This window comes from Armigeres subalbatus, chromosome 1, assembly GCF_024139115.2.
Source record: "Armigeres subalbatus isolate Guangzhou_Male chromosome 1, GZ_Asu_2, whole genome shotgun sequence".
In the NCBI taxonomy this organism is placed as follows: domain Eukaryota; kingdom Metazoa; phylum Arthropoda; class Insecta; order Diptera; family Culicidae; genus Armigeres; species Armigeres subalbatus.
This window is the reverse complement of record NC_085139.1, coordinates 29027695-29167661: the sequence shown is the minus strand read 5'-3', so window position 1 is coordinate 29167661 and position 139967 is coordinate 29027695. Positions and strand designations below refer to the sequence as shown.

The 139967-nt window shown below is 41.2% G+C and overlaps 4 protein-coding genes and 4 long non-coding RNA genes across 9 annotated transcripts; 5 read left to right on the top strand and 3 right to left on the bottom strand.

The window, feature by feature from the left end:
* Positions 1 to 13572: 13572 nt before the first annotated feature.
* On the top strand, positions 13573 to 16674 carry LOC134206055 (uncharacterized). The gene has a single exon (XM_062681734.1). The coding sequence runs from the start codon at positions 13573 to 13575 to the stop codon at positions 16672 to 16674; it is 3102 nt and encodes a 1033-aa protein (XP_062537718.1).
* Positions 16675 to 64314: 47640 nt separating this feature from the next.
* LOC134206054 (uncharacterized) lies at positions 64315 to 64746 on the bottom strand. The gene has a single exon (XM_062681733.1). It carries the CDS (start codon positions 64744 to 64746, stop codon positions 64315 to 64317), a length of 432 nt encoding a protein of 143 aa, XP_062537717.1.
* Positions 64747 to 66146: 1400 nt separating this feature from the next.
* On the bottom strand, positions 66147 to 68202 carry LOC134223321 (uncharacterized). The gene is made up of 3 exons (XR_009982523.1): positions 67773 to 68202; positions 66529 to 67289; positions 66147 to 66444 (listed from the first exon to the last, which is right to left on the bottom strand). It is a non-coding gene; the product is annotated as an uncharacterized LOC134223321 (long non-coding RNA).
* A 9099-nt stretch (positions 68203 to 77301) lies between these two features.
* LOC134223290 (uncharacterized) lies at positions 77302 to 137036 on the bottom strand. Of its 2 annotated transcripts, XM_062702449.1 has the most exons (4): positions 136440 to 137036; positions 136211 to 136373; positions 135982 to 136108; positions 77302 to 79432 (listed from the first exon to the last, which is right to left on the bottom strand). In XM_062702449.1, exons 1-4 carry the CDS (start codon positions 136491 to 136493, stop codon positions 77632 to 77634), a joined length of 2145 nt encoding a protein of 714 aa, XP_062558433.1. In that variant the 5' UTR covers positions 136494 to 137036; the 3' UTR covers positions 77302 to 77631. The 2 variants fall into 2 exon arrangements, with proteins under 2 accessions (XP_062558433.1, XP_062558427.1); XM_062702443.1 differs by having other exon boundaries at positions 135982 to 136373.
* On the top strand, positions 86332 to 93624 carry LOC134223314 (uncharacterized). The gene is made up of 3 exons (XR_009982521.1): positions 86332 to 86679; positions 88342 to 88943; positions 92833 to 93624. It is a non-coding gene; the product is annotated as an uncharacterized LOC134223314 (long non-coding RNA).
* On the top strand, positions 107586 to 108590 carry LOC134208217 (uncharacterized). The gene is made up of 3 exons (XR_009978555.1): positions 107586 to 107789; positions 107854 to 107923; positions 108044 to 108590. It is a non-coding gene; the product is annotated as an uncharacterized LOC134208217 (long non-coding RNA).
* Positions 121182 to 124758, top strand: LOC134213420 (uncharacterized). The gene is made up of 3 exons (XM_062692468.1): positions 121182 to 121425; positions 122964 to 123088; positions 123762 to 124758. The coding sequence occupies exons 1-3, from the start codon at positions 121182 to 121184 to the stop codon at positions 124755 to 124757; spliced, it is 1365 nt and encodes a 454-aa protein (XP_062548452.1). The 3' UTR covers position 124758.
* On the top strand, positions 133698 to 134684 carry LOC134208216 (uncharacterized). The gene is made up of 3 exons (XR_009978554.1): positions 133698 to 134131; positions 134187 to 134361; positions 134426 to 134684. It is a non-coding gene; the product is annotated as an uncharacterized LOC134208216 (long non-coding RNA).
* Positions 137037 to 139967: the final 2931 nt, after the last annotated feature.

Here is a 139967-nt window from a genome sequence, read left to right as displayed (position 1 = left end):
ACATATGGTCCAATGCACCGAATGAACACAATGACGTTTGAGTCGGGCGCTGTTTACTAAAAATGAACACTTGCATGAACTCGATGAATGAAAAAGTATTCATTCTTAGTAAACAGCGCACCGCTCAAACGTCAATGATGAACTCGGTGCATTGGACCATACAGGTTTACATTCTAAAATGTGTAACACCTCTCCTGCTACTACCGCTGTATATCCTGATCTCTTAATTATGCTGGTTACAAATTCCGTTGGATTGAGACGCGCCAACGTGAGTTTCGTCTCCATTAATGTCTTATCGACTTTGCACATTTCTGTCATAACAGTATTATAGAGCTCTGACATACTTTGGCCGATATAGTTTTCTACAAGGGTAATTTTAGAGTTAAAATATGTGAACAAGTCAAAGTTTCTTCCTGTTACGGATTTCCTTCTAAATGGAGAATTGAAACCTATAACTTCGACGATAAGTATTCGAGGATGGTCGGTCGTAAATCCTACGTGACCACAAATTTTTGTCGGTTCTCTTGCTCGAATTGAAAACAGATGTGTATTAGAAACTGTGCTATAAACCACATTAGTTTTTCTAATGTTCTCTTTGGTGTTTTCATTTTTTGTCTTGTTTACTATACCCTCAAAAATTACTTCATATTCGGTCTCTTCGCATTTACTATTCGGGACTATATTCCAAGTTATATACCCGTCTTCTGAGTCTAGACATCTCCCTCGAGAATAAACACAAGTCAATCCATTTTTAAAATGAATTATATCATTTTCATAGTCTACAGTTGCAATGTAATCTCGAAGGGTTATTTCATATTCATAGAACACAAGGGCGTCAACCCATGTATATACTGGTGTTCTATATGTCCCACCTTTGCAGTTACTTCCCCAGACTGATCCTACAATCAAAGCTTCGCCACGAGTGGTTCCATTGCGTTTCAGTTCTCGTAACTGATGATCGTGTGCCAACTTTACTATTCCCAGTTGATGCGACAGGCGACACTCTTCAGATGTAAAGTCTTTTACGATATATTCGTAGCTTCTTTCATACTCTGAAGTATGAGAGTGCATCCCACAATGTTGTATGCGTCGCTTTATTATCACTTTACATTGAAAGGTTGGTATTTCATTTTTGACACTTCGCTGTAGAACCTGTATTTGGACCTCACTAGTAGAGAGATTAATAGTTGGGGGAATGCATGATGCAACATCCAACAATGAATAACTTGTAAGATTTACTTCAGGGTTTCCGCAATCATATGCAATCAGTCCGGATCCTTCAAATGATAATGCGCTTCCAAATATTGCGCATGCTATATACAATATTGCCATCCAGTTAAACCAGGTTACTGGTCTAATCCGTGGTCCTTTCTTTATAGGCTTCGGTCTAGCCAGGGATGCGGCAATTTGCTTTACTGTATCTATGTCAATGCGTTGTCGTTTACCGTATTCGTATATTTGAACATTCCAAGGGGTAAACCACTCGGCACAATGTGCCCGCGGCACAATTCGGCACATTATCGGCACATCTAGGCACCCTTCTCGTTTTCAGGTTTTGATGTAAATGACAGGATCCGCAGAGCTACCAACTGCAACGCGCTGAGTTGGCTGGATTCGAAGAGTGTACGAAAAATAATTCTATTCATACGCTTTTTACAGGGTACCTTACAAAGCACGAATTAAAATACCGATTATTTCAATAGATTCTCATGACTTCAGCAATCGTTATAAGTGGTTATAACCTGAAACATGATGATCCGATTGAAACAAACCGGTTAAATATCGTGCACTGAAACTGTGTGCTCATACAGATACGCATACATTTCTAACTGTTCTATATATCTGAATATAATGGAAAACTATATGAATTGGAAACCTTGTTCCCCGTGATTTTACACTTTTTTCCATGTCGAAAAATCCCAAAAAAGACTGCATATCCTAAGGCATATCCTGCTAAAACTGGCCTGTGCATATTTTGTCGTCTTTCCTGTGGGCTTTTTCGGAATTTTACGGCTTGGAAAAACTTGTGTCGTTCTCCCTGTGGTAAATCTATATGAAATTATGAAAACATTTTCATGTTTGATTCTTGTCAATGTGAGACCATCCCGTAGAGCGATGGTATTTACCCTTTCTAAATTTCAATGTGTGGAAAATAAAAAGCTGAAATTCCATTTTTATGAATTTTTCTCCCGATGAAGTGAAAAATTACCGAGGAGACGGACTTGGTCTTGCTTAAGATGGTGGAAGATTTAAACCAAAGACATATGTATAACGAAAGTTCGAAGGAATTAGGGAAGTTTACCAAAAGTGTCTCGTTGTGGGACAATCGTAGGTATCTTCATCGTTTTTATATGTCCCGTTGGAATCTGAGAAATTCTCCTGAGCTCCTTTGCACTTTAGTTCTGTTCTGTTCTACCGTTTTGGTTCGAAACTTACACCATATTAAACACGACCAAGTATATTCCCTGCTCCGTTGAATCCGGTCTCGTCATAGTTCTCGCTTCTTTTCAGCCATTGCAGGTTCCGTATCAAACAGGTGACAAAAATGAAACAAAAACAAAATTTTCGTCCGTAATGACATTCCACGAACCAGTGCAGCCAACTTATTTTTTTTATTTTCACCACATTTCGGCACAGTTAAAACACATTTCGGCACAGAATGGGCACAATTAGTAATTCTGATATTGTGCCGAGTGGTTTACCCCTTGGAACATTCCTTCTGTCTCCTTCTCGTACCATTCCCACAAAATTAATTGGTTTTGGTTCAGTGGTATTTTTGCCTTGTAGGTTCATCCTTCGTTTTATGGCACCGTTTTGTTTGTTAGACTCCTGCTCTTTGCTTTTCTTCGGCTGCTTTATTTGTTTATTTTGGCTTTGGTTTTGGGAATTACCATTCTGTTGATTCAAGGCTTGTCTTATTATACATGTCTGGTCATTAGTGCTTGCTTCTAAATCTTCATACTCCATCGGTCTTACATCCAAAACAGCTAACTTGACAACCGGACGAGTATCCAGCATTTTACATGCGGTAATGGCCGCCACAACTTAACTCACTTTTTGGTAGGATGCATTCGATTTGACTTCTGGCTTGTGTCTTATGACACCGCAGCGATCATCATCATCATGAATTCATCATTATGATGATGAAAACTTATCGTTTTTGTGTCATACGACACAAGCCAAACTTCAAACTGTTTCCACCCTACCAAAAACTGACTTGGATTGTGGCGGCCATTAGCGCTCGTAAAATGCTGGATATTCTCCGGAAGCTGTTTTTACAACAGCTGATCTTACCTGACCATCTTTTGATAAGTGCGTTTTGGTTATAATACCCTTTTTCCACTTAGCTTTCTGATCGTCATCGGCAATCATAACGATATCTCCTTCTTTGATATTCTTAACTGTATCATACCATTTCGACCTTTTGGCTTGAGATGGAAGATATTCATGCAACCACCGATCCCAATAATGTTTTGCCATGGATTGAACCCTTTTCCACTGATGTCTATTAGCTTCTGTTTTGGAGACATCATTCAATGATGGTACTGCTCCTCCGGAACAACCAATCAAAAAGTGATTAGGAGTGAGTGGTTCGTCGTCCGTAGCATCTAGCGATATAGAGGTAAGTGGTCTGCTGTTAATTATATTTTCGATCTCTGTTAGCAATGACCTTAGTGTATGTTCGGGTACAGTTTGGTTGGGTAATAAGCTCTTAACTTCTTGTACCAGCCTTTCCCATGCGCCTCCAAAGTGTGGTGCTGCAGGAGGATTGAAGTGCCATTCGATTCCACGTGATGCTAACCGATGTTGAATTTTTTTTAGCTCATTGTTCGCTCCTACGAAATTCGTACCGTTATCGCTATATAGGTGTTTAATTCTACCTCTCCTATTTTGTACAGAGTTCAGGCATAACAAGAACGCATCAGCACTCAAATCATGGGCTAACTCTAAATAAATCGCTCTCGTCGTCATGCAGGTGTACAGAGCTCCCCAACGTTTTTCGGTACGCCTACCGATCGAAACATTGTATGGTCCAAAATAATCTACACCAGTATGCGTAAATGGTTTCACATATGGCTGTAATCTACATTCTGGTAGAGGAGCCATTTTTGTGATGTCGCCTTGGCACTCTCATTTTTACAATATTGACATGCTTTCCTAATTCGTTTCATTCCGGCATCTATGTTTATCACATGATATTTCTGTTGAACCGCTGCTATCGCTGCCTTCATCTTTTTGTGTTTATATTGTTCATGTTGATTTTTTAAGATAAGATTAGTCAAGTGGTGCCGTGCTGGAAGTATATATGGATAACGTGCAGCATAAGGAACACATTTTGCATCCTTATAACGGGTTTCTGATTTGAGCGTACCCTTTGAATCTAAAAAGGGTGTAAGTGTGCGTATTCTACTGGTTTTGTCTACCTGACGTTTAACGAGCAGTTCTGTCATTTCGTCCGGAAATTCTTCCCATTGCGCCTTTTGGATCAATAAATTTTCAGCATTTTCCATGTCAATTGCGGTTACCCTTATGTCGAACGATGTTTTGTTTACCTTTGCTTTAAGTTTCCTTACATAATTTACAACTAGGCTAACGGCTCTTTTTAGGCGTGTCCAATCTGAACACCATTCGATGTTCATCCATTCTAGATTAGGTTTATTAATTTTCTTTATGGAGAATACAGGACGAAGCTCTTCGTGGTTACGATCCGAGACATCCTTTTCCTTTTCCATTTGTGGCCACTCCTTTTCAGGTAGTCCTAAAAACGCAGGGCCTTGTATCCATATGGATTTAGTGTTGATGACTTTGGTTCCTTCATCAGCTGGATTTAAGGCTGTATTTATATAGCGCCATTGAGACTGTAAGATGCTATCAAGTATTTCACTTACTCGATACTGGACGAACTGTTTGTACTTCCTTATCTCTGACGTAATCCAAATCAACACCGTTTTCGAGTCAGACCAGTATGTGACCTGGTCTATTTTTAGTCTTAATTGCTGAATCGTGTTGGGGGGAAATGCTTATCTAATCTTCCGGTCAATGTCATCATATAGTGCATATACTCCTGTATATATACGATTGTGATGCATCACCAGTGCTACGATGTGCACGTATTACCTGGCAATCTAACTGCATTGATTGTCTGCCTTTTCAGAATTCCCAATAATATTCCGTTTTAATATCACAAATGATGGTTAATTGTTTGTGCTAAGGGAAAGAAAAGTGCAGTGGGTATCGGCCAAGTTCCCTCTGGCGGTGCTAAAATGATAAGCGGGAACAATACCTAATTCCATTTAAATCTTTTAGTATCAATAGTGATTAGCACGCGTTATTATTTTATGTGGGGGGCACGCATGGAACATATTTTTCAACGCAGGTGTCAGGCGGCTGACCCATGCTCGACCAAAATAGTAAAATTTAGCTAGAATATTTTAATTTTGTTTGATTATTTTTATTTTATTTTTATTTTTGCCATCAAATGATTATGAGCTTATTTTCAGCATCACATAACGCAAGAGAGGGTAAAACTCTGCGTTGCATAGAACAGTTTAGGAGGTCCCCGATTCGGTGCATTGTTGCACTGTCGTGTGGGGCATGGTTGTCCCGTGTCGTTTATGGCGATGTCGTTCCCGGATCTATGACGCTTGAACAAATCATTTTATGTAATGGCGGGACATGTTAATAATTCATTCTAGTTCTCAAATATTTTGGTAGATACTTCTAAAGGCTGTCAAGGCGGTGGGAGGGACATTGCCTATGAGTGGCAGAGGCGGCTGTGCTCTGGGCGGCAGCATGGTGAAAGCAGTTTCGGGATAGTTAGGATTCAGTTTTCATACTTAAGAGAATATATAGAATAATATTATATTTTGATGAGCAATAACAATGCCAACCTCCATTTTTTAATCACGAGCTTTATTAGTAGCATAGGTTATCAGTACTCGTAATATACTTAATTCGGTGGGCACGTTTGGAACACATTCCTAAGTTCGATCAAAAGTGTAAAATTTAATTGATTAATTTTAATTCAGTTTAATTATTTGAATCTTTCTACGTCAAATGGTTAGGTATTTGTTCCCCCACCCATCCTTCTCTCTCCTTTTCTATCTTATGTTTCCAAACTTAAACCAACGTGATCATGCTAATCCCAAACTCCACGTACCTATATCATATCAATCTACATAGCTTTTTCGACAATCATCAGGAAACGGATTTCAATCATTTCCCTTCTACCATAAGTAAAAATCATCTGAAAAGTTTCTAAGCTATAACAAACTCTATCGATCCCGAACTGTCTGAACATCTATCATGTACATAAACACAACCGTTTCTATCTCTACAAACAATTCTCTAATAAATAGGTTCCATAGCAGTCGCTAGAGCCGGAAGTGGTCAACAAGCCGCTCCACATTCTCCTCCTCTATCTTCTATTCTCTCACAAGTTTACTACCCTGAAACTGAACTGTTTCGGACCCCTTATGGGTCTGAAGCAGAGGACGGGACGCTCGAGCCAGCAGTGTAAACGTATTGCCTAGTGTCATACAACGTAGATTGGCCACGGCCCGGGGATACGTTGAGTATAACAAGAATAACAAGAAAAACAAGAATAATAGAAACTATATACAGTTATCAATTTATTAAGTATTGAGGATATGTTTTTGGTTAAGTTGAGTATCAGATGGGCATGTGTGATATCCATTAATAAGACAGAATTATTAGAACTGTATTTTTGTCTTTGTAGTATAATTAATTACTTACTAATGTTTTGCGGGCCGGCGAGTGAAAGCGGCCCAATTCTTTTATCTACCTCTTTCCAGACGACCAGTGATGAAGAAAATCTTATTGTTCCGGTATCATATTCATAACAACCACCGTCAATACAGGAAGTCTGTGTTCACAACGTGATTACTTCAAGGACAATCCCAACATCTTCTGTGAATTGCAGATAAGTATTGCGTTTATATTTTAATTGCACTGAGCTCGTTCTAATCTGATCGATGAATGAATTTACTTGTCACTAATCAATATCATTAGTAAATTTAAATATTCCCGTAGATTAGAAAAGCAAGTGCATATATTTTTATGTTATGGCAACATATCACAGCGAAACGGACCCTTGGGAGCCTTAAGTAAGATCTCGGTCCGGTTGCATCTAAGGAGATCTTAGTGCAGTGCACACCGGACGTGTTGCCCAGTAGACGTATCGCTCAGCGGTATTTAAATACAACGCAGATAGGCTATGGTCAGAGGGTGCGTTGATATTACAAGATTACAAGATTAATTGCTGAATCGTGTTTGACAATCGAGTCCCCAATACAGCGGCTTGCAGTTCCAAGCGAGGTATTGATATAATTTTGGTTGGAGCAACTTTTGATTTTGCGGCTACGATCGTGACATCAATACTCTTTTCACTTAACGTCCTCATGTATATAACAGCAGCAAATGCATTCAACGAAGCATCACAGAATACGTGAATCTCCCTTTTTGTCACCGCTTTCAAATAGGAATAGCATCTCGGTACTTCGAGGTAATTAAGATAATAAAGTTTTCCCATCCATTTTTCCCATCTCTCAGCTATGGTTCTTGGGATCATCGTGTCCCAATCTATTCCCAACCGCCAAATATCCTGCATAATAATTTTTGACTCGATCGTGAGATGAGCGAACAATCCTAAAGGATCATAAATACTCATTATGAAAGACAGAGCTTGTCTTTTTGTAGGTGGTATTGTCATTTATTGAAAGGGCACAGACTGGAGTGCGCCAATTACCGAGGAATAACCCTCCTTAATTCGGCGTACAAAATTATGTCCCGTATTCTGTTCAACAGATTGAGACCGCTTGAAGAGTCCTTCGTCGGCGAATACCAAGCAGGTTTTCGTGAGGGCCGATCAACGACGGATCAAATGTTTACCCTGAGACAAATCCTTGATAAATTCCGGGAGTACAACTTGCAGACACATCATCTGTTTATTGATTTCAAGGCGGCGTACGATTCAGTGAAACGGAACGAATTATGGCAAATTATGCTTGAACATGGTTTTCCGGCGAAACTGATACGGCTGATTCGTATAACGTTGGACGGATCGAAATCAAGTGTAAGGGTTGCGGATGAAATATCGACGTCATTTGTTACCTTAGATGGATTAAAGCAGGGTGATGCACTCTCGAACCTACTGTTCAATATAGCGCTCGAGGGAGCGATTAGGAGAGCTGGTGTGCAAAGAAGCGGTACCATTATCACAAAATCGCATATGCTCCTGGGATTTGCGGACGATATCGATATTATAGGAATCGATCGCCGTGCCGTGGAAGAGGCTTTTGCGCCTTTTAAGAGGGAGACAGCGAGGATTGGACTCACGATCAATACCAGCAAAACGAAGTACATGGTCGCTGGCAATCAACGTGGGTTCATTAGTGGTGGTGGTAGCGAAATAGTGCTGGATGGTGAAAAATTTGAAGTGGTAGAAGAAATTGTGTATCTTGGAACATTAGTGACGTGCGATAATGATGTTACCCGCGAGGTGAAAAGGCGTATTGCAGCTGCAAATAGGGCTTATTACGGACTTCGTAACCAGCTTAAGTCCCGTAGTCTGCAAACGAAAACAAAACTCGCGCTGTATACTACTCTGATTCTTCCGGTGGCTTTATACGGCTGTGTTTGAGCGTAAGGTGCTGCGGACAATACTCGGCGGTAAACAGGAGAACGGTATCTGGCAGTGCCGCATGAATCACGAATTGTACCAGGTGTTAAAGGGCTGGATATTATTACGCTTATGCAACACGGCATACTACGGTGGACTGGTCACGTTGTCCGTATGCCGGAAAAATGTCAAGCGAAGATAATATTTAGTAGAGAACCCGGAAGAGGCCGCAGGCTTCGTAGAAGGCCGCGTATACGATGGCTTTGCAGTTGAAGAGGACCTGAGGGCGCTCAATGTTCAGGGCGACTGGAAGCGATTGGCCCAGGATCGAGTCCAGTGGAGAAGGATACTCCATTCGGCGTAGGTTCATCGAAGAGCTGTAGCCCATCAAGTATCAAGTAAGTATTGTCATTTCATTCAAATTATTTGTTTTAAATATGAATTGCTCGTTCAGAGTATTCCAATGCATTCCTAGAACCTTTTGGTAAGATTCTTCTTCGTCATCAAGACTAACTTCCGATAGCAGAGAGATTCTGTCACTCGGTATTTGTTTCAGTAATGATTTGGAGTTTGAGATAAAGTTTCTCATCCTAAAGTTACCTGCATCATGTATTTGTATGACGTCCGTTGTCACCTTGATTGCCTTATCCAGATCATGAAAACTATCTAGGTAATCATCTACATAATGATTCTTGATAATAGCTTCTACTGCATCTGGGCTATCATTTCTGTATTTCTCTGCATGTGAGTTTTTTACAAACTGTGCGCAGGCTGGTGAGCATGTAGCTCCAAATGACATGACCTGCATTTCATATATATCTACTCGAATGTTGGGTTGCTTCCTGTAGACGATTCTTTGGGCGAACCTGTCTTCCTCTTTAATGGCTACCCGGTGAAACATTTCCTGGATGTCTCCGGTTACTGCTATTGGACCTTCCCGAAATCTAATTTTGATTCCTAATGATGATTCAGTCATATCTGGTCCTGAAAGCAATTGTGAATTCAATGATATTCCCACAGACAAACAGACATAACACTCGTCAAATTTCCATCGTTCACTGATTTACTGGTCAATTTAAGTTATCGTTAGTTGGCCAATCGATCACTTGTGGCGCGCGCATCGGATTTGCTCGAGTTTGACATTTGCGCCCAACTAACTGAAATCAACAGATGTCGTTAGTGTTTGAACGACGATAAATTTTATGAGTGAATGTTCAATGTGTTATGTCTGTTTGTCTGTGATATTCCGTTTATTTTTGCAGCCGCATCAAACACATCCTTGGTTTTTGCTTATTCTTGTTCATTGTTATGAAATCTGGTAAGAAGAAAGTTTTAGGATTCTCAACCATATATTCCTCAGGGTTTAGTTTCTTTAGGTATTGTTGCGAACGCCCATTATGCGCCGCCGCACCTACGGATGAAAATGCTAGCTTGAAGACTATCTTGCCATCGTGATGTGAGCGACGACGTTTGTAGAGAGAACTATTTCTGACGGCTGGCGAAGAACGATGACGACAATGGATGGAAGAAAAACAACGTGCGTTTAGCTTAGCTTACATCTAAAGTTGATTATTTCTAAAACTATTAATTTGTTATACTATTGAATTTCTTAAACTATCCTTAAACTAATTAATACTAGAAGATTGAAAACGGTAGGTAGTTTTTTAATAACGGAAAACTCAAATCGATATTATAATGAATACATTGTAAAATAGGTCTACGAAGATCACACATGCAACCGTACATGAAGTGCATTCTATATAGCATCGACTAGCCGAGGTATTATAATTGAATTTGCATAACTTGAACCTTAATCTAATTGGCAATTTATATCTAGAAGTAACACATGCATATTTTGCTCCGACAATCGGATTGAGAAGGAAACTCACAAAACGTAAGACAAATTATACAATACTAATTAATTGCTCTTTAAAGGGAAATTTTAACCGTTAAATCTACAATATACGCGTTAAAACTACGGACTACTGTTTCCTTTTCGTTGTGAAAGCAACATATTAAAATTTCCGTTTTCTGGATCGGCATAAGATGCCCCGACAAAACCAGGTGCCACGAGAAAGCCTGCTGCAGACATGTCTGCTCTGCGATCTTCCGGATGACAATGAAATGGTCTGCTGCGACAGGTGCGACGAGTGGTTTCACTTTAATTGCGTCGGAGTCAACGAGGATGTAGCGAATCGTTCATGGAGCTGCACGGATTGCTTAGCAACTACGACTGCGGCTTCACATTTGCCACCACCATCGAACCGGCCATCAGCAATCACAGGTGAGCCATCTATACGTTCACCACTGCCGTCTCCACGAATGCCAAACCTGCCGCCACCGCAAGCTCCCATCGAGTTTCTTCAAAGAGCCGCGCCAGTTCCATCTCCTCGTACACCGACCCCCCGTCCTCGAGCTCCTGCAGCAGTTCCTGTAATCCCTACACAATGTCTACTTTCACCTATCGCTGAAGCTACAGGGGAGAGCAACGTTGATCAAGAAGTGATGGCAGAAGAGGATCTCGTTACTAGACTACCCTCAGATCTACGAATTCAATTCTTGGAGCAGCAAGAAGCCATTGAGTTACGGTATTTGAGGCGAAGGTTCCAAATGCTGTTGGATCCGCCAACAAACGTGAATCGTCGTGAGGATCAACCCCATAACGGCAATGTAACGATCCCTGTAAGTCACTCTTCACCAGTGTGTACCAATCAAATCGCTACACCACCTATTGTACGGAACAGTGCTGTTTCACCGTTTATTCCCATTGCGCGGCCTCAAAAAGTGGCTATTTCATCAAATCGTCCAGCCGTTCTAAACGATCATTCGGATGTTACTTTACTTCCTTCGCAAAAAACCAATCAACGATCGTATTTGCCAGCGTTTCGTCCTCCTCCTGTTGTTCACCGCCCTATCGCTTCGACAGTGCAACCACTAACTGGTGACCTTCCCAATGTTCCGCGGTTTTCTCATCCTTTCGGTAATCATCGAACTCACGCTTCTGGTTTCGTTCCGTCAATGAGCGATATGCCCCCGACCGGTCCGGAATTCTATCCGTCTTCGTTTCATGATGATCATACTGTAGGAGGTGTAACCCTGCTGAATAGAAGTCAAATTGCCGCTCGTCATGCTGTACCGAAGGAGTTGCCAATATTTAACGGTGAACCTGAGGAGTGGCCTCTGTTTTTCGCCTCATTTGAGAACACAACGCATCTTTGTGGACTAACCGCTGAGGAGAACATGATCCGACTTCAAAGGTGTTTGAGGGGAAAGGCGCTTGAAGCGAAAAGGTGCCAGTTGTTGCACCCTGGTAACTTGGATCAAGTAATCTCCACCTTAAAAATGCTGTTTGGTCGCCCAGAAATTATTGTGCATTCTCTGCTGCAGAGATCATTAGTCTTCCAGCTCCTAAAGCAGATCATTTGTCAACACTTGTCGATTTTGCACTGGCGGTGCGCAACATGGTAGCCACGGTTAAAGCCTGTGAGTTAGAGGAGTACCTTTGCAACCTCACGCTACTACACAGCTTGACCGATAGACTCCCTCCAATGATTCGTTTAAATTGGGCAACATATCGACAGTCACTTCGTTCTGTTACATTGTCCGAGTTCAGTGAATGGCTGTACAAGTTGGCAGAAGCAGCAAGCACAGTAACGATGCCATTGTTAACTGGAAGAGTCTGCAGTAAACCTCAACGGGGATGGAAAGATGGTGGTTTTTTGAACGCTCACATTGAAACAAACTCCATGGACGAAGATAGTGTCAGTTGTTCCGTATGTCATGATAACTGTGGTTCAGTTGAAAAGTGCAAGAAATTTCTTTCGTACAACCTTTCCTCTCGTTGAAATATAATCCGTGAACACAAGCTGTGTCGTAGTTGTCTGGGCAACCATCGTGGTCCATGTAAGTCGGGACAACTATGTGGAAAAAACGGTTGCCAGTATAAGCATCATCAACTTCTGCATAACGATGCAAAATATAAACATGAAGCGTCATCATCTGGCTTGAACAACCGGACTATCACGCATCACACGAAAAGTACGGAAGAAACTGAATCATGCAATACACATCAAGGGGGGAGCAAATCAGTATTGTTTCAGTACATCCCAGTTATTTTGTACAACAAGGGAATTGAAATGCGCACATATGCATTTCTGGATAGTGGATCCTCTCTGACATTAATGGAAGAAAGTTTAGCGAAGGAATTGGATCTGCAAGGCGAGAAGTATCCACTTTGTCTACGCTGGACTGGTGATACCTGTCGATACGAAAAAGATGCCAAGATTGTCTCTTTGGGCATTTCTAGCACACACTGTAATAGTAGTCAACACTCTATATCGGAGGTCTACACTGTTAAAGATCTGAAACTTCCCATGCAATCTCTACCAGCTCGTAAACTGGCTGAAAAGTACGTTCAACTGAAGGGCCTTCCCATTGAAGCCTACAACAACGTTCGACCAAAGCTTCTGATCGGAATGAGTAACGTCAAAGTGTTACATCCACTGGAAGGGCGTGAGGGAAAACCTGACGAGCCAGTTGCAGTTAAGACACGTCTCGGATGGACGGTCTATGGCACTTGTTCACCGGAAGACTGTTTGTCTACATACGAGACTCCACGTAGCTTTCATATCTGCTTCCATTCTCACGAATCTGACGAACAATTGCACGAAGCTATCAAACAATATTTCGCACTCGACAGTTTAGGTATTAACGGACAGCAAAACCAGCTACTCTCCAAAGAAAATGAAAGAGCTCTGGCAAAACTACAAGAGACGACAACGTTCCAGGATGGACGATACGAAGTAGCGCTGCTGTGGAAATACGACAATGTATGTTTACCTAATAACCGACCTTAAGTGTTAAGGCGTCATCATTGCTTGATCAAGAGGATGAATCGCGAGCCTCAGTTGGCAGAGGTACTGCGTACAAAAATGGCAGATTATGAGCGCAAAGGATACATTCGCAAGCTCACTGCCGATGAGAGCCAAAAAACTGGAGATCGAACCTGGTATCTGCCGATCTTCCCAGTGTTCAACCCTAACAAGGCAGGGAAAGTCCGAATTGTCTTCGACGCGGCCGCAGTTTACGGTGGAGTCTCTCTAAATTCTGTTTTGATGAAGGGTCCAGATCAACTGAATGAACTTCCGCCTGTACTCTACAAATTTCGTGAACGGCGAATAGCTCTAGGTGGCGATGTAGCGGAGATGTTTCATCAAATGCGAATTAAAGGTGAAGATGGAGACAGTCAACGGATCGTTTGGTGTGCCAATAAAGAAACAACAGAGCCTTGCGATTACGTGATGCAGGTGGTAACGTTCTGTGCTACGTGTTCACCCAGCACCGCCCTCTTTGTCCTAAATAAGAACGCGACACGTTTCGCAAGCGAATATCCAGTCGCGGTTGACACAATTCACCGGAGGCACTACGTTGACGACATGTTAACAAGTGTTGATACGGAGAGTGAAGCCATCAAATTAGCGCAGGAAGTCCAATACGTACACCAGCAGGGTGGTTTCCATATGCGGAATTGGGTTTCAAATTCTTCGGTAGTGTTGGAAGCAATCGGTGAAAAACCCAAGCACGAAAAATCCATGGATATGAATGCTAATTTAGCAATGGAGAAAGTTCTCGGAATGTGGTGGAGCACTACAACGGATGTCTTTCGATACAAAATCAGCACAGATCGCAATAAAGACCTCTTCACCGGCGACAAACACCCAACCAAAAGAGATTTGCTCCGGACGCTGATGGCTATCTACGACCCCTTAGGTCTTATAGCACACTACTTAATGTATTTGAAAGTGCTTCTACAAGCGGTCTGGAGAGCGAAGACTGGGTGGGATGAACGAATAGAAGAAAAGGAGTTAGAGAAATGGCGTATATGGTTACATAATATGCCAGAGCTCGAGGCGGTTGAGATTCCGCGATGCTACTATCGGACCGGAGCGAATATAGACGAAGCAAGAATCGAGCTCCACACGTTCGTGGATGCTAGTGAGCTAGGATACGCCGCCGTTTGCTACTTCAGGTTCGAAAAGAACGGATGTGTTCACTGCGCGCTGGTTGGAAGTAAAACAAGGGTTGCACCACTTAAGTTTGTGTCCATTCCTCGCTTAGAGCTTCAAGCGGCAGTCATAGGTACGCGATTAGCTAAAAGTGTTGAAGCAGGACATTCCATCAAAATCGTTAGCCGTTGCTTTTGGACAGATGCTCGAGATGTTATGTGCTGGTTGCAGTCAGACCATCGGCGATACACACAATTTGTAGCTTTCCGAGTGGGCGAAATACTGGAAGCGACGGATGTTAATGAATGGAGATGGTTGAGCAGTAAAGTAAACGTAGCTGACGATGGTACAAAGTGGAAGAGTAATCCTGATTTATCATCGGGAAGCCGATGGTTCAATGGACCATCTTTCTTGTGGAAGTCCAAAGATGAATGGCCGAAGTCTACATTGAATGGCGCGGAAACCTCCGAAGAAATCCGAACGAATATCTTACACCACACAAATGGAACAGTTAGTACCATTCTATTACCGCAAAACTTCTCTTCGTGGTATCATCTGCGACGTGTGACTGCATTCGTGCACCGTTTCGTGGATAACATTCGTCTGAGAAAGAGTGATCAACAACCCAATATCGGGCCTCTCACTCAGGAAGAACTTCGGCAGGCAGAGATTTTCCAAATCAAGCGAGCACAGCAAGACGTCTATGCACACGAAATAGCTATCATTGCAGGCGGAGATCGCCTTCTTGATAAAAAGAGCACCCTTTTTAAAGTTAGCCCGTTTGTTGATGAGCAAGGAGTCATGCGGATTCACAGTCGGATGGATGAATGCGATTTCACGGACGAGAGCAATAGGTATCCTATCGTACTTCCTCGAGACCATCCCTTCACATCACTCATAGTACGCGATGTACATTTGCGTTTTCATCACCAATATCACGAGACCTGTGTTAATGAGGTGCGGAAAAGGTTTCATATTCCACGAGTTCGTACTGTTTGCAGCCGCGTTCGCCGTGAGTGCCAAATCTGCAAACTTCAACGTGCTGTTCCCGCTCCACCAGCGATGGCCTCCCTGCCGAAGGCTAGATTGGCAGCATTTGTTCGACCATTTTCATATGTAGGCGTTGACTTCTTCGGGCCCTTTCTCGTCGTCATAGGCCGTCGCCATGAAAAGCGCTGGGGTGTCATCGTAACATGTCTTACAATCAGGGCGATACACCTTGAGCTAGCTACTTCATTGAATACAACTTCGTGCATCCTGGCTCTGCGCAACTGTTTTGCTCGACGAGGGACTCCAATCGAGATAATCAGTGATCGGGGAACGAACTTCGTGGGAGCGAACAAGGAGTTGAAGGAAGCAATGGCGGCTTTGGACCAGGAAAGACTCATGACGGAATTCACTACACCAAGAACTTCATGGCGCTTCAACCCTCCTGCAGCTCCACATATGGGTGGTTGTTGGGAGCGTCTCATCCAATCGGTGAAAAAAGTCCTAACCAAAGTCAAACCGGAGCGAGTACCTACAGAAGAGCTGTTGAGAAGTTACCTGATTGAAGTAGAGAACATAATCAACAGTCGGCCGCTGACGCATGTTCCTGTGGATGACTGTTCTTCACAGGCGCTTACCCCCAACCATTTTATCTTGGGAACATCGGATGGATCGAAACCGCTGGTTTTATACAACAATTGTCCACTGAAGCTTCAGCATACCTGGAAGGCATCCCAAGCTCTCGCTAACCTTTTCTGGAAGCGGTGGGTTGCAGAATATCTCCCTAATATTACCCGTCGAACTAAGTGGTTCTACCCAGTGCGACCAATAGCAGTGGGCGAACTTGTCATCATTGTTGATCCTGGATTACCAAGGAATTGTTGGCCAAAAGGCAGAGTGGTATCAGTGAGAACCTCCGAAGATGGCCAAGTTCGGTCGGCAGTAGTCCAGACTGCTAACGGATTATACGAGAGACCTGCAATCAAACTAGCGATTTTGGACGTAGGTGCTAATAGGAGTGAGCAGCATACACGGTGGTGATGGCGTGCAAAGTAGTTTGTTTTTGCCGTGCTGTGTTTAGTTTGATTAATTACGTGTGAAATTGGTGAAGTGCCGCGAAAAAAATTGTTTTAACGTGTGCCCATAAGTGTTTTGTAACAGGATAAGTAGGAGATAAATCATCTCCACACCTTGTATCTGTTTAATTTTGTGTTTTTTTTACGCGCCACAGCTGTAGCGAACGAAGCCATAACGGCGATTTCGTCAGCCGGCTGTGGTTGAATTTTTATTGTTTTTGATTGTCTCTCTGTGTGCCTTTGCATGCAGCGCGTCCACTGCTGTGTAAAGGCATAGGCAATGGAGTGCTACAAGTGCAAAAGTGGGATAGCGATCAATGCATTCCCTTTGCTCTGCTTCCAATGTGAGCGATATTGCCATGCGCACTGTAGCTCGTTGGAAAATAAAGCAGCAGCAAGATTGATCACGGAGAATGTTAATGTGTTCTTCAAGTGTGATGAATGCCTGTCTAGCCAAAGTTGTGGCGAGCAGAATAAAGTGACACTGGATGCCGGCAAAATAGAGGAAGATATGAAGAAGATTTCTTCTCTTTCGGACTCTATTGTCGACATTCGGGATCAAATGTCTGCTCAGATAGGCAACGCGTTGATGACCGGTATGGATGAAATTGTCCGAAATGTTAAGGAATCGATTAACGGACTTGAGATAATGATTAATAAAAATGGAAACTATGACTAGTTCATTTTTTCAATTTAATTCGGATAAAGTTAAAATAGCTGCAATGAAGAACACGAAGGACTCGTCTAGGTTGAGTCATTCTGAATCAACTTGCAGTTCGCGCAAAAAACGGAAAATTAGTAATAGTAATGACGATTTTGTTAATGTTGATGATGATTTAATTAATAATAATGACGATGTTTTCGAAGACGATGTTCCTTTTGTTACGGTAGTTAGAAGGAAAAATAAGAAAAGTGCTCCTAAAGCAACTAAAGCTGTACAGGCGAAAGAACGTAAGACTCGGCCCGTCATTGTGGTTAAACCGAAACAGTCCGATCAGAGTAGTGACGACACTCGAAAATATACTACTTTGAATACTACGTTAGATCCAAAAGTACACAAGATAAGTAACTTTCGGAACGGGAAAAATGGCTCCATTATTGTAGAGTGTGCAACTGGTTTCAATGTAGATGTGGTGAAAAATGGCATGCAAAACGATTTGGGTGAAAACTACACTGCTGTTGTTCCAACATCGGTGCCAAGATTGAAAGTGTTGGGTATGAGCGATAAATATTCCTCCGATGACTTCATTCAGATTTTAAAAGATCAGAATGAAGACATCGCTATCAATGATGTAAAAGTAGTAAATATCTATGAAAATCCACGCTTCAAGTACAAGCAATTTAGTGCCGTAATTGAAGTAGATAAAGATACATATAGCTGTTTGTTGAACGCGATTAGATTAATGTAAGGTTCGATCGGTGCCTTGTTGTACCCGCGATTAATGTTTTGAGATGCTTCCAATGTGGAGAATTTGGGCACATGAGTACAGAATGTAAAAACCACATTGCGTGCTCTAAGTGCAGCGATAGTCACAAAACTTCTGAGTGCACGTCAACTGTATTGAAATGCGTTAATTGTTTAAAAATGAATCGGGAACGTAACATGAAGTTGGACGTCAATCATCCAGCATTTAGTACTGAGTGTAAGATCTACAAGAAATTGTTTGATCAAAAGAAAAGCGGCTTGCGTTTCAATGAATAGCAACCAAGTTCCAGTAGTAATGTGAACCAATTAGATGTTTTGTATTTGAATATTGCTGGTTTGTCTACAAACTACGTAGCTCTACGTACGATTGTAGAAGAAAAACGTCCATTTTTTTATTTTTAGCAGAAACGCATATTGTAGAGTATGAATCATTTGATCAGTACAGTATACCGGGATACAAAGTCGCTGCTTGCTTATCACATTCAAGGCACACTGGCGGAGTTGCTATTTATGCCAAAGAATCGGTTCAATTCAAGCTTCAAATCAACGAAGCCTGTGAAGGAAATTGGTTCTTAGGCATTACAGTTGCACGTGGCATGAAGAAGGGTAATTATGGTGTTTTATATCATTCTCCCAGTTCGAGTGACCAGCGTTTTATTGAAATTTTAGAGAACTGGCTAGAAATTTTTATCGATTTTAGTAAACTAAATGTACTTGCTGGTGATTTTAATATTAATTGGTGTGACGAAAATTCAAATCATTTAAAGCGTCTGACTGAGTTTTACAATTTGAAACAAAAAGTTGTTGATTACACGCGTATTTCCCGACACAGTAGAACTATAATTGATCATGTTTATTCTAACTTTGATTCTGTAAACTCAGTTACAGATATTAGTTTAAAAGTAACCGATCATGAAACATTAGTCATAAATATAGAAAATAATGATATAACCGAAAATGATTTTGTTAAATTGAAGTGAATATTCGAAACAAGCTGTTTCGGATCTTGTTGCGAGAAACGTGGATTTTCAGGATATTTCCGGAAACTTAGATCAGAAATCAGCTGTTCTAACGAACGTTCTGAAAACAAGTACCAATAAGTTAATTGAACATAAATTTGTAACTTTAAATAACTCGAACAGCTGGTACAATTTAGATCTTCTGCGTCTAAGACGTAAAAGAGATAAATTGTACAATAGATTTTTGAGAAGACATAGTTGTAACAATTGGAACAGGTACAAGAACCCGCGGAACACGTATTCACAATAGTTGATAAAACGCATTGTGATTATATTCAGAGGAAAATTGATCAGCATCAGAATAACAGCAGGGAGTTATGGAAAATTTTGAAATCTTTGTTGAAACCTAATAGTTCCAATCCGCGGTCCATAACTTTTAATGGCACATTAGAAAATTCAGAACAAGTAATTGCTTGCAATTTTAACGATTATTTCATCGATAGTGTTTCATCGATTAATCGGTCTATCGATTTGGTTGATGAGCCTGATGAAATAAAACAGCCGGTTAATAGTACATGTAGATTTGATTGTTTTCACCCAATTACTTTTGATGAACTTAAAAATATATGCTTTTCTTTGGGCAAAACGGCTGGAGTTGATAACGTTAACGCTAGAGTTATACAAGATTGTTTTCATGTCATTGGACACAAACTGCTGGACCTTATTAATGAATCTTTGAGAACCGGGCACGTGCCGCAGGTTTGGAAGGAATCTCTTATAATTCCTATTCAAAAAGTTGCTGGAACGATTAAAGCCGAAGAGTTTCGTCCCATCAACATGTTGCACACATTAGATAAAATATTAGAACTTGTTGTGAAAGGCCAGTTGGTAACATATTTGAATAATAATAACTTGTTAATACAAGAACAATCGGGATATCGAGAAGGACATTCTTGTGAAACCGCATTGAACTTAGTGTTAGCCAAATGGAAAGAAAACATGGAGTGTAAAGATACTATCATTGCTGTATTTTTGGATCTTAAACGCGCCTTTGAAACAATCTCTAGGCCCTTATTGTTGGAAAAAATCAAGCGCTTTGGAATTTCGGGTTCTGCGTATGAATGGTTCAGAAGCTATTTGTCTGACAGAATCCAAAGGACTGTTTTCAATGATTGTGTTTCAAATCCCATGGAAAGTAATCTTGGTGTTCCACAGGGAAGTGTATTAGGGCCCGTTTTATTTATTATGTATATTAATGACATGGGACGGGTCTTACGTTTTTGCAACATTAATCTTTTCGCGGATGACACAGTATTATTCATTGCAGCTAGAAATATCGATGATGTTGTTTCACGCTTGAATACAGATTTGCATTCTCTAAGTAGATGGTTGAAGTACAAACAGTTGAAGTTGAATATAAGTAAAACTAAATACATGGTAATTACGTGAAATCGATTCATTGATAATGTTTCTGTTAGAATTGATGATGAAATACTTGATCGCGTTCCGGAAATTAAATATCTTGGCGTGATTATTGATGACAAATTGAAATTTGATTCTCATATCAACAATGTCATCAAGAAAATAGCCAAGAAGTATGAAATTTTTTGTCGATTAAAAACGAATTAACTGTTGCGAGTAAAATACAGTTGTACAAATCAAACATCTCTCCTCACCTGGACTTTTGCGCCTCCAATTAATTTCTGACCAATGAAACACAAATATCGAGGTTACAGCGTTTGCAAAATAAAGTTATGCGCTTGATTTTGAGATGTAATAGATTCACTTCCTCCTCCTTTTTGTTGGACGCTTTACAATGGTTATCAGTGAAGCAAAGAATTTTTTATTTAACTATGGTGTTCATTTTCAAAATAATAAATGGATTGCTACCCCGATATTTGTGTAATCGAATTGAAAGAGGAAGTGACATTCATAGATATAATACTAGAAACGCGGATGAAATAAGAACACCTTATTTTTTGTATGGAGCTTCACAAAATTCATTGTTTTATAAAGGAATAAACGTATTCAATTCGATGCCTATACACATCAAGCGTGCAAGGACACTATCACAGTTCAAGAGACTTTGTATTTCACACGTAAAAGCTGTTTTTTAAACAGTCATATATTTAAGTTTTAGTATTGACTAATTGTGTATCTTGACGAAGTTTGTGATAACGGATATCTTTTCTTAAACAATGTAAATGAATTATTTCATTAGGGCGCTTATAGACTATTTTTGTTCGCCTCGATGATGATGATGGTATTTTATTTATTGACTTGTATTTTTACATTCTTTTGTGTAGTCTACAAATGTTTGAGAATCGCGCGCGAATACAGGTATAAATGACTTTTTACGATTTTTTGATCAATACTTGAAACATTTGGAACTGTTTGAAGGATACTATGAAAAGTAGTGAGCTCTCAGATAGAACGCGATTTTATCGAGACTTTTGGTATCTACGGAGAGGTAACACAAGTTTTGAATTGTTTCGAGTAAATTAAATTGATTGGTACTAGCGAGAATAGTTTGAGTACGCGCTTCTTGACGAAACTTTTGGCATCATGCGAGAGGTATCACAAGTTTTGTAACTTAATCGGGCTCGCTGTACCACTGATGATGCTTGCAAAACTCTGTGGTGGAATTCAACTGTTTCTTTTTACTAACTTATGTTTTTTGCTGTATAGCGATGTTATATTTTAATGTTATTTATATCTGTGGAAATAATCGGATCGTTTATTGTTTGCCAAATCTGATTAAAATTGATCATTATTAATTATCTTAAAGATAAATCGTCTAGCTCAAACCTTTGTAGGGGTATGTGGCGGGACCATCATCATCATCATCATCATCAGCTGGACTGTGATCCAACTACTGGGGAGGACTGTTGCGAACGACCATTATGCGCCGCCGCACCTACGGATGAAAATGCTAGCTAGCGCGATGTGAGCGACGACGTTTGTAGAGAGAACTATTTCTGACGGCTGGCGAAGAACGATGACGCCAATGGAGAAAAACAACGTGCGTTTAGCTTAGCTTACATCTAAAGTTGATTATTTCTAAAACTATTAATTTGTTATACTATTGAATTTCTTAAACTATCCTTAAACTAATTAATACTAGAAGATTGAAAACGGTAGGTAGTTTTTTAATAGCGGAAAACTCAAATCGATATTATAATGAATACATTGTAAAATAGGTCTACGAAGATCACACATGCAACCGTACATGAAGTGCATTCTTTATAGCATCGACTAGCCGAGGTATTATAATTGAATTTGCATAACTTGAACCTTAATCTAATTGGCAATTTATATCTAGAAGTAACACATGCATATTTTGTTCCGACAATCGGATTGAGAAGGAAACTCACAAAACGTAAGACAAATTATACAACTATATTACCGCTACTAATTAATTGCTCTTTAAAGGGAAATTTTAACCGTTAAATCTACTATATACGGGTTAAAACTACGGACTACTGTTTCCTTTTCGTTGTGAAAGCAACAGGTATCCTTTTACTACGTACTCATCGATTTTTTTTTATCCTTTCTCCTTCGGTTTCCAAGTGTCTTTCATGATTGCTAAAGCATGTTCATCAACCTTTGATATTAATTCGTTCCGGGGTGTTTTAACTCCGAATGCTTCTGTGGAAAAGTAATCTGACATAATTTGTCTCATAGATTTCTCCTCGCTAGCATCTTCCATATGAACCAGCAACCGATCTGGTCGTCCAAATGGATTGGGTGGAGCTCGACAATTTCCAAACAATACCCAACCTAGTCGAGTTTTTGAAGCTATTGGTTCATTGAACCCTCTCGACCTCTCTTCTAAGCTCTTAAATAAATATGCATGTGGCAGTCCTAACAATATCGTAGGATTTACCTCTTCATAAGACTCCAACTCAATCCCATCAAGATAAGGATATTGCCTTTTCAATGATTGGTAATCAATTGTTTGGGAAGGTAACGAAAGTTCTTTCATTGTACACAAATCTTTCAACTTAAATGTCTTCCCTTCCGTGCTGCGTATTTTCACCTCAATTGATTTGCTATTCTCTTCTTGAATATCTCCATTTGTCCAAGCTAGGGTCAAGGATTTGTCAGTTCCAGATACATTAAGCTGTTCCGACATATTTTTATCAATCAAACTTACAGATGACCCAGAGTCAAGAAACATGTGTGTTTTTACTCGCCGATTGCCATTAATTAATGTAATTGGTAAGATTTGATAAAAAACTTTGTTGCAACCTTGCGAATGGTAATTAACGTTACCAGATATTACCTTCACTTCTGACTTTTTACATTCCCCAGAATTGGAATGTAATAAGCGATTGTGATGACTATTACAACCTTCAATATTACAAGGTCTTCTTTCCTGAGAAGTTTTCAGCGAATGATTTGGTTTGCAACATGAGAAACAAAGCTGTTTATCGGCAACAAATTGTCTTCGTTTCTCAACAGTCATTTTTCTAAATTCGAAACAGGTCGATAATTTATGGTCTTTTCCACACTTCAGACACTTTCTTTGTCTTGCGTTATGGAAGTTCACTCTGTTTGGTTTATCATATCTTGTTGATCTTTCGACTGGTTTACCTTTCTCGGCCAACAGCATAGTTGCTAATTTTTGTTTTGGCTTCAACCAGTCGTAGAAGTCTCCTATTGTTTGTGCTTTAAACGGATGTGCTAAAGAGGAAAGTTCCTTTTGTTCATGTAAGTTAGTTAGCCAGTTCTGATGCAAACTAGGTGGTAACTTACAAGCAAGATCTTTGAGCAATCTGGGGTCGTTTAAGGTGATTATACAATCACGCCATGTGGTGAATTTCAAATTCACCACACGATTTTCTACTCCGATTGTCAAAAGCTCAAAACTAGCGTAATAATTTTCGTACAATGCTGAAATTAAAGTCGATTGTTAAGCATGAGTAAGCAAACGATCTAGGGATGTTTCATACCCATGGGCATTGAGGTTTTCTCAATTCGTGCTCTTGAAAAATCACTAGAAAAAACACGTGGTTTCCAAGATGGCCGATTTGTGGCTTTGTTGTATAACCACCTTAAATATTCCTCATGGTCGAGACACCTCATATTTATGACCAAATTTTCAACCCCGGAAATAAAATCTATCATAGTTTGAGGAAAATCAAACTTCGGGTTTTTTAAAGCTAGAACATCTTGTAAAAGACCCGCGTATATTAATTCAATGTTACCAAATTGATCTTCTAGTCTTTCCATAATTGAATCCACGTTACAAGAGTCTATGAGGAGTGCGTTCACTGAACGCAATGCTTCTCCTTTAAGACTCTTCTGTAGTCTGTTCAAATTTTCTAAATCTGAGAAATTTCCTTGCCTAGTTGTTTCGAGGAAAATTTGTTTGAATCTAGACCACACCCTGTAATTTCCGTCAAAGTAAGGCAAGTCCATTAAAGACTGTCTTACCATGTGTCTTTCCACAGTGATGTTCCCTGTTTTTTCTATATTATTGACTTTGTCCACAATGGCATCTAAAGTCTTTATTTGCGAAGTTTGAGGGTCGTCTTTTGATTTAATACTCAACAATGCGACCTTTTCTGTAAGTGCCTGATAGTCGGCTTTAATTTTATCACATTTGAAACATGTCCATGGCTCTTCTGCTGTTGGACGATGTTTTAGATTAACACAGTGTAGGTGGAACCAGCGATCACAATCATCGCAGGCCACCATACAACCCTTGTCATCTTTGTCCTGGCAAAGACGACAATGCCCATTTTTGTTAATGGTAAATTTAAAATCCATCTTTTTATTCAAGGATATGCAAAACTCTCAACCAAATGTAATTTATATTGTTCCTGATCTGGATTAAACGTGCGTGAAAGGGTAATTAATTTGACTGATCAATAACTTCTTTTTTTTCTTGTATTTTAGACCCTTTAAAGTATTATTCGGGTCTTCAAATGTATTACATAGTTTACATGTCATTTTTTTTAAATTTGTCACTGAATCTTATTTGAACACTTGGGATTGTCGTCTCATGGTATCGATGATTCTCGCCGTCTTCAGGTCTTCGGGTCTTCGAGGTCTCTTCAGCTACGTTGCGTTGGCTACACCTGTTGAATCGTGGCGATGGATCGTGCTGTTTTTAGCGCCTCTTTTCTGCAGAAGTTCCACGCGATTTTGAGGAGTTTCAAGGCCAATAGTATCAGGACCGCTATCATGATTACCGTCAGCTTCCATTCGTGTTGGGAGTGGTATTCCGTATGAACCTCCTGGTTCTCGATGACGGTGACCTGTTGGTCACCAATTTGTTTGACATCCTGGCTCTGGTCTTTCGTTTCGGTGTTTCCCATGGTGTAGTTGTTTGTAGGTCTACTTGATTGGACTGTGCCACGGCGAGGCACCTCCCATAATTTTATATCACTTTTGTGCACCATACAATGTTTTCATATTGCGTCGATCAGCGAAATGTGTTTGAAAAACTGGAGTACTTTTTTTGCTCGTTCGGTATCGTCAGCTAAGGCTTCTCTCATGTTTGGTTGAAGTCCGACTTTTCTTCTTTCGTCATCATATCCTGGGCACTCAACTATTATGTGCTTTATGGAGAGTGCTTGGTTGCATTTACTGCATTTTGGTGCGTCATTTTTTTCGAGCAGATATGAGTGAGTGAGTTTGGTATGGCCAATTCTCAGTCTAGTTAATATTACATCATTTTTGCGGATTCCTGTGAATACTTCTTTAAAGGGTGATATGGTATTTTTTATTTCTCGTAGCTTATTATTTCTTGTGGTCTCCCATTCCAGTTGCCATTTACTAGTCATCTTTGATTTTATGATGGTCTTGATTTCTTTGTGATCTACTATTTGTTGCGTGATAGTATTCATTAATAGTGCACGTTTTGCTTCAGTATCTGCTTTTTCATTTCCAGGGATTCCAATGTGGCTCGGTAACCAACAGAAAGTTATGGATGTTCCGCTTTCTGCTGCTTCGTTATGCAGTTTGACAATCTCGTCTTTAGTGCTGGTTTTTATCTTCTTTTTGTCTAAACTTGAGATCACGCTTAAGGAGTCAGTACATAGAATATATGCTCCTATTCTTCCTTGGTTTATGATCCATTTTAGTGCTTCTATTATAGCAAGGCTTTCGACGCTGTAAATGCTGAGTTGGCCATGGGTTCTTTTCCGTATGACATTACCCTCGATGATTATACTGAAACCCGTTCTATAGTCGTTTTTGGATCCATCAGTAAATATTGGCGTGTGGTATTTGTACTTGGTAGGTACTCATTCGACTCGCGAAGATTTTCCTCAATTCAATATGATTCTTCCCTTGTCTACTGGCTGATACTAATGTTTTGTCGGTAAGTATGTTTTTCCTATTCCATGGTGCAATAGAAGGAAATGTCATAGTTCTGCACGGTGGTAAATCAGTTTCTAATTCTTCCAGTATTTCTCTGCTTCTATTTTGAATATTGTTAGGCTCAGGAACTAATGCTTGGTTCCATAGTTTCTTCTTGGTCTTCCGTTTCGTGGTTGGGAGAATGTTGTGCGCTGTTTATCTTTTTTGATGCGAAAATTGCTAGTCTTTGGTTCATCAGGAATCTGAGGTTGGGTATGCCAACTTCAGCTTGTATACTTTCGATAGGGCTGGTTCGAAAAGCTCCGGAGATTGTTCGTAGTCCTTGGTTATGTACACTTTCTAGTTGTTTGGTTGTAGTTTCACTTATGGAATGTAGTAGTGGTGCTGCGTATAATATTTTCTCCAGTATGGTGGCTTTGTAAATTTTAATTAAGGATTTCCTATCGCCTCCCCATGTTTGTGTGGCGATAGTTTTTAGGGCCAGATTTCTTTGTGTACAAGTGGCTTTTAGGGTAAAATGCCCAATAGTGGACCCCCTAGTAGTGGAATTTTGCTCTTCCTGTCATTAGGCTAAGGGCCCTCCTTAGCCGTGCGGTAAGATGCGCGGCTACAAAGCAAGACCATGCTGAGGGTGGCTGGGTTCGATTCTCGGTGCCGGTCTAGTCACTTTTCGGATTGGAAATTGTCCCGACTTCCCTGGGTATAAAAGTATCATCGTGTTAGCCTCATGATATACGAATGCAGAAATGGTAACCTTGGCTTAGAAACCTCGCAGTTAATAACTGTGGAAGTGCTTAATGAACACTAAGCTGCGAGGCGGCAATGTCCCAGTGGGGGATGTAATGCCAACGAAGAAGAAGAAGTCATTAGGCTTAAAAATTTTCAACATATTAACACTGCTTGATATCTAACAACAAGCTCTGAATCCCCTCTTCACGATACACACATAAAACACCCAAATACACGACGTTATTCGTTGAAATTAACATTTTAAAGTCTAACTGAATTTGCTCTATAGTAGACCCCCTGGGGGTCCATAATAGGAAATTGCTTCCCTATAGTCGGCCCTTCATTTGATTTTCATGTCCCGTTTCGGGACGTTCTTCTTCCCTATTATGGACCCCCAAAATTTTCCTATAGTGGACACTCTCGTGTTTATTTTTTATAGAATTGTAAAAAATCATCTAATTTTACTTTCCATAGCATTTCTAATGCATGTAATCAAATCATAGGACTGTAAGGTAGGTTCTCCCGATAGAATTTCATAGCAAAAAGTGACATTGTGCAATAATAATGCAAAAATGGCTGGAGGGTCCACTATTGGTTGGGGGTCCACTATTGGGCACTTTACCCTAATTCTTCAATATGTATTTTGTATGTGAGATGACGATCCAATGTTACTCCGAGGCATTTGTGACTGAGCTTTTCTCGTATGATTACATTATTTAGTGTAAGTTGGGGGGATTCAGGTTTCCTTGCTCTAGGGTTTTTAAACACTACCGTGGCACATTTTTCAGGAGAAATTTTAAAGCCCGTGCGTTTTTCCCATGTTTCTATGGATCTAAGGGCTGATTGTAGTTTTTTGTTGAGCCTTTTCATGTTCCCATCACTGCATATGAGGACGACATCGTCAGCGAATAGGAGCACTTTGACTTCTGGGGGGAGCTCTGAGCAAATTGTGTCGATTGCTATTAGAAATAGTGTAACACTTATTACTGATCCTTGGCATAGGCCGTTTTCCATTATTGCTTCTTGGGACAGGGTTCTATTTGCTTTTACTCTGAAAGTGCGATGTTGCAGCATCTGATATATGTATTTCAGGAGATTTCCTTCAATTTTCCAGTCTTTGATTTTATTTAATACCATCCTTCGCCAAGTGGTATCATAGGCCTTTTTTATATCAAGAAAAACAGCTTGAGTAAGCATTTTTTTGTGCATTGCTTCTCTTGTGATAGTATCGAAGAGTGCAAGATAGTCAGTCGTGGATTTGCCTTTGCGGAATGCAAATTGGTGTTCGTTGATCAGTTTACGTGTTTCTATTATGTGGATGAGGCGGTTGTTAATCATTCTTTCAAGAATTTTTCCAAGACAGCTATTCAGGTAGATAGGTCTGTAGTTTTCCGGATTGTTTCTTACTCCTTTTCCTTTGTATATTGGTACAACAATAGATTTCGTCCAGCTAGCAGGATAAATTGATTGCTTCCATAGCCCATTGTAGGTGTTTAACAGGAGATTTTTATATTCAATTGGGAGATTAGTAATCATAGCGTAATGTATATTATCTGGTCCTGGTGAGGATCCTTTAAGTGCTTCCATTGCTTCATCTAACTCGCTTTTGGAAAATGGTTTATTATATTCAGCTGTTTCGTCTTGCTGGATTGGTAGAGGGTCCTGTTCGATTTTGTTTTTGTGCGATATAAAGTCTTTCGAATATCCTTTATCACTGGAAATTCTCCCGAAGTGATCCGCTAAGCTGTTGGCTATGTCCGGGTTAGTCGATACATTTTTGTTATTGTGCTTGATTTCTCGGATGTGTGGAGATTTATACTGTCCTTGTATTTTCCTGTAGTTGCTCCACATTTCTTTCGCTGGGGTATGACTGTCGAATTTTTGGATAAAGTTATTCCAAGACTTCTTTTTTGCTTCTGTTATGGTCTCTCGTGCTATAGAGTTGGCTTCTTGGTAATCTTTAGCAAGTTGTGGGTTTGGTAGTCCAGCTTTGTCTTTCTTTAACTTTCTTAGGGCTTTTCTTCTTGCTTTGATAGCGGCGGCTACCTCTTCATTCCACCATGGGACATGTTTCCCTCTGGGGTTTTCTTTCGTTTTCGGTATAGAAATGTCCGCGGCAACTATTATCTGCCTTGTAATTTCATTAACTTGTTCGGTTAAGTCCTCCACGGGCGCTATTTGTATGATATTCTGGTATGTTTCCCAATCAGCTTCTTCAAATTTCCATCTAGGCCAGTTTTCGCCTCTGTTCGATGAGGTAGGGATTGTTATAATTTGTGGTATGTGATCTCTCCCGTGTGTGTCTTCAGCAACATGCAGGTCAAGTATTCATGCTAGTTGGCTTGAGCAGCAACAGATGTCAATGCATGAGCCTTTTCCAGTTGAACTATTTATGTATGTTTTCTCACCATTGTTCATTGTTATTAAATTTGTTTCACTAATTACTGATTCAATTACCTTTCCTCGAGCACATGTTTCATCTGATCCCCATAGTGGGTGATGAGCATTGATGTCGTCCACTAGAAGGAGCGGTTCTGGAATTTGTGTGAGTAGATCTGTTAATTCTTCTTTTTTAATGTTTATTCCAGGAGGCAGATATACATTTAGTATGTTTGCATTCAATGGTGCTCCAACTCTTACAGCTATTGCCTCTAGGTTAGTGTTCAATTCTAACAGTCTGCTGTCGACGTCCTCTTTAACTGCCGTTATTACGCCACCTGCTGCCCTTGTTCCATTAGTTCTTTGGCGATGATACGTGGAGAATCCCTTGATGGTCGATTGTGTGTCATTTTGACACATAGATTCTTGGATACATATCACTATAGAATTATATGTATTCATGAGTAGACTTAGTTCAGCTCTTCTTTGTCTAAGTCCTCTTATGTTCCATGAGATAATACAGTTTTCTTTGTGCATCTGCATATTCGCAAGTGTTTGATTAGTTTGTGTATCCAGTTCAAGGCTGTATTTGTTCATCTTCGTTCGGTTCTGCTGATTCGTCAGACTCCGAATTAACATATTCCACATTTTCACATGGCCCCATTAATTTGCTTCCTTTCTTTTTTCTAGGAGGCGATGAAGCTGAATTTTCGACACTCCTAGCATGCTTAGATGTTGGCTTATATCCGTGTGTGTTCGAGTTTTGTATTGATTTCCTTGAGTTTAGCAAGTTCCTTCTCTGCAGTTTTTCTTCTCTGCTTTTCATCATGGTAGGCTTGTAGTACCTTTTCAAATTTGTTGTTCACCATATTCATATTTTCTTCCATTGACTTTAGTTTTTCTTCGTTCGTGCGGATAACTACTTCCATGTCACTTTTATATTTATTCATTTTTTCATCAAACTGCTTATTCATGTCTAATTTGACCGACTTGATCTTTTCCTCCATTTCTTGGTTGTTCTTGTTTTTTATCTGGTCTGCATACGACGTTTTATTCTGGTCTTCCACTATCTTCTTGGCCTCCCAAAATGGTAGGTTTTTGTCCACTTTTACTTTGATTATTGCCATTTCCTTTTTTAATATTGGACAGTCTTTGGAAAAAGCGCCATGCGCGCCTTCACAATTCACACATTTTTCTGGATTATCACATAAGTCGTGGTATTGGTCTCCACATTTACTACATTTCTTCACACTATTGCAGCTCTTTCCAATATGCCCGAACTTAAGACACACGAAGCACCTCAACGGAGATGGGTACCACGGCCTTGTTTCTAGCTTTGCATAGCCCAGTTTCACTTCTTTAAGGGGGGTGGTGCCTTTCACAGTCAGGACGAAGATACCCGTAGGGGTTTTACCTTCGTCTCGCCCTTTCACGATTTGTTTCACTTCGCTTATTCCTTGGCTAGATAAACTTTCCAAAAGCTCGGTGTCGCTTTCATGTTTCACATCTGGACAGAAAACCACTACCTTGCATGAGTTGAGTGTTTTATGCTCATACACAGTAACTGTTACTCCGTCACAAAGCTTTTCGATTTTTCGTAGGTTTTTTTCTTGGCTCTCATTTTCACGTTGACAAAAATTCTACCGTCTTTGGTTTTTTTTGCACTGGCCACTTCTCCACAATAAGCCTTTAAGACTCTGTCCACGAGCACTGGAGATACTCCGTGGAAGTTCCGGCCTTCCTCTTTTCTCTCCAGGACCATTATTTTGCCTCCGGTGCCCCCACCGGAGGTTTCCCCCAAACGGGGGAAACTAGAGTAGTTCATGTGTTAAAATTTGAATGATCGTTCACTCGTTTTGTATTCACTTTCTGTTGTCAGAGTTTATTCACCGACCGACACTATAGTAGGTTCAATTCGCACCCGTTGGACGGACGTTTACCTTGCAATTCTGTTGACGGGCACTTTAACCGGCGCGGTTGGGTATGTAATATGACTCCTCTCGGACGTAAAATAAACTCGACTGAACTCTACCGTGGTTAAGCTCAGAATCCGTAATAACTTCTTGATGAAAAAGAGAATTAACTTTTTAACTATCTATTGCTTCAAATTTAAAACATTCACCAATATTTTGTTTAATTTATTTTACTTTGTCGTTACTTACTTTTGTCGCATCGACTTACGACCTCCGGGAAATAGTTGACTGTGACTGCACCAGCAGATGATGTTTCTCCAGATGATAGTTGGTCTGTACAGCCACCAGTTCCAGAATTTTCTCCACTCCGTCGTTACTCGTTGCTCTGGCCTCCGTAGACGCTGGTTATATCGTTTGATGTTATGTAATTTTTAGCGAACTATGCGCAATCACTTTTTCACGATTTACAAAACAAGAGTCCTTTTCCGCGAGCTCCTTTCGCAATTTTGCACAAAACTCTTTTTGCGAATTACGTTTCACGATTTTATAAACAAGAGTTCTTTTCCGCGAACTACTTTCGCTTGAGTCTTTTCGTGAATTACTTTACACGATTTTCAACTAGAGTCGTTCACACTTATATTGAATTACTTTACACGATATTCAACTAGAGTCCTTTTCCGTGAACTCCTTTCGCAATTTTCCACAAAACTCTTTTCACGTTTTTAAAACAAGAGTTCTTCACACTTTTCGCGAACTACTTTTCACGATTTTAACATGATTCTTCACACTTTTCGCGAACTACTTTCGCTATTTCCAAAAGGAATCTTCCCACTTTTCGTGAACTCCTTTCACGACTTTTAACAAGATTCCTTTCACTTTTCGTGAACTCCTTTCACGACATTCAACAGGAATCTTTCACGCTTAACAAAGTCCTTCGCAAAGTTCTTCACGCGGTTTTCACTATTTGGCTTGACGCCACACTAGAACAGTCAGATTTCAACTGACTGGAAGTTCACAACTCCTAGACGGCTTGTTCGAGAGCTACTTACTTCTCCTATCGTGGAGATATTTTTTCGCTTACGAACTGTTAATGACCGTCCTCCAAAGGTTCCTCTGCTGGAGCCACCAAAATGTTGACGCCACCGTTCGCCTAAAGCCTTGGATTCTGTTCCTCCGTGGATGACAAGGCCTATCGAAGCTCCTGGGCCAACGTTTTGCCGCCGATGATCTTGAGTAGTTACTTGGTTTCCAAAGGAGAACACTTTCGCTACTGGACGGCCTTTGAATTGCTTTTAGCTACTTTTTTCTCCAGTCAAGGAGAGAAGTTTTCACTAAAGCAATTATCACTGAACTATATTTACCTTCACGATGTCGGGAGTTGTTCGGATTCAATTACGAGAACCCTGGAGTGAGTTTTGAACTTGATTTATTTCCAGGCAGTATGTACAATATGGGTCTTAATCCTACATGGTGTAACATCGATATGTATTTTAAATAATGGTTTTATTTCAGCTGGTAATTTTCCGAATCCCTTTCAATACCAGCTTTTTAGTCTAATTCCCTACTGTAATCTAAAAATAACACTACGGCCTCATTTTCCTATTTGCTTATGGCGTTTCCAGATCAGGAGAAGATTGCAACACATTTGTAGAGCTTAACGTATCCTTGCTAAAGGATAAAGAGAGATGGATAATTTATGCACGCGTGTGTATGGCGTGGGCGTGTTTTTCTTATCTCATGCGCTGTCTTAAGCCAGTATCTGCTAAGCATAGAAAATGTTATGCAAAGGAGAAGGTTCGTTTTTCCTCTACCTTTCATTTCATGTTCTTAATAACTGTATCTGCATCTAGTCCGGACTAGAACGTGCCAGTTCGTTCTGATTTTCGTTTCTAAATTAATTATCTCGCGTCTACACAACGAATCATACTAGAATTCTTCCGGAACTATCTTCAGCAAATGCTCTGAAAGTTTATCAAGAAACATCCAGGAATTTCAGCAGAATTACTTCAGGAAATTCCATTGAAAATTCCTGCCGGAATTTATTCAGCAATTCCTGGTTATCAGTAAATTCCACCGAGAGTTTCTCCGGCAGTTTAGTGGTTTGTTTGGCCGAAGCGAGTTATTCTGAATATTTTTGAAGACGCTATTTTCCTTCATATTTCATTCTAGATTTTCGTTTCATTATTTTTTCTTCGCCTTTGAATTCCTTCGAAATTCCTCAAACAAATCCTTCAAGTATTTTTTCAGAAATTCACCATTCGAGAGAAATAATTCCGGGAAACAAACAGGAACCGAATTGAGGAAGAGTTCTGTAGAATTCTGAAGCTCCAGTTATTTCTTTGGGAAATGTTTAAGAAAGTCTCCCTAGAGTTTCTCCAAATGTTATTAACTTTTTTTGTGAATAGCTTCATAAATTCTTTTGAGAATTTCTAAGAATATAGCTTTGTGATTATGGAAGAATTCCGAGTGAAATTCACGTAGACATTCTCAATGCAGTTCTATTTTAATTCCCGAAGCCGTACAGAAGTCCGTTCGAAAAAAAAACCTTGGGAAATCATACGGGAATTTGAAATTTTTTCTGTAGAATTTCCTACAGGAAGTCCACCGCGAAGTCCACCGAAGTATGGAAAACATTTCGAGGAATTTCTGATTAAAATCTAGAGCGAATTTTGTGTTATTCCGGAAATTTATTGTTAGTTCTTAAGAGAATTTATTAGGAAATAACTCAGGGAATTTGTTCAAAGAGAAAATCTCGGAGGAATTTCTGGAAGAACTCCCAAAACTCTTGGAGGAATTCCCGTAAAAAAACACTAGAAGAAGTAATTTGCACAAAGATTCCCGGAGGAATTCTCAAAGCAATTGCAGAAAAAAAAATTCTAGAATCGAATTTGCGGAGGAATTCCCAAAGAACTTTTTTAAGGAATTCACAAAGAAATTCTAAAATGAATTTAGCAATTCCTTCAAGAATACTTTCGTGATTTTTTTCTGGAATTCCAAAAAAATCATTCAAATTCTTCCATAATTTACATTGGGATGTCCTTCGAAAATCGTTCTGGAATTCCTCCTGAAATTTTTCCGGGTATTCCTTCGAGAAATTTTCCAGGAATCCCTCCGATACTTCATCCGAGAATTCGTACTTCCGCAAATTCCATTGGCAATTTTCCCGGGAATAGCTTAGGAAATTATTCCGAAAAGTTCTTCGGGAATTCCTTCGTGAGTTCAGGAACTCCTTCGTTAATTTCTTTGCGATTTTCTCCGAGAAATCGTTCATGAATTCCTAAGGGAGTTCGTTTGGGTGTTTCTTCGGCAATTTTCCCGGGAATTTCTTCAAGTATTTCTCCGTGGAATCCTGTGGGAATCCCTATGCGACTTTCTTTGAAAGTTCCTCTGGTGATTCCTTTGTATATCTCCTCCAAAAGTATTTTCGAGAAATCGCTTTGTAACCTTTCTAAGGAATTCGCTGAAGATTTCCTTCGTGAATTCGCTCAGAAGTTCCTTTGGAAATTCCTTCAGGAATTCGCTTGGGAACCTCTCCGGGAGTTAACTAAATTATTCTTCTTGAATTTGCTCGGGAGCTCCTACTGGAATTACTTTGGAAATTCCTTCAGGAATTCGCCTGAAAATTCTTCTTGTAGTTCCTCTGGGTACACTTTTTGAAATTCTTTTGGAATTCCTTTGTGAATTTTCCTGGAAATTCCTCCGGAAATGAGTGAGTTCGAAATTAGGAATTCCTCCGAAAGTTCCTACAGGAATTCTTCCGGAAGTTTCTCCAAGAATTCCTCCGGGAATTTCTTCGAAAATTCCTTCAATAACTCATGCGGAAGTTTCTTCAGGAACTCCTCCGGAAGTACCTTGAAGAATTCCTCCGGCAGTTGTAACTAATGGGGCAGCCCTCACTTCGGCACACATGAGACTCCCTCCTCAAAACCTCAGGGTCGGCATACGCGCTTGACTCTTCGCGACCAAGAAAACACTTGAATACCGTTTTGCAGTTTAACCCACTTTATTTTACGTAGCACACAGGTACCTTCACTCCCACTTTCTTAATCGGCTATCTCCTACCTTCTCACTATTCTTTCTTGTTACGCTACTTCTGTTGACGGGGCCCCTTCACCGTTTCACCACCTTCACACGCCTTTCCTCCGTTTCTCCTCCAAGCAGGCGATGATCGCTTGTCCCTTCGCAGCGGAGCTGCTCCTTGACCGAGTCATTCGCGGATGGGTTCGACGGCGTCACGGCCCTTCAAGCAAAATGGCGGCTACCACGGATAAGGCTTCTGCGGACCTTCTCGAGCAGGAATAACGGCTCGGAACTTAGTACCGCGCTAGTGACCGGAACTATAACTCGTCACTGGGCGTTCTTCGAGCCCACGCGGTCCGGAGACACCGGTAACAAGTAAGGAAAATCCAACCGAAGAACAAAAAGGGGTCCTGGATGGCTTCTTCAACTTCACGGCTTTCACTGTCTCACAAGGACAAGGCTTTCCTTCCACTTGCTTCTAATTGATGCTTTCTATAAATGTTTAGACGTCTGTCGTGTTTGGATATCGCTTTCAAAATGATTCCAAGCAATGGCGCATATCCTTCCAGAACCCTCGACCAAGTTAATTTCCCCTCCGAGCTTTTCGCTTATCATGGCGCCTTCTACGCCACCCCCCAATGGCCGCCCATTTTTCCGTGATGCTTCGACTGGTGGTGAATAGCGGAACTGGTTTGTGGTGTGGCTGCATCCTTTCCGGTGGGTGATGGGTGGTTGTGATGCTTCACGCATATTCAAATGTGTTTTTGGTGTCTTAATACATTTATCATACGGAACAAAAACGCGAAAATCTCACACATCTCGAAATGACAGACACACCACATGTTACACTCTCCCCCCGCTCGGGTTAAAAAAAATCAGAGAAGCTGATTTTTTTTTTATTTTAATACACTCAAACAACAACATTGTGACGCGTACCTCTGAACCTGACTTTTCACCAACACAATTTAACTTACTAACACACTCTGTTTTTAACACAAACCAAATCAAGAATATCTCAAACTCGTTCAGAAATAACGAATCACGGCTGTAAGCTAGGGAAAGAGTAGCACTTTAAAAATAGGTTTATTACGGGTCGGGGTCATAAGGTATCATCGTTGGTGATCCAACTCCACGCTATTTCAAATTGATTAATTTCTACTGACCATCAACATCTTTCGATTCCGGTCTCCAGCGATCCCATACAACTATTTTTATCTCGGACCAATATTGAAGCGAAACTAACTAAAATATCTACAAGTCAAACTACATTTAACAAATTAAAAAAGAAAAATATTTTATTATAAACCATGCAAATTGTGTTTACAACATGCAACACATTAAAATTAAACAACAATAATAAATTAACGAATTCCGGAATAAAATATTTACAAAATGTACAAAGTTACTCATGAGCACGGTGAGATATAAAATCTTCACCCTTTACAATATTCAGCTATGTCGGAGTTAGCCGTTATCAGTATGAATCAACTGTGGCTATTTTACGATAACGTTATCGGCTTATCAGTGTGTACGTGCGAAAGTCTGTGAAGAACCAAACAATTACCTATTGTATGGTGACTATGGTGGAACGTGGCTGTCCAACGAAAGGTAAGTTTTTGCTAAATTTTAGGATAAAGTGCGCGCTTGGGGAGATTTAATATCTTTTTGATGACATTGTGTCTATTAATTGGGCCCAGTGATCATTTAAACGATTTTTGCTCCTTAAGATCTCTTTATTCATTGAATGAAGTAAAAACTTATCCTAATAAAATGGTATGCTATAATGGGTAAGTACCAGTGTACTGTGCATTTATGATGAAGTGATTTTATTGTAGAGTGCTATTGAAGCTATGTTTGAGGATATCGTTTAACGAATTATAGGCTATGGATTTAATTCTGGGTGATATGTTAAATTCTCCTAACTATGGTCATTCACATTTCTCCACACGCTCACATCCCCGTGTTATGCACTGCTTTCATCAATGATGGTGTATTGCAGTTTCAGAAATTCGTTGATGAAATTGCATACAAATCAAGTGATTGCAGTCGGGCACAAACGAGACAATTTTGAATAAATTAAACCAACAAACATTAATTTACAACACATTTTAAAATGACAAAACAATACGAATTGATTACAATTTAAAAATTTCGATTTTTGGTTGAATGTATTCATGAATAAACCTTTTCGTTCGCTACTGATTCCATCCTCGATTCAGGATTACGCAGTACGATTCAGAACACCCATCCAAATGAATGAATTGACGGATTGGATATCTTCCTCGTAACTGACCTCCTATCACTCAAGAATCAGGCTAATTGTTGATACCATGGATTTTTAGGTTTTCAAGTCCGCTGCAGAGAAGACTCCCAGCGACCGACCGTTCAGATCTGCGACCTCATAGGAACTGGTTCCTCTCTTCGCGACGATGACGCACAGGGTGTACTGTGGACCCAACTTCGCATTGAAGTCCTTCCGGCGACTGATTGAGCAAAGCTCCTTTTGAACACGCGCTGTCCGACAGTGAAAGAAGGTGAGTACCGTTTGTGGCGTAGGTCATATTGCCGTTTCGTGTTATCATATGCCTTTTTAGGTTTTGCCTCACCAACTCTAAATTCTTCCTACTGATGTTCTTCATCCGATTAGCTCGATCCTCTTCGGAGAGCTCACTCTCTTCCTCTAGGCGGTAATCTGACCCGCGAGTAATCATCTCATTTCCGAAGATCACACGATGAGGGGTGAGTTTTGTTGACCCATGCACGGTATTATTTAATACGAACTCAATTTCTGAGACTTTAGTGTCCCAGAGCCTCTGATCTTGACGGACGTACGTGCGTATCATCGCGTTTATGGTTCTGTTTAACCGTTCTGCCGGATTCGCTTGACTCCGATGTCGCGCGTTAGCCCAGTGCTGGATATCATATTTTTTCAGCAACTCCTGGAATTCTTTGGACATGAAAGTCGTCGCATTGTCCGTGATGACGTACTGTGGGACTGATAACTTGCGGAACCAGCGTTCTTCCAGAATTGTGCACAGATTACCGGATGCAATTTTCTTCACCGGAGCAAGCAGGCAGTACTTAGAAAAAATGTCTAAGACAACTAATAAGTGGGCATTGCCCTGCTTGCTTCGGGGGAGAGATTGTATATAGTCCATGCATACAATCTGGAAAGGACGGGTCGCAATTCGTTGATTGCCCATTTCAGGTGCAGTTGATATTGTAGAATGTTTGCTCATTTTGCAGATTTCGCAGTTCGCCACATATTTTTTTACATCGGCGCTCATTCTGGGCCAATAGAACCTTCTCTTAATTTTCTCGATGCACTTCTCAAATCCGATGTGCATCATTCCATCATGCTCCTCTCGCATTATCCTAGTTCGTTCGGATTCGGGGACACACTCTTTCCAATCGAACCTATAGTCCAGCATATCGGATTGAGAAGCTACGAACTTGTACAGCTTCCCATTTTGGATGCGAAAGTCGATATACTTTTCTGGATCCTCATCAACCGCTTCGAACAGATCTCTATACCATCGGTCCGACTCATCTACATCCAACACTTCGATAGACCGGGACAGAGCATCAGGAACAATGTTCTCCTTCCCTTTTCGATGCTTAATGTCCATGTCGTACTGTTGGAGAGTGATGCTCCATCGGCTTAAACGAGATGACGATCTCCACTTGGCTCGCATGATGAATGAGAGTGCCGAGGAATCTGTCACAAGGGTGAAGTGGGTGCCTTCTATGTAGCATCTAAACTTCTCAATGCAGCGAAGAGCAGCTAACCCTTCCTTCTCCGCTGCATGGTAGTTGAGCTCGGCACCTTTCAGCTTCTCTGAGTGATAAGCAATGACCCTCTCAACACCATTTTGGTTCTGTGTCAGTACCCCAGCCAAAGCATTATCACTCGCGTCCGTTTGCACGCAAAACGGTACGTTGAAGTCGGGATTTGCCAATACGGGGCGGAAATTAGCCTCTCTTTGATGGCTTTAAACGCTCCTTCTGCTGCCTCGTTCCACTGCACTCTTTTGGGTTTGTTTTTCAACAAATCCGTTAGAGGTGCGGTAAGTTCGCTGAATGTACTGATAAACCGTCGGTAATAGTTTACCATACCGAGGAATCTTCTAAGAGACCTTATGGACTTGGGGGCCTCAAATCCCAAGATCGCTTGGACTCGATCTGGGTTAGGCCGCAATCCTTGCTCCGAAAGGATATATCCTAAATAAGGCAATTGGTGGCAGCAGAATTTCGATTTTTCTAAATTGATATATAAATTCGCCTCTTTCAGCCGTCTCGCTAAATCCCTCAACTTCCGAATATGCTCTTCGAACGTGTGACTCGCCACCACTATATCATCTAAATATAGCTGGTTCGAGCTCACCGTGCCCTAACACTTTGTCCATCAGCTTACTCAGTGTCGCTGGGCTATTCACCAGTCCAAAAGGCAACCTTTTGAACTGAAAAAGTCCCTTTCCAGGCACTGAAAAAGCTGTGAACCTTCTGGACTGTCGATTTAAAGGCACTTGAAGGAAGGCCTGCGACAGATCAATGGTGGTTAAAAACTTGAATGGACCTAACTGACTCAAGATCCTGTTCTGGTGGGGGAGAGGATATGCGTCTCTCTTTGTCCGTTCATTGAGTTTCCTCGCATCGAGACAAAGTCGCACTTCTTCGCTCTCTCGTTTCTTAACGGGAACAACTGGTAAAGCCCAGTCAGATTCCGATGGTTCAACAACTCCGTCCCTAATCATTGAATCTAAAGCTCGATGGATCCCTTTTTGGATTTCAGGACTCCAAGGATATGGGTTCTTACGAACTGGGTCCGCGTTCAAAAACTCGTCTTTCAGTTCAATTTTGTGCTCCATAAGGCTCGTCTTTCCAAGGTGGCCTGGACTGGCTACTAAGAATAATCTTTTCACTTCCTCCAGTTGCCGTTTTTGGTTTTCATTGAGGTCATATTCATTGATATCTATTTTTGTTTCAGCCTCATCGATTGCATCAACGGATTGCGAGAACGATGGACGAATGCCAAAGGCTCGCCAAAAGTCATACCCTAGAATGCAACGACGATTTAAGCCAGGAGCAACCATGACAGGTATTATTTTCGTTAGACCGTTGAATGTAATCGGAATGTCTGTTGTTCCTAACACTTCTAACTCTTCTCCTCCGGCTGTCTTTAGGCTCATTGTGGTGGGTTTCAATTTCAAATTTAAAGAACTCAGTAGTTTCTTACTACCTGTCCCTAACACTGTTCTTGCTGCTCCACTATCTAACAATCCTAAGAGAAAAATCCCTAGCATTTCTACTCTCACGAATGGTCTGGGATCATCGCTGAGAGTAACCAACATTGTTGCCACTTCGACATCATCAGACGGATCTGCACTCACACGAGTATAACCGAGTTGTTCGAGAGTCTCTACAACTGCTGGCTCTGTGAGAGGTCTTGTGGAGTAGTTTGGAAGACTGTCTTGCCTCGTTAGGCAGTCCTCTGACCGTTTTTTGACTCGCAATACGGACAGTGTTTCGTTGAGAAACCTGGAAAGCCGCAACGCTCGCAGAAAACTTTCCGTTCCTGTGTACACTCAGTGAAAGTATGCTCTGCATCATGACAATTAAAGCAAACATTTCTCTTTAAAGGGATGTATGCGTTAACTATCCTTTGAAGAGCATTTGTTCCACTAGTGCATGGAACAGGACTTTTCTGGCGCTGTCGATTCTCCGGTATTGGTTTATGGAAACTTTTACCATTTTGAAATTTTTGTTCCTGCTGTGGTCGCTGTTTCCATTGACGTGTTTGGGATTGTTGGTTATCCGACCTGAACGACTGGTGCACATTAGTGACACCTCTGTTCTGGTCACTTTTCTGGTACCTATCTTGCCTATCTCTATACGAATGCAGCTGTCTAACCTCATCTATATGAAAAGTTTCTTTTCGATTAAACCTACTGTCTCTTCTCTGGTACATGTGCCAATTAATTGAATCGAACCGCTTACCGAAATCCCTCATTTTAGGTATCGAATCAATATTCGCCGCCAGCATTGCTATGCGACAGTCCTCTCGGGTGTTTCGGAAAAGAACATCAAATTTCCGTTTTTCATCCCACGGAGTGGACATATACTGGAAGATCCGGACCATGTCCAAGTAAAAGTCCTGGAACTTCTCCCTGGCACCTTGCTTCCGGTTTCCAGCTTGCCGTTCATAGACATAATCGATGTCGACAGGTAAAAACTCTCTCTTCAGCTCTCTAACCAACTCATTCCACGATCCTAACTCACCACAGACTTCCATAAACCAGGATCTCGCCTTCTGTGTAAACAGATGGTGAGCTCCTTGAAACAGTTCCTCATCGGAAAAACCTTCTGATCTCGCATTGAACTCTACCTCTTTCAAGAACTCATTTAACTTTCGTCCGTTGTCCATTCCGTCATATCGCACGGACCATTTATGAATCGGAAATCGGTTCCCGATTCTTTGATTTCTCATGTCATTCATGTTTCTGTCATCCAACCTAGCTTCTACTTTCTTCCTATCTTCTGAACTCTTCAGTGTGTCTAACGATTCGTTCCTCTTCTTCAACCAATCTAGAAAATTCACTGGTTTCTCAGTACTCTGCTCTACTTCTTTATGCGACATGGCCTGTTCCTCTATTCGAGTGCTATTGCTCGTCTTAGTGTGAGAATCTATTGGTTGGCTAACAGCTTGATTAGCTTCTAACACATTCATACGCTGTACTAACAAACCTACCACCGCAGTTAGTTTAGCAATTTCTGCCGCTAATCTATCCTTCTCATTATCTCCGGTACTGTTCGGTTCTCCACCTACAGCACCTAGCACGTTTTCCTCGCTTCCTTCCGCTCCTCTCTCGTTTTCTTCTCTAACCGGCGTATTAACAGCTGTTTCGGTTTCGCATTGGTTTCGGATTTCATTCAAGCTTTCATTAATTATCGCTAATTCTGCCTCTCTCACTTCTAGGAGGTGAGAGGTGGCTGAGAAGTAAACATTTAGAAGCTTCACACATTCTCCCGCTACCACTGCCAAACTATTCAACTCATCCTCTTCCTTCGCGTAGGCTCTGAGCCGTTGCATGCGGAAAATGAGATGAATTAACCTAGTTTTGTACAGCTGCTCTGGTGCTCTCTTTGTACCTCGCTTAGTCAAATGATTCTTTATGCCATTCATCTTATCGTCGCATACTTCAAGCTCTGCTATGACCGATTCGCTTACGAATGGCCATTCAACATCCGGTTTTCCTTTCTCTTCTTTCAGATTAACTCTCAGGGTTCTTTCGGACGCACTCATGACGACTCTACCGGCAAACCACGGATCTTTAGCTCGTGTTCCAGCTCATCCACCGTTAGATGGCCTGGATTCATCGCATGGTATTTAGACAACAATCGAGGCATCTCCATCTCGGACATTCTACCAAAAATCGGATTGAAAAATTTAAAAAGAAACTAGAAAACTGGTCTAGCTGTACTTATAATAAGCAAATTTGAAAATCCTAATTGAAAAAACACTTTCGTTGCTTGAAAGCTGAAAATTGTAATTGAAAAAAAAAAACCTAAAATTTGTTCAGGGAGCGTGAAGTGAAGCAATTAATTTTAAAAATCCTAGTTTTAGCTCGCTTATGATTTATAAACGTTTCGTAAATGTTCGGTGGTTTACTTCGCAGACTCAAAATCACACTACACCAAGCCTTTCCGGAATTCACCGCGAAAATACTCCAACTTCCAAACTCGTATTCTTTTAGTTTGCTTTTCTCAATGATTGGTAGCTAAACTGACCATTCACTCACATCCACGACCCCTCTTAATGAACAAAGTTATATTGAAATTCAATCTTCAGTCGGTTACCTGTTTTGTGTGCTTTTGGAAAAATTGGTCAATGAAGTCTGGACGTTTTCCCAGAGACTTCTGCAGACACGCTATTGGTATTCAAGTGTACCCGGGCACTGAGAATCTACACAAATTTCAGTTGGGCGCTAAGTGTAACTAATGGGGCAGCCCTCACTTCGGCACACATGAGACTCCCCTCCTCATAACCTCAGGGTCGGCATACGCGCTTGACTCTTCGCGACCAAGAAAACACTTGAATACCGTTTTGCAGTTTAACCCACTTTATTTTACGTAGCACACAGGTACCTTCACTCCCACTTTCTTAATCGGCTATCTCCTACCTTCTCACTATCCTTTTTTGTTCCGCTTCTTCTGTTGACGGGGCCCCTTCACCGTTTCACCACCTTCACACGCCTTTCCTCCGTTTCTCCTCCAAGCAGACGATGATCGCTTGTCCCTTCGCAGCGGAGCTGCTCCTTGACCGAGTCGCTCGGGGATGGGTTCGACGGCGTCACGGCCCTTCAAGCAAAATGGCGGCTACCACGGACAAGGCTTCTGCGGACCTTCTCGAGCAGGAATAACGGCTCGGAACTTAGTACCGCGCTAGTGGCCGGAACTATAACTCGTCACTGGGCGTTCTTCGAGCCCACACGGTCCGGAAACACAGGTAACAACCAAGGAAAATTCAACCGAAGAACAAAAAGGGGTCCTGGATGGCTTCTTCAACTTCACGGCTTTCACTGTCTCACAAGGACAAGGCTTTCCTTCCACTTGCTTCTAATTGATGCTTTCTATAAATGTTTAGACGTCTGTCGTGTTTGGATATCGCTTTCAAAATGATTCCAAGCAATGGCGCATATCCTTCCAGAACCCTCGACCAAGTTAATTTCCCCTCCGAGCTTTTCGCTTATCATGGCGCCTTCTACGCCACCCCCCAATGGCCGCCCATTTTTCCGTGATGCTTCGACTGGTGGTGAATAGCGGAACTGGTTTGTGGTGTGGCTGCATCCTTTCCGGTGGGTGATGGGTGGTTGTGATGCTTCACGCATATTCAAATGTGTTTTTGGTGTCTTTATACATTTATCATACGGAACAAAAACGCGAAAATATCACACATCTCGAAATGACAGACACACCACATGTTACACAGTTCCTTCGGAAATTCATTCCGAAGCTCCTTCAGAAATTCTTTCGAAGTTTCCTTCAGGATTTCCTCCAGAAGTTCCTCCAGGAATACCTTCGGAAGTTCCTCCAGAAAATCCTTAAGAAATTCTTTCAAGAATTCATGCGAAAGTTCCTCCAGGAAATTCATCGGAAGTTACTCCAGGAGTTCCTCCGGAAGTTCCTCAAGGAATTCCTCCGGAAGTTCCTCCAGGCATTCCTCCGGAAGTTCCTCCAGGAATTCCTCCGGAAGTTCCTCCAGGAATTCCTCCTGAAGTTCCTCCAGGAATTCCTCCGGAAGTTCCTCCAGGCATTCCTCCGGAAGTTCCTCCAGGAATTTCTCCGGAAGTTGCTCCAGGAATTCCTCCGGAAATTTCTTCGGAAATTCCTTCAACAACTCATGCGGAAGTTTCTTCAGGAACTCCTCCGGAAGTACCTTGAAGAATTCCACCGGCAGTTCCTTCGGGAACTCATTCCGAAGCTCCTTCAGAAATTCTTTCGGAGTTTCCTTCAGGATTTCCTCCAGAAGTTCCTCCAGGAATTCCTACGGAAGTTCATCCAGGAAGTCCTCCAGAAATTCTTTCAAGAGTTCATGCGAAAGTTCCTCCAGGAATTTCTTCGGAAGTTACTCCAGGAGTTCCTCCGGAAGTTCCTCCGGAAGTTCCTCCAGGAATTCCTCCGGAATTTCCTCCAGGCATTTCTCCGGAAGTTCCTCCAGGAATTCCTCCGGAAGTTGCTCCAGGAATTCCTCCTGGAATTTCTTCGGAAATTCCTTCAACAACTCATGCGGAAGTTTCTTCAGGAACTCCTCCGGAAGTACCTTGAAGAATTCCTCCGGCAGTTCCTTCGGGAATTCATTCCGAAGCTCCTTCAGAAATTCTCTCGGAGTTTCCTTCAGGATTTCCTCCAGAAGTTCCTCCAGGAATTCCTTCGGAAGTTCCTCCAGGAAGTCCTCAAGAAATTCTTTCAAGAATTCATGCGAAAGTTTCTCCAGGAAATTCATCGAAAATTACTTCAGGAGTTCCTCCGAGAGTTCCTCCAGGAATTCCTCCGAAAGTTCCTCCAGGCATTCCTCCGGAAGTTCCTCCACGAATTCCTCCGGAAGTTCCGCCAGGAATTCCTCGGGAAGTTGCTCCAGGAATTCCTCCGGAAATTTCTTCGGAAATTCCTTCAACAACTCATGCAGAAGTTTCTTCAGGAACTCCTCCGGGCTTAAATTGAGGAATCCCTCCGGCAGTTCCTTCTGGAATTCATTCTGAAGCTCCTTCAGAAATTCTTTCTGAGTTTCCTTCAGGATTTCCTCTAGAAGTTCCTCCAGGAATTCCTGCAGAAGTTCCTCCAGGAAGTCCTCCGAAAGTTGCTCCAGGAATTCCTCCGGAATTTCTTCGGCAATTCCTTCAACAACTCATGCGGAAGTTTTTTCAGGAGAATTCATGCGAAAGTTCCTCCAGGAGTTCATCCGGAAGATCCTCCAAGAATTTCTCCGGAATTTCCTCCAGGCATTCCTCCGAAGTTCCTCCAGGAATTCCTCCAGGAATTCCTCCGAAGTTACTCCAGGAATTCCTCCGGGAATTTCCTCGAAATTCCTTCAACAACTCATGAGGAAGTTTTTCAGGAACTTCTCCGGAAGTACCTTGAAGAATTCCTCCGGCAGTTCCTTCGGGAATTCATTCCGAAGCTCCTTCAGAAATTCTTTCGGAGTTTCCTTCAGGATTTCCTCCAGAAGTTCCTCCAGGAATTTCTTCGGAAGTTCCTCCAGGAAGTCCTCCAGAAATTCTTTCAAGAATTCATGCGAAAGTTCCTCCAGGAATTTCTTCGGAAGTTACTCCAGGAGTTCCTCCGTAAGCTCCTCCAGGAATTCCTCCGGAATTTCCTCGAGGCATTCCTCCTCAAGTTCCTCAAGGAATTCCTCCGGAAGTTCCTCCAGGAATTCCTCCGGATAGGAAAATTATTTTGAGCTTTTTAGTGGAATGTCTTCACTTGCCATAAGACGAGTTTATACAATCCCATTGAATTCCACCACCTAATTGTATCTTGACAGATACGTATTTCGACCTCAACAGTAAGGCCGTCTTCAGTGTCTCGTACTTGACTCGACTTCCTCCAGAAGTTGCTCCAGGAATTCATCCGGAAGTTCCTCCAGGAATTCCTCCGGAAGTTCCTCCAGGAATTCCTCCGGAAGTTCCTCCAGGCAATTCCTCCGGAAGTTCCTCCAGGAATCCCTCCGGAAGTTCCTCCAGGCATTCCTCCGGAAGTTCCTCCAGGAATTTCTCCGGAAGTTGCTCCAGGAATTCCTCCGGAAATTCCTTCAACAACTCATGCGGAAGTTTCTTCAGGAACTCCTCCGGAAGTACCTTGAAGAATTCCACTGGCAGTTCCTTCTGGGAACTCGTTCCGAAGCTCCTTCAGAAATTCTTTCGGAGTTTCCTTCAGGATTTCCTCCAGAAGTTCCTTCAGGAATTCCTACGGAAGTTCATCCAGGAAGTCCTCCAGAAATTCTTTCAAGAATTCATGCGAAAGTTTCTCCAGGAAATTCATCGGAAGTTACTTCAGGAGTTCCTCCGAGAGTTCCTCCAGAAATTCCTCCGAAAGTTCCTCCAGGCAATTCCTCCGGAAGTTCCTCCAGGAATTCCTCCGGAAGTTCCTCCAGGCATTCCTCCGGAAGTTCCTCCAGGAATTTCTCCGGAAGTTGCTCCAGGAATTCCTCCGGAAATTCCTTCAACAACTCATGCGGAAGTTTCTTCAGGAACTCCTCCGGAAGTACCTTGAAGAATTCCACCGGCAGTTCCTTCGGGAACTCATTCCGAAGCTCCTTCAGAAATTCTTTCGGAGTTTCCTTCAGGATTTCCTCCAGAAGTTCCTCCAGGAATTCCTACGGAAGTTCATCCAGGAAGTCCTCCAGAAATTCTTTCAAGAATTCATGCGAAAGTTCCTCCAGGAATTTCTTCGGAAGTTACTCCAGGAGTTCCTCCGGAAGTTCCTCCGGAAGTTCCTCCAGGAATTCCTCCGGAATTTCCTCCAGGCATTTCTCCGGAAGTTCCTCCAGGAATTCCTCCGGAAGTTGCTCCAGGAATTCCTCCTGGAATTTCTTCGGAAATTCCTTCAACAACTCATGCGGAAGTTTCTTCAGGAACTCCTCCGGAAGTACCTTGAAGAATTCCTCCGGCAGTTCCTTCGGGAATTCATTCCGAAGCTCCTTCAGAAATTCTCTCGGAGTTTCCTTCAGGATTTCCTCCAGAAGTTCCTCCAGGAATTCCTTCGGAAGTTCCTCCAGGAATTCCTTCGGAAGTTCCTCCAGGAAGTCCTCAAGAAATTCTTTCAAGAATTCATGCGAAAGTTTCTCCAGGAAATTCATCGAAAATTACTTCAGGAGTTCCTCCGAGAGTTCCTCCAGGAATTCCTCCGAAAGTTCCTCCAGGCATTCCTCCGGAAGTTCCTCCACGAATTCCTCCGGAAGTTCCGCCAGGAATTCCTCGGGAAGTTGCTCCAGGAATTCCTCCGGAAATTTCTTCGGAAATTCCTTCAACAACTCATGCAGAAGTTTCTTCAGGAACTCCTCCGGAATTAACTTGAAGAATTCCTCCGGCAGTTCCTTCGGGAATTCATTCCGAAGCTCCTTCAGAAATTCTTTCTGAGTTTCCTTCAGGATTTCCTCTAGAAGTTCCTCCAGGAATTCCTGCAGAAGTTCCTCCAGGAAGTCCTCCGAAAGTTGCTCCAGGAATTCCTCCGGGAATTTCTTCGGCAATTCCTTCAACAACTCATGCGGAAGTTTTTTTCAGGAGAATTCATGCGAAAGTTCCTCCAGGAGTTCCTCCGGAAGATCCTCCAGGAATTCCTCCGGAATTTCCTCCAGGCATTCCTCCGGAAGTTCCTCCAGGAATTCCTCCAGGAATTCCTCCGGAAGTTACTCCAGGAATTCCTCCGGGAATTTCCTCGGAAATTCCTTCAACAACTCATGAGGAAGTTTTTTCAGGAACTTCTCCGGAAGTACCTTGAAGAATTCCTCCGGCAGTTCCTTCGGGAATTCATTCCGAAGCTCCTTCAGAAATTCTTTCTGAGTTTCCTTCAGGATTTCCTCTAGAAGTTCCTCCATGAATTCCTGCAGAAGTTCCTCCAGGAAGTCCTCCGAAAGTTGCCCCAGGAATTCCTCCGGGAATTTCTTCGGCAATTCCTTCAACAACTCATGCGGAAGTTTTTTTCAGGAGAATTCATGCGATAGTTCCTCCAGGAGTTCCTCCGGAAGATCCTCCAAGAATTTCTCCGGAATTTCCTCCAGGCATTCCTCCGGAAGTTCCTCCAGGAATTCCTCCAGGAATTCCTCCAGGAATTCCTCCGGAAGTTACTCCAGGAATTCCTCCGGGAATTTCTTCGGAAATTCCTTCAACAACTCATGAGGAAGTTTTTTCAGGAACTTCTCCGGAAGTACCTTGAAGAATTCCTCCGGCAGTTCCTTCGGGAATTCATTCCGAAGCTCCTTCAGAAATTCTTTCGGAGTTTCCTTCAGGATTTCCTCCAGAAGTTCCTCCAGGAATTTCTTCGGAAGTTCCTCCAGGAAGTCCTCCAGAAATTCTTTCAAGAATTCATGCGAAAGTTCCTCCAGGAATTTCTTCGGAAGTTACTCCAGGAGTTCCTCCGGAAGTTCCTCCAGGAATTCCTCCGGAATTTCCTCGAGGCATTCCTCCTCAAGTTCCTCATGAATTCCTCCGGAAGTTCCTCCAGGAATTCCTCCGGATAGGAAAATTATTTTGAGCTTTTTAGTGGAATGTCTTCACTTGCCATAAGACGAGTTTATACAATCCCATTGAATTCCACCACCTAATTGTATCTTGACAGATACGTATTTCGACCTCAACAGTAAGGCCGTCTTCAGTGTCTCGTACTTGACTCGACTTCCTCCAGAAGTTGCTCCAGGAATTCATCCGGAAGTTCCTCCAGGAATTCCTCCGGAAGTTCCTCCAGGAATTCCTCCGGAAGTTCCTCCAGGAATTCCTCCGGAAGTTCCTCCAGGCAATTCCTCCGGAAGTTCCTCCAGGAATCCCTCCGGAAGTTCCTCCAGGCATTCCTCCGGAAGTTCCTCCAGGAATTTCTCCGGAAGTTGCTCCAGGAATTCCTCCGGAAATTCCTTCAACAACTCATGCGGAAGTTTCTTCAGGAACTCCTCCGGAAGTACCTTGAAGAATTCCACCGGCAGTTCCTTCGGGAACTCGTTCCGAAGCTCCTTCAGAAATTCTTTCGGAGTTTCCTTCAGGATTTCCTCCAGAAGTTCCTTCAGGAATTCCTACGGAAGTTCATCCAGGAAGTCCTCCAGAAATTCTTTCAAGAATTCATGCGAAAGTTTCTCCAGGAAATTCATCGGAAGTTACTTCAGGAGTTCCTCCGAGAGTTCCTCCAGAAATTCCTCCGAAAGTTCCTCCAGGCAATTCCTCCGGAAGTTCCTCCAGGAATTCCTCCGGAAGTTCCTCCAGGCATTCCTCCGGAAGTTCCTCCAGGAATTTCTCCGGAAGTTGCTCCAGGAATTCCTCCGGAAATTCCTTCAACAACTCATGCGGAAGTTTCTTCAGGAACTCCTCCGGAAGTACCTTGAAGAATTCCACCGGCAGTTCCTTCGGGAACTCATTCCGAAGCTCCTTCAGAAATTCTTTCGGAGTTTCCTTCAGGATTTCCTCCAGAAGTTCCTCCAGGAATTCCTGCGGAAGTTCATCCAGGAAGTCCTCCAGAAATTTTTTCAAGAATTCATGCGAAAGTTTCTCCAGGAAATTCATCGGAAGTTACTTCAGGAGTTCCTCCGAGAGTTCCTCCAGGAATTCCTCCGAAAGTTCCTCCAGGCATTCCTCCGGAAGTTCCTCCACGAATTCCTCCGGAAGTTCCGCCAGGAATTCCTCGGGAGGTTGCTCCAGGAATTCCTCCGGAAATTTCTTCGGAAATTCCTTCAACAACTCATGCAGAAGTTTCTTCAGGACTCCTCCAGAAGTAACTTGAAGAATTCCTCCGGCAGTTCCTTCGGGAATTCATTCCGAAGCTCCTTCAGAAAGTCTTTCTGAGTTTCCTTCAGAATTTCCTCTAGAAGTTCCTCCAGGAATTCCTGCAGAAGTTCCTCCAGGAAGTCCTCCGGAAGTTGCTCCAGGAATTCCTCCGGGAATTTCTTCGGAAATTCCTTCAACAACTCATGCGGAACTTTTTTCAGGAACTTCTCCGGAAGTACCTTGAAGAATTCCTCCGGCAGTTCCTTCGGGAATTCATTCCGAAGCTCTTTCAGAAATTCTTTCGGAGTTTCCTTCAGGATTTCCTCCAGAAGTTCCTCCAGGAATTTCTTCGGAAGTTCCTCCAGGAAGTCCTCCAGAAATTCTTTCAAGAATTCATGCGAAAGTTCCTCCAGGAATTTCTTCGGAAGTTACTCCAGGAGTTCCTCCGTAAGCTCCTCCAGGAATTCCTCCGAATAGGAAAATTATTTTGAGCTTTTTAGTGGAATGTCTTCACTTGTCATAAGACGAGTTTATACAATCCCATTGAATTCCACCACCTAATTGTATCTTGACAGATACGTATTTCGACCTCAACAGTAAGGCCGTCTTCAGTGTCTCGTACTTGACTCGACTTCCTCCGGAAGTTGCTCCAGGAATTCCTCCGGAAGTTCCTCCAGGAATTCCTCCGGAAGTTCCTCCAGGAATTCCTCCGGAAGTTCCTCCAGGAATTCCTCCGGAAGTTCCTCCAGGAATTCCTCCGGAAGTTCCTCCAGGAATTCCTCCGGAAGTTCCTCCAGGAATTCCTCCGGAAGTTCCTCCAGGAATTCCTCCGGAAGTTCCTCCAGGAATTCCTCCGGAAGTTCCTCCAGGAATTCCTCCGGAAGTTCCTCCAGGAATTCCTCCGGAAGTTCCTCCAGGAATTCCTCCGGAAGTTCCTCCAGGAATTCCTCCGAAAGTTCCTCCAGGAATTCCTCCAGGAATTTTTCCAGGAATCCCTCCAGGAATTCCTCCGGAAGTTCCTCCAGGAATTCCTCCGGAAGTTCCTCCAGGAATTCCTCCGGAAGTTCCTCCAGGAATTCCTCCGGAAGTTCCTCCAGGAATTCCTCCAGAAGTTCCTCCAGGAATTCCTCCGGATGTTCCTCCAGGAATTCCTCCGGAAAATCCTCCAGGAATTCCTCCGGAAGTTCCTCCAGGAATTTTTTCGGAAGTTCCTCCAGGAATTCTTCCGGAAGTTCCTCTAGGAATTCCCCCGGAAATTCCTCCAGGAATTCCCCCGGAAGTTCCTCCAGGAATTCCTCCGGAAGTTCCTCCAGAAGTTCCTTCAAGAATTCCTCCGGAAGTTCCTCCAAAAATTCCTCCAGGAATTCCTCCGGAAGTTCCTCCAAGAATTCCTCCGGAAGTTCCTCCAGAAGTTCCTCCAAGAATTCTTCCGGAAGTTCCTCCGGAAGTTCCTCCAGGAAGTTCCTCCAGGAATTCCTCCGGAAGTTCCTCCAGAAGTTCCTCCAAGAATTCCTCCGAAAGTTCCTCCAATAATTCCTCCAGGAATTCCTCCGGAAGTTCCTCCAGAAGTTCCTCCAAGAATTCTTCCGGAAGTTCCTCCAGGAATTCCTCCGGAAGTTCCTCCAGGAATTCCTCCGGAAGTTCCTCCAGGAATTCCTCCGGAAGTTCCTCCAGGAATTCCTCCGGAAGTTCCTCCAGGAATTCCTCCGGAAGTTCCTCCAGGAATTCCTCCGGAAGTTCCTCCAGGAATTCCTCCGGAAGTTCCTCCAGGAATTCCTCCGGAAGTTCCTCCAGGAATTTCTCCGGAAGTTCCTCCAGGAATTCCTCCGGAGGTTCCTCCAGGAATTCCTCCGGAATCCAGGAATTCCTTTGGAAGTTCCTCCAGGAATTCCTCCGGAAGTTCCTCAGGAATTCCTCCGGAAGTTCCTCCAGGAATTCCTCGGAAGTTCCTCCAGGAATTCCTCCGGAAGTTCCTCCAGGAATTCCTCCGAAAGTTCCTCCAGAAATTCCTCCGGAAGTTCCTCCAGGAATTCCTCCGGAAGGTCCTCCAGGAATTCCCCCGGAAGTTCCTCCAGGAACTTACTCGAAAGTTCCTCCAGGAATTTCCCCGGAAGTTCCTCCAGGAATTCCCTCGGAAGATCCTCCAGGAATTCCCACGGACGTCCCTCCAGGAATTATTCCGCAAGTTAGTGCAGGAATTCCTCCGCAAGTTCCTGCAGGAATTCCTCCAAAAGTTCCTCCGCAAGTTCCTCCAGGAATTCCTCCGGAAGTTCCTCCAGGAATTCCTACGGAAGTTCCTCCAGGAATTCCTCCGGAAGTTCCTCCAGGAATTCCTCCGGAAGTTCCTCCAGGAATTCCTACGAAAGTTCCTCCAGGAATTCCTCCGGAAGTTCCTCCAGGAATTCCTCCGGAAGTTCCTCCAGGAATTCCTCCGGAAGTTCCTCCAGGAATTCCTCCGGAAGTTCCTCCAGGAATTCCTCCGGAAGTTCCTCCAGGAATTCCTCCGGAAGTTCCTCCAGGAATTCCTCCGGAAGTTCCTCCAGGAATTCCTCCGGAAGTTCCTCCAGGAATTCCCTCGGAAGTTCCTCCAGGAATTCCCTCGGAAGTTCCTCCAGGAATTCCTCCGGAAGTTCCTCCAGGAATTCCTCCGGAAGTTCCTCCAGGAATTCCTCCGGAAGTTCCTCCAGGAATTCCTCCGGAAGTTCCTCCAGGAATTCCTCCGGAAGTTCCTCCAGGAATTCCTCCGGAAGTTCCTCCAGGAATTCCTCCGGAAGTTCCTCCAGGAATTCCTCCAGTTCCTCCAGGAATTCCTCCGGAAGTTCCTCCAGGAATTCCTCGGAAGTTCCTCCAGGAATTCCTCCGGAAGTTCCTCCAGGAATTCCTCCGGAAGTTCCTCCAGGAATTCCTCGGAAGTTCCTCCAGGAATTCCTCCGGAAGTTCCTCCAGGAATTCCTCCGGAAGTTCCTCCAGGAATTCCTCCGGAAGTTCCTCCAGGAATTCCTCGGAAGTTCCTCCAGGAATTCCTCCGGAAGTTCCTCCAGGAATTCCTCCGGAAGTTCCTCCAGGAATTCCTCGGAAGTTCCTCCAGGAATTCCTCCGGAAGTTCCTCCAGGAATTCCTCCGGAAGTTCCTCCAGGAATTCCTCCGGAAGTTCCTCAGGAATTCCTCGGAAGTTCCTCAGGAATTCCTCCGGAAGTTCCTCCAGGAATTCCTCCGGAAGTTCCTCCAGGAATTCCTCGGAAGTTCCTCCAGGAATTCCTCCGGAAGTTCCTCCAGGAATTCCTCCGGAAGTTCCTCCAGGAATTCCTCGGAAGTTCCTCCAGGAATTCCTCCGGAAGTTCCTCCAGGAATTCCTCCGGAAGTTCCTCCAGGAATTCCTCCGGAAGTTCCTCCAGGAATTCCTCCGGAAGTTCCTCCAGGAATTCCTCCGGAAGTTCCTCCAGGAATTCCTCGGAAGTTCCTCAGGAATTCCTCCGGAAGTTCCTCCAGGAATTCCTCCGGAAGTTCCTCCAGGAATTCCTCCGGAAGTTCCTCCAGGAATTCCTCAGGAAGTTCCTCCAGGAATTCCTCCGGAAGTTCCTCCAGGAATTCCTCCGGAAGTTCCTCCAGGAATTCCTCCGGAAGTTCCTCCAGGAATTCCTCCGGAAGTTCCTCCAGGAATTCCTCAAGGAAGTTCCTAAAGGAATTCCTGCGGAAGTTCCCTCAGGTATGCCTCCGGAAGTTCCTCCAGGAATTCCTCCGCAAGTTCCTCCAGGAATTCCTCCGGAAGTTCCTCCAGGAATTCCTCCGGAAGTTCCTCCAGGAATTCCTCCGGAAGTTCCTCCAGGAATTCCTCGGAAGTTCCTCCAGGAATTTCTCCGAATTTCCTCCAGGAATTCCTCCGGAAGTTCCTCAGGAATTCCTCCGGAAGTTCCCCAAGGAATTCCTCCGGAAGTCCCCCAGGAATTCCTCCGGAAGTTCCTCCAGGAATTCCTCCGGAGGTTCCTCCAGGAATTCCTCCGGATGTTGCTCCAGGAATTCCTCCGGAAAATCCTCCAGGAATTCCTCCGGAAGTTCCTCCAGGAATTTTTTCGGAAGTTCCTCCAGGAATTCCTCCGGAAGTTCCTCCAGGAATTCCTCCAGAAGTTCCTCCAGCAATTCCTCCGGAAGTTCCTCCAGGAATTCCTCCGGAAGTTCCTCCAGGAATTCCTCCGGAAGTTCCTCCAGGAATTCCTCCGAAAGTTCCTCCAGAAGTTCCTCCAAGAATTCCTCCAGGAAGTTTTTCCAGGAATTCCTCCGGAAGTTCCTCCAGGAATTCTTCCGGAAGTTCCTCTAGGAATTCCTCCGGAAGTTCCTCCAAGAATTCCTCCGGAAGTTCCTCCACGACTTGCTCCGGAAGTTCCTCCAGGACTTGCTCCGGAGGTTCCTCCAGGAATTCCTCCGGAAGTTCCTCCAGAAATTCCTTCCGAAGTTCCTCCAGGAAGTCCTTCGCAAGTTTTTCAGGAAGTCCTCCGGAAGTTCCTTCAGGAAGAATTCCCGGAGGGATTCCTCAGAGAATTCCTGAAGGAATGCTCGATAAAATTCCAGGAGGAATTTCCGAAGAAATTTGTGAAGGAATTCCCAAAGAAAATCCCAAAAGAATTATCGAAGGAATTCCCGGAAGAATTACCGATGGAATTCCTGGAAGAATTACTAAAAGAATTCCCGGATGAATTATCGGATGAATTCCTGAAGGAAATCCTGGAGGTATTCCTGTAGGAGGTTCCGTAGTATTTTTCAGAGGAATTCCTCCGAAAATTCCTCCAGAAATTTCTCCAGGTATTCCTATACAGGAAGAAAACCTCGAAGGGGGAATGCCCGGAGAAATTCCCGAAATATTTCCCGAATTCGGGATTTTCTTCCTGCAGGAATACCCAGAGAAATTTCTGAAGGAATTTTCGAAGGAATTCCTCTGAAAAATGCTTCGGAACCTCCTACAGAAATATTTCCAGGGTTTTCTTCACGAATTCATCCGGTAACTCTACCGGGAATTCATTCGATAATTCTTTTGAGATTTCCTTCAGGAAATTTTTCGGAAATTCTATAAGGAATCCCTCCGGTAATTCCTTCAGAAAATCATTCAGAAATTGTTAAGGAAATTCTTCAAGGAGTTCTTCCGGGTAATCATCGGGAAATTCATCCAGAAATTCCTTCAGGAATTCCTCCAAAAATTTCCCCCAGAATTCCTCCGAAAATTCCTCAGGGAATGCCTCCTGGAATTTGTCCGGGAATTCCTTTAGATAATCCTCCGCAGATTTTCCAGGAATACCTCCGGGAATTCCTCCAGGAATTATTTCAGGAATTTCTGGATGAATTCCCGGGTGATTACCCGGAAGAATTCCTTGAAGAATTTCCGGAATAATTTCTGAATGATTTTCTGAAGGAATTCCCGGAGGGATTCCTTACAGAATTCTCGAAGAATTTCCCGAAGGAAATCCCAAAAGAATTATCGAAGGAATTCCAGGTAGAGTTACCGGAGGAATTCCTGAAGAAAACCCTGGAAGTATTTCTGTAGGAGGTTCCGAAGCATTTTTCAGAGGAATTCCTTCAAAAATTTCTTTAGAAATTTCTCTGGGTATTTCTACAGGAAGAAAATCTTGAAGAAAATCCCGAAGGAATTCCCAAAGAAATTCCAGAAGAAATTCCTGATGAGAATCTCAAAGGATTTTCCGGGGGAATTCGCGAAGAAATTCCCGGAGAAATTCCCGAAAGATTTCCTGAAGGAATTCCCGGTGGAATTTCCAAAGGAGCTTCTCCAGGAAGGAATACTCGGAGGAATTTCTAGAGGAATGCTTTGAGGAATACTCGGAGAAATTTCTAGAGGAATTCTTTACGGAATTCCTGGACGAATTCCTGAAGGAATTCTCGGATGAATTGCTGGAAGAAATTCTGGAAAAATTCGCGAAGGCCTTTTCGGAGGAATTCGGAAAGGAATTTCTGGAGGAGTTCCCGAAGAAATTCACTGATAAATACTTGAAAAATTCCTCCGGAAAGGAATACTCGATGAAATATCTCCAGGAATTCCTCAAAGAATTCCTCCGAGAATTGCTCTAGAAATTCCTCCGAGTAGTCCTTCCTGGAGGAGTTCCTTCAGAAATACTTTTGGGAAATCCTTCGGAAATTCCACCAGGTCCTTCGGGAAATCTTTCGGGGATTTCTCCGGGTATTCCCCATTCGAGCTTTTCTTCCTGTATAGGAATACCCGGAGAAATTTCTGGATGAATTTTCGGAGGAATTCCTCTGAAAAATACTACGGAACCTCCTACAGGAATACCTCCAGGATTTCCTTCAGGAATTCATCCGATAATTCATCCGGGAATTATTTTAGTAATTCTTCCAGGAATTCCATCGGTGATTCTTCCGGGAATTCGTTTGATAATTCTTTTGGGATTTTCTTTGGGAATTCCTTCACAAATTTCTTCGGAAAATCCTCCTGGAATTTTATCGAGCATTCCTTCAGGAATTCTCTGAGAAATACCTCCGGGAATTCTTCCTGAAGGAACTTCCGGAGGACTTCCTGAAAAACTTGCGAAGGACTTCCTGGAGGAACTTCGGAAGGAATTTCTGGAGGAACTTCCGGAGGAATTCCTGGAGGAACTTCCGGAGGAATTCCTGGAGGAACCTCCGGAGCAAGTCCTGGAGGAACTGTGTTGTGAACTGCTCATGCGAAATTTCCATACGAATGTTAAGGGTCTGTCTCAATTGGATAATTAAACTGAAATTAAACTTAAAAGTGACATTTCAATAATTACCAAATAACCCTGCTCGCAGAGCAAGATTACTTTTGACAGATATCGAATCATTTTCCATCGATGTCCTATTGGAATTGCTGGGTAGCACCAGCCATTCTTATAACGGGGTGATTTTTTAATTTTCGAACTGTCACTTTTAAGTGTAATTCTTCAAATGAGACAGACCCTAAGGGTAATTCTTCAAATGAGACAGACCCTAAGGGTCTGTCTCATTTGAGAATTAAACTAAAAGTGACAGTTCGAAAATTAAAAATCAAGTTATAAGAATGGCTGGTGCTACCCAGCAATTCCAATAGGACATCGATGGAAAATGATTCGATATCTGTCAAAAGTAATCTTGCTCTGCGAGCAGGGTTATTTGGTAATTATTGAAATGTCAATTTTAAGTTTAATTTCAGTTTAATTATCCAATTGAGACAGACCCTAAGTTTAGTTTTTCATGAGGGTCTGTTCACAAATTACGTAACGCTTTTGGGGGGAAGGGGGAGGTCCAAATTGCGTTATACTTTGTTACACTAAAAGGTGGGGGAGGGGTGGGTACTACCAAATGTTACGCATAACGGAGTATGACTGACATTTGTATTTTTTCAATTCTGAAAGACAGGTAGTTTTGTTCGGAAAATTGTTGCTAAATTTACTGTTGAGGTCGAAATACGTATCTGTCAAGGTACAATTAAATGGTGGAATTTGTTACCAACGGCTTGGAACAATAGAAAACCGGCACTCGGCATTCAGGGTGGACAGTTAAGGCTAGGAGGATAACCTACATTTAGTTAATTTTTGAATTTGAGCTTTGAAAAGTTATAAAACTAGTGAAGTTTCATGATTTCCCTTTTTCTAAATGTTAGACATGTACTTTGACTTAATCTATATAAACACAGTTGATCTCAAAATTGTATACAACCTTCACAAAAATAAAATAAAACCACACATATGTAGAATACTAGTAACTAAATAAATAAGAATTATTTTGCTATAAAAAACCGTCAACTCAAAATAAAGATTGTAGCCCCTCGTATAAAAAAATAATTGATAGATCTCAAAAGTTGGTAGTTTGAGCAGCGGGAAGAACGAAGGAGGAAGAGATGAAAGTGGGATGGAGAGAAGAGGAGAACGGAGAGAAGAGAAGGGAGAGAAGGAAGAAAAGAAAAGAAGGTTGGGGACTCTGGTGTGAAAAGAGAAGAACGCCGGATAAAAGTGAGGAGGAGAACAATTTCGAGGTGACGATAGACGCCAGTTTTTTTATACGGTTCCCGTGCGATTCCAGTTTTTTATACGGTGAAAACGGTTCCGAAAACAAAAACGGGATACAGCGAAGCGCGTGCGCAGAGTAGTGGACGGCGAAAACTGTGGCCAAGCGTGAAAGGATCTCGATAAACGGCTACAAGCCTACGCTGTGGACCACGTGTCAGTGGATTGCAGTACCGGCCACCGAACCCCATGTGTACCAGTTTACGTACAGATTGCCTTGTCTCCGTCGCAGCGATTGTACAAAATTGGCCACGTTTGGCCCGAAAAGACAGGTGGAGAAGTGCCCCGGAACCCCGGGAAGTGTCCTCACTGAGCGGTGTTCTCAGAAGGCAAGTTTCGGCGAGTCCCGTGCTGGTGGTCGTTGTGCCTGACGTAATTGCCACACCACACGCCCCGGAAAGTGGTGACCAAAGCCTTGGAGGTGAGGGTCTAGTAAGGTCCGGCGGGCTTGCCCCCGCTTAGAGTAGAGTGGGGCAAGAGTACGCACTTAGTTTTCAATCGATCATGTGGCCCTTATGAAGCAAGCTTCTGCATATCAAATCAGTGTCGATGATTCATATACTCTTCCTTTATGTTACCCAGTGGAAAAAATATTGAAATTATTGAGATTCGTTTTAGTAGAACCCTTATTGCAAGCCAAGTGGAAAACGCACTCTTACCCCACCGGTGGGGTAAAAGTGCGCATCGGGTGGGGTAAGAGTACGCATTTATCCAGTCATGTGCCAGTCATATTAACACAAATAAGAGTTAATAACATTTAATTGATGTTTTAATGAGCATATATTAGGGAATGTTTAAAGACTACGTAACTCTTAAAGGGGGAGGGGGTCCTAAAAATGTGCACTTTCATACGAAAAACCATTGTTTTTTATATATACAAAAAACTACAGAGGTAAAAATATATATCAGGTTTCGCGTGGCGTATACAAAGGCATTTTCCTTAAATAAAGTCCACCAATCACGTAACGTAAAATTTGGCTATTTCATCACCCCTTCCCCCTATCTTACACTATTTGTATGAATCCTCTAAAAATTATATGGATCGTCACACATCTCACAACCCCTCCCTGCTAAACGTTGCGTAATTTATGAATGTTTCTTTTGATTAAATGAAATTATCATTTAGATGAAATTGTGTTTTCGTACTATGTTTAGGTGTACAACAAGTCCTAATAGAATTTCATTATTTCGCTTCAGTGCTTTGTTCGCTAAGTCCTTTCTAACACCAAATTACTTCAACTTATCCTAAAAACTTGTAATAATTTCAAATTCTGTCCCTTTTTTCTTAGTTGTGGATCTTTATGCTTTGGAAGAAGTCTTATTTCGGCCGGAGATACGGGTTTGACATCATAACTTGAAGATTCATATGCGTACTCTTGCCCCACCAGTTCCTGCGTACTTTTACCCCACAGTCCCAAAAATTATTCAAGTAGAGTAGAGTGGGGCAAGAGTGCGCGTGGGGTAAGAGTACGTTTTCGATTTTTTGAAGTAATAAAAAAAGATAAACTAGCAGCACTGCATCAGTTTGACAGGTATTCTGGCCAACTATTATCATGTGTATTTGTAAACGATTTGAATAAACAACAAGGGAGATATGGAGTTAGATAACTTTTTGGTCATTTTGCTAAAAATAATTGGATTTCCGCAACTAGTATTTCATTACCATATATACGTTCAATCAGGTGAACATTATACCATTTCGATAACCTATTGTATAGAGTACTTTATGGTACAGAACACCAATCTGGTTGGTTTTCCAAGAAGTCAAAACCATTACTTGAATCATTTTTGGGACTGTGGGGTAAAAGTACGCAGGAACCGGTGGGGCAAGAGTACGCATATGAATCTTCAAGTTATGATGTCAAACCCGTATCTCCGGCCGGAATAAGACTTCTTCCAAAGCGTAAAGATCCACAACTAAGAAAGACAGAATTTGAAATTATCACAAGTTTTTAGGAAAAGTTCAAGTAATTCGGTGTTAGAAAGGACTTAGCGAACAAAGCACTGAAGCGAAATAATGAAATTGAATTAGGACTTGTTGTACACCTAAACATAGTATGAAAATACAATTTCATCTAAATGATAATTTCATTTAATCAAAAGAAACGTTCATAAATTACGCAACGTTTAGCTGGGAGGGGTTTGTGAGATGTGTGACGATCCATATAATTTTTAGAGGATTCATACAAATAGTGTAAGATAGGGGGGAAGGGGTGATGAAATAGCCAAATTTTACGTTATGTGATTAGTGGACTTTCTTTAAGGAAAATGCCTTTGTGTACGCCACGCGAAACGTGATATATATTTTTACCTCTGTAGTTTTTTGTATATATAAAAAACAATAGTTTGTCGTATGAAAGTGCACATTTTTAGGACCCCCTCCCCCTTTAAGAGTTACGTAATCTTTAAACATTCTCTAATATATGCTCATTAAACATCAATTAAATGTTATTAACTCTTATTTGTGTTAATATATACTTAAAGCACATGATTGGATAAATGCGTACTCTTACCGATGCGCACTTTTACCCCACCGGTGGGGTAAGAGTGCGTTTTCCACTTGTCTTGCAATAAGGGTTCTACTAAAACGAATCTCAATAATTTCAATATTTTTTCCACTGGGTAACATAAAGGAAGAGTATATGAATCATCCACACTGATTTGATATGCAGAAGCTTGCTTCATAAGGGCCACATGATCGATTGAAAACTAAGTGCGTACTCTTGCCCCACTCTACTCTAATGGTTTTGACTTCTTTGAAAACCAACCGGATTGGTGTTCTGTACCATAAAGTACTCTATACAATCGAAATGGTATAATGTTCACCTGATTGAACGTATATATGGTAATGAAATACTAGTTGCGGAAATCCAATTATTTTTAGCAAAATGACCAAAAAGTTGTCTAACTCCATATCTCCCTTGTTGTTTATTCAAATCGTTTACAATTACACATGATAATAGTTGGCCAGAATACCTGTCAAACTGATGCAGTGCTGCTAGTTTATCTTTTTTTATTACTTCAAAAAATCGAAAACGCTATGATGTCAAACCTACTGTAAATCTATATACATAAAAATGAATTTCTGTCTGACTGAACCTTATGGACTCAGGAACTACTGAACCGATCGGCGTGAAAATTTGTATGCAGAGGTATTTGAGGACGGGGAAGGTTCTTAAGATGGTTCGAGACCCCTCCCCGCTTTGGAATGGGGGGATTCCATACAAATGAAACACCAATTTCTTCATAACTCGAGATATAATCAGAGAATCAATCATTTTTATGCGAAACGAAGTTCGTCGGGTCTGCTAGTTTAGAATAAATAGATGTTTAGGCTTATTCAACTGTGGTCGTCAATTTATTTCTCTGGAAGAGGGTCCTGAAGGTCTTGTGTCTTTCCGCTTGCGTTTTCAGTTGCTTGGTTCGTTGTGTGTTCGCCCGTAGCAAGTAAGCAGTCGCCGACCCTGAGAATTCCATATTAGGAGGTGAGCTAGTTAGGGGCGTGCGGACGTCCACTGCCCAGGCGTAGGGACGTCAAAGGCAGTATCAAATTAAATGGGATTGTACAAACTCGTCTTATGACAAGTGAAGACATTCCACTAAAAAGTGTAACAAGTGTCAGTGTGTTGTCCAAGATTGGTGAGATTTTACGCGTTTTGTATTCGTTTAAATTGTAAAAAAAAAGTAAAATAATCGTGGTTGTTTAGTGTTAAATGTTCCTGCTCCCACAAACCCTTCGAACGCAGCCAACACTACACTGCCCCATTAAAGGACGACAGTGATACCGCTACTCACCACCAGGGACGCCGAGAAAAACATGGAATGGGTGGCCATGAGGGTGGCGAATTGGGTGGCGAACTGGGTGGGCAGCATGTGGCGGAATTCATGGGCGACAACGGGTCAACGGCCAGAGGCTTGGGGTCAACGGACACAAGAACGACAAATGATTAGCCTGGTGATTTTCGAATGGAAAGGTTGTTTTGAGAGACACAAAAGTTATTGAGTAAGCAGAGCTTGGAAAGTTGAAGAAATTGGAAAATTGAAGAAGGTTGTAGAAAAGAAGTGAAAAGGAGTTAGTGCGAAAGACTGGACATCCAGGACCTCGCGGTTTTATTATAAAACGCCATCGCGGTTTCCCGCCGTTCTGAAACCCGTAACCTGCCCTAGGAGAGTGTGTCCACCAAGTGCACCATAAAACCAGGTTTTTCCCAGTACGTCCACGGACTGCTGAAGCCTCAAGTTCATCACTACACTCGAGGGGTGCACCACACAGGCAGAGGGTCCACGAGAGGCTGCAGCCCGCCGAGAAGAAGCCGGCATCCACCCTTGACCCAGTTGCAGAAACCGAAGAGTCTACAGGTAGCGGAGTAGCAGTGCGCGGGGCCCCGAAGAACCAAGAAGAAAGAGAAGTGAGGAAGTAAGGAAGTGAAAGGTAGGAGGTAGAAGTAAGGAAGTGGGAAGCGTCGTCCGGTGTTTGAGGACGGACGCGAGAAGGAAGAAAGAAGTAGGACGTCAAGGAGGAAAATAAAGTGCACAATAAAGTGGGAGTTTTTCATTAGACAACTCGAGTGTTTTTCTATCGCGGAGTGTCACGAGCGTAGAGCCGACCCTGAGGCTTGTTGAAGGGGGTCTCACCAGTGCTGGGAGTAACACGGCCCTGGTTGGGCAGAGGTGGACACAGCGCAACAGGTAAACACAAACGGAACCGGCCGCGGAGAAAGAAAACGCAATACAGGGAACTTTCACAGGGGACAACGAAATAAAAACAACTACGCGGTACGAGTCATGGTGGCATAATAAAATATGTTTATTTACATCTATTTAGTTGTCTTGTCATCTCAAAAACACACATTCACACTTAGTACCCATGTGGTCAATTTGCGAACCGACAACTTTTGGGTACAGTGTTGCCAGACCGCCAGTTTGTACGAGGAACAAACATTGTTTAATCCAACACTCCTTCTCAATGGTTGGCCTCGTATACACATTTTCCACCAGAATTATCGTATGCTCCTCCTTCACCAGTAATGCATTCTTGTCGTCACTGCTCACCATTATTCGTCACTGCTCCAATGATGTTCACTTCACCGTCCTCTGCAACTTAAGCCAACTTCAGCTTGTAGAAACATTCCGACTTCTCTCCTACCACAACTCCTTTACCGGTCGCATCACAAATCATACAGCTGTCTCTCTTAAAGTTGACTGTAAAGCCTTTGGACGTCAGTCTGTTCACAGAAATAAGTCCACTCGTCAGTGACGGGACGTACAGCACATTCCTCAGATTCACTTGGATCACGTTGCCTTTTTCATCAAAACCTTGCAAAGAGCCTTCACCACATCCCGCAGTGGCAGCAATCTTCCCGTTGGCCAAAATCACATCGGGACCATCCACGCTCTTCAGCGACTTGAAAAAGTTTTTATCACTAGTCATGTGATAACTGGCACCACTGTCCACAAACCACGACTCTTGTTGTTGTCCACATCCAGCCATAAAACACACTGGCACCATTGTTGTTGTTGTTCACTCGCTTGGCATTTTGCTTCTCACTTAATCTGTTTACCGGCTTATTATCGTCTTCTTCTCCTTCTTTCTTCTTCGCCAAATACTGCGGCAGTTTCGAATATAATGCCCCGGCTTTCCCCAGAAGAAGCACACCCGCTCCGACGTTGCCGCACGTTGCACTGCCACACTTTTCATTGCTTTCGTTTCATTATAGTCCACGTTCGATTCACTAGCTCGTTCTTTTCTCCTCTCGAATTCGTCGAGGAGCTTCGACTTCACCAGTTGCATGGTGATGTCGGCATCAACGACTTTCCAAAGCCGTCACTAGCCCACTGTAGGAATCCGGCAAGCTCCGGAGAATCATTGCGATTCGAAGGGATTCTTGCAGTTCAATCCCGCGTTCATCAATCGATCGAACAGATCGTCTAACACCATTAAATGATTCTCGAGATCACTTCCTTCTTGCAGATTCAGACTGCAAAGCTTCTTCAACAGAGACACTCGCGAGGTAACCGTGTTCTTCTCGTGGTATTCTCGCAAGTTGTCCCAGAACTTTTTCGCACTGTTCGCGTTTTTCACTAAACCGAACTGATTGTCATCAATAAACAATCCGATAGTGGCACGAGCTTTCTTGTCGTCTCGCGTCCACTGTTTCGACACCGTTTCTGGTTTTTCATCTTCGATGACGTACCATAATTCTTCACGCGTTAACATCATTTCCATTCGAAACTTCCATATTTGCCAGTTTTGATTGTTCAATCTGGCAAATGAAATCTTATTCACGTCCGCCATTTCGTTTTACGGCACAGAACACTAGTCTTTTACACTCGAACGAACACGCAATTTCTCACAACTTTTTCTCCTCTATCCGGAACTTGCCTGGGCACCATAACCTGTTGGGCAGAGGTGGACACAGCGCAACGGGTAAACACAAACGGAACCGGCCGCGGGAGAAAGAAAAACACAATACGGGAACTTTCACGGGGACAACGAAATAAAAACAACTACGCGGTACGAGTCATGGTGGCATAATAAAAATATGTTTATTTACATCTATTTAGTTGTCTTGTCATCTCAAAAACACACACATTCACACTTAGTACCCATGTGGTCAATCTGTGAACCGACAACTTTTGGGTACAGTGTTTCCAGACCGCCAGTTTGTACGAGGAACAAACATTGTTTAATCCAACAGCCCTGGCCCCCAGTAAGTTACAAAAGCTCAAAATAATTTTCTAAAGTTAATAGAGGCAAGAGGGTTTTCATTGTAAGCAATTGCATTTTAGCTCAGCCAGTTCAATTTAAAAATTATATCGTTATCGTATATTAGTCATTATCGAAATCAAGCACATAGCGGGACTGATATGCGTTAAAATACCAAGCGAATAAATATTATATTTCTCGACAAAACAATTCCGCTAAACTATTTAAATGGCCATGGTCGCAAATTCTATTTTCGTTTCTACTAGCTGCTTTATTGATATCCTTGGTTTTTCATCATGTGCCGTCACTATCCTAACAGTGTTAAAAAAAAACCATAACCCACATGCTCTAGATGCTCCAGAGAAGAAAAAAAATCTGCCTTTAAAATTTTCACAGTTACGCGTTATATGGGGGAGGGAAGGGTTACCAAAAATGTTACTTTTTGTTACGAGGGGGAGGGAGGGGCTCAAAAACTGGGATTTTTGCGTTACGTAATTTGTGAACAGACCCTGATTTACTTAACCCTGCCCATGATTTTCACATGTGGAAATATCATAGAAACCAGAGTCTATTATATAGAGTTACGCAAAGAGGATCTTCTTACACTTATTCTGAATGATGCTCTTGTTTATAGATAGTAGAATCTATACACACAAAAAAAATCGTTGGTAAAATTAAAAGAAACGTTGTTAAAATTAAGAAAATTCGTTAGTGATTTTCAGTAGAAAGTATACGATTGTTAAATCTACAATTGCAAAAATGTCACTTCGCTGAGATATTCGACAACAGCCAACTTTTCAAAATGACATTCTCTTCTCAAAACTAAAGGTGTTTAATTTTTCAGAATAACATTTTCCTCTTAAAACTAAATGTTAAATTTACATTTGATTCAACTATGTATGCTTTCAAATCAACGATATGTGTGCGCTTTCAATTTAAGTTAAATACTCCAAAATAAACATTTACAAAGCCAAAAGTTGTTGCTATTTTATTTATTGATACCATTCTATTCATTTTTGTGTGTTACGGTTTTCATTTTAGATCCAAGTTGCTTGCCATATCGTCGTCGCCTTGGTTCGAGTAATGCAAATGTGCGCATTCGATCCGTCTCGGTTCTGATATGGTGATCCCATCCCGTCCACCACTTTTGTGATAGTTGCCACCGCTGTAGCTACGTCCATTGCCCCCGTTGTTGATGTGGTCACGGTTAGCTCAGCGTCAGCTTATTGCTCCAGCTCCGTTCGTCTTCGTCGTCCGTCCGATCGCCTTGGTTGCGACATAGAAAGCCTTATAATACATGAAAGCGGAATGATTGTGTTATCAGGTATATAAAAAACTTTTGGAACAAAAAATAGAAAATTACTAACTCACCGGTAAAGTCGCATGCCTCCTCCGAAAGCGGACCATCATTTCTTTTTTGTCTTCCTGCGATTCCGAATCCTTGCTTTGCAGCTAACTGCACTCACCGGTAAAGTCGCATAAGTCGCATGCCTCCTCCGAAGGCGGACAATCATTTCTTTTTCTCTTCCTGCGATTCCGAATCCTTGGTCTCCAGCTAACTGCACTCCATGGTGCTGGAGCGAACTTTACGAAACGCTCCTCGACTCATCTTCACAGTACGTGTGTATCCAGATGTGCCCCTTCCGGTAGACCGTGATGATGATGACGTCGACTAATTCACTCTTGTTAGCCGAGTCGAAAAAAGTCATCAGTTCGAAAGCGGTTTTCAAGGCTACCTTACACCTCGGGAAAATTGTCCGGCGGATTTCGGTCCCCGTGCATTTTAAATAAACCGGGATTTTGATTTTGACCCCATTTAAAATACACATAAACCCTGCAGGACTCAAAATCCGACGGAAATTTTTTCCGAGGTAAGAAGGGTACCATTTAGCGGCTTAATTTCAGATTATCTGTGCGATCTTCTCGTAGGTCGTCATTACCCGTCGCAACGAATGGATACGAGCTCCTTTGATGCCAAGAAAGGCCGTATGCTTCAAAATCGCTGGAAATGTCCTCCGTCGTCGTCCCGACGACGCTTTTTGTTGGTCTTTTTTGGTGTTGACCAATAGATTCTGCTGGTCGTAATCACTTTCCACTGGAGCGATAACTTGGAATCGGTGTTGACAGTCGATCTAAAAAAAATATTGTCATAAATAATTATATGAAAAAATCGAAATTAATTTATTGGCTTTTCGGTGATAATTATACTACTCAAAGCGAAAGGGAGTAGATGAAAGTAATGAAGATACAGATTCGATTGACACCGCAAGCGAGCGGCAAGTGTGAAATGAATAGAAACTGAAGATTAGCAGAGGGCCATATGAGAGAACAAACATAGTTGAAATCGCTGTTATTCTGCCTAACGTCCACCCAGGAACGGCTTGGATAGTGACGTGGTGATCACTGTACCAAGACAGGCTGTCTTGCCTGTCTTGGTACAGTGATCACGTCCTATCAAATGAACAAACTGACCAATAAATATTCGATAAAAATCACTGATGATCAAAAGCTTTCCTAATTATATGAAAAAAATGTTTCATATTTGATTTCTATTAATGTCCAAAAAAAAAACTATGTGCAATGCATGCAAATAATTTTATTTAATTAAAACTTACTTGTGCATCTTCCTGATCCGCTGATACTGTGCCGGCCTTTTTGTCGCTTTCTTCCGCCATGGAAAAAGATCTGGATATGCCATTTCTTTTTGTCATCGAAAAGAGTTTCATCTCCCATAGCATAGGGAAAATCTTAGCGCCTACGACCTACGCGCATCAAGAAACATTGCTACGGACACGGGGAGCTGGTAGCATATTTCCTTTTCTGCTTTCAGATTCGGATCAGCATTCATATGCCATGTCAGGAGCGAGGTCAGTGATGTTGCTGTTGACGAACGTGATCCCGGATATATTCCGAATGTATCCGCTACGACGCACCAGAAAATCGACTTTTCGTCTACAGAAATAAAAACTAGCAGTAAACAATAAACATAACTTTTTGACAAATCACTGTATCGGCTGCCAGATATATTATTTTTATGTTGTCTGGGTTGCCATAAATATGAAATATGGAAATCAAGTCTGAATATTTTACAATTTTTGTTCTGAAAGCTCTAACTGTATAAATCACATTTTTACACTGAGAAAAAAAGTTTCAGATCAAACATTTTACATTCAATTTAAATATTTTAGCATTCAAAACTACCAAATTTTCGGAACTTTTGAACTAAAAGCTGAAAAATGTTAAAATCCCAACTTTTTTTTTCTCTGTGTAGATGAGCGAAAGCAAGGCTGAGTCGATTTTTTTGCCCGTGCACACGCGCGTATGACGTCACAGCCCTTAACGTTTCCATTGAAATCGTGACGTCATGCTCGTTTGGAGACACGTTTGACAGTTCGTTTGGAGACAGAGGATTTATCTTCGCTCATCTATATATTCCACTATCTATACTCTTGTTATTCTGTTGCCAACTTTCACTTTTGTTCAACCCTTCAAGTGACTTCTCGGGAGCGTTCACTTCTAAAGCTTTTTAATTCGATAACCTAGTCACCCACAGAGTGCAAACACATGAGTTTCTTGTTGCTACTTTATTGGGGAATGTGTATTGATGTTTTTGCCTTTCTCGTACAACAAAGTTGTGCCGAAAGGCTATCATTTCACTTTGAAAACGAACTTTTTACAGGAACATCTGATAGTAAAGTTTCTTATACCATTCGACTCAGTTTGATGAATCGAGATGATGTCTGTGTGTGTGTGTGTATGTTTGTGTGTCTGTATGGTTACTTTTTCAACCTCAAAAACTCACACGATTTTCATGTACTTAGACTTAACTGATTTTATCGCAATAAGTTGCATTTCGCAGAGCCACTCTTCTTATTTCATGCTATTTAATTTCATCAAGATTGATTAGTGCGTTCGCAGCTGACAAGGAAAATGGTTCAGGCAGTTTTCCATTTTTTCCCATATAATCGGGACTACGAGCATTGAGCAGCTACCATAGAGATTGCTGACGTTTAGTCATCTTACTCTTGCACGCGCACAGAAAGAATAGAGGTTGCTGACGTTGATCATCTTTCTCTTGCACGCGCACGGAAGGGGATAGGATTTGTTTTCATCGGGAAACGCTTCCGAAGCGTTTCCCGATGAAAACAAATCCTATCCGTTATGTGCGCGTGCAAGAGAAAGATGATCAAACGTCAGCAAGCTCTATGGGTTTTGTTTTCATTTTCAAAACAAATCCTATCCTCCCCATGCGCTTGAAAGAGAAGGATGAGTAAACGTCAGCAACCTCTATATGCTATAATATAAATAACGTTTGCTCGATGGGTTAGAAACCTCGCTACGGCAATATCGATAACGCTAACGCAACGAGCAAAGCTTTTCGAAGCTTGCAATGAGGAACGTGTTGAACACCAAAACTAATCGACGAACAACGTACGCGCTTTTAAGTGTAGAGCCGACTCGATTATGTTTATTGCCATTATGTATACTTTATCGGAGCATTCGCACCAACACAGCTATAAGTTTCATCGTTGGCAACAGAAATTGCACTCGATAACGACACGATTAACTGCTGGTTCGTACGCTCGTGGCCGGCCATGGTGGTGTTTGCGTTTGGTTTGTGTCATACATTGGAAGGGGAAAAAGAGGGGTTTCATTGATGCCTCAACATGCTGTTTGGTTTGGGTGGTGTGTGGTATGTGATAAGGTGTACAATTTCTGATTAGTGTGTAAGTAACGCTTTCGCACAAAGTGCCCAATGCTTTTTGTCGGTTTTGAGCGCGCACTAGCAGTGCGTTATTTTTCTTTTAAAATCATAACCAAATCTTTGTATGGATAGCAAACAGTGAAATAAAAGTACGCAGTTTATAACTCGAGATTTCAAGTGTTTTTATTATCCGAAAAGTAGTCCGCCCAATAGGTTATGGGCCCGGGAACGATTCCTAGTCGCGTTTCGGTCGAGTGAAGTGTTTCTCGGTTGTGGAAGTGCGAAAAATGGATGGCGATCGAGAAGAAACGCATCGCGTCGCCATTTTTGATGGCAAGAACTTTGTCGCATGGAAGTTCCGGATGTTAACCTTGCTTGAAGAGCATGAAATGGTGGAATGCATCCAGATGGAACAGGGAGATGTGACGAGGCTCAAGGTCGAACCAGGTGACTCGGCAGACGTGAAGCTCCAGAAGGCGAAGGCGTTGGAAAAACGTCAGAAGCAGGAGCGTAAATGCAAATCGATGCTGGTAGCTCGCATCCATGACGACCAACTGGAACACCTACAAGGGCGTAACACTCCCAAGGAGATGTGGGATGCGTTGGTGGGAATTTTTGAGAGGAAAAGTGTTGCCAAGCGTCTTCATCTCAATCGGCAGCTGGACCAGCTTAGATACTCGGAGGGGTCACTGCAGGATCATTTTATCAAATTTGATCGTTTGATTCGTCTGTACCGTAATGCTGGCGGTCAGATGGATGACTTGGACGTTGTTTGCCGATTGCTTCTGTCGCTTGGGTCCGAGTATGACGCAGTGGTTACCTCGATCGAGTCTCAGCCAGAGGACCAGCTTACCATGGACTTTGTGAAGTGTCGGTTGCTTGACGAGGAAATAAAACGGAAGAGCACATCGTCAAATGGCACTGTGAATGTTAAAAGTGAAGCAGCAGCTTTCTCAGGTGGTGTTCACCGGAAGCCGGTGAAGAAAAAGAAATCTTTTAAATGTTTTGGCTGCCAGAAGGAAGGCCATAAATTAGCTGAGTGTCCTGAAAAGAAGAAAACCGATAAGAAGTATTTCGGAAAAGCGCAGATGGCAGAAAAGGATGACGACGGTGTGATATTCCTGACGAGTGACAAAATGCCCAGCAAGCAGAGAAAGATCCAGTGGTTCATTGACTCGGGTGCCACAGAGCACATTTGCAACGATAAGAGGTTATTCACGAAACTTGTTCCGTTGAAGCAGCCGATGCGAATTGCTGTTGCAAAGAGTGGTGAGTGGGTAACTGCAAAGTTTGTTGGTGACGTTCCGGTGCTAGCGGTGGTCAACGGGAAAACTATCGAAGCAATAGTGGCAGGTGCTGTTTTCATCCCGGAGGCTCGATGCAATTTATTCTCCATCAGTAAAATTGAAGCTGCCGGTATGAAAGTTATTTTCGAAGGTGGTAGAGTAGAGATTCAGCGCGGGTCGAAGGTAGTAGCCACCGGCCAAAGGTGTGAAAAACTCTACGAACTCAATTTCTTCGTTGCTAAAGGTGAGTGCAGTTCCATATATTTCTCCGGGCAAATTAGCAAAGCAACTGAATTGTGGCATCGTCGCTATGGTCACCTTGGTGAGCGAAATTTGTCGTGTCTCATTAAAAACGGATTAGTGAAGGGTCTGGATGGGAGTAGTAGTAGCGACAAATCTACGATGGTCTGCGAACCGTGTGTAGCAGCAAAGCAAACGAGAAATCCGTTCATGCTACAAGATGAGCGGCGGTCAAGTCGGGTACTGGAGCTTGTCCATTCTGATGTCTGCGGCCCAGTGACGCCGACTGGATGGAATGACCACAAGTACTTTGTCACCTTCATTGACGATTGGTCGAGGTTCACGGTGGTGTACCTAATCCATTCAAAGGACGAAGTAGTTCAGCGTTTCCAAGAGTATGAAGCGGAAATGACTGCAAAGTTTGGAAACAAAATTTCTCGTTTCCGTTCTGACAACGGCGGGAATACACCTGAAAAGAAATGCAAACGTTTTGCAAGCGGAAGGGTATAAAAATGGAGTTTACTGTACCCTATTGTCCAGAGCAGAACGGCACTAGCGAACGGATGAATCGGACGCTAGTTGAGAAGGCTCGTTCTATGGTGTTCGATTCCGGAATTAGTCGCAAGTTCTGGGGTGAGGCGGTTCAAACCGCTGCTTTTCTGGCAAACAGGAGTCCGGCGAGTGCGATCGGTCAGAAGCTGACGCCGTACGAACTGTTCGAAGGGAGAAAACCTGATGTGTCAAAATTAAGAGTTTTTGGATCCAGGGCCTACTGCCATATTCCAAAAGAAAAGCGTCTGAAATTGGACGAGAAAAGTTGGAAAGGAATCTTCGTGGGATATGGAACGAATGGATATCGCGTTTGGAAATCTCAGGAACGGAAAATAGTGACGGTTCGGGATGTGATTATCGACGAAGCGAAAGTAAGTGTAAGTGAGAACGAAAATATGAAACGAGACAATAAGTGGACTGAAAAAGCGGTCGGCCCTATCATTCATGTTGATGAAGATAGTGGAGAATCCGACGAAGAAAGTGTAAATGAACTTGATGGAGAAAAATTGATTGAAGGTGAAGAAGAATCCGAAGGGTTTGATTCGTGTGATGATACCTTGGCGGAAGAAAGTGTTGAAGAAGCCAGTGAAAGTGCAACCGGTACGACATCTTCGGGTCGTATCACAAAACGCCCAGCGTGGGTCACAGATTACGACATGACTTTTGCTGGTGTAGCGTTGAGTGCGATGGAATACGTGGAGAATATACCTGATACTATCGCGGAGTTGCAAGTGAGAGCCGATTGGCCGAAGTGGCAAGTGGCAATACAGGATGAGATGGATTCGTTGCTGCGGAACAAAACCTGGACACTGGAGAAGCTACCGAAAGGCCGAGTGCCAATTTCGTGTAGATGGGTGTTCCGGGTAAAGCCCGGTGAAGGTGGAAATCCAGATCGGTATAAAGCCAGGCTTGTCGCCAGAGGATTTAGCCAGCGTTTTGGTTTCGATTACACAGAAACCTATTCACCGGTAGTAAAATTGGATACGTTGCGAACCATGCTGGCGGTAGCTAACCAAGAGCGAATGTTCGTGCATCAGATGGACGTCCGCACGGCCTTTCTTAACGGTGACTTGAGCGAAGAAATCTTCATGTCACAACCTGAAGGTTTCGTCAAAGAGCAGGATTTAGTCTGTCGTCTGCATAAGTCCCTTTACGGTCTCAAGCAGGCATCTAGAGCATGGAATGATCGTTTCCATCGATTCATTGCCAGGCTGGGGTTCAAGAGAAGTAACAGCGATCAGTGTCTATATTGGAGAGGCCAGAAGAATAGACGAATCTACTTGATTCTTTATGTGGATGATATCCTTGTAATCGGGAATGACCTGAAGGAGATTGAAATAGTTAAGGCGTGCTTGTCAAAAGAATTTGACATGACAAACATAGGTGAAATCACTGCTTTTCTTGGCATGCGTATTGAAAGAGACATGGACAAGCGGATCTTGCGCATCAGTCAGCGAAGATACCTTCAGGGTCTGTTGAATCGTTTCGATATGTTGGACTGTAAGCCAAGCAAAGTTCCGATGGAGTGTCGTCTAAAACTGGAAAAAGGAGAAGAATCGAATCGTACATCAAAACCGTACAGAGAGTTAGTAGGTTGTTTGATGTATTTAACCATGACAACTCGTCCTGATCTTTGTGCATCGGTGAACTACTATAGTCAGTTCCAAAGTTGCCCAACTGAGGAACACTGGACACATCTCAAACGGATTCTGCGGTACATTAAGGGTACTGTGGACCTTGGACTGGAGTACAGAGGTGATGATAAGGCAAAAATTGTTGAAGCTTATTGTGATGCGGATTGGGCGAATAATATCATTGATCGACGTTCAGTGTCAGGTTATGTCTTCAGAGTGTTCGGATGTGTGACAACTTGGCTAACCAGGAAACAACAAACTGTATCTTTGTCATCGACTGAAGCCGAGTTAGTTGCATTGACCACGGCGGTGTGCGAAGGAGTGTGGCTGATCCGGTTGCTGGAAGAAGTTGGTTACCAATTAGCTGTTCCTGTGACCTATTTTGAAGATAACCAATCAACCATTAGAGTTGTGAATGATCCAAAGGACCACGGCAGGCTGAAACATGTTGACGTAAAAGTGCATTACATCAGAGATATGATTCAGCAGGGTCGTATTCAAATAGAGTACATTCCGTCAGAGCGGCAAGTAGCGGATATTATGACAAAGTCTCTACCTGCTGGGCCATTTTGTCGACTGCGGGGGGAGCTAAACCTCTCAAAGATCTGAAATTGAGCAGGGGTGATAAGGTGTACAATTTCTGATTAGTGTGTAAGTAACGCTTTCGCACAAAGTGCCCAATGCTTTTTGTCGGTTTTGAGCGCGCACTAGCAGTGCGTTATTTTTCTTTTAAAATCATAACCAAATCTTTGTATGGATAGCAAACAGTGAAATAAAAGTACGCAGTTTATAACTCGAGATTTCAAGTGTTTTTATTATCCGAAAAGTAGTCCGCCCAATAGTATGATGGGTGGTGTGGAGAAAAGATATTTTAGTTACTAGATAAAGATTGTCGCTGTCGTCGCTGTCCGGAACATCTTTTGCTGGCGTGGATAGGGGAGCTAAATGTCAAAGAAGGAAAATCCATACGATTTGACAGCTTTGTATCCAACATGTTCCGGACAGCAGAACAAAGGGAACCGATGCGACAATCTTTATCTAGTAACTAAAATATCTTTTGTGTGGAGATATGGTGAAGTTTGGTTGATTTCAAGGGCAAATCTGAATATTGTTTTCGTTTTATACATCTCCTTATTTCCATATTATATTATGTATGCGGTTTTGCTAGTTTTCTATTTATATTCAGGAATCGTTCAAAACTGGCATCGTGGCCTTGGCGGAGGGGGGTGGGGGTGTCATTGGTTGAATAATCTTAAATGTATTTGACGTCATATTCTAGTCGGCCTTGAGAGTTATTGGCTTAATTTTCAAAATGTTCGTGTACATTTCACTCCGAAACCGAACCTTTTATAGAAATCTTGAAGACCCATGGTGTTATATGTTATATATACAAAAAACAAACGTGGTTTTACAGAAAGTTTTACACTTTACTTTTAAAAAGTGCTTCATTTTTTTAAAACTGAAAGTGAAATACGTCTCATTTAAAATTACTTTTTGTTTTAAAAGTTTTTTTTCTTCTGTTCTCAACGACAAATTAAAAGTTCTCTCATTCCACCTAAAAAATTATTTATCTGTCAACACAACAATACACTGACAAAAATCCAATCATATCCATTATGTGTGGCACACATAAATTTTGACTATAGCATTTCCCACATAATGGCTATGTGAATTCGCATAGCATATATGTGGAAACACACATAACCATTATTAATTAATAACCTTTATGTGGATTCTTCTATATCGGGTGGTTATTAACGCACACATAACATTTATTTGTAAATTTCTTTAGATTTTTGCCAATAAAAATGTGTGGATTTTTATTAGTGTACATTTATCTGTTTATTTTCCGCACAGTGCATGACAGCGGCAAATGAAAACAAAACGTTGGCAATGGCAGCATACGCCACAGACACAGCTGCTTTTGATAAATTTGATAAATTTTGATAGTCGCAACTTTGTTGTGGTGTCCGCGCCGTTTTTATTACTTTTTATTCTGTGCAGTGACAAGAATAAATGAAATCCCTAAGATGGTATTCCGAAACGAAGAGGTAAGTCGAATATTTAATTAAAAGAAACGATGTAAATACTACCAATGTGCACCAATTCTAATTCCTCAAAAACGCCACCCAATTCTGGTGCTTCGCTATAGCATGAATGAATTTGTACGCTAATTTATTTCGTTAACATTGAGATGACGATTCTCATGCAAGACTTTTGTTTTTGATTTTCTTCACAGATTTACTTTGATATTTATGACGGGAAGAAGAACTATGGCATGTTTAAAAAAAGCACCCAGTGGTTTCAATCGAGCTGCAATGACTGGTTCTCGGGCTGGTTTAGGTGCTAGGTGGACACGACAGCCAAGGACATCTTGTTGCATGCATGTTTTTAAACCAACCCAGATGAATAAATATTGATAAAATAAGAAAAAATCGATTGATTCAATTGAATTTGAAAAGAAAACTTGAATGGAGGAGGGATAAAAAAAACCTTTCTGGTGAAATTAAAACTTAATTTCAAATTGAAAATATTCAACTTTTAATCTACTATTTTGATTTGACAATTACGTTGTCATTTTGAAAGTTTTGTACTTTTATTTTCAGAGCCGCATACCACAGAGAAACAGACGTCTCACTTAGAACAAAATTCAATCAAAATCATCGTCACGGAAACACTGCCGCCCAATGCTAAAATCATTGTGTGTGGCCAAGTGGCAACCAGATGGCGGTAGTGCGCCAACGTCAAACACAACCAAAATCGATGGAAATGCCATTGGTGGCCAATTGACCACCTACAAAAAAATAAATCAACCGTTAAAAAGGTGAACGTTGGAACATGTGCTGAGAGAGACGTCTGTTTCTCTGTGCGCAAACCATTTTTGAAGCATGGGTGTAACAAAAGTTTTCGTACTTTTATTTTAATCACACGGGACTCTCTACGAAAAAGAACCAACGCAACTTTTCATTTTAACCAACGGTTTTTTTAATTTGATAAATGATTTTTCTTTCTGTGTACCAACCCGACCAGTTAGTCATAACAATTATATCAATATGTGTTACAAATAACAATACTTGAAATCATTTCTCTGTCAAAAATGGATGAAAGAAAATTTCACGATCGCCATAACATGATTATAACATAATGTATTATGCTTATTTTACAGAAAAACAAAAATGCCAACATTTTTGGTAGATAGGAATTGGAAAAAAACGAAGTTACCACCTTCAGTATATCTTGATTTGATCGAGAAAGGCATCGTCACCGCTAGGTTGATTAATTAGGGTTTTTGAAGCTGTTTCTAGATCAAATCTAATACATTTCAATTCATGCGTTTAAATTCGCCATAATAATCATTAGGCGATAACAATACTTCCGCCTCACCAACAAGCATTTGTTTACTTTGCTTGATAGGTAGACGGTTTGACAGTTCAATAGGTAGATTTGACTTCACTCTTTGCGCAACTCTATATATAATAGACTCTGATATAAACCTGTCGGAAACTATAATGAACGTTTCCGCTGAAGGAATGAAGAAAATCCATTCAGCCGTTTTCGAGTCATGCGGATACGAACACAGATCATTTCATTTTTATTATATAGATTTGTTTCTGCGTGTAAATAGTTGTTCTCAGATATCCGCTCCAATAACACTTTTTACACTTCTGTCCACTTGAACTCCTTTAGACTGCGCCAATTATGCCGTGATACCCCGCGGTATAATAAAATAAAAATTATTTCACTTAAACTATTCGCTATTACACTTTTATTTAATTTTCTTTGGTTACAAATTGGAAACATTTCTTTACTGCTTGCACTGGATGGAGACTGAAGTCGCATTCCTATCACTGACCTTATTATAAACTAGGGATCCTATTATAAATCCCTATTATAAACTATCATTAAATTTTGCAAAGTATATCGTCGATGTTGATCGGCAACGTTATTCTCCTCAGGTGTTGCTACCTCGAGTTCCTGTTGTCTCAGCGTTTCCGTGGTGTGGCAATTGACGTGTCGAATGTCCATTGCCATGTGGGTTGTGGGTTCGGTACTGTTGCTACAGATGTAGCGGGTTCGATATTCCATAACTTACATATGTGGAAAAGTTCTCCATTTTCTGCTCCATGCCCTGCAGTATGTTGATAGCTTTGTGAAGGTCATTTTTTAGATCAGCGATGTCACGACTCAAAGCATCATTATTCGTCTGCGCAGTTATCGTATTCCGATGTGCTACTTGTTGTTGAGTTGCTTCAAACGCACCGGCGCTTTGGAAGCATTTGGACAATTTTCGAGGTGGTGACTGAGCTTGCATCAACTGGTCCTGAGCGTTAGCCGGTGATGAGTTGATTGACTCAGAGTTCAATACTCCAACAGTGGAGTAATGTGTGCCAGAGGGACTGGTTTTTCTGAGAGTTATCGGTCTTCGCAATATTAGTCGATACTGAACAGATGTGTTGACGCCTGTCGAATAGACATGAACGAATATGTTGATAGCTTTATCCCTCCAAGATTTTAGCATCTGTGGTGTAATTGACGATGTAGTGTAAACTTTTTTCTTCGTCGTTTCTTTCAGTGAAATAAAATGTGCAATGTCCTCAAATCCTGGTTTGCGTTTCTTGGACCAATGCGGAGTTTCGCCTTCAAAAATAACTTGGCGTTTAACCACTTTTTCAGCTCGCTTCCAAATGCATCGAAGAATCTCGTCCGGCGTATCGCCCCGTACGAGAGCCAGATCAATTTTCTTCATACTTCGCTGTTTTCTAAATAAGCGTTCAATGTAGATACCTTTGAACCAAAACTCTGAGAGGCATCCTTCGTCATTTTTTAGATCAGCGATGTCACGACTCAAAGCATCATTATTCGTCTGCGCAGTTATCGTATTCCGATGTGCTACTTGTTGTTGAGTTGCTTCAAACGCACCGGCGCTTTGGAAGCATTTGGACAATTTTCGAGGTGGTGACTGAGCTTGCATCAACTGGTCCTGAGCGTTAGCCGGTGATGAGTTGATTGACTCAGAGTTCAATACTCCAACAGTGGAGTAATGTGTGCCAGAGGGACTGGTTTTTCTGAGAGTTATCGGTCTTCGCAATATTAGTCGATACTGAACAGATGTGTTGACGCCTGTCGAATAGACATGAACGAATATGTTGATAGCTTTATCCCTCCAAGATTTTAGCATCTGTGGTGTAATTGACGATGTAGTGTAAACTTTTTTCTTCGTCGTTTCTTTCAGTGAAATAAAATGTGCAATGTCCTCAAATCCTGGTTTGCGTTTCTTGGACCAATGCGGAGTTTCGCCTTCAAAAATAACTTGGCGTTTAACCACTTTTTCAGCTCGCTTCCAAATGCATCGAAGAATCTCGTCCGGCGTATCGCCCCGTACGAGAGCCAGATCAATTTTCTTCATACTTCGCTGTTTTCTAAATAAGCGTTCAATGTAGATACCTTTGAACCAAAACTCTGAGAGGCATCCTTCGTCATCCGAATCCAAACCTATGGTGCATTCGTTTGTGAGTGGCATGTCTACATTCTTAACAGTAGGTCTAGCGCCCAAAGCGGCATTAATAGTTATTTCCTCAGTCAAGCAGACTTTCTCTGTCATTGGTTTTTCGAAGTACTCCAACGTATTAGCTACCACACTTTCACGTGAAGTTTCTTGTTGAGTTGTTTCCAACGCATTGATGTATTTGGACGCTACTTCTTCATCCAATTTAAAATGCTCGTCGCAATGAATGAATGACATGCCCGCTTTGCCAACAGTGCCTCTAGCGTCCGAATCGTCATCAATTTCAATTTCCTTATTAGGGGTGGCATCATCAGCCATGAGTTCTGCCAGGTCCTCTACCAAATCGTCATGTCTGTAAAGATAACACTATTAATAATAACACTAATAACCAAGCAAAGGGTGCGGTTGGCTGCATTCAATTCATTCAAAAAGCTTTCGAGTAATCATATGTATAGCCTTTACATGTATACTTAGTTATACGTGAATGGCAAAACGGTTAGCAATACGGGGTTGGACTTTTCTTATAGGTACTATGCATAAAGTGCAAAAGCGCAAAATAAAATTTAAAAGCAAAATTATGGGTTTTTTTATAATATAAGAAAAGTCCAACCCCGTACTGCTAACCGTTTTTAATTAAAATGCTCCTAGAATTTTCAAGAAAAGTTAAAAAAAGTAGGAGGTTGTGTCTGAGACACGACCGCAAAATCAACGTAGAATTACGTATTAGAGTGCAGCGACTCAGAACAGTAATTAGAGTAGAGTGGGGCATGAGTGCGCGTGGGGTAAGAGTACGTTTTCGATTTTTTGAAGTAATAAAAAAAGATAAACTAGCAACATTGCATCAGTTTGGCAGGTATTCTGGCCAACTATTATCATGTGTAATTGTAAACGATTTGAATAAACAACAAGGAGATATGGAATTAGATAACTTTTGATCATTTTGCTAAAAATAATTGGGTTTCCGCAACTAGTATTTCATTACCATATATACGTTCAATCAGGTGAACATTATACCATTTCGATAACCTATTGTATAGAGTACTTTATGGTACAGAACACCAAACCGGTTGGTTTTCCAAGAAGTCAAAACCATTACTTGAATAATTTTTGGGACTGTGGGGTAAAAGTACGCAGGAACCGGTGGGGCAAGAGTACGCATATGAATCTTCAAGTTATTATGTAAAACCCGTATCTCCGGCCGAAATAAGACTTTTTCCAAAGCGTAAAGATCCACAACTAAGAGAAAAGGGACAGAATTCGAAATTATCACAAGTTTTTAGGATAAGTTTAAGTGATTCGGTGTTGGAAAGGACTTAGCGAACAAAGTACTGAAGCGAAATAATGAAATTGTATTAGGACTTGTTGTACACCTTAGTACGAAAACACAATTTCTTCTAAATGATAATTTCATTTAATCAAAAGAAACATTCATAAATTACGCAACGTTTAGCTGGGAGGGGTTGCGAGATGTGTGACGATTCATATAATTTTTAGAGGATTCATACAAATAGTGTAAGATAGGGGGGAGGGGTGATGAAATAGCCAAATTTTACGTTACGTGATTGATGGACTTTCTTTAAGAAAAATGCCTTTGTATACGCCACTCGAAACCTGATATATATTTTTACCTCTGTAGTTTTTTCTATATACACAGAGCCAAAAAAAGTTGGGATTTTTACATTTTCTACTTTTTATTTCAAGAGTAAGGAAAAATTGGTAATTTTGAGTACTAAAATGTTTGAATTAAATGCAAAATGTTTAATCTGAGTGCTTTTATTCCAGTGTAAAATTGAGATTTTCACAGTGAGAACAATCAAACCAAAATTTAAAAACTAATCAAACTTACTTTCATTTTAAATCTTTCTGGCAACCATGACAACAACAACAAAAATTAACTGGCAGCCCATGACGATCTGTCAAATTAGAAAGTTGAGAAAAATGTTTATGTTTCAAGTTGCACCCGGCCGCTCTTTTGTGCCTCTATACGTGTCTTACGGGTCTTTTCCTTTAAATTGGTTGGTGAATTAGTTATTTTTTAGTGAGCCCGTTGCAATGGTGGATACGAATGAAAACTCCGTAAGTATATGATACCATAACCGACTGTAAAGAGAAATTTCTCGACTCAGAATGGTGACGTGAGAAAAGAAGCCTCCACGTCCGTCTTGCGAAATTTGAAACGGTGAATAATAAATTATTGGCAGTGGCTGATTTTCTATCCGCCGCTTTCACATCCAGGCGCTACAGTATATGCGCAAAATAGCCAGCATGAGTTAACCGCCAGAAATTTGTATGGCGAAAGACATCTAACGCGGGTTTTCTCAGAATTGGAAACTTTTTATGAAAAACTATTTGGTACCGGTTATGTAGGAAGGTGTCCGCTACTACGTCTACCAAATATTTTTTCGATGCAGGTGCTTAGTTTTGAGAAATCGAGCCTTAGATGCCTTTCGCCATTCTGATTTCAGAAAGTTAACTCCAAGTGTGCCGCTGTAAGCACGCTCAAAGCAGACGATTCATTGATTAAATTTGTTTGCGTTGTTTTCAGAATAAGTTAAACACCTCGTCGTACATGAAAGTACCGGGTTACGTTGCTACGCTAAAAAAGGACGGTGTTATGTATGTGTTTAAAACCCTGGATTTTATTACACATTTTCTGGCAATACAGTGAACGTTCGCTAATTGGGGTTTTTTAGTTGGGGCGCTTTTTAGTTGGGGGTTCGCTAATTGGGGCGAAACCCAATTAAAAAGCAGCTAAACGTCAGAATGTGATGCCAAAAACGCGTTGACGTTTTGTTTCCGTGTTTGGCGGGATCGATATTTTTTGGCGCGTAAAATTTTCTTTTGTTCAATGCAAAAAGTAAACGACATTGACGCTTGTCAAACCGCCCCAATAAGCGAACAGCATTCGCTAGTTGGGGTGAGGTCGTGCCCCAATTAGCGAACGATCACTGTACTGCCTTTCAGTTATTAAGAATACGAATTTTGTTATACTGCAGTCTCGTCGGCGTTTTCTATTACTCGATATTTTAATTCGTTCGATATCCGATATTAACAATAAACGTTGCTAAATGTAATCGCGGCTACCCACTCTTTATCGAGATCCCGAAATATCCAACATTTTGGTGTCAGAAGTGGGATTAAAAGGCTAAAAGGCAAAAGTTTTCCGGTCGAAAGTAACGCGTTTGTTTCGGTCTCGTTAAATCAAGGTGGCTAACGAAGAGCTAATGACATCTCTTACGCAGATTTTAGCCAATGCCCGTAAATCCTCCATGGAAGCTATGGCGGCAGATCCCGCCAGAACAACTGCAACCCAAGTAAAGCCGCCCTCGTTCTCTGTTTCCGAATACCGTTCAGTGGACAATACCTCCGTATCAGATTATTTTAAACGCTTTGAGTGGGCATTACAGCTAAGCTGTATTCCACCTGCTCAATATGCACATTATGCACGAGTACATATGGGAACGGAGCTAAATAATGCCATAAAGTTTTTAGTGAGTCCTGACGATCCGGAAACCCTCTCATACGACGATCTACGTACTACGTTAGTCGACCACTTTGACCAGGCGAAGGATAAGTACGTAGAGAGTATCAAATTCCGTAAAATTGTTCAGCAAAGCGGCGAATCAATCTCCAGTTTTGCTCTCCGGCTCAGGCAAGGTGCTGCTCATTGTGAGTATGAGGATTTTCTCGACAGAATGCTGATCGAACAGCTTCTGCACGGCCTTGAATCGCGGGAAATGTGTGACGAAATTATCGCTAAGAAGCCTACAACATTCAAAGCAGCTTTTGAGGTAGCCCACTCTCTGGAGGCTACGCGCAACACGACCAAGGAAGTGCGAACGGCTAGACCATCGTCGGTTGCTGAGGCGACCAATAAGTTAGGTTATGAAAAACCGAAAACACGTAAAGTGGACTCTTCCTCACAAAATCCATGGCAGAAGTATAGTGACAATCAACAATCAGAACAGAGTGTGTGTAGTGGCTGTGGTGGTAATCATACCCGAATTCAGTGCAAGTTTCGTGATGCTAAGTGCTATAACTGTGAGCGAAAAGGTCACATTTCCAAAGTGTGTAGATCCAGAAAGCAGAAATCTGATCAAACCGCTTGTCAAGTGCAAATGGAAGAGCTACCTGATTCCCAAATAGACAAGGTCTATTCGTTAGCAAAAATCCACTCCATCAATACAACTGGGAAACGAGTCATACACGTCATCATCGACAGCCAAAAACTGGACATGGAAGTTGACACCGGAGCTCCGTGTGAAATTATAAGTGAAACCAAACTCCGCACAATAAAACCAACTTTCACGCTTCTGAAATCTGATCGAAAGTTCTCTGGTCATACCGGCCACCGTATTCGGTGTTTGGGACGGCTTCCAGTGAGTGCCACAATCGGTTTTACTACACGCAACGTCGATTTGATACTCTGTTTGGTAGAGAGTGGATATCCGAATTCGCTGGTGAAGTGGATTTGAACATGCTGTTCGCTGAAAGTAGTGCAGTACATGCGTTAAGGTCAACTACCTCCGCGGTCTTCGTGGACCATCAACAAGCACTGTCTCTGTTGCTGGACAACTATGATAATGTTTTCAGTGACAGTCCGGGAACATTGAAAGGTCCACCGGCATCAGTGCATCTGAGACCGGGAACATCACCAATATTCGCAAAAGCACGGGACGTACCGTTGGCATTAAAGAGCCAGTACGCGGAGGAAATCGATAGAAAGTTAGCCACAGGTGTCTACAAACGAGTTGATTACTCTGAATGGGCATCTCCTACGCACATCGTTGTGAAGAAGAATGGAAAATTACGTATTACCGGTAACTACAAGCCCACGGTGAATCCCCGAATGATCATCGACGAACACCCGATACCAAAAATTGAATCAATCTTCAATCGAATGAGTGGAGCCAGTCTATTCTGCCACTTGGATGTAACGGATGCTTACACTCACCTCACAATCGACGCGGAATTTCAACACATCCTTACACTGAATACTCCAACACATGGTCTAGTGCGACCGACGAGAGCAGTCTACGAAGCTGCGAACATCCCTGCGATCTGGCAACGTCGCATGGAAACAGTGCTTCAAGGGTTGCCAAATGTGATAATTTTTTTCGACGATATTATTGTGTTTGCGGACTGTTTTGAAAATCTACTTACTGCACTAGCTGCAGTTTTCGATCGACTGAAGTATCACGGTTTACGATTGAACCGTTCGAAGTGTGTATTTGCCACCCCGGCTCTCGAATGTCTGGGTCACAAGATTGACGCTACGGGATTGCATAAGTCGGACCAACATATTGAAGCTGTAAGAGATGCACGTCGTCCATCGAATGCAGATGAATTACAGCTGTTTTTGGGAAAAGCAACGTACTACAACGCATTCATTCCCAATCTATCCACACGGTCTCGATGTCTTCGTGATATGTTGAACGCAGAGTCTTTCCAATGGGATTCAGAAACAAGTGCCGCATACGAAGACATAAAACTAGCAATCATTTCGCCGCAAGTACTGATGCCGTATGATCCCGATCTACCATTAATATTGGCTACGGATGCAAGCAAATTTGGATTAGGTGCTGTTCTCTCTCATCGCGTGGCAAGCGGAAGAGAACGTCCGATAGCGTACGCTAGCTGCTCTATGTCTGCTACTGAACAGCGCTACCCACAAATAGACAAAGAGGCTCTCGCAATTGTATGGGCAGTTAAGAAGTTTTGACGTAGAACTACGTCTGTCTTTTCTATATTGGGGTACACTTTACGATTGCAAAAAAATGAAAATCGTCACGAAAATATGATAGACTTTGAACGTTAATATCTCAACCGTTTCTCGATGGATTTTCAATTTTCTTGGACCATTTGATTAAGAAAGAGTCAATGCTTCATACCCGATGTACACTGAAGTCGTTTGTTACGCGGTTATTTTTAGAGGAATCGTTTTTATGCGATTTTTTATTCACGCGAGTTTCTGGATTTCCGCATTCCTTCAGATATACTTTGGGATTTACGCGGTTTTTTACGTTGTTTTAATTTACGCGGCCCATATCCTCCGCGTAAAAATCGACTCTAGTGTGTCACAATATCTATGTATGATAATATTTACTATTAAAAACTTGCTAACAGTTTAGCACTTGGTTTCGGTGAATCAGTCAATCTCGTAAGTGCATCGCAAGCTTCTTCTTCCATAGCACTACATTCCAACTAGAACTTGGCCTGCTTTTAATTTATCAGCATTTCTTTAGTTATTCATTGAAAGTTTTTTTATGTCCGCCATTGCAGGGCTTTTAACTAACTGCAGTTCGTTTATGCTAACTTAAACGTGCGTTTTCCTTGGAAAGCTTGGGGGCATTTGACGATAGCTTCTTGCTTACGTCTGTTGATGCAGTAGTGGGGCTCGGAATCTTTTTCGCTGCTGCAGTGAATGCGTTCTGGTAAACTTTCTTTGGCTCGTTTTTGCTGATTCGTAGGTGTCTGCCGGATTAAACGCTAAGTCCGACGCAATTCACGTGATGGAATAATTATTATTATCAATAACGCCGTTGACAGCCCAGCTTTCGCAATAGGTTTTTTCTGTAATTAGCCACCAGGGGCTTAGACTGACTTAGCGATTGGTGGTAAGTTTCTGTAGCAGTTTGCGTCGGTAATGGTTTCAGCTGTACACTATCAGCCAGGCTTGTGCTTTTCAAATTGTGTAATCGATTATCATTTAAAATAATATAAACCTAATTAATACCAATTTAATGTCAACAATGAAGTTCAATCGGATGTTTGGCATTGTTACCAATGCTTCGAATCGAGATACAATTATCGAACGATTCTTACTCTCTATCGAGTTTTTATCAATTGGTAATTTGGATATGTGAACGCTTGAGAGTGTTGTTCATCCTCGATTATTTAAAAAAAATATTTTTATCTTCATTTTCAAATGTTGGTCCAAAAATTATATACATCACATCGAAAACAGATTCAGGCTGGGCTTGAAAAACGCTTGCTTTGGTCTCATCGCACAGAATAGTCGAAAACCTGTAGATTACATACAGCTACGTAGTTCAACGTCACCTTTGCGTACAACCCGATTGGGCTGAACCTTTGAGTTTTTCTACTACCTGTATGCTCGAAGATTTACTCTAATAACGGATAACAAGCCCTTGGCTCAAATTTTGCATCCAGCCAAATCTTTATCAACACTCTGTATCAGTAGAATGGCCAATTATGCTGATTATTTGGCACACTTCAATTTTGATGTTGTGTACAAATCTGTAGTAGTTAGATAACGCTTAAAACTCGCTCAGAGATAGTGAGAAACATACAGAGAGGAAAAGGGAAAATAGGAGAAATTAGGAAATGTAAGAAATAGGAGAAATACACATGATCAGAAGTTTAGTGACAAGCAACCGAACAAGACGTGTTCATTTATTGAAAACAATATCATTTTCCCTCCCACTTTTGATAGTTATTTCAGTGGCGACGAGGATAGAATTTTTTTAAAGTATTTTAAAATTTGCATGAAATTTTATTTTTTATTTCGCGTGTGAAAAAAAAGTGCAGTTTTGTAGGTTGAAATAGTTCCTACCGATTTTTTCCAAGGAGCTCGGCGTAAGTACCATTTTGTTTGCTCCTTGTGCAGTGAATTTTGCTTTCCGCCAATTTTTTGAGCGTGGTTCATCTTTGTTCTGAGAGTGTCTTTTGTATAAAATTCTTTTGAGCCAGAACAATAACCTACACGTAAAAAAAAGCATTTGTTTTATTTATTAAATTAGATATATATTCATTATTATGTATACAAGCATGAACTTTATTACTCGTCCAATAATGATCATATCATATTTGAATATAAAGCATTTAGCGTGTTGATATATTATATTTTATTTGACAATAAAAAGTATAAGTTTTTCCTAATGACAAAAATGTATAAGAAAAAACTTATACTTTCGATTCGAAGCGGATATGAGAAAAAAAAACATGGCGCTGGAAGCTGCTGGAACATTTTTGAGCATTGAATCAGGAAAATATAAGGTGTAATCTATCTGAATCTATACAGTTTATTATAATAAATGCATTTCATTTGTGTAAGGCAGTGATGGACCTTGCAGTCTTAAACGAATATTCCAAACTTGTCCCAGTCATAACCGGGCACACATCTCATCGAATCTTTTATTATTAACCAACAAGAAAAGGTAAGGCAAAACATCCATTCCAGTTTAGTGAAGTCAATTATCTTAAATATAACAAATCTTGACGATGTTGAGAGAAGTTCGCCAGCAGCTTAAACTAAAATAGATTAATTTTTACAGCGCTATTGATCCGTCATCGCCCGGATGAATCGATAATTACACCGGAGAAACCAGTAGTTTGTATTTGTAACAGCGTAAGCTTGATATGCGAGATTGTTCCTCCTGGCTGGCCATTGTTTCAGTACCGTGGGTATCGTGACGTATGGTGACGAGGTATCCACAACTGTGGTCGACCAAGGAGCTTAATATCTTATTCCCGAAGCTGTAGCGAAGAAAAACATCACGGTGACATTGAAAATGCTCTTGGCTATAATGGTAGAGCAGCTTGCGCAGTGCATGAACCACCCAGTTCCCTACACCCCAGTATAATATGCGATACGAAGCGTGATATAATTCGTTGCGCCAGTGAATCACAGCCTCAACCCGAGCCTCAACCTACGATAAAGAATGGAGAACTGAAAAACGATATTGAAATGTCTCCAAAACCATTGATGATTTGGATAAATAATAAATGTCGAGAAAAAACTAATTTGTTTGTTTTTTTAATTTGAGCTTATTTTGAAGGCGAGAAGAACAAGAATATAACATGAACCAGGTTAATGAAATTCATAATCGAATCCAATGATTTCATTATCATTCATGTAATGACGTTCATGCAACAACTGCATGAATGTAATTATAAATCTAATATAAGATATTCGGTATGGACATGAAATGTATAAGTTTCATATTATGAATATCATTCGAATGTTTCATAACCTTCATCTGAAGAATGCATATGGTTTATATAAAAAACGCAATGGCAAAAATGTATGTGTTTTGGCAAATATAATAATTAAGAAAATTTATTTTCGTGTATCATTATCCTTTTATGGCGAAGAAAACATGAAATTTTGAAGATTGCACAAATTGAAATCTGTAGAGAAAAATACTTTTTAAAACCACCATTTTGAGAAATAAACGTGGTTATATTTTGTCGACGACCATTTTCTACACATGCATTTTTGGTATTCAACATTTACAGCATTTGAACGAGGACCTCACATCAGCACATTTCTCTGTGTGAGATTCAGCGAACCAAACGAAATCAGCGACCGAGAACGCAAAAGAGAACATCGTTAACAGGATTGAGAAGTGTGCGTTCACCATCGTGAACTACCGATCAGCTCACCACTACCAACAACCAGTGCAACGGAGCCAGTCGAGTCGGCTTTTGGAGGTGTCAGCGTCGATAAAAGTGCATCGAGTGCAACAAAAAACATCGGATCATTTGCCGTCGTGAACGAACCGTGAAGCTGTCACCCAACGATCAGCTGTGTGCATATAGTGCGGACTCGAGTTTTCTGCTGCTGGATATACCGGTGTTGGTACTGCTGGATTTTGTTGCTGTGGTGTGTGGATTGCTGCTGTAGGTGCGGAGGTACGTCGTAGTGTTGGTGCCTTTGGCGTCGTGGGATTTTATTTGCTGTGACAGAAGTGCATCGGAGATTTATTTTTGCCGATTTTGGTTGCTGCGATTTTGGTGCATTTTGGCTACCGTGCGGTGGAGCGGATTTGAAATCGCAGAGCAACATTTTTTTTACCGAGTGCTTTTTTGTTGGATTGTTTTGGTGCATAGTAAATCAGGTACGTGGTTTTTGTTTACATTTTACAATTTAGTGCTGCGAGAGATTTTATTTTAATAGCAATTGGGTCCAAATTTTAATTTGTGTTTTTTTTTGTGTTGATATTCTTGTGCGTTTCTTTGGAAAGGATGACTTTGACATCAATTGCAGACCCCTTTATTCCTTACTCAATGCCATTCAGCCAGTATCAAGAACAGCTGGAATGGATTTTTAAGCACAATGAATTTCCGGAAGAACATTATAAAACGTCATTCCTAGCGGTTTGCGGAAAAGAAATTTTTACGGAATTGAAAAGGTTGTTCCCAGGAAAAGATTTTAATGACCTAACATACAAGCAAATGACAGATGAGTTGAAAAAACGTTATGATAAAAATGATTCAGCTGTTGTACACAGCTATAAATTTTGGACAAAGAGGCAAGGTAGAAATGAGTCTTTGGAAGATTTTGTAATAACGGTTAAGAATTTGGCAGAAAGATGTGATTTTGGGGAGTTTAAAGACAGGGCTATACGTGACATGCTTGTTATAGGAGTGAACGACACTCAGCTGCAGAAAAGATTGTGTGACGAAAAAGAATTAATCTGCGACTAAGGCAGAAAGGCTAATTAGGTCACCAATCGGAAGGCTCACGGTCTAGGCATAGATTCCGTAGCAGGAGCAGGAGTTTTGATAAGAAGCGATCGTTTACTTCAAGAAGCAGGAGCAACAATAGATTCCAAAGCAAAAGAGGTGGAGGTGCAGAAAAACCACTTTACCTTTGTTCCTTTTGCAAGAAAACCGGTCATACAAGAAAATTTTGTTACCGTTTACATGGTAAAAGCCCTCGTAAAAGTCAAGCCAGTGTAAAATTCCTCGATTCTCCAAAACCATCCACTTCCAAAGACTCACGCCTTTTCAAGCGATTGAAAAAAGATTTAGATTCTGATTCAGACTATGATGATGGTATGCCTTGTTTAATGATTTCATCCGTCAACAAAATAAGTGATCCCTGTTATGTGGAAGCCTTGATAAATAGAAAACGTTTAACCATGGAGATCGATTGTGGTTCAGCGGAAAGTGTGATTCCAGAGACGCTGTATCTTAGAAATTTTGCAAACTGTGAAATGCAACGATGTAACAAGAAACTCGTAGTTATTGATGGAAACAAATTGAAGGTTGTTGGAAAAAATTTCGTTGAGGTGCAGCTTGCTGGAGTTAGAAAACAGCTTAGTATAGTTGTTTTGCGTTGCGATAATGATTTCATCCCGCTGGTTGGTCGCTCCTGGTTGGACGTGTTCTATTCCGGATGGCGAAACACTTTCACCAATCTTCCACTGACTGTTGGGAACATTGATCTGGCTGAGGAGACTGTTGTAGATCGAGTTGTAGATGAAGTAAAGAGTAAGTTTCCAACTATTTTCACCAAAGATTTTTTCCAGTCCAATAGTGGGTTTCAAGGGAGATTTAATCTGAAAAGAAGATACCCCTATTTTCAAAAAGGCTTACGAAGTTCCTATTCTTTTAAGACAACAGGTTGTTGACTATTTGGAAAATTTGGAGAAGCAAGGAGTCATCACGCCAGTAGAGGCTAGTGAATGGGCTTCGCCGGTAATAGCGATAATTAAGAAGGATAAGAGCATACGTTTGGTGATAGACTGTAAAGTCTCAATTAATAAGGTTTTATTTCCAAATATTTATCCTTTGCCAGTAGCGCAGGATTTGTTCGCTACACTTTCGGGTTCGACCATCTTTTGTGCTTTGGATCTTGAAGGGGCATATACCCAGCTGCTTTTAAGTGATAGGTCGAAGAGGTTTATGGTAATAAATACCATGAAAGACTTTTACACCTATAATAGACTGCCTCAAGGGGCATCGTCTAGCGCAGCGATATTCCAAAAGGTCATGGACCCAGTTCTCAGTGGGTTAGAAAACGTTACGTGTTATTTAGACGACGTACTAATAGCGGGAAAGGACTTGAACGATTGCAAAAAGAAGCTTTTTTTGGTTTTGGAAAGGTTAGCCAAAGCCAACATAAAGGTCAACTTGAAGAAATGCAAGTTTTTGTAAAGCAATTGCCTTATTTGGGGCATGTTCTAACGGACAAGGGACTACTGCCCTGCTCCTGACAAAGTGAAAACAATCCGTGAAGCGAAAGCTCCACAGAACGTTTCCGAATTGAAGGCGTTTTTGGGATTAGTAACTTACTATTCCAAGTTTATTCCCAATTTGTCTACTCGTATCAGTTCCCTTTACAATCTTTTAAGAAAAAACGTGACGTATAGTTGGTCTGACAATTGTGAAAAAGCATTTAGAGATTGTAAAGGATTTCTTTTAAACCCTAACCTTTTGGAGTATTTTGATCCATATAAGCCTGTTTTGGTGGTTACAGATGCATGCAGCTATGGGATAGGAGGAGTGATAGCACATTTGGTAGAGAACGAAGAGAGGCCAATAAGCTTCACCTCATTTACCCTAAACGATGCTCAGAAAAATTACCCTATTTTACACCTTGAGGCGTTAGCAGTTGTAAGCACTGTGAAAAAATTTCATAAATTTCTTTACGGGAAGCGTTTTACTATTTATACCGACCACAAGCCTCTAATTGGTATTTTTGGCAAAGAGGGTAAGAATTCCATTTCAGTGACACGTTTGCAAAGGTACATTATGGAGCTTTCTATTTATGACTACGAAATAGTATATCGACCTTCGTCACGTTTAGGCAACGCCGATTTTTGTTCTCGTTTCCCTTTACCTGAAGAGATCCCCGAGAATTGGCCGTTAAGTACGTTAAAAATCTCAACTTTTCCGATGAATTTCCAATCGACTATAAAGAATGACAATTTTTTCCATTTTTTTCATTTCCAATCGACTTGAATGACAATTTTTTGCAAACGATATTAAAATATCTGAAGAAAGGTTGGCCTCAAAGATTAGAAAAATGTTTTCTCGATGTATACTCTCACTACCAGGAACTAGAAGAAGTCGAAGGATGTGTTCTATTCCAGGATCGCGTGGTAATTCCTGAGAGCATGAAGACCAAGGTGCTGAAGATGCTTCATATGAACCACTCAGGTATTAGCAAAATAAAGCAATTAGCTCGAAGGACAGTCTATTGGTTCGGACTAAACAAAGACGTGGAAGACTACGTGAAAACTTGTGCGACATGCAATCAAATGACAGCAATCAGCAAGAAGGCATCCTATTCACAGTGGATTCCTACAATCAAGCCATTTAGTAGGATTAACGCTGATTTTTTCTATTTTGAACGAAAAGTTTTTTTAGTCGTCGTAGACAGCTTTACCAAGTGGATCGAGCTAGAATATATGCGGTACGGAACTGATTGTAAAAGGTTTTAAAGGTTCTTTTAGGTATTTTTGCGCGATACGGTTTACCAGATGTTGTAGTCACAGATGGAGGACCACCCTTCAATTCAGAGGGATTTGTGACATTTTTAAAACATCAGGGTATTTTTGTGATGAAAAGTCCACCGTATCATCCGGAAGCAACGGTCAAGCAGAGAGAACTGGACGACTAGTGAAAGACGTATTAAAGAAATTTTTACTTGATCCGGAGATGAGAGGATTAGACGTTGATGAACAAATAGCATATTTTCTGTCCAATTATCGAAACATTTGTTTGGGTAATAAAGGTCAATTTCCTTCAGAAAGATTACTCTCCTACAAACCAAAAACTCTGTTGGACCTAATTAACCCCTTAAAACAATTTTAAAAATTATTTGACTAACTCGCATGATGAGCAAACTTTCAATAGTACCAATCTTGAAAAAAACCTGATGCTTTTGCTGCACTCAGGAATGGAGATCTGATTTATTATAAAAACATTAACCCTACAGACATCAGAAGATGGTTACCAGCCACATTTTTAAGACAAGTTTCTGATGCTACCTTTCAGATTTCTCTTGGAGGAAGGATAGTGCTGGCCCACAGACGTCAGCTTAAGCTATCCACGAGCTCTTCTCGTAAGAGAACTTTGATTTTACCTTTTGAGAAAGCGGCAAACTTCATACCCGATCCAGCACTCTTTTTGTCATCAACAGCACCCATTTCGTCATCTGTAGAAAATCGTGAAGCACCAATTTTGTCAACAGCACGAACTGATGAGCCTGTTTTGTCACCGACTTCAGTAAGAAGTGATAGCAATTTGAGAAATAGCAGTAAAAGAAGACGAGAAGATGAAGATCCTGATTTCGAAGAATCACTTAATGAAGATTTCGAATTTTATGGTTATCCTGCAGATTCTTTCATTTTTTCAAATGAGGAAATTCAAAATAATTTACAGAATGAAGTTTCTGATCCACTACCTGTGGTTTCGATTAGGCGATCAAAAAGAATTATGAAAAAGCGTAAGAAAAATGATTTTGTCTACTACAAGTAGAATTGAATAATAAGAATTAATTGTATATTTTGTAAATATTAATTATTTTAAGCTAGTGCATGTAAGTCATGCCTTCGAAAAATTTAAAATACTAAATGAATTATGTTTTGAATCGAATAAAATATCTAAAGTTTGATTAATTTGTCTACTAAAGGATGAAGGAGTTGTAGTAGTTAGATAACGCTTAAAACTCGCTCAGAGATAGTGAGAAACATACAGAGAGGAAAAGGGAAAATAGGAGAAATTAGGAAATGTAAGAAATAGGAGAAATACACATGATCAGAAGTTTAGTGACAAGCAACCGAACAAGACGTGTTCATTTATTGAAAACAATATCATTTTCCCTCCCACTTTTGATAGTTATTTCAAAATCCACGAAGGAGAATGTTAATGCAGATTACTGCTCTCGAATTGTCCGTACACCGATGATTGCTAAGAAACTATCTGCTACTGAGGGAAGAGAGAGTGAAGACGATGAGTTTGACTTGTTTACGATGCATCAAATATCACAACTACCGATTCGTGCAGAACAGATTGCTCGGGAGTCTCGCAAAGACCCTAGTCTGGGTAAAATAATACAACTCCTGGAAACTGGCGCAGATTTAACAAGGTACGAATACAAAGCACCTGAAGCCAAATACACTCTCGCTGCCGGTTGTTTACTTTTTGAACACCGTGTAGTTGTACCATCTGTTCTTCGTCAGTTTGTCCTGGATGACCTCCATGTGTCGCACATTGGTATTGTGAAGATGAAGGGACTTGCTCGTTCGTTTGTTTACTGGCCGGGAATAGATGCGGACATCGAAAAAGCAGTGAAATCTTGTTCCGCATGCGCTCGTCAAGCACATCTTCCTCCAAAGTTTAGTGACCACCACTGGCAGTATCCCAAAGGTCCCTGGGAAAGGATTCACGTTGATTATGCTGGTCCGGTTGCAGGCTCCATGCTGCTGATTATAGTTGACGCCTATGGCAAGTGGTTGGAAGTGAAGGTCACCAATTCAACGACAACTTCAGCGACGATTGGAATTTTGGATGAGCTGTTTTCACGTTATGGAGTACCCGTTATTGTTGTTTCGGATAATGGTCCACAATTTGCAGCTGCTGAATTCAAAGAGTTTCTTCAGAAAAGTGGCGTCAAATTTCACAAACATTCCGTGCCGATAGTTCGAACGAGCCAGACGTGTGTGCTGTGTCTCATCGCGGATTGTGTTCGGTAGTGAAACGGCTATTGTGTGGTGCGCTCCTACCTACGGATCCAAGGCGATCGCTGTCGGCGAGTGAAGTAGCTGCTTCTGGTGACGCCAGTGAAGCAGGCTATTGTTACTGCTGCTACCTACAGCAGCAGGGGCAGATAAGTGGCAAACTTTTTATTGTTCTCCCTTCTGTTTGTACAGAGTGGGACTGCTTAGAATTAATCGAATTAGTTTTTTTTTTAGTTTTTTTTTCTAATTTGCTATTAGTTTTAAGTTAGTATAAGCAAAATTATCCTTCCACCTTGCGGGGTGAGAATGGAGGCGGAGACTGGAGAAGGCAATGTGCCTGCTAAAGATGGAGGGCGCACTCGATTGTACCATGCGGCTTCGCCTGGGCCTTGGGTTGTTTACTTTCGGCAGAAAGTAAAAAGCCTAGATTTTCTCGGCATTAAACGAGATTTGACGCGTCGTTTTCCGAAGCTTGATTTTAGCCAGATCAACAGGAACAAATTACGCATCACCGCACCTACATACCAGGTGGCGAATGAAATTGCTGGCGACAGGGCGTACAATGTTGAATACATGGTTTATGTCCCCTCGCGGGAGGTCGAAATTGAAGGTGTGATCAACGCAGCGAGCCTGACTTGCAAGGATGTACTTGCGGGAAAAGGCCGCCTAAAGAATGCAATGGAGTCTACCGTGGATATTCTGGACTGCAAGGAATTGCATTCAGCAGCCACGGTAGATGGAAAGAAGGTATATTCCAAGTCAGGTTCGCTTCGGGTGACGTTCGCCGGTTCGATGCTCCCAAAATATGTTGATATTGAAAATATGCTATTTCCGGTGCGTCTTTTTGTGCCAAGGGTATTTAATTGTACCAATTGCAAACAACTTGGTCACACTGCCGAGTTTTGTGACAACAAACCACGTTGTGGCAAATGCTCTGAAAGGCATCGGGAGGAGTCCTGCCAGCAACAGGCAACAAAATGTGCTTATTGTGGTTTGAATCCTCCCCATGGTTTGCAGGAATGCCCGGTGTACAAAAAGCGCACCCAAAAAGTGAAGCGTTCGTTGGTACAGCGCTCCAAGCAGTCGTATGCGGAAATGGTTAAGTCGCAAGACACATCCGCCACAGCCACTGCATCGACTGCTATTTCAGCCACCGTTCGTGTAAGTGATTATTATGATTCCATATCCATTGATGAATTGGACTCTGACGCAGCCGATATGGATGATCCTGCGGAGGTACACGTGCCCGAAAAGAGGAAGCAACCGTCTTCCCCGGGATCGCGCCGCAAGAGAACAAAAATCATCCATAAAAGCTTGGCAAAATATGAAGGTAATGGGGGTTTATTTAAAATCCCGAAGCAACCTGTCCCTACTGCTTCTTTTGATCCTAGTTGCAGTAAGGCATTCCCGCCATTGCCAAAATCCGATGTTTCGAAGAAACATCCGGCTAGGAGAATCAACGAAAGAAAAAAAGTAATTCGCACTTCTAGTAAAAGTATTCCGTCCAAGCGAGGATTGATCTCCTTTAAGGACCTTGTGGACCGCTTTTTGAATTTATTCAATATTCCGAATTCATTGAGGCCTATTATTGTCCTTTTTATACCAACAGTGGAAAGTTATCTGAAGCAATTGACTGTTTCATGGCCCCTTCTTGCAGAAATTGTATCTTTCGATGGATAATACGGCCAATACCGAAGATACAATCACTGTGCTGCAGTGGAACTATCATAGTCTGAAAAATAAATTAGACGTGTTCAAGTTTTTGATTCGCAATTCCGATTGCGATGTATTTGCACTCTGTGAAACATGGCTTTCTTCTGAAGATGAAATCAACTTCCACGATTTTAATATTATTCGCCAAGATCGGAATGATCATTATGGTGGCGTTCTTTTGGGGATCAAAAATGCTACTCCTTCTACAAAATTCCCATTCCGACTGTTCCCGGCTTAGAAATCGTCGCATGCCAAGTAAATGTGAAGAATAAAGATCTTTGCATAGCTTCAGTGTACATTCCTCCAAATGCCTCTATTAATCGTCGACATTTTTGGAGCGCAGTCTCCCTCCTATCATCTCCAGTATTGATATTGGGTGATATGAACGCACATGGTATTGGATGGGGCGAAACGTATGACGATTATAGAGCGCCTATTTTCTATGATTTGTGTGACGATTTCAATTTGAATATTTTGAACACTGGTGAAGTAACTCGAATAGGACCAAATGGTCAACAAAGCCGTATTGATCTGTCTTTATGTTCAAATTCACTATCATTAGATTGCACGTGGAAGGTAATTCAAGATCCCCATGGTAGTGACCATATGCCGATAGTCACCACAATTAAGAGTGGCTATCAACAATCTGAGCCAGTTAATGTTCCTTTCGATCTCACGAAGAACATTGACTGGCAAAATTTGCATCGGCGGTAAAAATTGGTATTGAATCAACTGATACTCTTCCACCTTTGGATGAATATCGATTCCTTATTGAGTTGATTCAAAAAGCGCACTAGAAGCTCAGAAACGACGCGTTCCAAGTACATCTGTCATCATAAGACCAGCCACTCCTGGATGGGATGATGAATGTACTAAGTTGTATTCTGAGAAATCTGATGCCTTCAAGGCCTTCCGTAAACACGGAAGGTCAGAGCTTTGAAGAGTATTTGAGGCTCGAAAGAAAACTCAAAAATCTTCTCAAGGCAAAAAACGTAGCTACTGGCGACGTTTTGTCGAGGACTATCACGAGAAACCTCAATGACAACACTGTGGAAAACGGCTCGCAACATGCGGAACCGCATTTCCACCAAAGAGAGGGAAGAATACTCCAATCGCTGGATATTCAACTTCGCAAACAAGGTCTGCCCAGATTCCGTACCAGCAGAACCGCTATTTCGAGAATCAGTCACTGATCCCGGTTCTTTGGGTGGACCATTCTCAATGCTGGAACTTTCTATGTCTCTTCTTTCATCAAACAACTCTTCTCCGGGATGCGATAATATCAAATTCAATCTTCTTAAAAACCTCCCAGATATCGCTAAAAGACGATTACTTGACCTGTACAACTGTTTCATGGAGTACAACATTGTGCCCCCAGAATGGCGCCAGGTCAAAGTAATAGCTATTCAAAAGCCTGGGAAACCAGCGTCTAATCACAATTCATACCGACCGATTGCCATGCTATCATGCATGAGAAAATTATTGGAGAAAATGATCCTTTCAAGAGTCGACCATTGGGTCGAAGAAAATGCATTGCTTTCAAATACTCAGTTTGGATTTCGAAAAGGGAAAGGAACAAACGATTGTCTAGCGTTGCTTTCTTCAGATATACAACTGGCCTTTGCGCACAAGGAGCAATTGGCTTCAGTATTCTTGGATATTAAGGGCGCTTTTGATTCAGTTTCCATAGAAGTACTGTCAGACAATCTGCACAGTAGTGGATTACCCGTTATTTTGAACAATTTCTTGTACAATTTGTTGTCAGAAAAACAAATGAACTTCACACTCGGCACTCTGACAACTTCCAGAAATAGCTACATGGGCTTTTCCCAAGGATCATGTTTAAGTCCCTTGCTTTATAATTTCTATGTTAAAGATATTGACAATTGTTTGGAAGGACAATGCACGCTCAGACAACTTGCAGATGATGCCGTGGTCTCTCTAAGAGGTCCATGTGCAGCTGTCTCGCAAGGACCATAACAAAGTACACTGGATAATCTGACTGTTTGGGCCAGACATTTAGGGATCGAGTTTTCACCGCAAAAAACTCAGTTGGTTGTGTTTACTAGGAAGCGGTACCCTGCTCAACTGAAACTAAAACTGTTGAATGATGACATCAACCAATCTTTATCTTCTAAATACCTTGGGGTCGTGTTTGATTCTAAATGTACTTGGAAACTCCATTTTGAGTATTTGATACAAAAATGCCGGAAAAGGATCCATTTTCTACGTTCTATCTCCGGAACCTGGTGGGGTGCTCACCCGGAAGACCTCATCAAACTCTATAGAACGACTATTCTCTCTGTTTTAGAGTATGGCTCTTTCTGCTTCCTCTCAGCAGCTGATTGCCATCTGATCAAATTGGAACGAATTCAGTATCGTTGTTTGCGTATTGCCCTTGGCTGCATGCATTCGACGCATAACATGAGCCTGGAGGTGCTTGCTGGAGTCACTCCTTTAAAGCACCGTTACTGGGAGCTCTCACTTAGAATATTCGTCAAATGTGGAACAAGTAACACACTTGTCTTAGATAATTTCGATAAAATGCTTGAACTGACTTGTCGTTCAAGATTCCTTAGAGTCTATCTCAACTACATTTCTTCAGATCTTTGTCTTCCGTGTTATAATCCACCTCGAGTTCACTTCACCAACGACAGTTCCTCAATTGAATACGATCTGTCCATGAAATACGCTATTCAAGGAATACCAGATCATCTTCGACAAATATCTATTCCCTCCTTTTTCAGAAAAATATGAACATGTCAATTGCAACAACAGATATTTCACTGATGGTTCTCGCATTAACGGATCCACTGGCTTCGGTGTTTTCAATGTAACTTCAACCACCTTCCGAAAACTTCAGGAACCGTGCTCGGTTTATGTTGCTGAGCTGGCAGCAATTAACTTCGCTTTGGGGATTATTTCCAATCAGCCCGTAGACCATTATTTCATCTTCTCGGATAGTCTTAGTTCTATCGAGGCACTCCGGTCGATGAAACCTGTTAAGCACGCATCTTACTTTCTTACAAACATAAGAGAGCAGATGCGTGTTTTGGTCGAAAAGATCATTCAAGATTACCTTTGTTTGGGTCTCGTCTCACTGCTCAATCTACGGCAATGAGAAGGCAGACTAGCTGGCAAAGGTGGGCGCACAGGAAGGTGAAGTTTATGATAGACAATACTCGAGCAACGAGTTTTCCCATTAGTCCGTCAGAGTACTCTTCAAAGTTGGCAAAGAAATTGGACACACAACGAACTTGGACGGTGGCTATTTTCCATAGTTCCAAAAGTTTCTGGGCGAGCGTGGTTCAGAGGTGAGGACTTAAGTCGAGGCTTCATTCGCGTGATGTCGAGACTTATGTCTAATCACTATTCACTAAACGCACATCTGTACAGAATAAACCTTGTCGATAGCAACTTATGTAGGTGCGGAGCCGGTTATGATGACATCGATCACGTAGTTTGGTCCTGCTCGGAAAACGACGCCTCCAGAGAGCAATTATTGGATACCCTTGTGGCCCGAGGTAAACAACCCTTCAGGGAAGTTCGCGGTGTTTTGGGAGATCGTGATGTTGTCTATATGCAGGCCATTTATAGTTTTCTTTGTGCTTCTGACATCAAAATCTAACATTTTGTTTTTTTTTCTTTCTTTAAAGTTTTTTTTTTGTTCTGTCTCTGCCTTTTTCTTCCGTAGAGCTCCATAGCTCTTGCCATCCGGAAGATGCTCCCAGTCGAACCATTCCTCGAGCACGACGACACGCCACATCGTCACTGACGCCAAATGCCCGGATGAGAAGCTGAAATTTCCTGATCCCAAATCCTAAGCCCCGTCCATCCTTAAACATTGTAAACTAACCTCGAGTCACCACGAGTACGCTGGCTCCTTCCCCTTTCTTATTAACCGTATAATAAAATGATATTGATTGTATATATCACAAAGAACAATGGCTCCGTAAAGTGTTATACACGCCTGAGCCTACCAAATAAACGAAATTGGAAAAAAAAAAAAAAAATTTCACAAGCTTTCGGCTCCCTACCACCCTGCTACTAATGGTCAGGCCGAAAGGTACGTACAAACAACAAAGGACGCATTAAAGGCTATGGGAACCTCCGCATCAACGTTACACTCGCACCTGAACAATTTCCTACAGCAATATCGCTTAGCTCCTCACGCTACTACCGGAAAATCACCGTATAAGCTTTTTATTGGGCGAAGCATCAGAACACGACTAGACCTGCTCAAGCCCGAAGATGTTCACCGAAGAGTCACGCTGAAACAAGACAACAAATTTGAACCATCCTTTCGCGAATTCAGCGTGGGCCAGCAAGTATACTTTCTTTCCTGTAATACCCGAATGGATAAGTGGATTCTTGGTGTAGTCGCCGTTCGTCTAGGAGATCTTCACTATGAAATAGACTACGCGGGAAGACGTTTTAAGCGCCACACTGACCAGATTCGTTCGTGTATAGATTCTAGAAAACATCAGATCGAAGCTTCGGACGAAGGTAGCACAGAACAGCAAGAAACATCGAGGCCTATTCATTTCTACAACAACAATGAAAGAGTTCCTGATCCACTGTCAACCCCAAACAACACGGAAAGTTCTCCAGCGGAACAAGGTTCTCCAGAGTTCCACACACCATCTGCTAGCCCAGTCAACAGTCCGTTTCCTCAAGATCCTTCCCCGTTCATCGTGCGTCGTTCAACAAGAGATCGTCGCCCACCTTGCAAGTATACACCGTAGAAACGTAAGTTCATTCCGAAAGGAGGGAAGAAATGTTATGTATGTGTTTAAAACCCTGGATTTTATTACACATTTTCTGGCAATACTGCCTTTCAGTTATTAAGGGTCTGTCTCGTTTGGAGAATTCAACTGAAATTAAACTTAAAAGTGACATTTCAATAATTATCAAATAACCCTGCTCGCAGAGCAAGATTACTGACAGATATCGAATCATTTTGCATCGATGTCTTATTGGAATGGCTGGGCGGCACCAGTCATTCTTATTACTGGGTTATTTGCTAATTTTCGAACTGCCACTTTTAAGTTTAATTCTCCAAATGAGACAGACCCTAAGAATACGAATTTTGTTATACTGCAGTCTCGTCGGCGTTTTCTATTACTCGATATTTTAATTCGTTCGATATCCGATATTGTCTATCCGGAAAATTTTTTTACCGCTTTTTATACCGAAGTTGGATTTTTCTCCAGATACAGGACACTTTCCCAACTTCGGAAGTAGTGCGCTGGATTCGCCTAAAGATGCGCTTAACAACGCATCAATTAGTTTGACAAATAAAACTTCGGAAGAAAGTTCGGATCGGAAGTCCCGACTTCCGAATTCTAACTTGGTGCTACGCCGACAATATTAACAATAAACGTTGCTAAATGTAATCGCGGCTACCCACTCTTTATCGAGATCCCGAAATATCCAACAGACGGCAAGCGGTTCGATTTTCTGCTGATGCAGACGGAAATCTATCCCACTTCATGCTATCAGCCCCCTGAAACGGCTGTCATCTGCATACAATGTGATTGAAGCCGAAAACTTGGTGCTAAACTTGGTGCTAGCTGTCAAGCGTTGGCTTTAAGCACGGGACACAGTGACGCATGCGACAATATCGCTCGAAGGCAGATTTAATTCGAATAAAAAACAAAATGTTTATTTTTTATTTTAGGCTCGATTTTAAGCTGTTGTTAAAAGAAAAAGCGCACCATCTAAAATATGTTTTAAAACTTTATTGCTATTATGTCTATAGCTGATTCGTTTATTTCAGATTTTTCGCTATAGCGCAAAAGTTATCAGCACTGTCTTTGTCACAATAACAATCAAATTAATTACAATAACAAATTTGTCAAGTCTGCCTGATACCTATTGGGATATCTCAACAGTTTGATAGATGTCTGAAATAATTTGACAAACATTTGGCATTGTGATAAAGAGTGGGCCTTTAATTCATAATGCATCTTTCTGTTTGAAAACCAAATTTTTGCAAGCAGGAAAAATAAGACTGCAAAGCAATTAGCTGATTGATCAGCAGTGATTCATTTTTTCCTTTAATTTTAGAATACTATTTTCGTTGGAATCTGAAGCAAAATAATGTTTTAATTTTGTTTAAATAAATGAAAATTATCTTGCTGCTCAGAAACGCCGGGTAAAGTGCATTGATCCGAATTCCGTAGTTAAAATTACGCGTTAAATCGTCAAAATATAAAAGAAATATTTGAATCTCGTGATTCAATCTGCATAAAATAGAACGAAGCTGTGCAACAGTTTTTAGCTTTTGAATCTGAACTTAATCAAATCTAGGGCAGCTGCTATTAGATGCATGTCTTAGATTCATATTAAAATTAAATACACCAATTTGAATCACTACTAAACTGATTTAATTCTTAGGTTACTTAGGATTCTTAAGATTAACAGTTAATTAATTATGAGTTACTCATAATCGGCACATTTGCGACATGGGCAGTATAGTTAGGTTTCTTGTCATCCGAAAAAACTTTTTCCGGTGCATGATAGTTATTATTTTTAATCTCCAGATGTTGACGCTAAGTCCATTACACTGCCAAAAATATCTATATAAGATATATGTGTCGCAGTTATAGATTTTTGCAATAGCTCCACCCTAAAATAATCGATATAAATTAAATAATTGCTAATTCGGGACCACACATAAAATTTATTTGGATATATTTTTGATAAGTAGTTCGCGTGAAGAATGGTTATGTGTGCGCTGATATACATCATAAGTTAAATCTACGGATTTTTGCCAATAAATATGTGTGGATTTTTAGTAGTGTATGCTTCCAAAAACTATTATTCTAACATCACACAAATGGTCCAGAGTAAAGCAAAATTTTATCCACAATGCGACATCCACTTCCAGTTGGATCAGATCAAATGTAAAGGAAAAAGATTCCAATAGTGTTTCATAAAACACCTGTCGATGACACGTACAATGACTAAGTAGATTAATTTATCTTAGTTTCGACGCCTATATTATAGTGAGCTCAAGTTTGTAACCAAAGAGTTTATGCGTTAAGATCAAATAGATGAATTGATTTCGTCAACTGGAAAGTAGGTGTGCTGTCGCATATCTCATAGTGGCAGTTCGATAATTATCGAATAGCAAGATTACTTTTGATAGATTTATGTTTTAATGGTTTTGGAGGGTGCTCCAGCCTTTTTTAAGACTGGGTATTTATTAAATCTTTGAACTGGCACTTTCAATTTTAATTCGGTAAATGAGACGGATCTTAATGTGTGTTTTCATTCGGTTTCTGATAAACTTATTTTACAGAGAAAAAACGTGGATGCTCGAACAAAATTTCGTGGAAATCGTGTGTAAAGATTTAAATCGCGCCTACAGTGTGGTGCATAAACAGTGTGGTGTTACCATCTAGGGCAATTTGGAATTAACACTAGCGCTAAAAAGTAAAACACGGCAAATTTGAACCATATTTATCAGCACACTAGCACTGCGCAACGGAGACATAACGACATAGTTCAAAATGATGAGTACAAACTTTTACACAACCACGCGATTGAAGATGAACGTCTGCTCTGTACTTATTTATCGGAGGACCTTAGCCGGCCCGGGGTCTCCAGTAGCCTTGCGAGCAAAGGCGTAGGATTGCCAATCCGAAGATGGCGAGTTCGATTCTCGGTCTGGTCTAGGATGTTTTCGGGTTGGAAACTTTCTCGACACCCTGGGCATAGTGTATCCATTGTACTTGCCACATAAGATACATACTCATGCAATGGCGGGCATAGAAAAGCTTTCAATTAATAACTGAGGAAAGTTGAAGCAGACCATGTTCCAGTTGGAATGTAAAGCCATTTAAGAAGAAGAAGAAGACATTAACCAGCCCTGTACTGCCGCTAACCGCAAGTCGAGCACATCTGTGTATGGGCCTCCATATACTTATGTGCTCGACTTGCGGTTATCGGCAGTGTAAACATACTGTGAAAAATATTAAATCTCCGGTCCAGGCATCCCTAAATTGTCAAAATCGGATGATTGTTAACAGAAGTACAATATATTTATACAATTTCTCTCAAAATTGGCTTATCCCAGTTAATTTGGTCATGTACAGCATTTTACGAGCGCTAATGGCCGCCTCAATTGAACTCAGTTTTAGGTAGAGTAGAGACAGTTTGAAGTTTGACTTGTGTGGTTTGACACAAAAACAATAGGTTTCCATCATCATGGACTAAACCAAGATGAATATACAGCTAGGTGTTTCAATCTGCCCAGTTTATGGACGAGAAGAAGGCGGGGGTGAAAAATTCATTTCCGGTGCAAAACATAAACAAACCGGCTGGCTCTTCCATACTAAAATCCAAGATGGCTGAATCGTGAATTTGGCAGATTGGAACACCTAGTGGTGTATTCATCTTGGACTAAACCGCGATGTCGTTATGCGCCGATTTTCAGTAAGAAGAAAACATCCGCTGCGAGTAATGTTTACAAAAAATAAACCTCGACATGAACATCCGGTGAACTAAAATTCTCCGAGTTCACTTAAATATTCATCGACCCGCAGCGGATGTCACTTTTTCGACCGATAAGAAGAAAAATCGTGGAAAAAGAAGACGCTCGTGGTTAGGCGATTAAAAGTTGCAAGAAGAAGAAGAAGCCGAAGGATGATATTTGAAAAAAAAATCACCGGGAGGCACACGGGAAATTTTTTAAAACTCTTCTTAAAAATTCTAGAAGTATACGAAAATTATTTGAAGCTCTTTTGGTGGAATGTCTAAAAGCAATTTGAAAACGGAAAGTAGTACGGGGTTGGACTTTTCTTATACTGTGTATCAAGTATGATATCACAGAATTAATTTTGAAATAGAAAAATTGCGTTTATTATGCAGTAGAAGGAAAGTACAGCTCCGTACTGCCAACCGTTCCTAATTAAATTGCTCCTAAAATTTCTGAGAAGAGTTTTAATAAACTGTCCGTATGCTTCCCCGTGCAATTTTTTTCAAATATAATCCTTCGACTTTTTCTTTTTCTTCATGCAACCTTTATTCGTCAATAATGATAAATTCATGAGGATTATGATGATCGCTGCGATGTCAAACGACACAAGACAATCGTCAAATAGATTGCACCTTACCAGAACATGTTAAATTGTGGCGGCCTGAGAGTGGCGGCTATCGAAATTAATTTATTGGCTTTTTTCGGTGATAATTTCGGCTGATTTCGATGATAATGTGGCGACTATTACCGCACGTAAAATGATGGATAAATAACGAAAACAGAACAATATAACTTAAGTTAATGAAATTTAAATTTTCACAATCGAAAATCATTTTGCGATCATTAAATACCCGCGCGAAATTTAATCAGTGCAATATGAACGGAGCTTTAAACTTCAAGAACAGCACTAGCGCCACACCAACAAACGGTGGCTTCAAGAACTAGTGCTTGTTTCACGGGGTTGCATGCTATCGGCCCCGGCAAAGTTATTTATATAATCGAGCAGTCCACCAGCCAAGGCCAGCCAGCATACCGAAGAAGGAGGCGAGGGAGAAGGGAGAAATGCAACATGCCGCGAGCACATTTGGCGACCCTGGAAAGTGAGTATTTTTGATTTGTACGCAATTCCGTATTCAGCGGTTGGGCCATAAGGGAAGATCCATAAAGTACGTCACGCAAAAATTGGCGATTTTCGAAACCCCCTCCCCCCTTCGTCACACTTTTTGTATTAAAGCTCTAAAATTTTTGTATGAGTCGTCACGCTGCTCGGAACCCCCCTCCCCCCTAGGAGCGTGACGTTCTTTGTGGATGACCCCTAAGGGGTTGTAATTCCACAACAGTTTTTAGAAAGAATAACGTTTGAAACTAATTTTTGTTTTGCAGCATTCGCCATCGAAAGACGGAACAGGAATAAGATGAGGAGCTGTTGGCCGAAACGAACACTAAAACAAAATCGATTTTCCGATTTTGAGCGTCCCCGCCGTAATGGAACGTACACACGGTCAAGCAGTTTGACCAACATTGACTCCACCTCTCGTTTATTCAAACATTCATCAAGTCCCACAAACAGCGACACGAACTCTCATTTTATTCGACCAACAATAACACACACGAACGACCAAAGCGCCAACTTGAAAACATAAAAAAAATATGGGGGTTTGTGCGATTTCACTACAAACGCTCAAAAATGTTCCGCAAACCTTGACTCCACCCCCGACAACTCAAACCAAAAATCAAACCGTTTTAATTTTTCCAACCGAGCCGCCAACTGTCAAATGGTTGTTCGAACAACTTCACACACGTTCAAACAAAGCAGCAACCGAAGCGTTTTCTTGGGGGCGGAGTCAATGTTCGTCAAACTGCTTGACTGGTGTGTACGTTGCATAATATCAATGCTGGCGAGATGCGAGACTACTGCAAAACTGGGTTAACGAGTTTGAACGGTGGTGTCCTTTGTTGCGTACGGTTTGCTTGATTGGAGACCAGAATACTAGGAATGTATTCATCAGGGATGTGCTGATGCCTGGGAGAGACCCATTGTATCAAGAATAAAAAATATAATCTTTCGGGAATTTTGAGCGAGTTTAAGATGGCCAACCGGCTGTCGCTGACGGGAACCCCACTGCAGAAGAGGCTGCTGCCGAAAAATGAGGTCAAAATCATTGTCAACGGATCTGGTATGATGGAAAAGTGCCGTCTTCAGAACATTTTGATGAAGCTTAAGAGGTGCGCCAATCACCCTTACCAGTTTTATGGTACTGGTCCACCATACACCACCGATTGTTGGAGATCAGCGGATAATTCGTTGGAGGGATCAGGAGCAAGGATCTCGAGTACTAGTCTTCAGTCAAATGACACGCATATTGGAAGATTACTGCTACTGGCGTAGCTATCAGTATTGTCGTATGGATGGTCAAACCCCTCATGAGGATCAGTTCGAAGGAGAAGATTATTGCGAGAAGCGAAAACTGCACGCTATTAGCTCCTTGATTGAACCACCAAAACGTGAGCGTAAAGCCTACTCTGCAGTTGATGCAACGAAGCAGTGTAACCGATGGTTTCAAAGTGGAACTTGTGACTCTATCACAATATTATTATTATTCCGCCTCGCGGATACAACCCTGCGTTATGCTTATGAAGCGAAATAGAATGGTGCTCTTTCTCCCAAATCCCAACCCACTCTATCGGTACCACTCACAAAGCAAGCAATCTGTTGACAGCGGTTTGAGCGGTTTCTCATCGTGGCAGTAACCCACAAATGAACAACGGGGGTATGGCATTCCCGAATATCCTAAATACTCAAATACGGCAAATTCGGGATATGCTCGTATTTAGGTGGAAATGTTAAGATCGAGCTTGGCAATTTAGCGCTCGCCAAATTAATTCGGACCGGACCGCACAAGCGAGTGGTTAGTGCGCGCGGTTTTAAAATAGTAATTTCCGCATACAAGTTATATTGCGAAGATCAAGTAGTGGTTTTTGGACAGCATCTGTTGTGTGCCTGTAAGGTCTACACTAAAACAAGACCAGCGTGGTAGACATTGTGTAGGAAAATTAGCCAACTGTATTAAAAGGTGCCTAAAAGTAATATTATAAAAATATAGTGAAACATATTTAACCCTTTGTGCATTCAATTAGGGTAAGGTAAATCACCTTCGTCTTACACGTGTCACACGTTAGAAGTGAGAACAAAATCTAGGAGAAAAAGGTAATGAAATGTATACTTTGTTATAGTGTATAAGAAACTTTATATTTACTTGCGAAATTGGTGGGGTTAAAAGCGAAATTATTATAATCACGGGTGGAGTGAACTAATAAGCCTGGGTAGGTCCATAAAGGGCCTTTTTCCTTTCCTTTGTCTCATCCAGTTATTGTCGGGGAAGGACGCCATCTTAATTTCCGAGGACAATACCGGTCGGAAAGACAAAGCCGAAGCTACTACCGACTATTGTTGGAGTGTGCAAACTACTCGCAGGTCCGGAGTCCGCCATCTGTAATCCGTCTTTATCTGGGCGACTCGGTAAATGATCGCCCGTGACACAACCAACGGCTCCAATTGGTAATAGCCCGGCGGAATTCGAGGATTGTAGAATTCCCCTTCCGACCAAACCCCAGCGCCGATGCATGCAATTCCGGTACAGACTCACGGAGAGATCGATACGAGCACCGTATAACGTAGCGGCTTCGCCCACCCACCGTCGCCCCGCTGTATCATCTGTACACGGTCAATACTCCGCTAATCCCAACGCTGCAAACACAATCGCAAGTAGATCAATTTGTGACGTCACAATAGTTATGTAAGCCATGGCCAAATAAGCATAATCGTTCTCCCAATTTATGTAAACTAGCTTAAAATATAAAAATGCGCATGTAAATCTACGAAATTGAGCAGTTCACATCAGTTAGTTGAAAAGAGTCACTACTCGTTTTGTTTAGTTTCGAACTCATCGAACTCGAAAAAGAGTTACCAAACCTCCCTCGCTTTACGGTTCGCCTAGATTGACTTGGCAGTGTGGCTTTTGAGCAAAATTTCCACAGAGGGTTATTCGTGGACGCCATCCTCAAACTTGTTTATGGGTCTGCCCTAATAGTAAGCTCCTGCTAGAAGTGGAATTGTGAGTGACTGTGAGTGTTGAATACCGATTCCCTCGTTCCGACCCTGCAGATACCCAGAATCGACTGAGAGTAGCCTAGGGGGTTATAGCAGCCAATAGTTCAAGACTTCCAGTTTCTCCCCCCAACGAGGCAAGAAATCTACCACTATCGTAAAACAATTAACTACGCGGTCCCCAAGAACCCGGAGCAGGGCATGGAAGCAATCAAGGTCCAACGGGAGGAACAGCGTAAGATCGACAAAGCAGACCCACTCAGCGATGAGGACCTGCTTGAAAAAGAATCGCTTCTGACACAAGCCTTCACCAACTGGAACAAACGAGACTTCAATAAGTTCATCAAGGCAGGTGAAGGGTGTAGTATCGTACCTGTTCAAATGATATATATAAACCTTGAATCGTCCTCACCTACTTATGTATATACCGTGTAACTTGAGATTGTACTTGTTAAAAGAAGAATGGAAATAAAGACAGTTGAATTTTGACTGCTATCGAGAGCACATCAGCGCGTGTTGCTATTTCTCGAATCCGATTTCTACGCGACTTTACATTGGCGACGAGGTGAAAATTATTGGATTAGTCTTCAATCGTTCGGAATTGTTCAGTCGGTATATTTTTTCCAACTGGTGGAAAGTTAATTTGACAAAAGGTGGAATTGAAAAGTGGATAAGGTATCATTGTAAGTAAAATACAGATGAAAATAATTTTTCAATTGGTATAAAGTAGAATGTCTTCTAAAGTGCATTTTCTAAAGCGTGGTGATTTCAAAATGGCGATCGGGAGTTATGTGAATATGGACAGGATTTTCTATTCAACAAGGTGGCTTAAAAGAAGGAGATATGTGATTAAATTACAAGGGTATGTGGAAAAAGGGAACCATATTTGAGAAGAATGGTAAAATATATTGGGTAATCCAACATGGTGTCGGTGGTGTGTGAAAATGAATTGGTAGTCATTACTGCATGTCTTTGATGATTTTATGGGTAACAGAGCATTGGTAGCACTTTCAAAATGGCGGTCGAGCCACGTGAAGAAAAAAAAAACAGTTTGTAGAATATTGGAGAAGCGGATGCAGATGTGTGATAGGTGTTAAAGCCGCAGAAATGCAAACGGTGAAAAACCAAATACAAGAAAGGGAAACTGAATTGGATAGGTATACTTGCCACTCAAATTGAAAAGAAAAACAAGTTTAATCTAACGACATGCACGAAGGAGAAACCGGATGTTTGTGTGAGGTTGTGCGTTGAAGAACAAAATGGCGATGTTTAAATATAATGGGTCAAATATGATAATTCGGATGAAGAGGATAAGACAAACGTGTGCTTACGATGGAATACAAACACGGAATGAGTTTTATTAATTGTCATTTGTCATACATATGTCAGGAGGTGCAAAGTACTTTCTATCAAGAAAGTAGCATGAAACACTGTTAAGTAATAGTGATCAGATTGATCCTAACACCCCTCCTCAAGCTATCACGGTTGAATCCCTAGAGTAGAACAATGTTTCTTGAAAGAGGCCAACGGTAGACCTTTAGTCATAAGATCCGCAGGTTGATCACCACTAGCCCTGTATCGTATATCTATTTTTCCGGTAGCAACACATTCTTTAATGAACTCTAGTTTCACATCGGTATGTTTTAGTCTGCGTGACGGCGCCTCCAATCCAGATATAGCTATTGCTGACTGGTTGTCTTCAAAGATGATAATCGGCTGCTTCTCACGTACTCCTAATTCTTGAAACAACTTACTGATCCAAAGAGCTTCACAGATGCTGTCAGCCAGAGCACTGCATTCCGATTCTGTCGATGAAAGTGCGACTGTTCGTTGTTTCTTGGTGTTCCACGACGTAGTCGCCCCATAAATCTGGAACAGGTAGCCGGAAACCGAATGGCGATCACCTTGATCTGTCGCCCAGTTTGCGTCTGCAAAACCAACTATTTGCTCAACTGAGTCCTGCCGACGATAAATCAATCCATGCTGCGTTGTTCCTCGTAGGTATCGTAACACCCTCTTCAGGTATGTCCAGTGTTCTTGAGATGGATTGCACTGATACTGACTCAAATAGGAAACAATCGAGCATAAATCTGGACGAGAAGTGATGGTAGGTCAGGCACCCAATCAATTCACGGTAAGGCTTGTCCAAGTTTTGCTCCACTTCAGGTTTCTGCAGCTGTAGGTTGACACACATAGGAGTAGACACAGGCTTGCTAGATTCCATACTGAAACGACGGAGAATTGCTTTGGTATACCCTGGTTGACTAAGCTTCATGATACCTTCACTGTAATTCCGCTCGATCCGAAGTCCCAGGAACATCTGTGCCTCACCCAAGTCCACCATACGGAATTCGCGTTGCAACATTTGCTTCACTGTCTCTACTTGACCCAAATCCTTGCAAACGATGAGCACATCATCGACGTACAAAAGCAAATATATCGGCCCAAGCTTATTTCGGCGTATGTATAAACAGCTATCCTCGGTACACCGGAGGAATCCAATTCTTGCAACAAACTCGTTGAACCTGTCGTTCCACGCCTTCGAAGCCTGCTTCAGCCCATAAATTGATTTGCTCAACTTACACACCATATTCCCCTTCTCAAATCCTTTGGGCTGCCTCATATAGATGTCTTCGGTGAGCTTCCCGTGTAGGAAAGCTGCCTTCACATCCATTTGATGAACAACGAGATTTTTTTTGATTTGCTAGAGCAAGCATCATGCGGACGGTTGACATTCTAACAACAGGCGAATAGGTTTCATAGTAATCGTATCCGTAACGCTGAGTAAACCCTTAGGCAACTAGCCTTGCCTTCATTTTGTTAATGGATCCATCAGGGTTCGTTTTCAGCCGAAATACCCATTTACAATCTATAGGTTTTCGACCTTCTGGTAGGTCCATCAGTTGCCACGTCTCATTTTCGGCTAACGACTTCAGTTCGTCACTTATCGCTTTCTTCCACTCCGGCCAATCAGGTTGCAACTTAAGCTTGTCAATGTTGTCAGGTAAGTTACCCACATAATTTTCTGCATTGAGGGCGAATGCAACACACGAGTAATCATCAAGCTTGCCTGGAGCGTTCCGAACACGTTGACTTCGTCGAACCTCCAACGGATCTGGCTCATTCCCTTGCGGCTCCACTTCATCCAGGCAATCATCGAACTCGTCATCTTCGTATACATCAACAGTTTCCAGTCGAACCTTCTCAATAGAATCTGGCTTACTCTGCATGTCGTCTGTGGCCGGCACTGGAGCGAATGGCCCGGCTAAATCAACTGTACTACAATTCAGTTTTACAACCGGAAGGCGGGTTGCTTCCTTGCTTGACATCAAAGGCATTTCTTCGACAACGACGTCCCTAGCGGTGAAAACCTTTCGTGAATCCCACAACCGGTATCCGTTAGCGCTGTAACCGACAAAATAACAACTTTTGCTCCTAGAACCTAGCTTGTTCCGCTTCTCCTTTGGGATGAAACTGAATGCTTTTGCGCCAAAAATGCGAAACTTTGAAACATCAGGCTTATGATCGTACCACACTTCGTATGGTGTCTTGTCGACCGTCAATGCCGCCGTTGGATTCCGATTGATGATATATACCGCCGCCAGAACTGCTTCACACCACAGCGCCTTCGACATATCAGCATCCTCAATCATCGCCCTCGCTTTGTCCATCATAGTCCGGTTAAGGCTCGATGCCCACGTAGCGTCATTTCAACGCAGAGTGCATGTGGCGTCAAAAAGACGCAGGTGTGCACCGGGAAAAAGCGGTAACGCAGCGTCACCACGCCGATGCACACCAGCGTTATTTTAACGCTGCGTGCACGTGGCGTTGAAAAACCGCTACGTGGGCATCGGCCCTAAGGCGTTCACTCACGCCGTTTTGCTGCGGCGTGTACGGAACCGTGTATTCAAGCTGAATGCCTTTGCCTCTGCAAAAGTTCTGGAATGCTACTCCAACATACTCCCCTCCGTTATCGCAACGTAGACGGGATATTCGTCTGTCGAAGTGCGATTCGGCCATCGCAGTATACGTTCTGAAGGCTTCAAGCACCTCGTCCTTAGTGCGCAACATATACACAGCAGTGAAGTGCGAGAAATCATCCACAAAAGTAACAAAAAATCGCTTACCGTTCCAGGCAGTCGGTGTCATGGCTCCGCACACATCGCTATGGATCAGCTCGAGGGGACGCGAGCTCCTGGGCAGAGGCATATCTGTGAAGGGCTTTCTTGTCTGCTTTCTTTTGAGGCACGGCTCACAGACATTACGATCCACCAGCTCACCTTTCTTCAGCATGAGGCCATTCACTAATTCACTTGTTACCATCTTCATTAGTCCGCTCTTTCCGATGTGGCCGAAGCGTCTATGCCACAGTTCTGCATTGCTTATAGCATTTTCAGTCATAAGAGCAACTGGCACTTTCACTCGCGATACATCAACGTCCAGTTCGTAAAGCTTATCTTTACGTTTACCCGTGAATACAACAGCATCGTTGTGCAAAATATCGACACTATTCTTCCGGAAGATCACTTGCATTCCCAACAGCCCAATTCGTTGGATCGAGAACAAATTGTACCGCAATCCGGGTACGTATAAAACGTCTTTAACCACAGCATTTGCTCTCCGATCTCCGATCCTGGTCACAATGTTCACCGAACCAGAGTAATTACTCTCGAGTTTCTGCCCAGAGGCCACTTTAATCAGAACTGGTTTATCCAGCTTCTTCACGTGACGCAACCATTCAATTTTACCAACCATATGGTCAGACGCGCCTGAGTCAAGAATCCATGAGCAATCACTTTGTTGCAAGCAATCTGTCATGGAATGACTCACAAATACCATCTCTTTTTCACTGAAATATGCTTTCTCTTTGTGCACATTCTTCTTGCTCTTTAGCACATTTCCATTCCGAACCCGCTCTTCAGTGCGGCTTGGGCAATCCGCGCGTATATGCCCCACTTTTCCACAAGAATAACACTTCAGTTTGCTCCTATTCTTCCTTCCTTTTCCTACGAAGGCCGTCGAATCAACCGCCGGGCCGACGTCGTCGCAGTTCGTACGCTTCATACTTTCATTGAGCAGCCTGGCTCGAACAAAATCCAATGTGCATTGTCCTTCCGATAATGTTTCGAGCACTGTAACAAGCTGACTATACGAACGCGGCATCGACTGAAGTAAATAGAACACGATAAGCCGCTCGTCCAGCTTTATTCCCGCCGAGTCCAAATCGCGAACAGTTTTGTCGAACAATAACAAATGTTCTTCCATTGACACGTTTTCTTCAAACTTTATCGCGGATAACTTTTTCAGTAAGAAAAACTGTCCCGAAATTCCTTTGCGTGCGAATGCGTTCTGAAGAGCAATCCAAATTTCGATAGGATTACGCTTTTGCTTCACATATTCGAGCTGTGAATCCGCAATATTTCGGATCAAAACTGATTTGCACCGAACATCCTTCTTCTTGCGATCCCCGAGAGCTTTCTCTTTTTCGCGCTTAACCTGAGCACTATCTTCAGCGAGCACATGATATTCTTCCACGTCTTCTGGCAGCTTCTGTATGCACGGCAGGAGTCCCAGCTCCTATAAGTGCACTTCCATCCGGAAGCTCAATTGGCAAAAGTTCGTACCGTCAAATAGGTACACTTTCCTATCCTCTTCCATGACAAGAATATATGTCCACTCACTAGACCGAGAGCATTCGAACACGCGGAACAAAAGAACCGTTTCACCTTTTATTCGGGTACAAGCACACTTTGCAGGTTAAAGCGTACGCTGAGCCCATAACCTGATAATTCGGATGAAGAGGATAAGACAAACGTGTGCTTACGATGGAATACAAACACGGAATGAGTTTTATTAATTGTCATTTGTCATACATATGTCAGGAGGTGCAAAGTACTTTCTATCAAGAAGGTAGCATGAAACACTGTTAAGTAATAGTGATCAGATTGATCCTAACAAAATAGTGGTTGTGTCACCTGGAAGTGGCATGTTTTGACGCTGGATATTAAGGTTTGTGTTATCGGTGATTATTTTGGATGTTTTATACGCAGGCGACGTTCTGCTGTTATTTAGCGATCATAATGGTAAGTCTTTGCACATTGTTTGATTGATGACGAAATACAACTAGATAAGCTTATTTCACACGGCGTCTCACACATGTGGAGTTGAGAGTGAGCGCAAGTTAGTAAATATGTAACACATTTATGTAACGAGTGAGCTTGGTAAATGAAGTGCATAGAATTGAATAAGAAATGATTGTTATTGTATGTTGTGAAATGGGTCGAAAACAGGATTCACTGCATATAAAATACGCAAATTAAAAAAGAATCGGAAGTGAAATGAGTCGAGAACTGGATTCACTTCGTACGAAACAAGTATTTTATTTTTATATATTTGCATTCCTAAGTGAAATGAGTCGAGAACTGGATTCACTTCGGGGCAAATTATAATAACATAACAGACAAAAAAAACTAATTGAGTTGAAAATAAATGAAATTTATCTTAAATATGCGTGAAATGAGTCGAGAACTGGATTCACTTCGTACGAAAAAGTAAAATTTAGTTTTATATATATGCATACGGGTCATTCCATACCAAGTGACCGAACCACTTGTAATCGACTTTCACCGATTTTAATCAAATTTCGTGGATTTGTTTATCTATCGATTATATATAAAAATCCAAATTTATTTGATGATTGGACAACCCCTCGGCAAATGGGAGCACCCCCCGTTTTTGACGATTTGTAAAAACCATATTTTTGAACAACTCATATCTCGGACAGTTTTTAAGCTACAAATAACTTCTTTTTATGCATTTTGAAGAGAATTCTTCAAACTTTTTGAGAAAAATATCGATTTTGAGTAAAAGTGTTGCCAACTCTATTGTTTTTACGTTTTAAGTATAAAATCGTATTTTTCTGCCAATGAGTATATTTTTATTTGGAAAATAACACCAGCATCGTGTTCTCCAGAAAATTTTGTATAAGAAACACTCGAAACCCCAAGGTACTATGAGCCGTTCTTGAGTTATGGAGTTCTGAATATTATATGATTCATATGGAACTTATCAATCACATAAGATTGTGTTATGCATACCGAACCTTTACCTTTTATCGAATTGCCAAGAATTCGAAGATATTGTTTTCTTCAAATAAATTGTAAAACATGTAACTTGAGCCTTTGAATAGAAAATAATGTACTTGGCAACGTAGTCACTTTGGAAGGAATAGCTTTTCTGTATTGTTGTAGAGCGTACTATTAACTATTACTCACATAGATACTATATTATTTCACCTGCTATGGCAAGATTTTTTTTTATTTTATAAAACATTTATTAATTTCGAAAGCTCTCGGCTCATATGCCGTTGAGCGTTACGGAGCCGAAATCTTTATACTATTTTATTCTTACAAAATAACGTTAGATTAAGTGAACCGAAAGACTCGTGTTTCAATCTGGATTAGGGAATACAGTATCACAGTTGGGAAGGAGGAAACGAATAATACTAAATTTATGACGATAAGGAAAAATTGATGAAGTTCTTGTTTCATTACTGTTACGGGACATAGAAATGAAACAAGAATTTCATCACCGTGAAACAAACATTTTCTAAAAAACAACAAAGGAAAGACATACGAGAGGCAATTACGACAAAAGAAACGATATGGTTATCTAAAAAACCCTGATTAATTTACCTAGCGGTAATGGTGCCTTTCTCGTGCATTATGGAAATAGTATTTTGACCATAATTTTCGAGCCCATAATCCCAACCAGTAAAATTTTAATAGGAAACAATGGGACAGGATTTCCCGTAAAATGCAACATGGTGCGAACAAATCGGTTAAGGGCAAGCCCCTAAATAGTGGATGAGACTTTTTCACGCACAGACACATACATACACATACACGCACAGACATCACCTCAATTCGTTGAGCTGAGTCGATTGGTATACAACACTATGGGTCTCCCGTCTTCTATAAAAATATTGTTTTTGGAGCGAACATAAAGCCTTTCGGTACACTTAGTGTACGAGAGAGGTAAAAATAAATTAGCTCATAAGAAAGTAGACTTTCACTATGTTATTATGGAAAAATAATGTATGAAAAGGCAAATCATTATGTAAATGGTACTTGTACGTACAGAAGGAGGGGGTTAGTGATTTGTGACTATTTGTGAAGGTAAGGGTAAGAGGGTTGAAAATGGCGAAAAACGTTGGATGCAATTTTTAAACGTGTTTTGTAGCTTTATAAAAGGAAGAAGAAGACCTTAATGTGAATACTAGTCCACTAGAGCAGAATCCACGAAAAAATTTTATCTTACTACTACTTAATCAAACCCACACTTCACAGCACGCAAATGTGATTTGACGATAGCCATGAGCTCTCTCTCACTCACCATGTAATCAAAAATTGTCAACTGTGTGTGTATATTATCAAAGTATGCAAATAGTAGACCAATAACAAACATCATAAAAATGGTCTTCTTTGAGATAATGATTTTATTTGCTGTATTTTGAAAATAAATGGATAATATTTGCTGTTTGACGGCAAATATACTTTTGCTATATTTTTTGCATTTTTTACTCCTAGAGAATTCAGATTTTCGGAAACCATGTGACATATTGTTTTATTTTTAATAGTTAACCCTAAGGATGCCGAAAATCTTTGAAGAAGAAAGAGCCTTGCAGGAACGACGACTAAAATTGTTTATTCTACCAGAACTGCCAAACTACGTGTACCAATAATTCAACTGAGTGTTATTTCAAAAATTTTAAACTTTTAGTGCTGAGGAACAAATTGTAGTTATTCAGATTAATTTTAAATGGAAAATCCCGGAAAGAGAAATGGTTTTTCCGTCTAACAAGGACAGTGGGATCAAAGCCCACAGAAGGGGACATTACCCTTCAATACCTTTTCCGAACTAAATCTATCACATGTTGTACATATGCATAATCGAGTTTCAGACATAGTAAAGACAGTTGATCAGATAGTGCTGGCAGAAACATTGATTTCTTGCATATGATTCCAACAATCAATCTTCAAAGCGTTGTAATATTTCCAGCAATGCTTATTCTTCAGAAAACTCTTTCAGCATCTCTCAGTATTGAGTCAGATGATTGAATTAACGATAAAATAAAGCCGCTAGGAGCAAAAATGCAAAAAAATACATTTTTCCATACTAATCTCCATATAAATTTCTAACGCAATGCTGTAAGTGGGGAAGCAGCCAATCGAGCTGTGTATGTGTGTTATGTATGTGTCAATGCGTATATGTGTGTATGTTCGGAAATCAGTAAAAAAAATCTACAATGTTCACAGTGAAAAAAGGACTTTTCATTTTTAAAATCCTGTATCTCAAAATCGGAACATAGTACCTCGGGGTTTTAAGCGTTCCCAATGTAAAAATGGTCAAGGAACACGCTGGTGAGGTTATTTCCTGAATAAAAATATACTCATTGGGTAAAAAATGCATTTTTCACACAAAAACTAAAAAATTGTTAATTTGGCAACACTGCACATCAACAAAATATTTTTTTATAAATTCCTTGAAAAATCTTCTTTCGAATGGTTACCTTAGATTCATTATAGACCTCACAGTTCCAGAGATATGTACAAAACAACATGATGAGTTTCATACATTTGTCCGAAAAGGGGGATGGTCTTATTAATCGTGGGGAGGTCCAATCACCACGAAATTCTGGTTTTTGGGGTATAACTCATACATAAAGAATTGGTCAAAATTTCATTCATTTCTAAGAAAGTCGATTGCACGTTTGCATTTTTTCTCGGTCACTTCATATGGAATGACCCACCTAAGTGAAATGAGTCGAGTAGAGTAGAGTGGGGCAAGAGTGCGCGTGGGGTAAGAGTACGTTTTCGATTTTTGAAGTAATAAAAAAAAGATAAACTAGCAACATTGCATCAGTTTGGCAGGTATTCTGGCCAACTATTATCATGTGTAATTGTAAACGATTTGAATAAACAACAAGGAGATATGGAATTAGATAACTTTTTGATCATTTTGCTAAAAATAATTGGGTTTCCGCAACTAGTATTTCATTACCATATATACGTTCAATCAGGTGAACATTATACCATTTCGATAACCTATTGTATAGAGTACTTTATGGTACAGAACACCAATACGGTTGGTTTTCTAGAAGTCAAAACCATTACTTGAATAATTTTTGGGACTGTGGGGTAAAAGTACGCAGGAATCGGTGGGGCAAGAGTACGCATATGAATCTTCAAGTTATGATGTCAAACCCGTATTTCCGGCCGAATTATAACTTCTTCCAAAGCGTAAAGATCAACTACTAAGAAAAAAGGGACAGAATTCGAAATTATCACAAGTTTTTAGGATAAGTTGAAGTAATTCGGTGTTAGAAAGGACTTAGCGAACAACGGACTGAAGCGAAATAATGAAATTGTATTAGGGCTTGTTGTACACCTAAACATAATACGAAAACACAATTTCATCTATAAATGATAATTTCACTCAATCAAAAGAAACTTTCATAAATTACGCAACGTTTATCTGGGAGGGGTTGCGAGATGTGTGACGATCCATATAATTTTAAGAGGATTCATACAAATAGTGTAAGATAGGGGGGGGGGGGGTGATGAAATAGCCAAATTTTACGTTACGTGATTGGTGGACTTTCTTTAAGGAAAATGCCTTTGTATACGCCACGCGAAACCTGATATGTATTTTTACCTCTGTAGTTTTTTGTATATATAGAAAACAATGGTTTTTCGTATGAAAGTGCACATTTTTAGGACCCCCGCCCCCTTTGAAAGTTACGTAATCTTAAACATTCCCTAATATATGCTCATTAAACATCAATTAAATGTTATTAACTCTTATTTGTGTTAATATATACTTAGGATCTGTCTCAATTGGATGATTAAACTCAAAATAAACTTAAAAGTGACAGTTCAATAATTATCGAATAACCCTGCTGGATGAGCAGGATTACTTTTGACAGATATCGAATCACTTTTGATCGATGTCTTATTTGAATTGTTGGGTAGCACGCAGCCATTCTTATGGCCGGGTGATTTTAAATTTTCGAACTGTCAGTTTTAAGTAAAATTAAATTTGATTCGGGAAATGAGACAGAGCCTTAAAGCACATGATTGGATAAATGCGTACTCTTACCCCACCCGATGCGCACTTTTACCCCACCGGTGGGGTAAGAGTGCGTTTTTCACTTGTCTTGCAATAAGGGTTCTACTAAAAGGAATCTCAATAATTTCAATATTTTTCCCACTGGGTAACATAAAGGAAAGAGTATATAAATCATCGACACAGATTTGATATGCAGAAGCTTGCTTCATAAGGGCCACATGATCGATTGAAAACTAAGTGCGTACTCTTGCCCCACTCTACTCTACTGGATTCACTTTGGGACAAATTATAATAACACAACAAGCATAACGAACTAAACGAGTTGAAAATAAATGAGATTTATCTTAAATATTCTTGGTATGGTATGGTCATGCATTACAGTGGGAAAGCCGAAAAATGGAATCGCCAAAGAATATGTTAATTGAAAATGATTTATTTAAAAAAAAAATAGTAAAAAAAAGAGTAGTCAAATAAGCACTGAAAATAGCATGAATAAATGATTCTCGGAACAACCCGAAGTGACACTAAATCTACGTTATGTACGATAAACAAGTAATTATTTGAATTTCTTATAATTAAACAATTTCGATGGGAAAATAAATGAAATTTCGGGGTGTTAGTTGCATGGTTTTACAGCGAATAGTGAAATATCACATGTATTGCCTACATTACTGTTATATGTATCTAATTATTTTGGATGATCATTATATATATTTCGTAATTTAGAAAATTGAGTTTTGTTTACAATATTCTTTTCTTATTATTTTTAACTCATAATAATATGTTATTACGAAATGAAATGCACTTTAGGAGATGCTACTTGATTTTTTTTACTAAAACAAATAAATAAGTAATCATTTAATTCAAACAGATGGATTCATTCAGACCGATTAAACCATTCGATACGAAAACAGATCAATCTCAGCTCGCTACCGATTGGCGCAAATAGAAGCGCAGTTTGGAGTATTATCTGGCTGCGAGTGGGATAACAGGTCAACGTGGAATGCGTAACCAACTCTTACATCTTGGGGGACCAGACCTTCAAGATATTTTTGATAACCTACCTGGCGTTCACGATATTCCTCATGTTACACCCAACCCTCCCTTCTATGATGTCGCAATTGCCAAACTTGAGGCACACTTTCAGCCATGCCGTAGACGTACATATGAGAGGCATGTATTCCGTCAAATTGCACAACAACCTGGGGAACGTTTCGGGGACTTCGTCATGAAACTACGGGTTCAAGCGGCACGCTGTGACTTCGACGTCGAGGGTAGCTTGGTTTCGGATAGTATGATCATTGATCAAATCGCCGAGAAATGCCTGTCATCAGCACTTCGAAAGAAAGTTTTGGAGAAGGACCGTCCTCTGGAAGAAGTTGTGGCAATTGGGAAAACAATGGAGGATGTTGAACAGCAATGCAAAGAGATGAGTCAACAGGAAAAGGCTACGTTTGGTGCCGTGAACAAAGGTAATTGTAGAGTCCTGCATATTAGGTTGATCATTTGTATCAGTGTATGATTGCAGAGTCCATCTAAGCCAGTGGTCCCCAGCATGCTTACTATCAAGGGCCGCATTGCCATTTAGAACTGTTGAAGCGGGCCGCAGTATAATTGCAACATTTATTTTTCATTTCAAATAGAATTTTAAAGCTAGTACAAAATGATGTTTTATCGCCGTAGTTAACTATGAGTCGATACTGTTTCTGCTCTTTCAAATTTGGCAGGGAATAATTCTTATGTATCATCATTTTTTCGGATCAGTTGGCAGAAAGTTTTGTAAGTTATTTTCTAAATGATCATATGGTCGGAGGTCTGCCAATCCACACCAAGTGCCAATGGAAAATCACCCAATTTTACGCACAAAACGTGTTGAGGTTGTAATTGTTTACAAAGCTCATTGAACTATACTCGTATTAGTAATCGAAGAGATTTTCTATCAAATAAGCGCAAACATAGATATATGAATATTGTTTTGTGTTCTTTTTACGAGCAAAGTATCACAAGACAGTCTAAAAGCCGCTTGGTGCGATTTAGCAAAACTTCGACTATTATGATTAAGATTATCTGGGGGTTGACGACTGAAGTTTTGCTATTAAGATTGATTTATTTCGGCAATAGTAGTCTTAATAAGTAGCAAATACTTTGTTGCTCCTACACTAAATAATAAATTAACCAAAACATCGGATGTAGGACCAACAACATTTTATTTTAAGGATTGTTGTTCACTATAAATTGTCGCGAATAACAACAACATTTTAGAAAGTGTTTTAGAAGTCAGGTGAACATTTCAGCAGTAAATCTGCATTCCGAATATCAATTGAATTTTCTGAAACCTTCTATTCATCAATATCAGAGCAAGTAAAAAATCTTGATTTCGTTCAAGATTTCCATAGCTTTAAATAATAGTTGATTAACAACGTGTTTCGTGGAGTTATTTATCTAGCAATTTTTCAGTTGGATTTCACCGAGCCCTTACTTATTTTTAAGAATAAAAGCATCCTTATTACGGAGCAGTGTGAAGCAGCATTATTCTTACATGAAGTACAACATTAAGCGCGTTCTAACATGCGAAGAAAAAATTTGCTTTTTAGCCCGTGGCAATAACATCGAAGTTTGTAAAATATTTATGAAGTGATGAATTTCATTAATTATGATGATAACACGATTCATACTTTATATCGCCCTTCAACAAGATAATGGTGCAAATTTTATAAAATACTCGACTTCAACAAAAAAATGGGCACAATGAAAAGCTTTTCTATGTATAATGCTTAACAGTGGGCAACATGTAGTGTATTCTCTGAAACCCTTCGTGGGCCGCAGGAAAAGGCTTGGAGGGCCGCATGCGGCCCGCGGGCCGCACTTTGGAGATCACTGATCTAAGCTGACTAACATTGACGGCCTTCCACATCCGGCCGAACGTTTGTTAGCAAGGTATGCGTGAACAATGCAGTCGCAGTGTATGTTTGCTTATGACTGTGTGAGTAAGACAGCTATTCGAGCCGAGGTGGTGCAACTACCCGAGCATACGGGTCGGTCACTTGGATCGAAGCAAGCATCGTGAACGGCAGCATTGTGCAGCACCTGAAATCATCAGTACGCTACAATTTGGCGCAGCCGAAAAGGATCAGGGTAAGTTTGACTAAAGCCGAAAGTGATTATTTTTGCTTTTCTCGCTCGGGAATAGAAAATACTTGTGCCGATACCGGAAAGTGAAAAGATAAATTAATTGTGTATGGCGACGGTGTGCATCATGCGAGATTTTTTTTTGCAAACCCGAAACAAAGATTAATAGCGAGACTGTTGAAAAGTGAGTGCATAGTAACCTGTAGTGCTGTTTTAGAAAAAGCGAGTCCGATCTGAATCGTAGCGCTGAGTAAAAGTGTAAGCTACTGAAAGCGAGTCCGATTCTAATCGAAGCGCTGAGCAAAGCGAGTCCGATCTAAATCGTAGCGCTGTTGTAGATTTAAGCGAGTCCGGTAAAAACCGTAGCGCTGTTTCATAGCAAGTCCGATGCAAATCGAAGCGCTGGCAAAAGCGAGTCCGATATGAATCGTAGTGCTGTGATATAAAAAAAAAATATAGCGAGTCCGGTAAAAGCCGTAGCGCAGTTCCAAAGTAAGTCCGATGGAAACCGAAGCGATGAGAAAGCGTGACCAATGTGCTAAACAAAATGGCGAGCAAAAGCATAGCAGAAAATGAGAAGCTTTAAATCTTCCAACGTACTGCTGGAAAATATAACACAAAATTTTCTTTTGCTCCAAATGTATCGCCACTGAATCTTTTTTTTTCTGTGCAATTTCAGATGAGTGGAAGTGAGATGTACCGAATGCCGTTAGGTGCGTTCGACGATAAAGTTGATTCCCAAGATTTGCGTCGTGAATGGGAGGAGTGGCAGCTTTGTCTCCAGGTACGTAACATCGACTCCCAACACGAAAAGTTCGTTACAATGCTGTCAGTTGGAGGAAGGGGACTACAGCGTATTTTCTTCAACTTGCGACCAGTCCCGGAGGAAGTTACACCAGAGCTAGTAAGGATCCCTCTAATGCCTTTGGAGATACCGGAATATGACAACGCCGTTAGACGCTTGGAAAAATTCTTTGTCGGCAAGCGGAATGAGAGAGTGGAACTTGAAGTTTTCCGGTCGATCAAGCAAACAACTGAGGAACCATTCAACAACTTCATACTCCGACTCCGCTCTCAAGCCGCAAGATGTGAGTTTGCCGACCGCGAGGAGACCGAGATCCTTCAACAAATCACGATGGGAGCTAAAGATGAGAAAGTCAGGGACAAGGGGTTGGAAAACTCTATGAACTTGGACGAGGTTATAAACTACGCGATAAACCGTGAAATTTTAGTGAAACAAAGAGAGAAACTCAAACCATTCCGAAATGAGCCGGATCTGAACAGCGTACATCCGAGACAACTCCGGAACAACAATAGAAGCCCGAAACGGAACTCGAAGGTGTATCCACGATTTGTGAAACGGCGTGATGTGAGACGTGCAGAATCAGAAGGCAGTTATCCGAGAATGCAGTGCGAGCGCTGTGGATCGTTCCGACATAATAAAGATTCTCGTGAGTGCTACGCCCGAGGAGCAACATGCAATCGCTGTGGGCAAAGAGGACATTATGCCAGAAAATGTACGGGAAATAGCGCGGAGCAGAGAGCAGGACGTTTTCCCAGACGTGTAGTTGAGCGCCATACGGAAGAAGCAAACTCGTTGGAACCCTCGGAAGTGACATGGAAGGAAGAATTGCCTCATCGCCCGACTTCTGATGATGTGGCTAAGGTAGAATAGTTTTTTTTAATGGACACTTTGTTATGTAAATTTCCTTGAACAGTTTAATCTTAAGATTGTTGTATTTGAATTTGAAGTTGAATTAAATCAAACGATAAACATTTCAATTGATACATTTTATTTTGCCAGGTGGATTCTCGAGCTGAAACTCTTAATGATGGATCAGTATTATGTCGGATTGATAATGTTCCGATAGAATTCCTTGTTGACTCTGGAGCCTCAATAAATGCTGTGACGGAGAATGTGTGGAAAGAGATAAGGTCGAGCAATGCGAGAATTTTCAAAAAGAAATACAACTGTGATCGACGATTTCATGCCTTCGCTAGTAATGAACCACTAGAGGTTTCGGCTGTATTTGAAGCCTGGATATCGGTAAACCCATCCAAACCCACGACATATGCGGAATTTTTCGTTGTCAAGGAAGCACGTAAATGCCTTTTGAGTAAAAGGACATCTGAGGAACTGCGCGTTCTCAAAGTTGGGCTTGACGTTCTTCACGTGGAACCAGGTTTCGAACCATTTCCAAAGTTTCCTGGTGTCCTAGTTAAGCTATCTATTGACCATACGGTGCCATCCAAAAAAGTGGCATATCTGAGGGTTCCGTGAACGATAAAATCCAAGAGATGCTGCTGACCGATGTCATCGAGAGAGTAGAGGGTTCTCCAGAATGGATATCCCCCATGGTGATAGTGCCAAAAGGAAAGGACGATGTCAGAATATGCATTAATATGAAGCTCCCGAATGAAGCGATACAGCGCGAACACTATCCTTTACCTATTATCGATAGCTTCCTGAATCAACTAAGGGGATCGAAGGTCTATTCACGATTGGATATCACGTCGGCGTATCATCACGTGGAGCTCCATCCGGAATCTCGTGGCGTCACTACATTCATGACAGGTAAAGGACTGATGCGATTCAAACGCCTGATGTTTGGAATCAACTGTGCGCCCGAGATTTTCCAAAGGATTATGACGGAAATGCTGGCGGATGTTGATGGCGTAATCGTTTATATCGATGACATCATCGTATCGGGGCGGACTAAAGAGGAGCATGACAGACGACTAGCACGAGTGCTCGCTATTCTGGAACGTAATAATGCAATGCTAAACAAAACCAAGTGCGTTTTTGGTGTAACGGAACTCAACATTTTGGGATTTAAGGTAAGCGAACATGGTATTAGCCCGTCAGAGGAAAAAGTAGCAGCGGTGAAAAATTTCCGTTTGCCATCGTCTAAAGAAGAGGTCCGAAGTTTCCTTGGGCTCGTTAATTTCGTAGGACAATTTATTCCTAACCTCTCCACGAGAACTGAACCATTGCGAAAATTCATCCGCGGGGATATTGAGTCATTTGGCGAAGAACAAAGAAAAGCTTTCGACGATTTGAGGTTCGAGCTATCCAACAACGTCCGTAAATTAGGATTTTTCGATCCGAATGATTGCACCGAATTATATGTCGACGCCTCACCGGTAGGGCTGGGTGCTGTTTTGGCCCAGAGAGACAAAAACAATGTGCCAAGAATCGTTAGCTTTGCCTCTAAGGGCTTAACAGCTGCGGAGAGAATGTACCCCCAGACACAGCGCGAAGCTTTAGCGGTTGTGTGGGCGGTTGAAAAATTCTACCTGTATCTTTTTGGTTTAGAATTCACTATATTCACGGATCACAAAACCCTGCAGTACATATATGGCGGAAAACACCAAAATGGCCGACGCGCGTGCTCAAGAGCTGAGGGTTGGGCTCTTCGCTTACAGCCGTATACTTTCCAGATAAAATACATTCCTGGGGCTACCAACATTTCTGACGTACTCTCTCGATTGGTAACTGAATCAGGAACACCATTTGACGACCAAGCTGAGCACTTTCTATTTGCCATAGAGAATACGCCCTATGCAATCACCTTGAAAGAAATTAGGGAAGCAACCGCTAGTGATAAAACGCTGTTATCAATAATGAAATGCTTGGAGACTGGCGATTGGCCAACTGAACTGTATCGCTACCAAGCTTTCTGTAAGGAACTAGGCGTGGTCGATGGCATAGTGATAAGGGACGACAGGATTCTTCTTCCGGATAAGTTACGACAGAGAGCATTACACATTGCTCACAGAGGCCATCCAGGAGTTGTAGCAATGAAGAGAAATATAAGAGAGAAAATGTGGTGGCCGTGTATGGATCGCGACGTGGCTGATACAGTACAAGACTGTGCAGGATGTGCAGCTGTAAGTAAACAACATCCCCCAGAGCCCATGCAACGCAAAGAAATGCCAGAGCGAGCCTGGCAGGATATTGGAATCGATTTCTTCTCTGCCAAAGAGTGTGCGACATTTTTGGTGGTGGTTGACTACTACAGTCGATTTCTAAAGGTGATCGAAATGAAATGTACAAACGCTGCCAAGACGATAGAAGCACTAGAGGGAATATTTCGCGATCATACCTACCCGGAAACCATTCGGTGCGACAACGGCCCGCCGTTTGCCAGTGATGAGTTTGCGGGCTATTGCGAGAGCAAGAATATTAGATTAGTGCGCACCATTCCTTACTGGCCCCAAATGAACGGCCTAGTCGAGAGGCAGAATCAAGGAATACTACGTACATTACGCATTGCGAAGGTGACCAAAAATGATTGGAGGAAAGCGTTAGAAGACTACGTTTATATGTATAATACAACACCTCATTCGATTACCGAGAAACCGCCAATGGAACTGTTAACTGGTCGTCCGGTAAAGGATCTTTTGCCGTCCCTTCGGACTGATCCTCATTGGCGGCGCGATGCGGACGTACGCGAACAAGATGCAATGCGAAAAATGAAAGGAAAACTCTACGCAGACGGACGCAGACAGGCAAAAACTTCGGATATCAAGGAGGGTGACATAGTTATGTTGCGAAACTATGAGACAGGTAAGCTTGAACCGAAGTTCCGGATGGACAAATTTAAGGTTCTCAAGAAAACTGGCAATGATACTATTGTTGCTAATGATGAAGGTGTTATGTATCGACGGTCCGTTACGCACTTGAGAAAGTATCCCTCATCAGATAAAACAAACTCACATTCCGAGGAAAATTGTCAGAATTCACAACAACCAGTGGCTGAAACACAACAAAAAGAAGCAACAAGGAAGCGAACACATGACGAAGAGAAAGCAGGAGATGATGAAGTACCAAGAGAAAAACGTCCTTCAAGAAACAAGAAGCTCCCTCCGCGGTATTTGGATTGATCTACCACATTTTCTATCTGTACTTAAGATAATTGAGTATTGAATAAAATGAATTTGTTTTTTTTTATTTAACTTATTTTGTGTATGAGTTTATTTTTTTTTTGGGAGAAGAGGAAGGATGTAGAGTCCTGCATATTAGGTTGATCATTTGTATCAGTGTATGATTGCAGAGTCCATCTAAGCTGACTAACATTGACGGCCTTCTACATCCGGCCGAACGTTTGTTAGCAAGGTATGTGTGAACAATGCAGTCGCAATGTATGCTTGCTTATGACTGTGTGAGTAAGACAGCTACTCGAGCCGAGGTGGTGCAACTACCCGAGCATACGGGTCGGTCACTTGGATCGAAGCAAGCATCGTGAACGGCAGCATTGTGCAGCACCTGAAATCATCAGTACGCTACAGTAATCAGCAGAGATTTCTCCAGAGAAAAAATCCATATCAGACTGGTGGATCACGGCCTTCCGACTCCCACGGAGATCTCAAATGTCGAAGTTTTGTTCACTTTGCAAAATGGTGCACAAAGCGGATGAATGATGACCCAAGCGGAACGCCACTAACTAAACGGATCAAGGCAGTGAGTGAGACGAATGTTCCTATCAAATCGGTCGACAACAAAACAGCAAACAGCACAGGAGAAGACATTTGCTACGTGATGGGCGAAAATGTGTTCAGATTCAGGGTCGGAGGAGTCGGAATCAAAATGACCATTGCCTCGGGAGCTGCTGCTAATCTCGTAGACATCGATACATGGAACACACTACGTGCGAAGGAAGCTAAACTGAAATTCAGCTCCTACGCTGACCGATCGTTCAAAGCCTATGGATCATCGACGCCACTTAATATCATCGGGATGTTCACAGCAGTAATCGAAGCAGGGGACAGTCAAGTCGAAGCGACTTTCTATGTCGCCCAGAATGGTAAACAAAGCGTATTAGGAGACGAGACAGCCAAACAATTGAAGGATACAAAATAGGGTACAATGTAGGATCGGTTACATCGTTGGAGAAATTTCCAAAAATAAAGGGAGTGTTGGTGGAAATCCCTATCGATCCAAACGTGAAACCGGTTCAGCAGCCTTATCGGCGAGCACCTTTCGCCTTGGAATCAAAAATTTCAGAGAAACTACAGAGCTTGTTGGATCGAGACATTATTGAGAAAGTTAACCAGCCGTCCGCATGGGTGTCTCCCATTGTGCCCGTCCTGAAGGACAACGGAGAGATACGCCTCTGCGTAGATATGCGACGAGTGAACAAGGCCGTCCTCCGAGAAACTCATCCCTTGCCAATAGTAGACGAACTTTTTGGTGGAATACATGGTGCAGTTTGCTTTTCGAAGCTGGATGTCAAGGAAGCATACCACCAGGTTGAAATTGCAGAGAGATCGAGGGAAATCACAACGTTCATTGCAAAACAGGGCTTATTCAGGTAAAATGTCTAGTGATTACAGTTAAATGTACGATGTTTGAATTGGATTTTTTTTCATTGTTTTTCTTTTGGAAATAAAAAAAAATGTTTTGAAATAAAAAAAAATACTATATAGATTTAAACGCCTCATGTTCGGAATAAGCTGTGCTCCAGAATTATTTCAAAAAGTGATGGAGTCCATCCTGGCCGGATTAGATGGAGTTGTGGTGTATCTAGACGATGTTTTGATTTCAGGACGGACTCAAGAAGAGCATGATACCCGATTAGCTCTAGTTAAGGAACGTATTCTTGAATATGGCATACTTTTGAATGAAGAAAAGTGTGTTTTCGGTGCATCTCGAATAGAATTTGTGGGCCACGAATTGTCCAGTGAAGGTATTCGTCCAATGAAAAGCAAGGTAGCCGCAATTGCTTCATTTAGACTACCTTCGAATGTGTCAGAGCTACGAAGTTTTTTAGGGTTGGTGACATATGTCGGACGTTTTATTCCCTTTTTGGCCGATAAAACTGCAGATCTACGAAATTTGTTGCGCACGGGGGAAAAATTCGAATGGCAAGACTGTCACTCAAAAGCATTTGAAGAGATAAAAACAGCCATTTGTAATTCAAAATGTCTTGGATATTACGATCCAAAAGACCTTTGTGTTGTAATAGCAGATGCCAGTCCAATAGGGCTGGGTGCCATACTACTTCAACAGGAAGAAGGTGGCCAAACAAGGATCATTTCATTTGCAAGTAAGGCCTTGACAGAAACTGAGCAGAAATATTTCCAGACAGAGAGAGAGGCACTTGCCCTAGTATGGGCCGTCGAAAAATTTCATCTGTATCTACTGGGCAAAAAATTCAAGCTAGTAACCGATTGTAAACCATTACACTTCCTTTTCAAGGAAAGAACCAAACCATGCGCACGGATAGAGAGATGGGTGTTACGTCTCCAAACGTATGATTATGAAGTAGTTTATGAGCCTGGAGCAAACAACTTGGCAGACGTCCTTTCTCGGTTATCGGTGTCGAAAACATCAGAGTTCAACATTACAGATGAAAACTGTATTTATCAATTGGCATTATCCGGGATTCCAGCGGCTATCACAGTTGAAGAAGTGGCAGCTGCAACTGCAAACGATGCTACTCTGCAGAAAGTAATTGAAAGCTTGAATACAGAGTTTTGGACAGAACAAACCAAGGAGTTCAAATTATTTAGCTCTGAGCTTTGCGTGGTGCCCAATTTGTTATTGAGAGGCGATAGGCTTGTCATCCCAGATACGCTTAAGGGACGAACACTTGAAATCGCTCATGAATCACATCCAGGAATGGTGACGATGAAGAGAAGACTTCGGCAGAAAGTCTGGTGGCCACAACTAGACAAACAGGTTGAGGATTTCGTAAAACCATGCAAAGCGTGTACCTTGGTGTCCACTCCTAATCACCCAGAACCTTTAAGTCGAACAAAAATGCCTGAAAAGGCATGGGCTGATTTGGCAATCGATTTTGTCGGACCGCTCCCTTCTGGCCACAATCTGCTCGTTATCATCGATTACTTCAGTCGATTTACGGAGATAATCATTATGAAGCAGATCACGGCCAGCTTGACTGTCAAAGCATTGCACGAAACCTTTTGTCGTTTTGGGATGCCAGAGACACTGAAAACGGACAATGGTCCTCAATTCAGAAGCAGTGATTTCCTAAGCTTCTGCAAGTAATATGGTATTGAACACCGAAGGACAACTCCATACTGGCCCCAAGCCAACGGGGAAGTTGAAAGAATAAATAGATCAATTGGAAAGCGCTTGAAAATCAGTCAAGAAACCGCTGATGCTGATTGGCAATGGGACCTTAGATCTTTCATTTTGATGCATAACTCAACACCTCATTCAACAACAGGGGTAGCACCATCGTCACTAATGTTTGGGAGGAAACTGAAAGATAAACTACCCGGCTTGATGCTCAAAGGAAATACGATACTCGAAGAAGTCCAGGATCGGGATCACGTGAAGAAAATGAAAGAGGCAGAATATGCAGATGCACGACGAAGAGCAAAGCTAGATGGGGTGGACGTGGGGGATAAAGTTGTTTTGAAACGGGTTCAAAAAGAGAACAAGCTTTCGTCGAATTTCGATCCAGAGGAGTATAAAGTAATTGGTCGCAGAGGCACGGGTTGCAAGTTACAATCAACAGAATCGGATAGAGTCGTTTATAGGAACGTATCGCATCTGAAGAAGCTGTTCCCAGCTGTAAACTATGAATCGGCTCTAATCGAGGATCCTAACAATGCAGTAGAGATGGGTGAACACCAAACTGCATTTCAACACGAGAAGAGTATTTCTGCAGATGCTTCCACGGAGGCGACACGGAACACAACTAGTGGCATAGCACGCAAAGCACCATCATCATTCCAAGCACTAAGCGATAACTTGAAATAAATACCGCCCTAAAAGAGAAATTAAAAAACCATCATACTTAAAAGATTTTGATGTCAGGAATTTTGAATAATAACGAAAGGGAGAACAACAACAGTAGTATCGTACCTGTTCAAATGATATATATATAAACCTTGAATCGTCCTCACCTACTTATGTATATACCGTGTAACTTGAGATTGTACTTGTTAAAAGAAGAATGGAAATAAAGACAGTTGAATTTTGACTGCTATCGAGAGCACATCAGCGCGTGTTGTTATTTCTCGAATCCGATTTCGCCGCGACTTTACAAAGGGCAAAACACCAAAAGAGGTTATGGAGTGCAGTGCGGTTTTCTGGGAACGTTGCCACGAGCTGCAGGACATATTGAGCGGCTGATGGCTCAGATCAAACAAGGCGAGGCTAAGATTCAACGCCTGGCGTAGAAACGCGGCATGACGGTAAGCTCGCAATGGTTATATGCATGTGATTTGTAATATTTTTTTTGTATATAAATATTTGTGAATAAAAATAATAAATAAAATAAAAACGAAATATTCAATTTACAATACGTACAATTTTAAGCTGACATACCATACTTAAATTGAAAGCGCACATTACATGTTGTTTTGAAAGCTAAACTGTTAATTCGAAAGTAAAATACACAATTAGTTTTGAGAGGAAAAATGTTATTTCGAAAAGTCAACTCCTGTCACAGTTCATTCTTGCACTTGTAGATTTAACAGTCTCATACTTTCTACTGAAAATCACTAACTAATTTTCTTAACTTTACCAACATTTTTTTAATTTTACCAACGATTTTTTTTTGTGTGTATAAAAAAAACAATGTTTTTTCGTTTGAAAGTGCACATTTTTAGGACCCCCTCCCCCTTCGAGAGTTACGTAATATTTAAACATTCCCTAATATATGCTCATTAAACATCAATTAAATGTTATTAACTCTTATTTGTGTTAATATATACTTAAAGCACATGATTGGATAAATGCGTACTCTTACCCCACCCGATGCGCACTTTTACCCCACCGGTGGGGTAAGAGTGCGTTTTTCACTTGTCTTGCAATAAGAGTTCTACTAAAACGCTGGGTGGTGCGGATAGAATCGATTTGGTTGTCAAACTGAAGCCAAAATTTTCTATTGTGCCGGAGCCAAACATTGAAGATTGTGGTTATGTTCGTTTCTGATCTAATATTGAGAAGTATTGTTGTTATTTGGGGAAAAAATAAAAATAAAAATTTGTTTGAGTTTTGTATTCTTTGTAACTAATATTCTCACATTATATTTCGAGTGAGAAATTAGTAGAATGCAACTAAAAAGCACTCGTTACGAAATTTCACGAGATTCAGCAGCTGATTGGTGCATGAATGTATGTAAACAATTGTAAAGTCATGTAGAGTCTAGCGCATTTGTGCGCCCTCATGCAGTGTGGAAAGAGAAATTCGAAGAGCGGGAAATGTTTGACAGCCAAGTAACTGCAAAATAATTTTGTTTATGGGAGTGATTTCAAAATATCCCTCCACTCGCTTGAGCGCAGTAAAGCGGCTCTATCCGCAGCACCCAGCTAAAACGAATCTCAATAATTTTAATATTTTTTCCACTGGGTAACATAAAGGAAGAGTACACGAAAAAAAATTTTCTTAATAAATGTATTCAGCGGAACACATACATTTTTGCCATTGCGTTTTCTTCATAAACCATATGCGTTATTGGGATGAAAGTTATGAGATACCCTTTAATTAAACCACACGCTTAGATGGGATTACCTAAAATTAGGTTTTTATTTTACCTAATATTACGTAATGGATGTTTACTTGAATAATCGGTAAAAATTAACGTTAATTTTCGTTATTTTTTACCAAATTTAGAGTATTGTGCCTTATCAAGTAATGACGTTACTTTTTACCTAAAAATAGTTCTTTATGGACTTTGTTAAAAACGAATCTACACTGCCAAAAACATCTTTATAAGATATATGTGTCGCCGTTATAAATTTTTGCAATTGCTCCACCCTAATATAATCGATATAGAACCACACATAAATTAAATAATTGCCAATTCGAGACCACACATAAAGTTTATTTAGATATATATTTTATTAGTAGTTCGCGTGGAGAATGGTTATGTGTGCGCTGATATACATCATAAGTTAAATCTATGGATTTTTGCCATTAATTATGTGTGGATTTTTAGTAGTGTATTAATATCTATTGTGGCTGTTGTTGCTGATCCAGATTCTAAGTATGTATTGATATTTTTTGGCGGCTTCTTCCAGCTTCCGAGATTCCGGATTTTTATTAATCAAAAGAGATCAAAAGTAAAGGTAAGTGGACGATTTAGTATGAGACGATTTTTTACCGCACTATTTTCATTTTCAGAAATTTTGATAACTGTTGAATATTTGTCGCATACGGAACCGCCATATTTTTATCCTGCAAGATTTTCCACCCATCTGAACTTCTTACTTCGTCCCTTCTGGATCACAAAATCTATCCCTTCCGACTGCCGAGCATCCATTCAATCTGACTGACCAAACTTGTATTCAAAATGAGGGTGAGTAGCTGATTGTCGTAAGTCGGGTTTGGAACGCAATATTCAGTAACATTTTCCATTGCAGAAAACCGGAAAACCATCGAAATTCTCCGTACACGGAACCACCGAGTTTTCCGGCACAAAGGCAGGCCTGTTCGAAGCGTTATTGTTATTGCCGTTACATGCATCGAAACTTATCAAAGATTACAGCGTAGATTTGCAGCCTTTTCAGAATAAGGCTTCAGCCAGGAATATACCACACTTGAACATGGGATAAATATTAATAATAATAAAAAAAAAATAAAGTTTTTTGGGCTTCCATTTGACATCCCACAGTTGCAATTTCATCCTACCAAAATACATTTGACGTATTAATTCAAATCCGTCTGAACAGGAAGAAACTGGGAATGTGAGATAGATATATCAGAATGTTTTTCCTTTTCTTTTGAATATACATATTTAAATCCGGGAAATGAATTCTATTTCCATTTTTTCTTCAAAATCACAATAAAGAATAAAAACCTAATTTTCGGTAAAATTTACCGATCCCAAGAGGTAATTTTTATCGTTTTTGCAGGTCCAAAATAAAAAATAAAAACCTTTTTTTCGGTAAAAAATAACGATTTTAATCGATAATTTATAACGATCATTCTTGTTCACCACCATTACCTACATTTAGGTAATCGATGATTACCTATATTTTAGGTATGTGCACTTTAGTTCGATTATCGGTATTTTTTTACCGACTTTTAGATTATCCAGACTAAGCGTGTAGAGCAAGATGCAAACACCTCACCGAGGTTGCTCAGCCCAATAAGCCAAATTTGAGTAAATTCAATATTCTCTATTTTGGGTTGATTAAGGTCCGCTTTGGATAAATTAAACTCAGCTTTGGGTAAATTGTTCACATGGGATTAAAGGCAAACTACCTAGTGCCAGAAAAGTCATTTTACTCAAATTTGGGTTATTGGCCCAAACCACGGTTTTGAGTGCAAACAACCCTCTTTTGGGTAGTTTTGGTTTTCAGTGTAGGCAATAACACTGTGTATAACAAGTTTTAAACAGTATCTGACGAAACTCAATTTTCCAATAGTTAAGCGACTTTATTCAATTGTTTTTAATAGTTGTCCAAAATCTTAAAGAGTTTGTCGATCGATTGATACAATAATCAACAAAATCGGTTGGAATATAAGTGAGTTATTGGCCCATACTTCCTGATCACTTTTCGTGACTGTCTCAGATTCTGCTTAATAAACCTCCCCCCCCCTTCTTATGTATGTTTTCCCGAAGAACGTATTCTACGTCAAAATTCGTATGCTTTCCCGTGCAATTTTGTTTCAAATCTCCTCCATCGACTTCTTCTTCTTTATGCAACCTTAATTCGCTAATTTCCGTGCAACAAATGAGAGTGTTTTCACAAAACTGCACCTACGAGATGAGCAAAAAAAAATACCTGAAACATGGTCCAATGCACCGAATGAACACAATGACGTTTGAGACGGGCGCTGTTTACTAAAAATGAACACTTGCATGAACTCGATGAATGAAAAAGTATTCATTCTTAGTAAACAGCGCCCGTCTCAAACGTCAATAATGAACTCAGTGCATTGGACCATTGTAGCACAAAATAAAACTACGAACCTGACATTTCCGACAGACTTCGAACTAGACGGAAGAGCGAAGTTACTACTGCTGCCAGCAGCTCCCAGATCCATCAAGGGCTGCGGATTACCAATCTTTTTTCCGATTGAAGCGCCCGGTTTGATCACTGTTAAGTCCAAGATCAACAGATTTGGAAGCATATTGCGATTCAAATTCGGAGTGAAGTAATGACGATTAATTTGAATTACAGTAAACTCTGCTAACTGACCGGCTTCGTACAGTTCGTTCAGATTTTTGGCCAAAACAGTTAAACTATACTGGTGCAGCTCATCAGAGATCGACAGTTTGACACGTTCGGACTGATTGCTGATTCGTTTCGATCCCAGAATTTGTACCAACGGTTTTTCCAACATATGTCCACGTATCATATCCTGAATCGAGAAAAAAAAAATCAACTTATTTACTAGCTTCTTAAAATGAATGATTAAATTACTCACGGCGAGACATCCGATGGTCAACAGTCTGTTGGCGCTCATTCTTTCATGCGACATTTAGCAAATCGTACTGAACGCAAATCATCTTGAACGTATATTTTATCGATATTACCACATATTACTGTTACACTTATTTCCGCTCTAATCTAATCTCATATGTACTAGCGCAGCCTATACTTGAAAGCATTCTGGAAAGTTTGTGGTATCTATAAATTTATTGGTATAAGGGTTGCTGACGTTTAATCATCTTTCGCATTCAAGCGCATGGGAAGGATAGGATTTGTTTTCATCGGGAAACGTATAACTTGCCCCCTTGACTATATGTTATATGACTATATGTACTATATGTTCAGCGGTGTAAAGCACTCCACGTCACTCCCAAACTACTTCCAGCAGGAGCTCATGCTAAGAGCTCATAAACATGTTTTGTGACGGTGGCATTTATAAACTACGCTCTAATTGAATTTTCGCTCAAAGGCCACACTGCCAATGAATCAGCCGGATGACACACAACTATGCTTCTGGCTCCAGCATAAAATTCACGTTATTATTTTGCTGTGGGCGTTATTCTCGGATACAATATTGTTACCAAATATTCAAATTTGGTTTGCACCGTACTAACCGTGTTGTTGTGTTGAATGACGGTCTTATTACAATTAAATTGAAAATCGAACACACATTTTTCACGGCACGGAATACGTGGTACATAACGATAATAGTAATAAATTTAGTCAAATCGCTTAACAACAATTACTCCATCACAGAAAACTAGTCCTGAAATGATGTTTTTGTTTACTTATTTTGAATTGTCAGTGGGGCCCACCTCGCGCTAACCCCAGAGATGCTAGCCACCATTTTTCCCATTGCCCAGGAAACAATCTGTGAGATGTTAGTGTCTCGTTAGAGTCTGTTAGCTATGTTGCTTCCCGAATGTATACATAACCATTTTTATGATTTTATGCTGTTGCAATAGTATTCGTACGTGTCTATTTTCGATTTTGACAGTTTGCTTTTGTATCAGCCGAGGTATTGAAAAAAAATGCGGAGATGAAAAAAATCTCGAAGCTCCCGAACAGGTCCTGAAACGAAACGTCTGGTCCGCGGTCAGGATGCGCTTCTTCCGATGACTCGTGCCGTACCGGGTAAGTTTTGTTTTTATTTTCATAAAAAAAATAATTGCCAAGAACTTTATTATTTACAGAGGCCGTATGGATGCCGGCATCAATGTGGTTGCGGCACTTAGAAAAATCATCGGAAAAATCTATTGACGGCGGATGCGATAAATTTGCCAACGATTTTGAATGCGGATTCGAATAAACCGTACGCTGCTGATCGATCTGCCGCTGGAGTTTATTGAGCAAGTGCTGTGCGTCTGATTATGATGATATTTAAGTCACGAAAGCCGTGTGGATGCCTGCCTCCAGAATGAATGTGCTGCAGCGAGAAAAACGGCACCAGTTTGAAAGCCCTTGAACAAAAGATACCAGCAATTAGTCAGGTAAGTTCTGTGTTGATGTCCATGAGGTTGTTTGACTTCATAAAGATTTTGCCTTTTACAGACAATGTTGACATGGATGCCGGCATAATTATCGGATGAGTCAACCCGTGTCCGTGCTACACAAGCATTTTAAAATCATGGACTTTAATTCAGCGCCAGGAATATGTGGAGGCAGGATGATATCTATTGTAAAAAAAAGGGATGAGCTCATTTGAATCCGAACGGAAAACATGATCAAAACGATTTAGTATAGGGATTCTAGGTTTTCCGAGTTAGAAAACATTTGATCAAACTCTAGTTTGAAACAACAGTACATATCGAACTATTTAATTTTTCGTTGGAATTCCTGGAGGAACTTCCTGGAGGATCTTCCTGATGGAACTTCCGAAGGAATTCCTAGAGAACCTCCGGAGTAATTTCTGGAAGAAAATTTGGAGGAATTTCTAGAAAAACTTTCGGAGGAGCTCCCGGAGGAAAGTCCGGAGGAATTTCTGGAGGAACTTCCGAAGGAACTTTCGGAGGAATTCCTGGAAAAACTTTTAATTTAATTTTAATTTAATGTTAATCTAATTTTAATTTAATTTTAATTTAATTTTAATTTAATTTTAATTTAATTTTAATTTAATTTTAATTTAATTTTAATTTAATTTTAATTTAATTTTAATTTAATTTTAATTTAATTTTAATTTAATTTTAATTTAATTTTAATTTAATTTTAATTTAATTTTAATTTAATTTTAATTTAATTTTAATTTAATTTTAATTTAATTTTAATTTAATTTTAATTTAATTTTAATTTAATTTTAATTTAATTTTAACTCTTGCGAAATCTCAGAAGTAATTCCTGAATGCTTCTTTCTTTCTTAAGTAACTCCTGGAGAATTCTGGAGAAATCTCAGTAGGAATTCCTGGAGGAATCCTCCTTCGAGGGAACTACTGAAAGTATAAGGAAGAAATTTCTGGAGAAAGACCTGCAGGATGAATTTCAATAGGAATTCCCGGAGGAATCTCCAAAAGAATTCCTGGAAAGACTTCTGGAAGAATCTCCATAGAAACTCGTGCAGAGATATCCGAAAGATCTCCTGGAAGATACTCCGAAAGAACTTCTGGAGGAATCTTCGAAGGAACTCTTGGGAAATCTCAGAAGTAATTCCTAAATGCTTCTTCCAAAGAATTGCTGGATGCATCTCCAAAGGAACTCCTGGAGAAATCTCTAGAATTATTCCAGAAGAAATCTCAGTAAGAATTCCTGGAGGAATCTCTCAAGGGACTCCTAGAGGAATCTTCGAAGAAACTACTGAAAGTATTAAGATAAAAATTCCTAATGAAGCTTTGAAAGACCTGCTAGGAAAATCTCAATAAGAATGCCTGGAAGAAGCTCCGAAAGTATTCCTGGATGCATCTCTGAAAGAATTGCTGAAGGAATCTCTAAAGGACTTCCTGGAGGAATCTTCAAAGAAACTTCTGGAAGAATCTCCGAAGTAATTCTAAGATGCCTCCCTGGAAGGATTCCTGGAAGAATCTCCACAGGAACTGCTGGAGGAATCTCCGATGGAACTCCTGGAGGAATCTCCGAATTAGTTCCAAGATTCCTCCCTGGAAGAATCTCCGCAGGAACTTGTACAGGGAGCTAAGATAAAATTATAATTTCATAATACATTACCTTAATTAAGCTAAATGTGGTTAATCTAAATGTATAACAATTATTTTGGTAAATATAGAAAATTTCTAAGACGATTTTTTATTGATAATTTATTTACATTCATCTGTTACTCGAGGCAGTTATGTATATTATGTACATTCTGCCTCGGATGACAGCTGAATGTAAATAAATCAACATGAAAGCCCTTTCAAAACAACCCTCACAACTCCCTAACCGCTCACTGCGAAACATTGCTAACGTTATACTAAAGTGAGGCTAACAGGTTAGATTAAATTATGCAACTTACATAAACATATCTAACAAAGTGTTGCAGATCTGTCTAATTTTAGTCTCATTTTACCCTAATGTTAGTGAGAAAATTAGAGTAACT

Excerpts from the sequence above, each read along its gene's own strand:
- LOC134213420 (XM_062692468.1), top strand. The coding sequence starts at position 121,182 with ATGAAACTACGGGTTCAAGCGGCACGCTGTGACTTCGACGTCGAGGGT. Across the intron at positions 121,426-122,963 it reads GTTTGGTGCCGTGAACAAAG|GTGGTGCAACTACCCGAGCA; the intron begins GTAATTGTAGAG and ends ATTCGAGCCGAG. Across the intron at positions 123,089-123,761 it reads CGCAGCCGAAAAGGATCAGG|ATGAGTGGAAGTGAGATGTA; the intron begins GTAAGTTTGACT and ends GTGCAATTTCAG.
- LOC134223290 (XM_062702443.1), bottom strand. The coding sequence starts at position 136,493 with ATGTCGCATGAAAGAATGAGCGCCAACAGACTGTTGACCATCGGATGT. Across the intron at positions 136,374-136,439 it reads TGACCATCGGATGTCTCGCC|GATATGATACGTGGACATAT; the intron begins GTGAGTAATTTA and ends TTCTCGATTCAG. Across the intron at positions 79,433-135,981 it reads AAGTCTGTCGGAAATGTCAG|ACATGACGATTTGGTAGAGG; the intron begins GTTCGTAGTTTT and ends TTATCTTTACAG.
- LOC134206055 (XM_062681734.1), top strand. The coding sequence starts at position 13,573 with ATGGCAGATTATGAGCGCAAAGGATACATTCGCAAGCTCACTGCCGAT.
- LOC134206054 (XM_062681733.1), bottom strand. The coding sequence starts at position 64,746 with ATGGCGGACGTGAATAAGATTTCATTTGCCAGATTGAACAATCAAAAC.